The sequence below is a fragment of the Colius striatus genome, chromosome 19 (assembly GCF_028858725.1).
Source record: "Colius striatus isolate bColStr4 chromosome 19, bColStr4.1.hap1, whole genome shotgun sequence".
Classification (NCBI taxonomy): domain Eukaryota; kingdom Metazoa; phylum Chordata; class Aves; order Coliiformes; family Coliidae; genus Colius; species Colius striatus.
In genome coordinates, this window is record NC_084777.1 from 5,705,950 (window position 1) to 5,837,856 (window position 131,907).

Sequence of the window (131,907 nt, forward strand, 5' to 3'; positions counted from 1 at the left end):
GTCATCCAGGAGGGGAACAAGTCTCAGGACACTTAGTTCAAGTATCACTGCCTGTGGAGTAAGAGGTTGGAGAGATTTCTGTGCTTCCTTGCCTCATTCAGGTCAGACTGTGGTCTGGATAAAGTCAGGGAATCACTCTGGTAGGTTGTATGGTCCTACACCTCCTTTCCTCTCTGTGAGTTTGGGAACTAGGTACTGACTGTTTTTAACTTCCAAGTGCAATAGCTGTTGCATTGCACAGGGTGTGTGATCCCTGCTCTGATGTCCAGGCAGGGGCTGTGAGCTTCACTCCCTTCTCCTTATCTCCTGCTCTGCTGCCTCAGGCTGTGACTCCAGCCTGGGTCATCCTCTGTGAGTGCTCCCACTGATATGGGCAAGAGGGCAGCTGAGAGAACAAGGCAATCAAAAGCTTCCAGGCTATGGGGGCTGTAAATAATACAGCTAAGTTGCTCCTTGCTTTCCAGGCTGATTACAGGGAGGGTGTTCTTAGTGTGATGTGTGAGTGGTAGTTATTAATAAACTTAGAGTTGAGAGCTGGACCACCTGGCTACTGGGACACTGAAGCAAGCCTGAAAGCCTCACTGTGCATCACCCAGTGCAGGGAAAGAAAGGGAAAGTTTTAACATGCATCTGGAACATTGCTATGGGCTGACAAGTGACTCAACAAAAAAACCCTCAAGCTGCTGAGAAGCTCTGACTTCTGTCTGAGTCAGGTCTCTTGAGAAGGAGGCCCTGGTTTGCTGCCCTGAGCCCAGCCACCCTCCTGCAACCTTGCTCTGAGAAGTGAGAGCAATGAGGAGATCAGCATGTGTGATAAAGAGATTTAGAGAATGTGGCCCCTGGGGAAGGGTGGGAAGGATTGCTGCTGTTTAGTCTAGGGGTGATGGAGGGGATGCAGAGAGCTTGGGCTTTTACAAATAAGCTCAGTGTTTTGGAAAGCTTTGTGGTGGGTAAAGCCCTACAGCAAGGCCATGAAGGAGGGCTCTCCTTAGAGTCAGTCTTGCCAGGATGCTCACTTGCAGCTGGGGCCAGGCAATGAAGCACTTTCCATTCCCTCTTGTGTTAGTTTCCATGTCTCTGTAACTTGAAAAGGGGCTTTAAAATGGCTCTGCAGCCTGCAGTTCTTCCTGGGTTTCAGGGCAGGGTTACCAGCCCAGGAGCTGTGAGGTACCCTCCTGCCAAAACAGCTCCCTGTTCCTCAGCTGGGCACTTCTGAGGGCAAGAGAGCCCTGCAGATCAGCAGGGCAGGAGATCACAGTCCCTGGCAGCCACTGAGGAAGAAAAAGACCATCTTGGTTAGTTTTGTTTCTTTCCTTGAAGCTGCTCATCTGTTGTTGAATGTCAGATCTCCCAAAAGCTGAAATTTGGGACCACATCTGCTTTGTCTCCCTTCCCTGTTAGTGAGCTGGTGCTGTTCATGCCATGAAGCATGCCCTGGTTCCCCTTTCTGCAGAACACAGCTTGAGGGAGCAGGACCATGCAGCATCCTTTGCCTTTCTTACTCAAGAGCATCCCACCAAGGAATCTGTATTTACTTTGTAGTTTTGCAAATGCTTGAAGCCCAGGAAACATTCCCCAACTGTGAGTGTTCTGGCAGCAGGAATTGTTTCCCTTCCCTCCTGCTCTGGAAGAGAAGCTCTCTTTGTGGGCAGCAACAGAAGTGTTTCCTGCCTGTTGTTTACAGCTGATGGGATCTGGTTCTTGGGAAGAGAAACACGTCACGAGTTGCTGTGGTGTGACTAAATAGGGAGAGCTGTGGCTTCCCACACACCCTGACCCCTGTCTCCCTCCTCTACCCCATGGCAGCAGTGGCAGGTGCAACTCTGTCTGAAGCCAGCTTGTAAACCTGCTGGGTCAGAGGGAGAGAGCAGGAGAGGGGAAATAGCTTCCCTCAGCCCCTCTCCCAGCAGTGTTACATCCCTGGAGACACTGAGCACTGTAGCCAAGGACCTTTTTTTTTCCCTCTGAGAGAAAGCCCAGGCATGAATCCATGTGAAGCTCTTCAGAGTAAGAGAAAATAATCTCCTGCATGCTCACAGCCTGGTGGCCTCTCTTCCAGCATCTCCTCCCTGTGCTTGAGAGCAGTCAGGAAGGGACAGTGGATGGAGCTGGGAAGAAGGCAGGAGGACATGCCACTGCTTTTCCTTGGGCCTGGGCCTGATCCCTGTCCTGGGGTTGGCTGAGGAGCAGCAGCTTCTTCTACTGCTCTGCCTGTGACCTGGAGCCACTGCACCCCTGCCCCTTCCCCAGGCCTCTCCTGCTGGCTTATTCCTTCTTCAGGCATCTGGTCTTCTGAGTATGAAGGACTATTTGGTAGAGCCTGATCCTACATTCCTTGTGCCTCTTAGCTCCAGCCAGTACAATCACTTTAAAATGCAAACCAGACAAAACCTGCTTAAGTTTGCCCAAGGCTGAAGCCCATTTGTTTCAGGAGATGCTTGTGCTGGTGGGTTTGCTGCAGGATTTTGTCTGCAAAGAGCAAGGAGGAGCCCAGGAGCTGGGGGTGTGTCAGGGTTCCAGCCCCACTCAGCCACTCACTCCTTCCCCCTCCCCACACCTCTGTCCTGTAGGATGGGGAGGGGAATTGGAAAAGAAAATCCAAACTCAGGGGTTAAGATAAGAACAAATGTAATAACTAAAATAACACAGAATAACAGTAAGAACGATCAACTATAAAGACTAATTAGGGGAAACAAAACCCAAGAAAAGGACAAATGATGCCCAATGCCATTGCTCCCCACTGACTGATGTCCCAGCAGTGATCCCCTTCTCTGCCAACCCCCCCAGTTTCTGTACTGGGCAGGACATGCTATGGTATGGATTAGCCCTTGGGCTAGTTGGGCCATGTTCTCTCCCAGCTTCTTGTGCACACACAAGCCTCTCCCCACTCCCAGTGCACTCACTGGTGGGACAGGGTGAGAGGCAGCAACCCTCAATAACCAAATCAGCTGAACCCCAAATAAGCCCTGTAGCAGCTACTAGGAACAAAATTAACTGTGTCCCAGCCTGAACCAGGACTCAATGACCTTAAAGGTCTTTTCCACTGTAATGACTCTATGACAAGGTGAAGCAAGGGGATTTCATTCAGCTGGGGGAGGTGTGTCAGGGTGATAGACTTCCTGCAGGCTGAGGAGCCCACGCAGGTCGAGCACCTTCCTCTGTAATGAACAGCTAAACAGCTAAATGGCTGTGTTTGATGAGCCAATGCATCACAGCCTCCCATGGGCAGCTGCATTTCCCAAGGGGCAGGGCATGTCTGCAGGCTCTGAGGCTTTGTGCTGGGAGGAGCAGGAGGCAATGGCAGGGAAAGAGGACACCAGCACCCATGGCAGCATTGCAATGAGCCAGCTCTGCTTGGAGCTGTGGGCTGAGCTGCTGGCCAAGGGCAGGCAAAATCCCATCTGGGCTCTTGCACCTTCTCCTCCAGCCCATGTGAGCATGCTGGAGAGGTGTCACCTACCTGCCTGGCTCCTCCAGGCAGCAGCAGGCCCCTGGGGCTCTTTGAGGGTGGTTTTTATTCCATAATCTTTCCAAAGTAGGATTGTTATTAGAGACTTCTAAGTACTTTTCCCAAGCATCTCCCATAAATGTTTCATTCCTGCCTGCTGCAGTTCAGTTCTTCCTCCAGCAAAACCCTCAGGCTTTTCCCAACAGCTCCTGGGCTCAGCCTAACCTCATGTCTGACTCTTTCAAAGCCTGTCCCTGAGTCTTATTAATCATTTCTCCCCCCAAAAAAGCAGTGTTTTTTGCTGGAGGTGTTGGTTTTGAGTAGGTAGTGTCCTGAGTTGAGATCTCTTGTCCTAAATGCTTTAAGGCATGGCCTGTAGTTCAAAGACACAGTGCCCTTAGGCCCTGGTCTTGTTCTAGTGGCTCTGTCCTAGCAGGATGTGATCCATGGAGGATCAAACCACTGATGTTAACATCCCCCTTCTGCCTGCATTAATGGTGTGGGTGAACGTGCTCCTGGCAACTGCATTGCCTTGGCTTGGGAAAACCAGGAAGGTGTAACTGGCTGTGTCCTACCTGAGACCCCTAAAGGTGAGAAATTAATCAAAGAATCACAAAATCATTTGGGTTGGTAAGGTCCTTGAATCTCCTACAGTCCCAGCCCTCCCCTCACCCTGCCCAGCCCAGCACTAACCCACAGCCCTCAGCACCTCAGCCCCACGGCTTTGGGATCCTTCCAGGGCTGGGCACTCCCCCAGCTCCCTGGGCAGCCTGGCACAGGGGCTGACACCCCTCTCAGGGAAACAGTTCTGCCTCAGCTCTGATCCCAGCCTCCCCTGGGGCAACTGCAGCCCATTTCCTCTTGTCCTGCCATTCATCACTCGAGAGAAGAGACCGACCCCCACCTCACTCCAGCCTTCTGTCAAGGGGTTGCAGAGAGTGCTCCTGTCTCCCATCAGACTTCTCCCCACTGAACACCCCAGTTCCCTCTGCTGCTCCTCATCAGACTTGTGCTCCAGCCCCTCTCCCAGCTCCAGTTGCCTTGGAGGAGTCAGGATCCCAGGAGCATTACACCTGCCTTTAGAGGCAGCTTCTGCCCTTTGTCCCCATCTGTGCTGCCAGACACTGTCCCTCCCCATTGGGGTTCAGCTCTGTGTAATGATGAAAGGATCTGAAATACATGAATGGGTGGAAAAAAACAACTTTCTTTGCCCACATGGCTTTTATACAGCACAGAGCCTGCCCAGCACATACAGCACACATCCCTCAGTCTGTGCCAGGGGCTTAACCCTTAACAAACTGCTTCGTGGTCGCTCCAGTCAATTTCAGTTTGTGGCAGTTGCTGGTGCACATTGCCCAGGGTTTGCTGCCAGTGCCTGAATACTCCTGAGGAGCACAAAGCCTGGCTGGCTAGCAGGAGAAGTCCTGGCTTGCCTGCAGGTGGTACCCAGCTTGTGCATATTCCTGCTGCTCAATGAGGTGTGCTGGCTGCCTCGGGAGGGGAAGAAGGTGCATGAGGGAAAAAGGTCTCGCTGCGGAAGAGCCTGTGGGCTGGATTCTCAGCTGGTAAAAACTGGAGCAGCTCCATGGAGAGTGTGATGTGTTGGAAGGGTCTGGCTGCCTGCCCTAAGCCCAGGCTGCTGGGAGAACTGGGGAAGGGGCTTCTGGAGAAAGTCTCATCCTTGCTGCAGGGCTGGGCTGGCCCTGACATCACCCCAGTTCTCAGGCACTGGTGTGGTGCTATGGGTTTGCTCCCTATGGAGAGAGAAGATGGGAGGGAGCAGCGTTTGGGATGTGCCTCTGCCCTCACTGCTTGTTCTTTGCATGATAGTGTTCATAACACCCTGCTGAGCCCAGGGAGATGCAAGTGGGGCTGAATGCAGTCTGGGGCTGGGCTCCAGGGTAACATCCCATCCCTGCCCACCATCCTGGGGGTTCCCATTTCCAGCCCAGGGAAGGGAAGCAGCCTGTCAGCTCCACGCTGGGCTCTGCTGGGACTTGTTCTGCAGCCTCCCTGACGCCAGAGTGGTGGTGACCAGTGGTGACCTCTCCCTTGAAACCAAGCATTTGGGGTTTTCACAGGCTCCCTGCACACTGGGATGCCACGAGGCTGAGCCAGTGCATCACCAGGAGAGACGTGGAAGCTTCAGGTCTGCAGAACAGGGAGATTCAGAGGAAAACACAAGGAATGTGCAGGTCTCCATGCCAAGAGGGAGATGTTGGGCTTGAAGGGTCTTTCTGGCTCTGAGTCCTGCCCCACCAGGGGTCTGGAGCTGGGTGGGCTGGGGAAGGATGTGTGCTGTGGATGGGCAGGTTGTATCTGAGCTGAGCATGGCAGGAGCAAAGCCTGTTGTGCAGGGCTGATCCAGGCAGGAACACTGCCCTGGTGTGACTGCTGGGAATACAAGAAGTGGTGTCACCCTCCCTTCTGCAGGGACAGAGGTGAGGGCTGGCCTATGGCATCCCTCAGATGCTGGTGTGTTAACACTGCCTTGAGAGGCACTAGACCATTTTCCTTCTCAGCTTGCTCCCTGAGCAGGAGCTGACCTCCTGGATCAGCCCATATAACCTGTTTTATACTTACATTGACAGTGCTTTTGTATCACCTGACCTCAGAGCCTGAGACAGCCTTAAATTCACACCAGCACCCCAGGAGAAAGTCTCCTGTAGCCTATCCTCCCTGGGCAGTGGGGTGTCACCAGTGCCCCACTGCTGGGGACAGACCTGTCCTTGTCCAACAGGGTCAGTAGCAACAGGATTGATGCCTGGTCCTGGGCTGAGAGCAACGCTCCTGTTTGATTCCTCTGAACCCTCTTGCAAAGCATTTTGCTCAATGAGCTGTTTGAAAGTGAAAAAGCCCTGAAGAACAAAGCCATTCCTCGAGGCAGCAGCACTGCTGAGGTAGATGCTTTTGTAAAGGACAAACCCCACTTCATTGGCTTTGGAAGCTGGTTTTTTGTGTCTTGAAACAAACCGTTTTACTCTGACATGTCAGTTAATTAAGAACTGCTTTTATCCTCAAAGTGATGGCTTTCCACTCCATCTCCTACAGTTGGTTTTTTGCCTGAAAGCAGTTTGCTTGTTTGTTTTTTTTTCTCTGTGTAAAAGAACTGAGCCCCAAGTCCAGCTGTCAGAGAGCTTTGAGAGCTCTCAGCCCCCGTGCTGCCGGCTCACCGCAGCTTTGCTGCTGCCAGCGCTGGGGCCAGGGCTGGGGAAGAAGCAGTTAAAGGTTTGCACTGGAAGAGCAGCCCAGCTGCTTGCAGAGGCTTAGATCCTGCTTTCCTCACAAGTGTTTGATGTCTGAAAAAGTGAATTTAAGTGCAGCTTTGGAGACAGGACAAAATTACAGCCGACTGTTGTGATTCACCCTTGGAGAAAACCAGAAGGAGCTGTCACTGGGAGCAGGCAGCTGCGCTCAGCTCTGCTGGCAGCTTTGGGACTCTGTGGTCCAGGACCTGCCTCGTTGTGCTTCCAGAGTAGTCACTGAAGGTGCAAGGGACGTCTCGATCTCCTCTGCCCCATCCCTGGCAGGTGGCTGTGCAGGGGAGAGCTGGCTGCCTCTGCCACTGGAGCACTCAGCCAGCACTGGGCGGGACTGGGAGTACTGGAAGCGCTGCCACGGAGAGGTGAGCTGTGGGATCTGGACCAAGGGAGCGCAGGAGCACGGGGTTGGATGTAGCTGAGGTAAGTGCCTACCTTCTTCCTAACTCCTCTTTATTCCCAGGGCTGCTCTGTGCCGTCTGGGTGAGCAGGAGGGATGCTGTGTGTGGCACTGACATACAGGAGACAGGGGGGTGGTGGTGGGCTGGTTTAGGGAGGCAAGAGGTTGAATTGTGGCCAGGCTGAACTGGCTGCAGCCCATAGGGTCGAGGGGCCCATGTCCCAGCTTGGAGACAGAGCTGGTGGCAGAGCATGAGGAGCAGGAGGAGCCTGCTCTGCATCCCAGCCTGGGCTCTGCTCAGCAGCAGCTCTGCCTGAAGAGGTGTACAGGGGCCAAAGAAACAGTAGTGACTTGTGCTTAACCGAGGCTGTTCCTGCCTCCTCTCCCACAGAGCTCTCTCCCAGCCCCAGGAAGATCTCCACTGCCCGAGAGTGCTGCAGCGACCCAGCGGCACCTTCCCCCAAAATGATGGAAAACAAAGTGTTTCTGTCATTCACCTTCTACAGCACCATCTTGATTGTAAAAATGTATGTTGTTGCCATCATTACAGGACAAGTGAGACTCAGAAAGAAGGTAAGATCCAGTTTCCATTTCCTTCTTCTCCCTTTCTGGCTTTTTATTCCTGGGTTTCCGTGGTTTCTCTCTCGTCTTTTATTCCTGTAAAGGTCAACAAAGTTCTGAAGTGAGCTAAGGGGGTTTTTTTTCTGACTGAAGTTGGAAGCAAAACAAGTTTCATGGCTGCAGCAGATAAATATCTCGCTTCTCTGTGGCTCTTTTTGTTTGTTTCTACCATCTGTTACTTGATGTTTATAATTTTTCAATCCCAATCTAAATAATAATTTCAGATCTGAAATAAATGCCATGCAGGTGAGCTGCTTCTGCAGAGAGGCTGTTTACAGCTCATTTGCCCTGTTTGGAAGGAAAAAAAGGAGGAGGGGGGAAAAAAGGGACTTAAAAGAAATCATTGTGCTGGTTGGGGTTCTTTTATTCCTTGCAATGCAGCAGAAAGTTTTTGAGCTTCCGGAGGCTGAATGGTTCTGTGAATGCTCCAGGAGAGCACAAAGCCATGGCAAAGAAAAACAATAGCTGGAGGAAATGGTTCTTGGGCAGGGGGGAAAGTCCTGGGAGGACTGGGAGCTCTGGCTGCCATCAGAGATGGGGTTAACTGGAAATTTTATGGCCCACGACCCAAGTTGAACTTGGGCATAAGTCAGCTGTCTGTAAAATCTATTTTAAAGTAGTTGAAGAGTTTCCAGCTGCCTCAGTGGAGTGGGATAGACATTTCTGCTCTCAGATAAACCAGAAAAAGTGGTCTAGAGGTCCCTTCCAAACCCCTACCAGTATGTAATGTAGTGATGTCCCTGTGCTGTAGCATCATTGGAACTGGTGATTTGACTTTTGCCCTTGCTTATCTAAACAATACCCCAGCCCTGGGACAGTCTGGGCTTGTGTCATGATTAAAGCAAGCAGCCAGGGTCCCTTCCAGGCTGCACAGCAAAGCTGTTGCATGTAACCAGGTCCCTGAGGGACAGCTTCTGAGCATAGGTGGGGAGCTCCTATAAATCACTTTGATTTGTGAGTCTATTAGTGTAGGATCTGATTTCCCTGGGACTGGTTTCAGTCACACAGTAAATAACCAGCCAGGGAGTATTCTTTCTCGGTAGGGTGAACTACTCTGTCAGTCCTGGTTACCTTCTGGGTGCTGCATTCAGTTGTCTGCAAGCTCTGTGCCAGCACTGATCTCATTTGGTGGATGGCAAAGTTTCCTTTAAATGGGTTTCATGGGGAGAATTGGGCTGGGGTCAGGCTGGAGCTGCCTTGAAGCCCTCAGCTTGGGCCCTGCTCAGAGGGTAGAGGTTAAGGAAAGCCCCTGGGGAGCTGCAGGTTTAACCCCAGGACTGTGCCCACACAAGTGTTTGTGTTTGTGAAGGCTGGTGAGAAACCAGGGCAGGGAAAAATCTCCACGGGTCTTTAAGACTAGGGACCAAGCTTCTGCCTGTGAAGTTCCCAGAACCATCCTGAGCATGGATGTGATGGAGACTGTCCCTTGCAGGCGTTTGCAAACCCGGAGGACGCGCTGCGCAACGGGGGGCTGCAGTACCACCGCGACGACCCCGACGTGGAGCGCTGCCGCAGGTGAGCGTGGCGGGGCTGGCACGGCCCCAGTGCCACAGGGCCATCCCTCCCTGGCAGCTGCTGGCAAAGAGGCAGCAGGAAGCTAAGGGGCTCATTAATTGATGATCTAGATGGGTTGAATGCCTGGAGCTCGGCTGCGGGACCCTGCGTGCTGCAGCAGTTTAATGTTTAACGGGAGCTCGGTGTGTGCTGGAGGGAGGACACGTGGAAGGGCCCAGGTTTGGGTCCAACAGCCAGCTCTGACACAACTGAACTTGTGCCCAGGTGCTCAAAGTCTCACAAATCCTGCACCCAAACCCAAAGGCTCTTTGTGCCTTGAGGACCCTCAAACTCCCCAGATCCCTGCAGAGCTTGGACGGGGAACGTGCAGCTGGTCCCAGTACTGAACGTGGCTGCTCTGTCTGGGGGGATTTGGGAAGAGGCTGGACACACTGCAACAACTTCTGCCTCCCTAATTGGGCTAACTCTGAATCTTCCCCCTTTTCTGTGGGACTCACAGTTCCTCAGAGGTAAGACATGAGGTGATTCAGCCCTGGGTTTGGTTTTCCATCCCCTTACTCAGGAGGAGGTGCCTCAGTGTTGGGCTGGATCCCTGCTGACGTGCAGGAAAGGGGCTGGAGCTGTATCTCTGCTGTTCCTGAGCCCTCTGCCAGTTCTGCTGTGGGTGAGGGACTGTGCTGCTCCCCTCTCACTGCATGCCAGATCTGCTTTAAAAAACATCAAGTGCCACCTAATCCCCAGGTTTCCAGAGGGAGGAGGAGGGCAAACAAGTTGTTTCCTTGCTGGGAAAATGAAAATCATAGTAGTAATAATAATCATATAATAATCATAATAATCCTCTGCTGATTAGTCAGAAAAGACAAACTTCCATAAAAACAAATAACCATCGCTGCAGCAAAGCCCTGGGGAAGTCTGGGACCTGAGCTGGGCAGTGAAAGCACTGAGTTGTTGACCTGCTCACAGCCCCGAGGGGTTTCCTCTGCACAAGAGTAATGTTGGGTGTTTTGTGAGGGGAGCAGAGCTGAGGCTGTGCTGCTGGGCTCTGTGCAGGGCAGGACAGGGCAGAGCAAGCAGCAGCCAGTAAGGAACATTCCCTCTTTCCTCTTAGAGAGGCCCCAACTGCATCTCAGCTCTTTCCTTTCTCCTCGCCATTCTTCCCTTCATCCTTCCAGCCCTGAGGAACCTCTGAGTCCTGAGGGGCCTGTGCAGACTGGGGCAGCCATGGGATGAGGTGGTGGATGTTGTGCACCTGCCCTACCTGGGGCACAGCTGAGACTGAAGCAAACCACACTCATCACCATGAGCCTGGCTGGTGATGCTGGCAGGGCCCTGGGCTGGGAGGAGGCTGTGAGCAGGCAAACTTGTGAGCCTTTTCTCTCCAGTAATGAATGACAGGACAAGAGGAAACAGCCTCAAATTGCCCCAGGGGAGGCTGAGATTGGAGCTGAGGCAGAACTGTTTCCCTGAGAGGGTTGTCAGCCCCTGTGCCAGGCTGCCCAGGGAGCTGGGGCAGTGCCCAGCCCTGGAGGGATCCCAAAGCTGTGGGGCTGAGGTGCTGAGGCCGCGGGTTAGTGCTGGGCTGGGCAGTGTCCCAGTGCACAAGAATGGGGAAGCAGGGCTGGTTCTTATCAGTGCTTCATCTCTGACTCTCAGACCTTCAGAGATAACAAGGTAAAGGCAAATAAGCCTCATGCCTGGCTCACTCTGCAGCCCATATCCATCCTCATTGACCGGAGCATGACCTGAGACTCCCCTCCATTAAAGCACAGGGACAAGGGAATAAAAGGAGAGGCGGAGGCGTTGGGAGGGCGAGGGGAACTTCACTGCTTTGGGGACTGGCTTCCCTCCTTCGAAGGATGGTGCCTGAGGAAGGAGGGACACAGCCTGACCCGTGGCACGATCCACTCCTGCTTTGGTAGCCGTGAGGGATGGGGCAGGTGACACTGTGCCACTCGGGCACGTGCTTGGTCAGGGGTAGCACACGGTTTATCCCCATCAGTGCCAAAGTGTCATCCCATGGCCACAGCAGCTCCCCTCAGCCTGACCACGGTGCAATTCAGCAGGTGCTGCTGGGATGGGGTGAGGGTTCCTCCCTGGGCCCGTTTGGATGTGCTTACAGAGAGGGGTGAGGCCACAAACCCTCCCATCCTGGGAGTTTCTCCTCCGGAGGAACCACGGTCTGGAAAGCGCCTCGTTATTGTGTAACGTGGCCACATCTGGGGCCAGGCCGTGCTGGCACTGCACCAACTCTGAGCTCTCTGCAGCTTTGCAGGTCCTTGTTTTGCTTTGTTTGTTTAAAAGCTCTAACTCAATCTGTCATTTGTGGCAGCAAAAGTGTCCCAGTCATGGAGGGTGAGTTTCAGGACGGCACCATCCCCATGGAGAGACACTGGGTGTGAAATCCTGCTGTCTGTGTGTATAGGGGGAGATGAACTTTGAGGTCCGTGTAGTGTGGCAGCAGGAGCAGGGCAGGGATTGTGCCCCTGTGCTGGGCCCTGGGGAGGCTGCAGCTCCAGGGCTGTGTCAGTGCTGGGCCCCTCACTCACTGCCACAGGGATACTGAGGGGCTGCAGAGTGGCCAGAGCCGGGCACAGAGCTGGGGAAGGGGCTGGAGCACAAGGGGCTGGGGAGGGGCTGAGGGAATGGGGGTGTTGAGCCTGGAGAAGAGGAGGCCGAGGGCAGCCAGCAGCACTCTCTGACACTCCCTGACAGGAGGCTGGAGTAAGGTGAGGGTCAGTCTTTTCTCTCCAATAATGAATGGCAGGACAAGGAGAATTGGGCTCAAGTTGCCCCAGGGGAGGTTGAGGCTGGAGCTGAGGCAGAACTGTTTCCCTGAGAGGGGTGTCAGCCCTGTGCCAGGCTGCCCAGGGAGCTGGGGGAGTGCCCAGCCCTGGAGGGATCCCAAAGCCCTGGAGCTGAGGTGCTGAGGGCTGTGGGGTAGTGCTGGGCTGGGCAGGGTGAGAGGAGGGCTGGGACTGCAGCAGCTTCAAGGGCTTTTCCAGTTGAAAGGATTCTGTGACAGTTTGCCCCATGTCAGAGAGGAGAGGGCCAGCAGCAGCCAGGGACGGGGCTGGGAGACGACAGAGGAGCCTGATTGGAAGCAGCAACCTTCTGTCTCTTTTCAGAGCCCACCGCAATGACATGGAGAACATCTTTCCCTTCCTCTTCCTTGGAGCCATCTACTCCCTGCTGGATCCCAGTCCCACGGTGGCCAGAATCCACTTCTTCATCTTCTGTGCGGGCCGCATTGTGCACACCGCGGCCTACCTGCTGCGGCTGAGGGCTCCGGCCCGCTCCCTGGCCTACAGCGTGGCACAGCTGCCCTGCTTCTCCATGGCCCTGCAGATCCTCCTGGCCACCACCCTGTACTGGTAACACCAGTGACACCAGTCCTCCCAACCCCCTCATCCTGCGCCCGGCCGGACCGGGCAGCGCCTGTGCAGGTGTCAGCGTGAATGTGTGTGTGGGGGCACGTGATGTGGCGCCAGGGAGGCCACTTGTGCCCCAGGAATGTCCAGTGCTGCCTTCATCAAGTCCCCATGGTATTGAGATTGGGTGGGGAAGTCACCAGAGAGAAGGGGCACATCTCCCCGTGGAGCAGGAAGGGGATGTGGAGGCAGGTTTCACTCACTCCTGTGAAGGGGGGGAGGGGAAAGCAGCCAGACTGCTCCTCAAAGGACTTTGTTGAAGGCAGAAAGGTTTTCTGACCCAACTGCATTCAGAACTGGGAAGGGGAAGATGTGCCCATTCCCCTTGGTCACAAATACCCCGTGAATTGGGAAAGGGAGATCATGGAGGTCCCACCAAGCAGATGGGGGTGGTAGCAGAGGGGTTATAAAACAGTCACCTTCCTCCTGCCTGGCCATGGAGGTCTGTGAGGAAGGGGTCCCAGAGGTTCCCTCTCCCCTCAGGACAGGATCAGGTGCATGCCAGGCAGCAGAACATGGGAGTCAGAATCTCAGGGGAGAAGTGTGAAGCCACTGAAGAGTTCGGTGCTCCCTGCACAGCCTCATCTCACCCTGTAGGACACAGCTCCTGCCTGTCCCAGCAAGGACACCCCGTGGCCAACGTCCCACAGCTCTGGGCCAGCAGCACCCATGGCTTTTCCATCTTAGTCCTGCCATGTCAAGAGCCAGAGGGCTGTGCCTGGAGCAGCCAGCAGGAATCACCCCAAACAGAGCTGGACACAAAGCTCTGGGACTTCTGGAAATACAGAGCAAGGGGGTTGCAGTTTGCAGAGGGAGCTTTCTCCCAAGGGTGGTATCTGCATTCACATAGACTCATAGAATCATGCTCTGATCCCTTGCCCAGCTTGGGCAGCAGCTTCTGTACCAGTATCTCTGAGCCTAGTGCAGCTGTGGGGTTGGGAGCAGAGGGCTGTGCTCTCCCCAGGAGAATGCAGCGCCATGGAAGGTGGGCAGGGCTGCAGAGTCAGCAGTTTGCTCTTGGCCACCACTCATTTACACAGCTTCAACAGATGTCTGGGTAACACATACCCCTCTCAACAAGCCTTTTCTGCCTCACATGGTGCACAAGGTCTCAAACCCCTGTATGTTTCTCTGCTGCTGCACATGCATCCTGGTGGCAGGAAGCAAATATTCCCAATAAAAACAAATCATTGTGCTCTGATACATCCTTCCTTTGGGAGCAGCAGATGCAGCTGGGTAGCAGCTGGGGCCAGCCCAGCAGGATGGTTCCCCAGCTGCAAAACGTTTTGCTAAACCCCACTGCAGAGCCTGGAGAGCCCTGGGACTCCTGAAGAGACTTCTCCTTCCTCTGGACTCACCTGCCCTGCAGAGAAAGCTCTTCCCCAGGTGTGCAGTATTCCTCCTGATCCTTTAAATTCACCAGTGCTGGGGCTTATGAAGTGGCTCTGTTCAGTTTTCATTCCCAGAGTAGCTACAAAACTTGGTGTTCACCCAAACATCCCTCCCAGCTTCTCCAGAGCAGGCTGGTGGGTATGGGATGCTTTGTCCCAGCAAGCTTTCATCTTACCCTGCCAGCACTCAGCTTACCTGTGGGGCCAAGCTGTTGCTTAAATCCTGGAGAGCTGGAAGTGTTCAGGTAAGATGTGGTTGCTTTTGTTTCTGTGTTTATGACTTGCAAAGGAGCTGCCTGGATCTTTCAAGCTTACCAGCCCTCTCTTTTTGCTGCTAGGTTGGTTGCTGGGGAGCAAATGCCTCATTTTCCTAGCTTTCCCCCTATTTTCTTACCCTGTTGGTGTTTCAGAGGTTGCTGCCCTGTTGGTATTTGCAGGTTGAGATGGACAAAATGGCTCTACTTGGTAGTTTTTTTCTTTCCCTCATGTTTTTTGCTTTCAAAGAAGGAAAGCAGTGGTTTTATAAAATGGACTCTCTCCAATACACACTGCTGTGGTGAGAGATGGAGCTGGGACTGAGGTTTTGGCATGGAAAGGAAGAAATGGGGCTGCAGAACCCCCCAGCCCCCAGAGCTGCCAGCTCCTTCAGCTTCCTCTAAAGTGCCTGTTCAGGGCCTGGGGCTGCTGCCTTGCTCAGGGAAGCCAAGGTTCTGTGCAGAGCTCTGCTTGCTTCTCTTCTATTAAACAAAATAAACCCTGCTGTAGTGGCTGCAGGGAAAAGCTTGGGAATGTGAACTCTCCTGGTTCCAAAAAAACAAACACAGAAAGCCCACAAGGCAAACTTCAGAGAGGCCCAACCATTGTGCTTATTTTGAGATGCTGTGGGGGTCTGTGGGAGGCAGGACAGGGCTGGGCTGGTGGCTGCCTGCTCAGCCCAAGCACATCAGGGCTCTCCCAGGACTGAGGTGGGCAGAGCTGCTGGCTCTGCCCTGGGCACAGACTGAGCCAAAGCATCCTCTGCCTCTTCCCAGGTTATAGCCTGGAGTTCCCAGGTCCCTGCTCTGGCATCAGTGGGGGTAAGGATGTGCCCAGGGTGTCCCACAGCTCCAGGACAGTGGGGATGGTGGTTGCATCTGCCAGTCTCTGGGGTTTTGGTGTGTGGTGGAAGTGCCAAAAGCTTGGGTTTCCAAACCTGAAATGGTGACAGTGTGAAGCCCACCTGGGATGGCAGCAATCTGGTGCTTAAAGGTTTGGATGTGAGTCATGCTGTTAGAACGTGTCCCCTCCCCTGCCCTGAGGTGGCTGGAGGTGGGGGAAAAGCAAGAGGAGACCCAGCACAAGCCACTTTCCTTCCCACAGGCTTTTGGTCAGCTCAGCCCCAGGATTCCTCCCACCCCCTGAGCTTTGTGCTTTCCCCTCCCTTACCTGCCTGGCTGCTTCCCTGCTCCCTCTCTTTCATCCAGGCCTCATCCTGGTGGGGTCCAGGACCAAGATCCCCCCATGGACGTGTCACCTGTGATACAGGTCACTGCCTTCTCTGCCCTCCCAAGGGCTCCTCTGTCCCTTCACAGACCTGGGGCTCTTCCAGCTCACGCTGATGGGTTTCATCACACAAATCCCTTTGGGGTTTCTTGTGAGTAAGTGAGATTCCTGTGACTTGTAGGGAGACAGACGAGCCAGCTCTGGCCATCCCAGAGGTTCTGTGAAGAGGTAGGGCTGTTTCCCTGCTCCCCTCTGACATACACCAGAGCTGGTACAAGGAAAGCTTTATCCCTCGAGTTGTTCTCGTCGCCGGCTCCGGAGCTGAGCTGCGACACGTCCCCTGTTTACGAGCTGGGGACGGGGAAGAGGGAGCCGGCCTGGGGAGGTCCCTGTCCGGCTGTGGGGAGCAGTGTGGGGCAGAGCAGGAGGGTGCGGGGGGAGCTCGGCTGCGCTGGGCTGCAGCACCCTCGTGTGGCAGCGAGCGGGGGGACCCGGCACCCACCCGGCTGCGGGCCCCGGCCAGGGGAAACGGAGGTGCCTGGGGCGAAGGGAGGGATGGATGCACGCTGACGTTCCGTGGGCTTGAGGAGAAGGGTCGCATCTGCCGCTGTGCCCATCGGCTCCTCTGGAGGAGGCAGGCTTCAGGCTCTGTCCTGCTCCATAGCAGCTTGTGATGCTTCAGCAGCCTCTTCCCGGCATGCAGTAACTCTTCCCTGCATGCAGTAACTCTTCCCTGCATGCAGTAACTCTTCCCTGCATGCAGTAGCTAACTCTTCCCTGCTTCCTCCCTCCTTCCCTAATTGTTGCAGCGTTACACCCCCAGCAGACAGTTTCCATCGATGCTGCCTCTGGGTTGCTTCCTTTTGGGAGTTGGAAAGAAGCAGCAGCGAGCAAAATAGCAGCTGCAAGGGGGAGATGCTCCTTCCACAGGGAGCACAGTTTGGGGTGACCGCCGCATCCCCCAGGACAGGGGCTCAGCTGCGGGAGGGTGACACGTTGCTGTCACATGTCCGTGTGTTCCTGCAGCTCGCAGGAGCTGCCAGCGGGGCTCCAGACCTTCCGCTGCCAGCAGAGGGAGCGGAGCCCGGCGCAAGGGTGGCGGGAGAGGGGGATGCTGTAACGCGAGATGTCTGGGTAATTCATTCTGGATGGGGATAACCAGGCTGGCATCCCCGCGAGCTGGAAAATGTGAGCTCTGTTTTGTCTGGCTGCCGTGGCAGCCCATGCTGATGACAATACAGAGCTCTGCTGGTTAAAATGAGAGTTGGGCAAACTTCGACTCTTTGTCAGAAAGTCCTGCACAAGTGTTGGGCTGTGGGGTCAGAGACAAGGAAAGGGGGTCCAAGGAGCTCCCCCATCCACTGAGACTTGCCCTGTGGGAGTGCTGGTTGGGAACCAGCTGCTTCAAGGAACAAGGACAAGAGCAAATGGGCTCAAGTTGCCCCAGGGGAGGTTGAGATTGGAGCTGAGGCAGAACTGTTTCCCTGAGAGGGGTGTCAGCCCCTGTGCCAGGCTGCCCAGGGAGCTGGGGGAGTGCCCAGCCCTGGAAGGATCCCAAAGCCGTGGAGCTGAGGTGCTGAGGGCTGTGGGGTACTGTTGGGCTGGGCAGGGTGAGGGGAGGGCTGGGACTGCAGCAGCTTCAAGGGCTTTTTGAACCAAAATGATTCTGTGATTCCAACACAATTTGCAAGTAATGTTTTTGCAACCTTCCCTGGTAACTGAAGTCAAGCTGTGTGGAGTGAGACCAGCTCTCCTGCAGAGCGGTTCTGGTGATGGATGTGTCAGTGGTGGATTGCTTCCTGGGAGCAAGAATCCCCCTGTGCTGGAAGAGGAGGTAGCACAGCACCTTTGAGCTCCTCTTCATTGGCAGCCTTCCCTCTGGTGCATCCCTCCCCTGTTGAGGGCAGGCCCTGCCAGGTCTGCTGCAGCTTCCTAAGCTTGTTTGTCTCCTGGTTTGCAGACCCATCAGAAATAGCCCATCAGTTCCTGGGAGCTGTCAGAACATGGGCTGAGACCTTCTGCTCTAGTGGGAGCTGAACTGAAGCTGGGACAGTTCAAGCAGGAAATAAGTGACATATTTCTAGCAGTTAAAAGTAATGAGTCACTGGAAGAATCTGCCCTGGGATTTGCAAGCCCTTCTCTTCCAGGGGTCTTCTGACTCGAGGCTGGATGCTCTGCACTGGCCACGTGCTGAGGACAAGAGGATGCTGCTTGGGTGATGTTCTCTGCCTGGGGTGATGCAGGAAGCTGGACAAATGATGGGACCATGGGATGTCTCATCAGTGACATCTGTGGAGCTTTGGTTAGTTTTTCCAGGTTTCCACCCCCACTTTACAATGCTGGATTTGACCTGATAGCCCAGCCCTCGGCTTTGTTCAACCTCCTACAACTGGCCTCAGCCCATCACTCCAGTCTGTGGATCTGATGCCACCATCGTGGCTCTGGTCCCTTCACCCAGGGCTGTTGGTGCTTTGCCTGTCCAGGGCAGGTGTGGAAACAGCAGTGGCCAGTGAGGGATGAGCCCCATGGCCCTGACATGCCCAGACACGTCTGTACTCAGTAAAATATTTATTCCTCCATTATTTCACAAGAGCTGTTTTTACAAAAACCTTACAAACATTTCCAAAACACAGACATGCAGAAGAAAGGGACAAAAAAAAAAAAACCCAATCCCACCGTGGATCTTGTTACAAGCAATTGAAATGTACAAATAGACAGGGCAAGAGGGAGCTTAGGTTACAATCATCCCTCCGTCCTGCTGCTCCTCCCTGGCTGCAGTTTGTATCTGTTCTTGGTGAGGCTTTGCTGTTGACTGACAAGCTGCCAGGAGCACAGCAAAGGGGGGGCCCTGGGATGAGGAGCAAGTGTTGGGGGTTTTTTTCCTTTCAAATATATATACATATAGATATTTAGTGAAGAAATATTTATTCCCTGCTTTTTTTAGGTTTACAGAACTGGCATCTGCAAACTATTAGATGGGTTTATTTTCATTAATGCTCTCAAAGAGGCAGCGACATTTATATCCCTGTGGTTTCATCTTGTGTAACTGAGACAAAAATGAGCCCTGTGCTTTCCATGGGAATAGAACCAACCCTCCTCCTGCCCCAAGCAGCGTTTCTCGTGGGGGGTGATTTGAGGCACGGTGGATCCAGCCTGGTGTGGCTCTGCTTTCGTCAGGTCTCTTATGTTCTCCCCTTCTGGTGTGGATATGAGACTTGGAAGTAGGGGTGGGGGGCACAGAGTGGGGATTTTGGTCCCTTGATGAGGTGGGCAGTGTTGGTCAGGCCGTGCTCCCTCCCTGCCTGCTGTGCTGGAAGAGGAGGTGGCTCCTCCCAACAAGGAGTTACCTTGGTTGGAGTAGAGAAAGCCTGGGGCTGAGGGCAGGATGGAGGGGCCAGCTCACCCCCAGCCAGAGGAGATGTGCTCCTCTCCTGGTTCTCCCATCAGGTCTCCAGCACCAGGTGCTGGATGAGTCCCTCCAGGCAGATACTGCCTATGGTGAGGCCGAGGGTCCTGCAGGGAGAGGATGCTCCTGGGAGTGGTGAGACTCTGGCAGGCACATGTGTAGTTGGGACACTTCCAGCCTTGATCTTACACACCAGAGGATGTTTATCTGGAGGAAGCACCTTAGCAGGGGCTGCATTTGTCCTCAGATCTACTGCCACAGTGCCTAGTACAGCCAGGCCCTTCTAGGTGAGTAGGGCTGGTGCCTTCTCCATCCAGGCCACCCGTCTTAGCTGGTGGTGTCCCCATGTTGGCTGGTGGCTCTCTGTAGTGGGTGAGGAAAGGATGGGCTGGTTTCCAGAGGTCTTTGTCCACAGGGTATAAACCCTCCATCACCCTGGCTCATCCCCAATCGCTGCAGTATCAGGGGAAGGTGGAGAGTGAGTCTCTGGCTCAGTCCCACGAGCAGAGGACTGGGGTGAGGTTGCCCATCCATGTTTATCCCCCCGTACCTTGCAGCCTCATTTAAGCTGCAGGCCAGGGTGGGATGAGGCAGGAAACCATTTCCTTTCAGCAAAACCAAACAAGCCCACCCCCATGGAGTCCCCAGCCCATGGGGTCCCCAGCCCCTCAGCCACATCTGCGGCGCTGCGGCCAGGGAGCCTGTGCCTCCGGAAGGCCGAGCCTGCTCTGCCGTTGGCACGAAGCGCCGGGAGCCGCCCACTCAGCTCAAACCCAACAGCTTTTTCCAATTTGCTCTTTTCCCTGGGCCGGTTCAATGACCTGGGGCTCTGCAGAATCGCTGGCAAACCCAGCCAGGCAGGGCAGCGCTGCCTGCTCGGGGCCCGCCGACGCTCCCCGCAGCTCACGGGAGAGCTCACGGGCCGGAGCGAGCGCGTGGAGATGCTCCAGCCCTCCTCGCCCCTCTGGGAAAGGCCAAAGCCTGGTGCCACGGGCACGGGCGGCTCCTAAACGCAGGCGGCGTGGTCTTTGCTTCCCCAAGTCTCTCCCGAGGCCGTGCCGGGGCGCAGATGGAGGCGAACGCGCCGGTCGGCTTCGGCGCCGCGCGGTTGAACGCCGGCGGAAAGGAGGAGGGAAAGGGGAGCTCGTGATCTTCCCAGCCCTGTCCCCGCGGGAGGGGAAGACCCAATAACTCTTTGGCTCTCTGGGCGAGATACCCAAATTGGTCAGATCCAATAGTCCGAGATCCTTCCATGTTTGGAAGCAAATTCTTGTTCCCTTGGCGAGTGTGTTTGTCCTCGAAGCGCGGGGGGTATGTGTGTGTATATATAGCCGGTATTACAAGGGTGTGCGGAAAAGCGAGTTTCTAACCAAGTTTGCTCCATATGTGGCTATAATGATGTGCCACTTTGGCCTGGGACTGACTCTACCTTCATAAAGGGAAGGGAAGAGGAGAGGAGAGGTGCTGAGACGAGTGGCACGTGGGTTGGGAGGGCCGGCGGATTCATGCTGGCCCTGCCCAGGAGCTCCACGCCGTACCCTGGCTGAGGCCACGGGATGGGCTGTGTCCCCCGGTCAGTTCACGGTGGGCACTTGGTTCTGGTGGAGGCTGAACTCTTTGGCTTTGAGGCGCAGGCTGGCGATGCTGTTGGCCATGTTCACCCCTTGAGCGGGCGTCGCGGTGCCGCCGGAGCTGTAGGAGGGCACAGTGCTGCGGGGAGGGAGCAGGGCAGGAGTGAGGCGCGGCCCACGGAGGAGTCCCCGTGCTCCACGGGGTCTTGCTGGCTTCCCAGGCCAGACTGGCTGTTCCCTCTTAGACATCTCCCACAAGAGCAGTCAAGGCTTCAGCATATTTTTTTGTGGCTGGATGCATGTGGGAACCCCTCAAACTATGCACCAGGAGGCCCAGCCTTGAGCTTTTGGACGAGATGGCTGGATGCGGAGAGCTGGGAACCAGAAAGGACCCGTGGCACCTCCCGTGCTGAGATGTGGGAAGGGTCAGCACGAAGTCAAGCGAACCCCTCACAGGGGATGGCTCACGCGGGGCTGAAACGGGCTTCCCAAAGCGAAGCCGGATGAGCTCCTTTTGGCCCCGTGAAACTCCCCACGTCCTCAGCAGCGGCACAGGGCTGCGGTCCCTCGGCAGCCTGTCCCACGGCCTCCTCCCCAGCTCCTCCAGCGCCTGCACCTACCTGTATGGGGAGGTGCTGGTCCAGGACAGATACTCCGGGCTCAGGGTGGTGGGCCGTGGTGCCATGGGCTGCTCGATGGCTGCCTCTTGGCTGTAGGATTTGAGCAGCGACGCCGACCTGTTGGCCAACATCGCCCGCTCGTTCCGGCGAAACTTGGCCCTTCGGTTCTGGAACCAGACCTGTGCAGGGTGGGAAGGTGGTTACTGGGGAGCTGGTGCCAGCAGGGATGTCCCAAGCATCCATCCTACAGGTCAGGGTCGTGGGCAAGGTTGAAATGACAGAGGGGGCGGAGGGTGGGGATTTCTCCCACACAAACCTTTGCTCACCTGGACTCTCGCTTCGCTGAGGTTGACCCTTCTCGCCAGCTCCTCCCTCACGAAGGCATCGGGGTAGTGTGTCCTCTCAAAAACCCTCTCCAGAGCCTGCAGTTGGCTGCTGTTGAAGGTGGTGCGGTTCCTCCTCTGTTTCTTCTTCCTCTTGGCTGCCCCACGGCTCGGGCTCAGGCTCTCACCTGTGGGGGAAGCACAGAAGAGGCCACATGAGAGCCAGACCCGGGAGAGACCCCACAGACCCCACTCAGGGTTTGTCCTGCTCAGCACCAGCCGTGCTCCCCGTGGGCAGCAGCACATGTGCAACCCTGTGGGCTCCATGAGAATCAAACCTTGTGTCAGGACCTGCTGGAGCTCAGGGTTAAACCCAACATCTGCAAAGACCTGTGGTGGTTTCACATTGGGCTGAAACCACCCAGAGCTGATGTTTGAACACCAGTCTCAGTGGATCCTGGAGCAGCACTTGCCCCAGACTGCTGGGACCACATCTTACACGTGCCCAATGGGACACGTCTACAGGGTGTCTTAGGCTTGGCTCTTGCTAAAGGTTTCATTCCAGCTTTCAAGGACACTGATGGAAATTCAGCACTGAAACATCTCAGAGGCATCTGCTGGAGAGCAGCTCTGTGGAGAGGGACCCGAGGGTCCTGGTTGTGAACAAACTAAACATAAGCAGCAACATGCCCTCATGGATAAGAAGCCAATGGCATCCTGGGATGCATCAAGGAGAGTGTGGGCAGCAGCTCAAGGGAGATTCTCTTCCCCCTCCACTCTGCCCTGGTGAGGCTACATCTGGAGTCCTGTGTCCACTTCTGGGCTCCTCATGTCAAGAGAGACAGGGAACTGCTAGAGAGAGGCCAGTGCAGGGACACCAAGATGATCAGGGGCCTGGAACACCTGATCAAGGGGAAACCTGCTTTATCAGGGGGCTGGACTGAATGATCTCTATGTGTCCCTTCCAACCCCCACCACTCTGTGTCTCTGCTCCCCTTCCCAGCACCCCCTGAAGCGCCAGCTGTGGCATGTCCCCAGGGTGACACAGCCCTGCAGCTGAGCATCTGCTCATCCAACCCTGGGCTCCAGAGCGAGGAACGAAGCCACCACATCTCACAGAGCTCAGCCTCTGCAAGAGTTTATTTCTGGCTTTGGTGGCTCATGGAAACACGAGGCTGAGGGTGTAGTTTGGTTTCTCAGTATTGATCTTGGGCTTTCAGCCAGGCTGAGTTTAATCTCCTCTTTGTCACTAATATCAGGTTTAGGCAAGTTTATGAAGGATCTTTTTCTGAGGTCCCCAGTCAGCTGCCTGCAAAAGCTTCGTGGGGAACACGTCTCGCTGCTGCTCTTCCTTATGGAGGTACTGGTTAATTATTCTTTCTGTTAATAAAGCATCTGGATCCAATCTGTACCTACTGGTGGGAAAGTATTTTGGAATTACTTGAAATGTTAATAGCTTTATGACATTCTGATTCATAGCAGAGTTATACTGGAGTTTTCCGCTCTCTATCATTGCAGAGGCCATGATGGTAGGAATTACCACTCCCTGAATCTGCTCAAGGGATAAATACTTGTTAACAAGCTGTCTTGATGCTTATTAAATAGATGTGCAGCATTTTCAGGTGATACTTGTGCAAGTAACAAAACCTACTGGGTCTTTTGTTATGTTCCAGATGCATTTGGACCTTGGCTGGCCATCCCTTGGTCTGGAAACAGCCTACATAGAAACATAGAGTGGTGGGGGTTGGAAGGGAGCTCCAGAGCTCCTCCAGCCTAAGCCCCTGCTAAAGCAGGTTCCCCTGGCTCAGGGGGCACAGGAACGTGTCCAGGTGGGGTTGGAAACCTCCCAAGAAGGAGCCTCCACACCCTCCCTGGGCAGCCTGGGCCAGGGCTCCCTCACCTCAGCACCGAAGGAGTTTCTCCTGGTGTTCCAGTGGAACTGTTTGTGTTCCAGCTTCTGTCCATTGCTCCTTGTGCTGTCACTGGGCTCTACAGAAAAAGGTGTCACCCCACCCCCCTGACACCCACCCTTTAGGTACTTGTAAGTGTTGCTGAGGTCCCCCCTCAGCCTTCTCCAGGCTGAACAGCCCCAGGTCCCGCAGCCTTTCCTCACAAGGAAGATGCTCCAGTGCCCTCAGCATCTTGGTGTCCCTGCACTGGCCTCTTTCCAGCAGTTCCCTGTCCCTCTTGAGCTGGGGAGCCCAGAACTGGACACAGGCTCCAGATGAGGCCTCACCAGGGCAGAGTAGAGGAAGAGCAGAACATCCCTCAACCTGTTGCCCACACTCTTCTTGATGCAGCCAGGACACCATTGACCTTCTTAGCCATGAGGGCACATTACTGCCTGTGTTTAGTTTGTTCACAACCAGGAGTCCCAGGTCACTCTCTGCAGAGCTCCACGCTCTTGTATTTGGGTCATGGCCTCCTTGGTTGGGTAAAGAACACGCTGGACGGTGCCATTTCTGACAGACGTGTGTGTCGGGGCCTTTCCCCAGCCAGCACGCCCCAGGCTGCCCTTTGCCACCGTTTGTGTTTAAAGGCTCACAAATAAAATTCTCCAGATTCCCTCCAGCCCTTGTTCCTGCAGCTTCAAATGTTCTGCCAGTCTCTGCTTTCCAGTTGCCCCTTTTAGTTAAACTCCTTTTTTGGTCCTGTTTTCCCTCAGCGAGCTAACGAGCTGCTGGATTGAAATGCATCAAGTCATGGCTGTCCCTGACTTTTCCATCAGCCTGGGACCAAAACCTGGGAACCATCAGGCTGGGAAGGAGCTACAGGATGTAACAGGGTGAGAGACGTTTCCTTACAGGTTTATGGCCACCCTGGAGGGTTTCTGGGGCAATTATAGAGCGGGGCTTGGTTCAGAAAGTGCCATGACCAAGGGCACCCGTTGCCCGCCAACAGCCACAATGATTTCAGCAGAACCCTGGTAAATGTATAAATAACATTTATAAACCCCCTTTGGTTTCAGCCCCAATTTAGAACCTGGCTTATAGGACTTTTCCAGAAGTGATGGCTTCTCTCACCCTCTCTAATTTGGCTGAAAGCGAGGAGGAGGAGGAGGAAAGTGTTCTCAAATTGACTCTTAAATCAGCACCATAGGATCTGGCCCCGTTTCTGGCTGGTTTCTGTGTCCCCAGACCCATGGAGCAAGAGCTAAATGGCTGCAGAAGCTGGGCAGGGCTGAGCTGGCAGGAGCACTGGGATGGGGATTTTGGACCAGAGTTGGGTCAGGATGCATCCAGGTGCCAGCAGCTCCTGAGCAGTTGGAGAGCTGCAAACTGCAAGCCCTGAGCTGTGCCTGGATTGGGGCATTTTATTCAACCCCTACTGCTGGTTTCAACAGAGAGGCCTTCCCCTGCAGCACAAAACCCCGTGGGATGCTCCAGGGAGCTGTTTGGAGGATGCTAGTGGCCAAAACCCCTTCCCCTTCCTGCTCACACCTCCCCTAAACCACACTGCACCTCCATGTAGCTCAGAACTCCACAATCCCTTTGCTTTCCAGCTAGATTCTCTGCTATGTTCATTGCCCACCCATTTGCAACCCCATCTCCATACTGCAGGGAGGCAGCTCTATGCCCAGGCACCTTCCTGGGCCCTCTGCTCCACGTAAGGATGAGCCCTGGTAACACATAAACACCTTTTCCCCACTAGCTCAGGCTGGTGGGGCCAGATAAATGCCACCCTAATTGCTGTGGCCATGTGCCTGACAGGTTTACTGTGTGTAAAGTCAGGCTGGATTGCTTCTAAAAGGGTGCTTTAATAACCCCAAACAAGCTGTCCAAAAATGAGCATCACTAAGCACTGCTGCTCTGGAGAAGGAGCAGGGAGGGGAGTAGGTTGAAGACCCTCTGTCTCACTGCCACCCACCCCCAGGAATCAGATTTAACCACCTTCACTGACACCTTGATGGAGGAATCAAAGCTGGTCCCTCACCCTATGGGCTGCCAAGAGTCTGTAATTGCATCAAGTTAAAAACCAGCTCCATCTTTTGCCCCAAAGCAGCACTGGGGGAGGTTACAGAGAAAGATGAACCCCTTGCCTTTGTCAGTTATAATTTGGGGGTCTGGTTTGATGCATGGGCTTGATTGTCCAGCCCCAAGGTCAGAGGGGATGCCTGAGGCACCCCCCTGCCTTTGCCTTTGCTGTGTTTACCTTCCACTGATTACAGTTTCCGCTAGAGGGGGGGAAAAATGCAGGGGAAGGGGGAAAATGGGAGGATAATGTTACTGAAGAATGAAAGATGACACTGGGGGCTGGTCAGGGACTTTGCACAGAGCAAGGTGGGCCCAGTGTGCTTCACCAAAAAAAGGCTTAAATTGCCCCAGTGCGTTAGGAAAGATGCCAGTCACTTTGGCCATGAGTTTTGGGGTGCCTGGGTCACCTCCAGCCTCCTCCCTGCAATGCCCAACCTCAGGCAACGCTGTCTGAGCCCTGCCCTATGGATGCCATGGGGTGCTGGGACTCACCCCAAACCCCTTCTCCATGTGGGAGCATTGACACTGGCAAACCTGGACTGGAACTGGGGAGCAACAGGGGAGCCCATTTGCAATGCCAACAGCCTCACTGCACCAGCCCAGAGCTGTGCTGGTTCAGCTGGGAACCCACAGAGCTCACTTTTCCAGCTCTTGCCTTTTCCCTCTGTGCTTCCATGAGTTGTCCAAAGGAAGGACTCAGTGGGGTTCAGCTGCCACAGCCTGGGTGCTGGGCTTGCCAAGGGGGGGCCCATTCTGGCAGGACCCCCTGCACCTCCCCACAGCAGCCCCAGAGTGCTGTAAAGAGATAATTTTCACTCCATTCCCACCAAGGCTTCAGCTTGGACTTACAACCTCCATTAGCAAGTGACAAAGGACCCCATGCAGCTGTAATCCAGACCTAACCAGCACCAAAAGCCCAGCCCCAGGCCAGGACAGCTCATCCCTCAGGGTGGCTTTCAGTGGTGGGCTCCATCCTGCCCAGTCTCTCACTGCAGGGCAGCTCCCCTCTGGATGCTGAGTTTGGGGGGTGATTTGTTGTAAAATGCTCATCCCAGAGTGCAGTGTTTGCCCAGCACCGTGCTCACAAGCAGAGATGGTCATCCAGGCTCACTGCAAGGCTCCCTCTTCCCCAAAATGATGCTGCAACCCACCCCCAAACCACCACATCCCGGGCCAGGCTTTGCTGGCTCCAGCTCTGCCACTTGCCCCTTTTTCAGAGGACAGAGCAAAATAAACCCAAGCTCCAGAGCCCCAAACCCTTTTCTCCCATTAAACTATCCCATGCCTTCCATTTCTCTGAGAGCACTTTGCCAAAGACCTTCTCAGCTTTGCAGTTTTCACCCCCCACCCCCTCCAAATCCACCGTAACATTTACTTCCCTTCTCTGCCTGCAACAGCATTCCCCCCCCTCCCCTTCCCTTTTCTTCTTGGGTATAATTTAAGGGTTGAAATAGCCTGGAGGGAATTAGCTGTAAATTCTTCCTAAGACAAATAAATTCAACCCTCTGAGTTTCAACTTTTTTTTTCCCCCTCCTCAGACCGTTGAGAGACGTTTTGGGTTTGTTTGAGTTGAAATAATGATCGTGGCATATCTGACCCCCAGGCTGCAGCCCAGCTCTAACCAAATAAATAGCTTTTATTAATTAAGGTTTATCCTTAACAAATAAAAAAACCCTCCCTCAATTTGATCTGGGCCAGCTGAATTAGCAAAAATAAACAAGGGCTTCTCCGGGCACTTGATGTGGATTTAACAAATTAACGCTGGGCCTTCATCAGGGAGGCTGCAGGGTGGTGGAGGCCTTTGACAGCCAAGAAATCCTTTGGAAAAACAATGTCTTTCATTTCTCCCATGCTCTCTCTCTCTCTCTCAGTAAACATGTGGACTCCCTTCATCCCTTCCTATCCCCGGGGGAAGCGAGGAGAGCTCCGGCGATGACGTCTGCCACAGCTTCATGTGCAAGTGTTTAACTTGTTCCTCTCAATCGTGCCATGGGGAGGGGGAAGCCTTTCCCTTCAGAGCACCAGAAAGCTCTGGCCTTTGGGAATTGCCTCTTCTCTCTCTCTTTCCACCCACTCTGGGTCCTTTTTGTCCCACAACCTTCGGCTGAGACACCAGCGGTGACTCCGGGGTGCGTTGGCAGCTGAGTGTGGCTGGAGCCCCTTTCCATGGTTGGGGACAGCCTGGGAGCACCTGGGCTGGGGGTGACCTGCACACAGCAGGGCTTTGTGGTGAGAAGGGAGGGCAGGAAGGATGCTCTATGGGCCAAAAGGGAGCTGGGGGCTTGTCCCCAACAGGCAGCACAGGGTTTGTTGCAGCAGTGATAGTGGGAGCTGCCTGTGCTGCTACAGGTCTTTAACCTCCCCAGCTCATCTCAGGAAGCCCCAGGGGCTGAGAAGCAGCTGGGAAGCTGCTCCTCCGTGTGTGCTGGGTCACCCAAGCTGTCTCTCTGTGTGTGCTGGGTCACCCAAGCTGTCTCTCTGTGTGTGCTGGGTCACCCAAGCTGTCCCTCCACGTGTCATGCACTGGAGGTCATGCAGTGCCTTTCCTGCAGCCAGCAGTGAGCCCAGCCTAGGTGCACAGCACCAACATGGCATCACAGCTCTGAGGCAAAGCCATAGCAGTGTAACTCCACTCTCTGGGTAGTTTCACTTTACTATCTGGGAGAAAAAGCCCTTGGGGCCACCAACTCCTGCCCACAGGGTGCCAGTCCTGCCTTTGCTCAGCACGATGCTGTGAGGCCAAAGTCATGCTGGGAACAACCCGTGGGCACAGGGGATGGGGTATCCCTGGGGGTCAGGGGCTGCTCAGCCCTCCCTGGGAGTGGGCTCCAACCTCCTCCCCACTCCCCTCCAGCCCAGCCCCAGCCTCCCAAAGACCCTGAGAATGCCAGAGGCTCTGGGGTGGGAGCCCATTGAAACCAGGGGGGTCCAAATGTGCTGAGTCCGAAGGAAACTCTCTGGGCTCAAGTGGTGTACATGAAAACTTTAGGAGAGGGACAAGTCCCAGCTACTGGAGCAGTGTTACAGCAAAATGTTTCCAAGGATGTTTCACCTCATTAATTGTGAGCAAACTGAAACACTGACACGTTTTTACAGGCTGCCAGTTTCGCTGGGGGAAAAGTATCTCTGTTAAAAAGGAGCAGCAAAAGCCTGGACCAAGAAAGAGGCCAAGGCTGTCCCGGGAGGGCCTTAGCCTGTGCTCACTGACAGGCAGCAGCAGACTGGTTTATGGTTATAGAGCTGCTGCTGCAGCAGCCAGAAACCACCCAGCCCTGCAATTCACTGCCCTCAGCCCTGTGGACAGCCAGTTTCTGGGAGGATCCTGCCTGGGGATGCTCCGTGCACAGCCTGCACCCTCTGAGCCCACGAGGCTTTCCCTGGCAGCATCCCAGCAGGGATGTGTCCAACCTGTGCTTGCAGCCTGAAGCCTTTTCTCATCTCACCCTCATCTTTAGTGCAGCAAACATGGTGGAAATGTGATGCTTAGGTGGGTTTCAAGACCAGAATGAACCTTGAAAGGAGCAGCCCCACACCATGGGATGCTGACCCTCTTAGGGATGGTCCCAGCCCAGCAGCAGCCACTAAATTCACTGGTGAGAGCTGTGAGCAGATTCAAAGGTGACTCTCCAGCAAGGGCAGTGGCAATTTACCTGCTGCAAAACCCAAGTACACAAGAGAGGCAAGATCAAGAGGTCACAGCGAGGGGAGGAGGAAGAAGAGACGCAGGAAGAAGGGGATGAAGAGGGAAAAGCCAGGGACGCCCTGGAACTTGCAAGCTGGTGAAATCCACAGTGCTGCAGTTGTCTGCTGCAGGTAATGCTCAGAGCCTTGACGTGCCCAGGGCTCCCTGAATGCTTCCCAGCCCTCCCCACCACGCTGGAGGCTCCTGCTGCAGCACAGTGCTGGGCCAGCTGAAGCCAGGCCCCAGGAATGGAGTTTTGGCAGAGCCAGCTCCTGCATCAGCGGAAGCATTTGATGAATTAATTGCAGCTGCCCTGCCCCAAGGAGGAGGCAGGGCTGGTGTGATGCTGTCAAGCATCAGGGAGAGGGCTGAGAAACATCTTCAGCCATGAAGCTCTGGTAGGAGAGGAACGAGCAGCACAAGAAATTCCCCTCCTGCTCTTTCGAGTAGCTGGGAGAGATGGTGCCATCACCCCACTTTTACCTGGAGTGTGAACTCCCCAACCCGTGGATCGAGCTTTGCAGAAGACACCACGGACAGATCCCACTGCCAGGCTCAGCAGCCCAGCACCCTGCCCCAGCCCCGACCCTGCGGCAGGATGCAGCCCGCAGAGCCTGGCAGCGCCCGCAGAGCCTGGCAGCGCCCGCAGAGCCTGGCAGCAGCGCCCACAGAGCCTGGCAGCACCCGCAGAGCCTGGCAGCGCCCGCAGAGCCTGGCAGCAGCGCCCACAGAGCCTGGCAGCACCCGCAGAGCCTGGCAGCAGCGCCCGCAGAGCCTGGCAGCCCCCGCAGAGCCTGGCAGCGCCCGCAGAGCCTGGCAGCCCTGCAGAGCCTGGCAGCCCCGCAGAGCCTGGCAGCAGCCCCCGCAGAGCCTGGCAGCACCCGCAGAGCCTGGCAGCAGCCCCCGCAGAGCCTGGCAGCCCCGCAGAGCCTGGCAGCAGCGCCCACAGAGCCTGGCAGCGCCCGCAGAGCCTGGCAGCAGCGCCCGCAGCCCCGGAAACAACGGCTGCAGAAACAGCCTTCCAAGCCATCTGAGGCGGAGCTGGCAGGGGAGCAGCCCCTCGCGGTGCTTTCCCAGACGCCTGGCTCCTGTGCACCCCGGGAGCCGGGGCCGGGGCCATTGGGGCTGCAGGGCTCAGACTGCCTGGCTGCGGGTGGCAGCAGCCCAGGGCACCCGGCCCAGCCCCGGGGCACTGAGCACATCCCTTGGGTTCAGTGAGCTACCAAGCACAAATATTCCCTCCCAGGGCTGTGCCCATGCAGTGGGTGACCCCATCCCAGCCAGGGGCTCTCAGAGCTGCCAAGAGCATCCCGTGTGCTCAGAGGAGGCTGCAACCGCAGCCCGACACAATGGGCTGGGCTGGCTCCAGCATCCCCATCACCTCCAGTGTGCCAGGGCTCCGTGGGGATGGAAGCAGAGAATCATTGTAGTTGGAAAAGCCCTTGAAGCTGCTGCAGTCCCAGCCCTCTCCTCACCCTGCCCAGCCCAGCACTAACCCCTGGCCTCAGCACCTCAGCTCCACGGCTTTGGGATCCCTCCAGGGCTGGGCACTCCCCCAGTTCCCTGGGCAGCCTGGCACAGGGGCTGACACCCCTCTCAGGGAAACAGTTCTGCCTCAGCTCCAATCTCAACCTCCCCTGGGACAACTTGAGCCTATTTCCTCTTGTCCAATCCACTGTTACTGGGGAAAGGGGCTGACCCTCACCTTACTCCAGCCTCCTGTCAGGGAGTGTCAGAGAGTGCTGCTGGCTGCCCTCAGCCTCCTCTTCTCCAGGCTCAACACCCCCATTCCCTCAGCCCCTCCCCAGCCCCTTGTGCTCCAGCCCCTTCCCCAGCTCCAGTGCCCAGGGCTGAGCCAGGCTGCTGCCCCTCAATGTGTACCCCAGTTTTGCCCCCAAGGGATGGCAAGGGGAAGAGAAAAGCCCCTCGGGAAAGATCCATTATCTGCACAAGCTTGCTGGGGACAGTGGCACTGCAGCAGTGGCTGATCAGCTTTGTGTGGCCAGGATCTGGCATTCTCCCTGCTTGGGACAGGAGAACATGCAGTCCAAGGGGATTCACTCCCCTCTGGGGTCCTTGCTGGTCTATATGGAGCAGGAATTTACATGTTCTCTCACAAATCAGCCAGTGCCCATGGTGCAGACCCAGGGACCAACAAAGGCACTGGCTCTAACCCAGCTGCCAGCAGCTGGGAGGCTCCCCTGTGAGGAGGCATTCACCAGGGGGGTTTGCTTTCCTCTCCTGGCCAGGAGAGCTTCTTGGGGTGGGATGAAACCAGCACTTGGGCTGCCCTGCACCTTTCACTGCTGTAGCAACCCAAGATGCCCCTGGGGATGAAGTCTCAGGGTACTCACTCAGACTACAGCTGCTCTGCTTTGCCAGCACCAGTTAGACCGGGCATTAAAACAGTTTGTGGGAGAGTGGCAGCTCTGGTGATGGTGAACACATGTGTGAACGAGCTCCTGCAGCACAGGGAAACGGCTGGCCCAGGCCCCACTGCCAGAATGCTGGGATTTGGGTCACAGAATCATAGAATGGTGGGGGTTGGAAGGGCCCTGCAGAGCTCATCCAGCCTCAACCCCTGCTGAAGCAGGTTCCCCTGGCTCAGGGGCACAGGAACGTGTCCAGGTGGGTTTGGAAACCTCCTGAGAAGGAGCCTCCACACCCTCCCTGGGCAGCCTGGGCCAGGGCTCCCTCAGCTCAGCACAAAAGGACTTTCTCCTATTCCAGTGGAACTGTTTGTGTTCCAGCTTCTGTCCATTGCCCCTTGTGCTGTCCCTGGGCACTACAGAAAAACAGTGTCACCCCATCCCCCTGACACCCAGCCTTTAGGTAGTTTTAAGTGTTGTTTAGTTACCCCTTCAGCCTTCTCTCCTCCAGGCTGAACAGCCCCACATCCCACTGCCTTCCCTCATCAGATCTGGGGGTCTGAGGGATCTGGGCAGAAGGGACAGCCACAGTGTCCCATCCATCATCAGGATGGATGATGCCAGGACAGATAGACCTCAGTAAACCTTTCAGGTACCATTGGGTGCATCCATGATGCAGCCACGGTGCCAACATCACTTGCACATGCTGCCTGACATAGCAGGTTACAGAGTTTCCCAGCAGGGTACTGGGCATGTGTAATTAATTAACACTAATGAGGCTTATGCAAGAGCCAGCCCCAAGAGCAGCCTTTGCCTGCTCTTGCAAAGCTCCACAGAGGACTCAGTTCTGAGTGCAAAGTGGGTTTCCCTGGGGTTGGGCAGGGGTTGGGATGGTGGATGCCTTGGAGCATCAGCAGGGACCTTGCTGGGATTTCTATGTGGTGCTGCAGAAATGACACCAATCAGTCAGGGCTGCAGAGCAGAAATGCTGCCCCTAGGCAGGGACCCCTGGCATGGAGAGCCCAGCTTTCCTCTCTGCTTCCCCTGCCCCCTGAACATAAAAGGGGGTTTAATGAAGTGTAATAAGTAAAAGCCCACAGCAAGCCAGCCCCAGTGGCATCTGGCACTGACCCCCAGCAGCAGCCCCCCAGGTTAAAGCACAGACCCATTGCATCAGAGTGATTGCCAAAGCAGGGGGGGAAGAGGATGAGCAGGAACTGGAGGAGAAAGGGGGAACTCCCACGGTGTCCCTCCTGTCACCAACCCAACTGCCCTCACTGTCTGGAGGCCAGCTGAGCATTTTCCACACCCAGGCCAAGATGCCACCCAGCCCCCATTTTATCAGTGAGCACTGGCACCTGCTCAGAGGACCTGGACTGGGGACACAGCTCCTTTGGCTGTGGCGTGGGATGGTTGTGAGCCCCCAGCCCCTACCCCAGCACCACTCCAAGCAGGACCCTCGTGGGCTGCTGCATGCTCAGATGTCCTGGGAACCCTCCCCAGTGACCATCACCGGTCCCCAGTCTGCTTTTCTGCTTTTCATCTGAGGTGGGTGGCCTCTCACCAAATTTATTGTAAAACATTCATTTTAATAAGTGGCTTGTATCTTGTTTGTGGTGGTGGTTGGGTTTTTTTCAACCCAGCCCATGGTTAAGTGTTTGCAGGTTAAAGCAGAGCCACGTGTGCCAGGGAGGGTGGGGATGGCAGGGACAGGGGGATAAGCACGTTGCTGGAGGCAGGTGCCAGCACAGGGAAGACTCCAGGGGACACCTCAGAGATGCCAGGCTGGGTGTAGCTTCATCAGGATCCTGCTGCAGAGCCCAGAGGAGATGAGTCCCTCACCCTCATCACTCCAAGCCTTCATCCCTTCCAGGTCTCCAGAGGAGCCCAAGCACCATCTTGCCACGCTGGGAACCCTGACTCCAGCTCTCAGCTGTCCAAAACCCAGCCAGGAACAGAGTGAGGGACACTCTGGCACCAGTGCTTGGGGTCCAAGGGTGTAGGTCAGGGACCTGCAGGCACTCTCATACACAAACCCCATTAAAGCTCACCCCTGATGGGTACCAGGGTCGTGCTGAACACACAAAAGGCTTCACAGGGTGGACAGTGCCTGGTAGTTTAGTTTTGACATTTGTTTTAAGTTTCATAAACCTCTAACACTAACAGAGATGCTTCAGCATCTTTTAATTTAAATGAAAACAGTTCTTTTTTTAATTTAAAAATTCCCCTGAGGTATTTACAATCCCCAAATTACAGCCATGTGGCTGCCCCAGCTGAGAAAGTGAAATCGCTGAGGAAGAAGCGTGGTGCCCAGCCCAGCCCAGCCCAGCCCAGCCCAGCCCAGCCCAGCGTGGCTCCCAGCAGCACTGCACCAGTGGCCCTCCCCACATCACCCACAGCTCCTCCATGGACAGACTCTGCTTCACATCTTTGCTGGGGACCCCAGCTCACAGGGCAAGGAGCCCCCTGAGCTGCCAGCCACAGCAGCTGCCAGTGATGGCATCCCTCTGTCTTTCCTCTTCTGTCTCTCTCTCTCCTGGATCCACCTCAGGCAGAGGCAAGAGCAGCCCCACAGTGCTGGTGGGGTTGGGAACCAGAGGTGCCTCTTCCCATCTGACACTCCCCCAGCCATGTTCCCCCATCCACCCAGCACGGTCTGTGGGGTGTCCTGGGTGCTCCCCTACCTCCAACACACCCCTGCAGCAATGCAATACCCCCCCCCAATGCTGGGGGCAACATCAGTCCTCCTCCCACCCCACAGTGCACTGTGCAGCTTGGGGTGCAGTGCAACCCTCAACACACTCCAATGCCCTGTACAGCTCAGGGTGCTTGGGCTCCCCTGAGGACCTGGAAGGGATGAAGGCTGGGAGTGATGAAGGTGAGGGACTCATCTCATCTGGGCTCTGCAAAAGAGGGATCCTGATGAATGCCCCTCCCAATACCCTGTACAGCTTGGGGTGCAATGTAACCCCCCCTTTCAATGCTCGATACAGCTTTGGGTGCAACAGACCCTGCCTCATACACACTGCAATGCCCTGTACAGCTTGGGGTGCAATGTAACCCCTTCAAACACTGCAATGCCCTGAACAACCTGGGATCTCTCAACCCCACACTACAACGCCCTGTGCAACTTGGGCAGCAACAACCCCTCCCCACAGCCTGCAATGCTCTGTACATCTCGGGGTCCAACCCCCCTCCTCCCACCTCGGGGTGCACCCCTCGTCCTAGGGTACCAGGCCGTGCCACCCCAACCGTTCTGCCACAGCCCCTGGCGCCTCCCGCACTTTGGGGGCTGTGCCCTCCATCAGCCCGCTGTGCTGCCCGCCCTGTGCCCCCTGGCAGCCCCCTCTCCTGGCCGCCCTGTGCCCCCTGGCAGCCCCCGCTGCCGCCTGCACTCTGGGGGCTGTGCCCTCGACAGCCCCGGTGCCAGCCGCTCTGTGCCCCCCGGCAGCCCCATTTCTGGCCTCTCTGTGCCCGCAGCAGCCCCGTTCGCGGCCGCCCGGTGCCCCGCAGCCGTTCCCGGGCGATGCCCTGCAGCCCGTTCCCGCCCGGTGTCCCGCAGCCCGTTCCCGGACGATGCCCCGCAGCCGTTCCCGCCCGGTGTCCCGCAGCCCGTTCCCGCCCTGTGCCCCGCAGCCGTTCCCGGGCGATGCCCCGCAGCCCATTCTCGCCCGGTGTCCCGCAGCCGTTCCCGGGCGGTGTCCCGCAGACGTTCCCGGGCGGTGTCCCGCAGCCCGTTCCCGCCCGGTGCCCCGCAGCCCGTTCCCGCCCGGTGCCCCGCAGCCCGTTCCCGCCCAGTGTCCCGCAGCCGTTCCCGCCCAGTGTCCCGCAGCCGTTCCCGGGCGGTGTCCCGCAGCCCGTTCCCGCCCAGTGTCCCGCAGCCCGTTCCCGCCCAGTGTCCCGCAGCCGTTCCCGCCCAGTGTCCCGCAGCCGTTCCCGGGCGGTGTCCCGCAGCCCGTTCCCGCCCAGTGTCCCGCAGCCGTTCCCGGGCGGTGTCCCGCAGACGTTCCCGGGCGGTGTCCCGCAGCCCGTTCCCGGGCGGTGCCCCGCAGCCGTTCCCGCCCTGTGCCCTGCAGCCCGTTCCCGCCCGGTGCCCCGCAGCCCGTTCCCGGGCGATGTCCCGCAGCCCGTTCCCGCCCGGTGTCCCGCAGCCCGTTCCCGCTCCGTGCCCCGCAGCCTTTCCCGGGCGATGCCCAGCAGCCCGTTCCCGCCCGGTGCCCCGCAGCCCGTTCCCGGCCGCCCGGTGCCCCGCAGCCCGTTCCCGGGCGATGCCCCGCAGCCGTTCCCGGGCGGTGCCCCGCAGCCCGTTCCCGCCCAGTGTCCCGCAGCCGTTCCCGGGCGGTGCCCCGCAGCCCGTTCCCGGGCGATGCCCCGCAGCCCGTTCCCGGGCGGTGCCCCGCAGCCCGTTCCCGGGCGGTGTCCCGCAGCCCGTTCCCGGGCGATGCCCCGCAGCCGTTCCCGGGCGGTGCCGGCGGCGGGGCCGCTGCGGGCCGGGGCCGGGGCTGCGCAGCCCATGTGCGCCGCAGCTCGTCGCGTGTGAAGCGGAGCCGCTGGGATGCCGGCGCTGGGAGACCGGCGCCTCCGCACATCTGGTTCAACGCGCGAGCCTGGCGCCGGGCTTAGCCACAGGCTCCATCCAGAGACACACAGACTTTAATAGACTCATACAATTCCTCCTGATCTATCACTGCAGCCGCAGCTGAAAAGCCGCTTTATTGTGCGCACTCCAAAGGGGGATGAGGAGGGAAGGGGAGGGGGCCGGGCTGGCGCTGCCGCTCTCTCAAGGCTCCCAAACTGCTCGGCGTGTCTCCCCCGCCGGGACCTGAGCTGCTCCCCACTCCTGGCCCTGCCTCGGCTCCTCGGGGGCCGTTCACGCCTCCCCTCCCCCCGGCCCCGGGGCTCAATTAACGGCCCCAAGCTGCCGTTTGCACCCCGAGAGCGGGCAGGGGCAGAGCAGCTCCCAGCAGAGCTGCGGGGTGGCAAAAGACGACCCCATCTGTCCCCCTAATGTCCTCAGAGTGCTGTCACTCCCCACTCCCCCACGCTGGGACAGTTTCTCCCAACCTCTCCAACATCAGCATCCCATTCACCTCCCAACTCCCTGCCAGGGGATCTGCCCCCACGGGTAAGGGGTTGCCCCATGGAAAGGCACTAGACCTCCCCATGCCACACCCCCAGCAGGTCCCAGCGCTGGGGCTGCCGTTCCCAGGGGAGCACAGGGCAGGGAAGCAGCTGGCAAGGGATGCTGAGCAGGGATGGGGGTGCTTTGTGACACCGTGGGAAGGCTGGAGAAGCATCGCCTGCAGCCGTGTGTCCCTGGGGCAAACGCTGGGAATGTCTCAAGGGGGAGAGGGAGGGGTTTGTTTTCTTTTAATTCTCGGAAATCTGGGGGAGTCCCAGTGAAAAACAACCCAGTTCTGCAGTGCCAGGGCAGCACTGGCCAGCAAGGGCTGGCAAAACGCCTTCAACCCCCAGATCAGTCCTTCCTCACCAGGAGGGTTTGTTTTCCTCATGGCCCCACATGGGCGTTGGGACCAGGCAGGGCACCTGATCCTCTCAGTTGCTTTTTCCACACAGGGAAGCATCTCATCTGCGTTAACCCTGGTGTAAATCCTTGTCTGACCCAGCTCAGCCTGGTGACAACCCACTGCCCCGGTGTTTAAGGATGCTCTGAGCCTGCTCCGTGGCTCAGGGATCCCATCCTGGGAGGATAACTCCTTCCAGCTGCCACTCGTGCCACAGGGAGGAGATGAGGTGCCAGCTGGGGGATGCCAAGCTTCTGTCAGCCCCAAAGCACCTGGGTCTCATCCTGCTTCCAACTTCATCCCTTTCAGCTCAATAATTTGGCAGCTCTGGGGGGATAATTCCCTGTGACTGGAGCAAATCAGCTCTGGGAGAAGAGGTGATCAGCTCCTCTCCCTGGGAGAGAAGGAAGGTTTCTAAGGAGGCAGCCTCAAAGCCCCAAATCATTTCATCAGCCTCCCAGCTACAGACACACACCCAGGCTCTCTTAAAATGCTGATTCGTTGAAATTCCCCCATCTTGGCTGCACAGAGTCAAAATTTCATATTTTTCCTGTGAATCAGCCCCATTCCCTGAACTCACAGCCCAAAAGGAGAGGGGAAAGAGCCTTGCACTGAGTTATTCCTGGTCAAGACAGACATAACAGCCCAGGGGAGTCCAGGCAAGGTGTCCCTGCACCCTGGGACGCTCCTGGGCTGGGCATGGCTGTGCCATGGGATGTTTGAGCTGCTGCTGGGGCTTAAACCACATCAGGGGATGCTGCTGGGGCTCCCAAGGGAAAGGGGCAAAGCCCTGTGTCCCCACTGCACACAGGACTTCCTTGCTGTCCCTCCCAGAGCATGTGAAGCAGTGGCTTTTGCAGCTCTGCCCCATGCTCCTGTGTCCCTTCCCCTCTGGGCAGGAGGGTGGGGATGAGCAGTGTCTGCCCAAAGCCCAGCTCACTGGGGATGGCAAGGGGAGAAAAATCCCAGCAATGAGAAGTGATGTGGAAAAGGGATTTTCCTGCCCTCCTGGTCTTCCCTTGGGAGTTTTTGTTCTCTTTACACTGTCAGCAGCTGCCCCAACACAGATACAAGAGCATGGAGGGACCCCACTGACCCCAGTAAATGCTGCAGAGAATGCTGGTATGTATTTCCCTGCACCCCTGGGGAGGGTTTTCAGCAAGCAGGGCTGTAAAAGCCCCCACTGCAACCCAGAGCCCACCAAGCTGGGCTGGGGGAAGCCTGGAGCCCAGCTGAGGGTGTTCAGCCCATCTGGGGACAAATTTTCCCCAAATTGGAGCCCAGGTGCCACCAGTCAATAAGAGCCTGCCTGCATCCCAGAGTACAGAGCATCCTCCCAGAGGGGAATGGTGAGCAGGCTGGGGGGAACAGAGAAGCAAAGGGTACCAGTGTGGGACCTGGGGTCTCTCAGCTGTAGCCCCCACCTCAGGGTCCTTCCCTGCCTCTGCCTGGCAGTAGTTTGTGCTGCTTTGGCTGGGTTTGGCAGGGCTGTGACCTCATTCAGCCCCTCATCCTGCCTGCACCATGGCAAAAGCATTTCCCACCCGCTCCCTGGGGCTTCTGATGACTCAGTTTCCCTTCACCCATGGGACAAGGCTTCACATGCAGGACAGTGGGTCCCATGGCAGTGAGTGATACAAGGTGAGAGTCATGGTGGTGGATTCCCCAGTTAGGGAGGGGGAGGCCTGGCTGCAGGGACCATACTGAAGGTTGGGGCTGAATCCTGCAGCAGCTTTGGTGAGGGCTGTGAAGGGTGGGACCTTCCTCACAGTCCCTTTTTTGCCTGACTGGGATATACTGGGCTCCCTGTGAGCAACTGGAAAGTGAGCCAGGACACGTCAGACTCCCCATCCCTCCCTCCATCCTTCCTTCCTTCCTTCCATCTATCCTTCCATCCCTCCCTTGCTTGTCACCAGCCTCACACTAAGCACAAACAAATGTGGAGGGCCAGGAGGCAGAGTGGGGCAGGGAGTTCCTGCCTGCATTAATCAGTGCTTACTCAATCCCTGCTGATGGATGCTGCACCAGGGACCTGCCAGCATCCAGCACTGGGCAAGTGCTGCTCTTGGGCACAAGGCCCAGCTGTGCTGTCCCCTCCCCTGGGGATCATCCTGCTCCAGCAGCCCCACAGGCACCACATCTGCATGGAGACAAGAAACCTTTCATCTTGGGGTCTGCAGCCCTCAAAGCCCTCCAGGCAGGGAAGTGATGTCCCCAGGCAGGTGCTGGGGACAGTGAGGGTGATGTCTGGTGGCTGTGTGAGGATGGTTCCTGTCCCAGTGCCACCCAGCACGGCCTTACAAGGACAGAGGTGGCTTCCTTCTCCCCTGCTTGGGATGCCACCATTCCTGGCTGTGCCATGCAGGGCCTCTCCCCACCAAGGGCCTTGCAGGAGCTCTGCCAGCCTGGGCAGATGACATGCACAGGGGCTCCTCTGCCCAGGCACCCTCAGCTGATGCTGTTTTGGGGAGCAGGGAAGGACCACAGGTGCTGTAAACCCTGCACCCCACCTTGCTAGCCCCAGGGCCTGTATTGGCCTGAGGCTGGCATAGGGAGCTGGCAAATAGTTAATGACATTGGTTTTAATTACAGCTGAGCCATGTATGTGCAGGGATGTCCCAGGGAAGGCAGATCCCCATGGGCTGCCTCCTGTCCCTGCAGCTGGAGTGACTGGGGTGTCCCTGGGCTGTGCCCCTCATCTGGGAGGGATGAGCAGCATTTGGGAAGACAGAGAAGCACAACCAAGATGTGTGCTGTGAGCCTGGAGTGACCCTGGGCTGGGCCACCAGTGGGACATCAAGCAGGATGGCTCTGCCTTGGGGAAGGTGCCCAAGCCCTGGGAGCAGCTGGAAATCAGTCCAAGTCTCTTCCCCTTTTCCATTCTGTTCCCAAGTCCCTTCCTGCCTCACTTCTCCCCTTTCAACTGCCTTCATTTATATAATTAAACCCAAATTGCTGTAACACCATCTCAATCCCCTCTGCCCCCTCTCTCCTCTCACTTCACCACTGTTCTGCTCAGCACTCACACAGCCCCAGCACAGCTCAGAGGGTCCCAGGGATGGGGATGGGCTCCCAGGAGCTGCTCTGCAAACGGGATGCCCAGGGGCTACCACATCTCCCCATCCCATCACCCAGCCTCTCTAGCCCACCAGGCACTGCATGCCCACTCTACACCCTCAGAGCTGGGCACAGCCCTTTCTTCAAGCCTGGCCATGCCAAAAATGCCCCTTTCTGAGCTTTCAGCCCCAAAGTGGCTGCCAGAGCCAGTGCCTGACTCCCTCTCACATCCCCAGGCGACACCAAAAGTAAGTTCATTGTTTGAAAAGCCATCAGTCAAGGCCTGCTGGCTAAAATTACTCTCCTGCTTTATCATCTTGAGAACATTAAGGGCTGTTGTTAACAGATGTTTTGTGTTACACATTATTTGTTAGTCTAATGAAAGGAGGTGAACAAGCTTTCAAGACCTCAGAAGTTGTGGGGAAGGTTTTTTTTGATGGGAGGCTGCTGCACTGCTCCAGGGGAGGATGAAGGTGAGGGTGAGGATGGGGATGAGCCCTTGACACCCTGTTGGCATTTCCTTGCTCTTGCCTGGCTTGTGGGATTTGTGGGTGCTGTGAGAGCAACATGTTGCACAGATGATATTTGCAACTCGTTCTCCCACAAGGATGCACTGAGTGCCTGCAGGGCCAGGTTGGGGCTGGGGCCAAGGCAGGGGCTGAGCCAGCCCCTTGGCTGGAGGAGAGAGGTGGAGATTACCCTGGTCCTCAGTGCCAGCAGGAAGGGATGTGCCAGCTCCAAGGGGCTGCCTCAGCCACCCTCCCCAGCAAAGACAGCTGTGGGATGGGGGTGATGGGTGAGGATAGAAGTGGGTGCAATCTCCTTCTGCAAAGAATAAAACCCTACCCTGAGCCTCTTGGCCTCTGAGACAACAGAGAAACAGGGGCTTCCTACTGCTGCCATCACCTGAGGAGAGGGGAGGGGGTTTTGTTGAGGTCACAGTGTGCTGAGCACAGCCCAGGGCTGCCAAAAGCATCCCCATGCCAGCTCTGTCAGTGTGGCCCCCAGACCAGGGCCAGCCCTGCCTGGCACAGAGGGTGCCAGTAGCTTCACAGAAGGCTTAAGAATGCTCTTCCTCCAGCCCACCAGCACCATGACCCCAATAACAGTGTCCCAGACAGAGCACAGGGCCACATCCTGCACAGACACACTCAGGTACCAGGATCCACTTGCATTGATAACAAACCCCCTGCCACTGACCCACAGGGCTCCAAACCTGCATCTGGCAGAAAAAAAACCCATGATGGTAAAGAGGAAGATGAGAAAAAACCCACTGTGAGGCTGTTTCACTTCAGGATGCCCATAAAAGATAAAGTTCCCTCTGCTGTCACCACACCGATGCCAAGAGCGTTGCAGCTGTGCAGCAAGAGGCTGCTGCTCCCAAGGCAGGGAGCAGCCTGCTGTGGTCCCCATCTCAGTTTGGGAAATGGCATCCCAGCTTAACAGAGGCAGTGGGGGAACAGCTCTCCCAAGCCAAGGTTTGTATGCACACAGGGTTTCTTCTCTGTTTGCTTGCTCTGCTCTTGCTGGCAGCTCCCATCACTCAGCTGTTTCCCTTTCCAGGTGGAATCAGGGGAAGAAATGCTTCCACTCCTGTGCAGGTTGTCAGAACATCCCAGGTGCTGGTAGTGCCTTCATCCCTGCAACCTCACTGAAACAGGTGCTCATGGGATCAAGCAGGCCAAATCCCACAGGGCCTCTGGCCCAGGAGGGATGGGCTTTTAGGGTGAAAAATGGGCTTGTGGGGATCAGCCAGCCCCCTTGCCTCTCTAACTCAGGTATTTGCATCCCCTGGGTTCACATTGAGCCTCTTTAGGGTGCATTAGGAGCTCATTGAGGTGGTGGCATCTCTGCTGTTTTCCACTTAGCCCTGTGACATGAGCTGGCTGCTGAGAGCTGAGCTGGGTTTCCAAAAGCTGCCCTGATCCCACCTGGCACACTGTCCCCCTCAATTGTCCCATCCATGGGCAAGAACTTCCCCACAGTCCCAAAGGCAATGCAAGAAGTACAAACAAAATCCAAGGGAAGGGGAGGAGGAGGGAAAATAATGCCAAAAATACCAGACAGCATCCTGGAACAGAGCACCCAGCCTCACCCAGCCCTCAGCATCCCAAGCAGGGGCAGGCTGGGGGCTCAGGGGGCTTCTCTGTGGAGGAAAGGGGCTGTGCAGGGAGTAGATGTGGGTGGAAAAAGGGTGCTTCAGATCTGCACACAATGTGGGAGCCACGGGAGCAGATAGAGAGAGCACCCTGGGAGGGGAGGGATCAATTGGGAGCTAAGCCCCTTTCACCAGCCCAGCTTCCCAGGTGGGCTGTGTGCCCCAGGCATGGGGCAGGCCCTTGGCAGGGCTGGCAGCACCCCAGAAGACACAAAAACCAAGCCCAGGATACCAAAGCCCAGCCAGGGGGCAGATTTGGGAGATGGCACCCCCAGGATCCCCTCGGGATGGGCACCAGGGTCTGGGCTGTGGGGAGCGGGGCTGCCCCTCAGCGCCATGCTCTGTCTCTCCTCTCCATCCCCGCCCCCTGTGCACCTCGAGACTGTGGCTTTACAGCAGGGACGGGGCGAATCCTCCTCGCCCCCGCCGCAGGCACCGGAGCCGGGATGCGCCGGGATGCGCCGGGAGCGACGGAGGGACGCGCGGAGCCGGAGCCGGGGCGGGCGGCAGCCGCCGAGCCCCGGGCACGACGGGTTACCCCGTTAGAAACCCCCGTGCCTCCCGCCGGGGCCCAGCGCCACCGCACCGGGTCCCGGGACGCTTCCCTGTCTCCTCTGCCAGCCTCGGCCTCCCGCCGCCGGCTCTGCCCCACGCCCCGCTGCTGCCGGTGCTGCCGGTGCTGCCGGCCCGGGGAGCGACGGGAGCGGCCGCGCGGTGTCCCGGTCCCGCCGGTCCCACCGAGCCGCCTCCGCTCCCGCAGCCCGGAAAGCGAGGCGGGGAACCCCGGGGGAAGGGAAGACCCCGCAGGCCGCGCAGCCCCGGGAGCCACGGGCTGCCCGGGACCATCCCGTGCGCTCCGGTGGCGGCGGGGACACAGCCGGTGCGGGGTCCCTGTGCCCCTGTCCCCGGTGCGGGGTCCCTGTGCCCCTGTCCCCATTGCGGGGTCCCTGTGCCCCTGTCCCCGGTGCGGGGTCCCTGTGCCCCCTCTACCCCGGTGCGATGTCCCCATGTCCCGGTTCGGGGTCACTCTGTCCTGGCCGTCGGGGTACCGGCACCCCCGCAGCCCGACCCGGCGGGGATGCCCCAGCCCTAAAGCTGTCCCGAGCCACGGAGGGGAGCGGGGGGATGATCCCGAGGCGACGGGACTCACCGTCCTGGGGTGCTGCCTCGCTGCCGCTGCTGCCTCCCGACGGCTCCGGCACGGCCTTGCTGCCACCGGCGGGGGGGGGACCGGCCGGGGGGGTCCCGTTCATACCGGCCGCCACCTCCTCCAGGTCGAGGAGATGGCTCACGCTGAAGTTTTTCCGACTCTGAGGGTTTTCGGGCGGCTCCGGGCCGCGCACGGCGCTGGGGGCGAACGGTTTGTCCATGGCGAAGGCTGGCGCCGAGTCCATGGCTCCCACCCCCAGCCCGCAGCCCACCCCGCCGTGCCGGCCGCTCCCCGGCCCCTTCCCCTTCCCCACCCCCCAAAAAAAGGGGGAAAAAAAAGAAGAAAAAATATAACAATTTCTCTTTCTTTACAAAAACAAGGGGGGGAAAAAAATCCCGGGCTGCCCTGTGAGCCCGGCTCCCTACCCAGCCCCTGTTCCGCCTTGTGCTGACGTCTGGGGAAAAAAGCCACGCTCCCAGCCCAAACTTTCTTCCCCTGCTCTTTGCTCTGGAGCTGTTCAAACAAACGCCCCTGCTCCGAAATGAGCGGGGCGGCCCCTCATCGCCCCCCCGCCGGCACGGCGACCTGCCCCCTGCCAGGGGCCGAGCCCCGCCGCGGAACACGGGGAGGGCGACGGGACAGAAACCAGGGGGGAGAGACTTATTCCTCCCCCCACCTTACTCCGTCTACATCACCCCCCCAAACCCGCTTTAAGTGCTTCTATCAACAAGTGTAAGTGGCTGAGCTCCGTGGGGAGAGTTGGAGCGGGGCGACGGGTGGGGGGAGTGGGAAGTGTAGATGGGTTTCCCCAGCCCGAAACGGGGCTGGAGGGAGAGGTGACCCGCAGGTTAGGGGGGGACACGGCCCCCCTCCACCTCCAGACCCCCTCCAGTCCCTCTACCCCCCCGCCCTGGTCCCCATCGACCCCGGAGCGAGGTCACCTCTCCTGGGAACAGCCTGGCTCTCTCGCCTTAATGAGATAATTACGTCCTGCACCACAGTTAAAAACTCATAGGCTGCTTCCCTTGGGGTTACAAAGAAACCTCCCTAATGAAAACCAGCCACTGGGAGAGGAAAAAGGAGTTTTTCCTCTTTAAAATTATTATATATACACATATTAATTTGTCCCCATCTCTGCAGGGAGGAGGCGGTGGGAGGGAGGGAGGGAGGGGGCAGAGCCAGGGGCTGATTGCTGCTGTCCAGAGCGGGCTGAGCTCTGGGGTGAGGAACAGAAATGGAAGAGGATAACGGTTTGGATTTGTTCTCCTGGATCCTCCTGCCCTGCCAGGCACAGGCACAGGCACACGCACACGCACACGCACACGCACACACGGACCGGGCTGTGCACACGCAGCGGCCGGCGGAGAAAGCTCGGAGCGATGGTCGGTCGCAGCAGCTCAGCTCTGAGCTCATAAACATCTCCGCTCCAGCGCAGCCGAGGGAGGCAAACCCCTGCCTGAGTTATTTTAACATTTGTCGCAAGCTTTTCCTTGCGCTCCCTTCCCCTCACGTCGGAGGCGGGCGGGTTCCGAAGCCAGGCAGCGCTGCCAAATCTGATCTTCCTGACGGAGAAGCGGCTTCCCAGAGCTCCCCAGCTTGGAAGGGCTGTAGCTGGAGGCAGATTTTGGCCCTCTTCGACTCCGCAGGGGGCTCCTCGAATGTGCAAACAAGCCAACCCAACCTCCCTCCCCCCTCCCTTTTTAGGGGGGTCCATTTATTGGCTCTATTGGCCCCATTTATTTGCCCTAGGGGCACTGTAGGAGTCAGCTCCGGTGTCTGGTCCTGCCCCCCTCGGCTGTGTAAATCACGGGCTGGTGTCACACCGCTTTCTGCTCCTGCTTCCCCGGGGGCTGCTCCCCGAGCTCGGGGGTTTTACCTCTGCTCAGCACCCAGCTGGATGTGTCGCCGGCGCTGCGCGGTGCCAGGGTGATGCTGAGTACTGTGGCTGTGCACTCGATGTGTAACCTAAATGCCATCAGAACTGAGATTGTACTGATTGTCATCAACCCTCCTGGCTGCCCTATGCTCTCAGCAGGGAGATACCAGCACCATCCCCGGGCCATGGGGGACCCAGAACAGCCCTTTGCCCCCTCCTCAGCCTCAAGTACCCACTTCATCCTGGTTTTTTCCCTCCTGACTGCAGGGACAGACCCTTCCCAGGATGAAGATGACACTATATGCAGGAGAAAACACTCAAAGACCAAACTGTGAGTCAGAGATGTCCCCTTGGAAAACAACAACCCACAGGGATGCACCTTGGCTGTTTGGAGCTAGCAGGGGCTGGGGCAGCAAAGCCCCCTCTGTCCCTCCTCCAGCGTTTCCCCTTTGGCCCCAGAGGCTGGGAACATCTTGCTGTGATTATTTTGGGGGAGGCTGCAGGGCGGCTGGGCTTGGCCCATGAAGGCACAAGGATGGGAAGGGGGACAGAGTAACCCCAGCCCCATTTATAATCCTCTTCCTCCTCCTTGGTTGGGGCCAGACCTTATTCTTGAACTGTCTGGCTTTTCCAGGGGAGACAGCTTTCCCTCAGCCCATGGCATTAAATAATTAAACGGAGGGAATAATTGTCGGTGAAACCCCCTTGGGTTTGCACTTCCTCAGGCCCTGTGATTGCTGATATTTTTTTGGGTGAAATATGACCTTTTTTATGATCAAAGGGGATCAGAGTTCCAAAGGAAAGTACAAAAAAAAAAGAAGAAGAAAAGAGGGGAAGCATTTCCCCCCCCCCCCCCAAATCCTAACGGTCTGGTAAAGTTTCTTTAGACATGCAAAGATTTACACACCTTTCTGCAGGGTGCCTTAAATTACCCTTCCACTCTTTACACATTTCCATGAGCAGAGCAAGAACAGTAAGTCATTGAGAAATTAACTGGCCTTTCAGTAATATCCCCTGTCGGCCTTTCAGAAGGAGAATGTCTAATGACTTTTTTGAAGTAGAGGTCAGGGTTTGCTTTTTTTAAATAAAACAATCTGTATTAATGCAATTTCCTTTGGAGCTGTAGGATTTGCCTTGGCTTTGGGGGGGGCTGCTTTTTTTCAGCATCATTTTTTTTTGCTTAACTCCACCAGCCACACGAGGCATCTGAAGAGAGAGCCAGTTGTTGGAAACTCGCCCTCTTGGTGTTTCTGAGCTCTCTTGTCCAAGCTCTTCTCTTGCTTTTGGGTTAGAAAAACCCCTTTGTCTTTTAAGTGATTAAAACTGGGCTTTGGAGCTGGCAAGGTGAGCCTTGGTCATGCCCAGGGCAATGTATGGGTGGTTTGGAGATGGAGCCAAGCAGCTTTGGTTTGCCTGACACCCAGTGCCAGGGTTTTGCTGAGCATGGGGGGTGTGCTCAGGAGTCTGGATTTGCTGAGCAGGAGCTGTTGGGCTGGTGAGCCAGAGTGGCAGAGAATTGGCAGGGCTGTGCCAGCCCATGCCAGGCCCCTGGGGGTGAGGGGCCAGCCAGAGCCTGCCAGGTTTGCAGTTTGCAGCCCTTGGGATGAATGTGTTTGTTTGCAAGTTCTTCATCTTCCTCCCTTTAAAAAAGAAGCTGGTTTTGGGTAATCTCCCTTTGTGTCCTCCTAAGGGGCTCCTGGTACTTCTCTCATGCTGTGCTCATGGTGACCTGGATCCAGACACACTCAGCCCTCAGCCCTCCTCCTCACCCCTCGGCAGCAGCATCCTTGGGCTGCTGCTGCTCTCTTCAGTACCCAGGTGCTCATCTTCCTTAATATTCCCAACATCTTGCCCTACAGATGTCACCATGCAGACAAACTGGCCTGACTTGCTCCCATCCCCATGGGTGGAAGGGGTTTTCTTGCCGTGGAGCTGCATCTCTGCCCCACTGCAAGGAGCAAAGGGTGGAGGATGGGAGATGGTGGGGGCTGGGGGTGGGTCCTTTCCCTGGCACTGGGGCTGCTTAAATCAGAGCTGTGCTCAGCCCCGTGTCTTGCCTGAGGCTGAGGACCAGAGTGTCCTCATCCTGCCCCTCACTGAGTGCCAAGGGCTGGGGTCAGGGCAGAGCTGCCCACAGTGTTGCTGGCCACAGGGATCTTGCTGGAGGAGCCCCCCCATGCCCAACCCTTCCACTCCCAGCAGGAATGGCATTTCTCAATCCACTCAGCAGCTCCTTTTTCTCTCTCCATCCCTGCCAGACCCCAAAAGCACAACATGCCCTGGGCCAGCTCCTCTCCTCCTCCTCTCCCCCCCAACCTCTCACAACCCCCCTCCGTTCCCTCCTGACTCCTTGTCTCTGCGGTCGGTGGCATTATAAAACCCTCCAGCCAGGGCCCTCACTGAAGGCTTCTCTCCCAGCTTTCTTATTCCCTGTTTCTGCCTCTTTCTTTTGCTCTTTCTTTCTCTCCTTCTCTTTCTTTCCCTGCCAGGAATCCCAGTCCCAGATGAACCAATACTCCGTGGCTCTGCTATTTCCCTTTTATTCTCCCCCCACCCCCCTTCAGCAGCGAGATGGGAAAAGAGGGAACTAAAAAAAAAGCAGAGAGAAAGAAAGAAAGGGGAAAAAAAAAATCAAAGCTGCACATATTGGATCCAGATGTGCTCACAGCCCTTTCCAGCAATTTAATTAAATTCCCCCAGACAGCCAGGAGGATTTCTTAATGATCAAATTTCCCTGGCTTTCCTCCTAAAATGCCCCTCTTTCTTCAACTGGCTGTTGCTCTGTCTCCCTGATGGATAGCCAACTCACATTCTTCCTAGGCTGCCCTGCCAAGGCCATGGGGAGCAAAGGGGGCAGCTCCCCATGCTGGGATATTTTTCACCCCCAAAAAGTATGGGGACATGGAGTCAGTTCCCCAGAGGCTGTGGCTTGTTGCATGGCCATGGGAGGAGAAGGGGAAGGATGTTCCAGGGAAGGGCTCCTGTGTGCCCAGTTGCCCTGCCAGCCTCATGGTGCTGATGGCAAGGGAAAGCTTTCAGCCCTTGGGTCTCTGGGCTTGACACTTCCCAGGGTTGGTTTTGAACCAGGTTTGGCCCCATACTGCACCCTTAAAGTGTCCTTTCCAGCTGGGAAGGGGGGTATTGAGGTGGGGGCAAAGCCTCTGTAGAGGCACAGCTGAGCTGGCAGAGCCCTTTGGGGCAGCCCAGGGTCCTCTCTCATCCCTGGGGCCAACATGGCCAGAATCAGAGGTGGAAATGCACTGGGGGGGAGGGGGTGTCCTCCTTTGGGGAATGTGGGGGAGGATCCCCCCAAAATGCTCTCTGAGGGAGGGATGGGCCCTGCATGGTCCCACCAGTGCCATGCAGCTGGGAACAGAGGCTGTGTGTGCCTGGTGCTGCCAGCCTGACTGTGGGGTTCTACCAGACCATGGAGGATTTGGGCTTTACTGGGATCATGAAGGCTCCAGGGTTTGCCCAGTGACAACAGAGAAGACTCAGATCCACAGTGAGAGTCTCAGCTGCTCAGCCCACCCAACGTGGGATCCCCCCAGCAAGGCTGTGCCAGTTTGAAGCCATTCATCCAGGCATAAAGCATCCTCCATGAGGGACAGATCCTCACTCCCCATTCCTCCTGCTGCTGCTTTTCCCCTCCAGTCCTTGCCCACTGTGCTTGGAGGGGGTTATTTCACCCCCACTCAGAACAGCACGGGGATGATGATCCCCCCCACCCCAAATCCCATCCACAGGGGCTGCTGGGCTACAAAGGGAGGGGGGCACACTGGCACCCACAGCTCCACAAAGAGTTTGGGACCTCCTGCTCTGCCATGAAGGCAAGTTTGGGGCCATGAGGCTGCAGGTACCAAGATCCACACACACATACACACCCACAACATACCACCTTGGGGGGGGGGTGTATCTGCATTGATATGTGTGTGTGTGTGTTCACTGGGGAAAGGAGGCGTGTCTGTGCACCAGGGGTGTATGTTTGCATTGATGTGTGTGTTCACCAGGGTTTTGTGTGTGTGTGTGTGTGCACCAGTGTGTATGTGTGTTGGAGGTGTATGCACACTGTGTAAGTGCACTGGGGTGCGATTGTGCACTGGGAGTGTGTGTGTGCACTGGGGAGTGTGTATATGTGTGTGTGTGTGTGTTGGAGGTGTGTGCACACGGTGTATGCGAGTGCACCGGGGTGCCGTTGTGCACTGGGAGAGTGTGTGTGTGTGTGTGTGTGTGTACACACTGGAGTGTGTGTGCACCAGTATGTGTGTGTGTGTGTGTGTACACACTGGGGTGTGTGTGCACCAGTGTGTGTGTCTGTTGGAGGTGTGTGCACACTGTGTAAGTGCAGTGGGATGCAGTTGTGCACTGGGAGTGTGTGTGTGTGTGCACTGGGGAGTGTGTATATGTGTGTGTGTGTGTGTGTGTGTGTGAGGTGTGTGCACACGGTGTATGCGAGTGCACCGGGGTGCCGTTGTGCACTGGGAGTGTGTGTGTGTGTGTGTGTTTGCACCGTGTGTGTGTGTGTGTGTGTGTGTGTGCACTGGGGAGTGTGTATATGTGTGTGTGTGTGTGTGAGGTGTGTGCACACGGTGTATGCGAGTGCACCGGGGTGCCGTTGTGCACCGGGGGGGGGTGTGTGTGTGTGTGTGTGTGTTTGCACCGAGTGTGTGTGTGTGTGTGTGTTTTCCCGGGCCGTGCCCCCCCGCGCGCTCCCGACGCGCCGCTCCCGGGCTCCTGCTGCCCCCTGGCGGCCGCGCAGCAGCCTCGGCCCAGCCAGACCCCGCCCCCGGGACAGGCCCCGCCCCCACCGGGCCCCGCCCCGTGAGGCCCCGCCCAGAGAGACCCCGCCCCCTGCTGGGGGCCACGCCCCCCTTAACCCCGCCTCCTCCTCATGAGATCCCGCCCCCCACGCGCCAACTTCCGCTTCCGGCGGCGGGGCCGCGGTGGGTGAGGGCGCGGGGCCGGGGCCGGGGCCGGGGCCGGGGCCGGGGCCGGGGCCGGGGCCGGGGCCGCCGCCGCCGCCGCCGCCGCCGCCGCTTGCCGCTCCCTGGAGCTCGGGCGCTCTGCAGGCACCGCCGGGATCGCCCCGGTGCCGCCTCTCCGGGCTGTCGGGGGTCCCGCGGTGCGGTGCCGGCGCCGCTCGGGCCCGCGCTCCGGGGCTCCGGCCTCGCTGTGCCCCTGCGCAGGGGGCTGCAGGTCGCAGGGACATCGGGGCGCTCGCAGCCCGGCACTGCCCGTCCCTCAGCGCGCCTGGGGCAGGTCTCTGAATGGGAATTGCTTTAACCCGCACCCAGATAACCCCGTTCGGGGCTCTGCGAGCAGGAGATAACCCGAACACGCCTCCGGTGTGCCTGGGAGGAGACCCCGGCGCTGCTCTTCGGTGTCTGTTAGAAGTGCCTAAGGAAGGAGGGAGGGAGGGTTGGATTTGATGAGCTGAGAGGTCTTTTCCAACCGAAACGACTCAGGGTTTCTGTGGAGACTGTGGGGGTGGTTTTCTAAATGCAAAACTGCTAGAAAGCCGTGTTTGTTTTAAAAGGGGGGAAAAGCCCCGGGATCTGCCAGAGCCAGAGTGCTGCGTTGGGGAAGCCACCACTGCCATGCTGGAGGCCCCTGGGTGGTCTGTGTGCAGAGCAGAGCACGATGCCTTTCCTGCACGGCTTCCGCAGGATCATCTTCGAGTATCAGCCCCTGGTAGATGAGCTCTTGGGGCTGCTGGTGATACCAGACACGGGACAGCAGAGCACCCTTGAGAGGTAACCAGATGGGGCTGTGAGCAGAGCTCTGGGTCAAATGCCCAAGAGGTATTTTAGGGGTGGGTGGCTGGAGCTTGGGGACGGGGCTGAGCACAGCACTAGTGGGAACAAACAGACCCTGCTCTTGCTGGTTTTCTTCAGGAAGGTGGGGGTGGAGCAGAGCAAACACAGGGGGGCTGTGTGTGCTTCCTAGAAACAGCCCTTTGGCAGTAAAACATAAACTGGGGTTCATGGACAATAAAACCTAAACCATGACCCGTGGGCAATAAAACCTAAAGTGGTGCCCCTGCTGCTGCTGTGTAACCCCACAGCCAACAGAGACACCGTGGTTACAACACCAGAGAGGAGACCAGAGATTTCCTTTCTTCCCTGGTGATACTTTGAGCCTTGTGCACCCTGAAGTGTGTGCTGTGCAGCTGAGTGACTGCTTGGTTTTGTGTGTCTCAAGCCCTGCCTGTCTGGGCAGTGACAGGAGCCAGCTCTCAGCTGTGAGACGAGTCTTGGAGAGGGAGACCCACTCCCCATTCTATCAGGAAGGTGTGAGCTATGCCCTGCTGAAGGTCACTGAGCTGGGGCTTGTCCCTGCTGCAGAAATCCTCCTGGAATTTGGAGCTGACCTCAGCTTTGAAGGTAAAGCTGGTGGGGAGGGGGAATGGGGTGGTGGGAAGATGCTCTCAGAGACAGTGATAGCTGGGGCTGAAAGAGGGGGTGCTGCCAGCTCAGAGCCCCACTCCTTACCGGGATGGCAGGGATGGGACAGCCATTGTCTGAAGCCAAGGCTGAGGATGGATAGCCAGGGCTTTGGGGGTAGTTTGAAGATTTGAGGGCTCTTTTGTTAGAGATGAAGCCACTGCAAAGGCAGAGCCTGGGGTGTCTGTGGCAGCTTTGGGCATCACTGCATCCTAAGGGCCCATCCCAGCTGCCACTTCTACTCTTGGTGGGTATTGGGGCCATTCTGGGGAGCTCTTAGCTCCCTCTGACTCTGTGTTTTACCTCCTCAGACCCAGTCACCTACTACACCCCTCTGCACATTGCAGTGCTGCGCAACCAGCCGGGGGTGGTGGAGCTCCTGGTGCAGCACGGCGCCGACATCAACCGCAGAGACCGGGTATGGCCAGGCTGAGCCCCAGGGATGGGGGCTGGGGACAGCCCTCCCTGCTCCCCACCTCACTGCACACCCTTCCCCTTGGCAGCTTCCTCTGTCCATAGTTGCTGCAGTGCTGTAGCAGGAGCTCGGGTGGCCTTTGACCAAGCAAACCCGCCCCTGCTGGGGAGGGATGGGTGGGAGGAGGCTGGAGCAGACAAACCTCTGAATTGAGCAATTTTGTTCCCTTTGAAGTTTGAGGGTGGGTTCAAATGTGTTCTTCATAGAATCATTTTGATTGGCAAAGGCCTTTGAGATCACCAAGTCCCAGCCCTCCCCTCACCCTGCCCAGCCCAGCACTAACCCCTGGCCCTCAGCACCTCAGCTTTGGGATCCCTCCAGGGCTGGGCACTCCCCCAGCTCCCTGGGCAGCCTGGCACAGAGGCTGGCAACCCTCTCAGGGAAAAAGCTCTTCCTCAGCTCCAATCTCAACCTCCCCTGGGGCAACTTGAGCCCATTTCCTCTTGTCCCATCATTCATTACTTGGGAGAAGAGACTGAGCTCTACCTTGCCACAACTCCTGTTCCTGTGTTGTTCATGCTGAAGTCCCAGCAGCAGCTCTCTGGAGGCACTCACAAACAATCTTTAATACTTACTAGTGGTTTAGTTTTTCCCTCTTGCTCTTTGCAGATCCATGAGAGCAGTCCCCTGGATCTGGCCAGCGAGGAGCCCGAGCGGTTGCCGTGTCTCCAGCGGCTGCTCCAGCTGGGGGCCGATGTCAATGCAGCGGACAAGAACGGTTCGTGTGCCACATCCAGCTCCCCCAGCCTGGGTGCTCCCTCATGGGTGGGCTGGAGCAGGGCATGGGCTGCAAGTCCTTCCATCTGGCTGCTGGAAGTGCTTTCTGGTCACAGACTGGTTTGGAAGTTGGGTGCAGGCTGCAAAACCTCCTTTATGCTGTCTCTTTTGCTTTGCTGGCAGTGTCAGGGAGCTGAAACCAGCTCCACACAGTCCATGGGAATGGGATGGGCCTCCATAGCCCTGTGGTGCCCACGTGCCTTAAAACTCACTTTGCCATGGCACCTGTGCCCTCTGGGGCTACCAGCAGCCCTGCGTGGGTGGCTTGTGACTCTTTCCCTGCAGCTGTGCTGCACAGGGACAGCAGAAGCCTGCTGAGAAGGGCTGTATCTCCCCGTGGTTTGCCCTCTGCCTGGTGGGGTGGGTTGTTTTCCTTCCTGCCCTTTGTAGTCTCACCCTGTTTCCTTCTGACTGACCAGTTGCTGTGTTTCAGGGAAGACAGCACTGCTGCATGCCCTGGCCAGCAGCGACGGGGTCCAGATCCACAACACCGAGAGCATCCGTCTCCTGTTGGAAGGAGGTGAGGGCAACCTTCTCCCCTCCCTGTGCACTTATCCCCAGGAATGATTCTCCCCTGGCTGATTCTCTGTTCAGCACCAGGCACTGCCTTCCCAGCTCCTTTACGCTCCCACTTGAGCAAGAGTAAAGCCCAGCGGTGCCAGAGTTATTCGCTGTCTGCAACACTGCTCATGTTCTCTGTCCCTTCCCTCCAGGTGCAGATGTCAGGGCCACCACTAAAGATGGTGACACTGTCTTCACCTACATTATCTTCCTGCTGGGAGAGACAGCATGCAGCAGCACCGAGGAGGCTCAGGTCATCAACCGCTTCTGCTTCCGTGTCACACAACTGCTGCTGGCCCACGGGGCCAACCCCAGCGAGTGCCCAGCCCCCGAGTCCCTCACCCACCTCTGCTTCAAGAGCTTCAAACGCCACTTCCCGCTGCTGCGCTTCCTGCTGGAGTCAGGTGCTGCCTACAACTGCTCCCTCCACGGGCCCTCGTGCTGGTCAGGCTTCCACATCGTCTTTGAATGCCTCTGCTCCCACCTCAGCGTCTCTGAAGATGACAGCTTCTCTACAGACCTCATGCAGAAAGGTCAGACTCTGCTGGAGCTCATGATGGCCAGTTCACAAGCCATCCAGCTGCCCAGCAACTTTGAAGTCAACACCAGCAGCTGTAGGTACCACGGGGAGAAGGTCAGGACTCTGTTCTGCTCTCTGAAGCAGCTGGAGCGCTCCCCACAGCCACTCAAACACCTCTGCAGGGTGTTTATCCGGCAGCGCCTTAAACCCTGGCCAGTAGATGTCAAAATCAAGGCTCTGCCTCTTCCAGACAGGCTGAAGTGGTACCTCCTCATTGACCACACTGCTGCTGGGCACGAGGACCTCTGAGCCTTGACTCTTGCCTCTCTGGCTGTCTCCTCCCTGCTCGACCTGTGCCTACAGCCACTAAATCTCTGCTCTGGGTCAGTTGTTTTGCTGCAACAAGAGGTTTTTCTGCTTGTCCGTGTGCCCACAACTTGGTCAGTGCTGCCCATGCTCTGGGCTTGTTTTGGGGGGTGGGATATGCTTTTTTGGGCATGATCATGTGAATGTGTGTGGAAGCCTCGTTGCTCTGGGGCATGTTGTGGGGAGGTGGCAGAGCCCTGTGGCTCCCTGGGGGTGGGGAGAGCCCCTGAGGGTCAGGGAGCTGTGTTCTGGGGCAGAGGGCTGGTTTATGTGGATTTTAAGGTAGTGCTGTCCCCTCTTTTTCCAGCCCTGCTGGGCCTGGGATGGGTGAAGCAGAGCCTTAGGCAAGGGGTGGAGTTGTGAGATGCCTCAGGGTGCTGGGAGGTGTTCCCTGTGCCAGGAGCATGGGCATCCTTGTCCTGGTTTCTTGCTTCTTGTCCCAGTGGGTGGTGGAGGTAGTCTGGCATCTCCTTGGGGATGTGGAGGCCTTCCTCACTCACTTCCAGAGCTTCTGGAAGCAGGAGTGGGGTGGGGGTGAGGGGAAGCAGGGCTGGCAGCGCTGGCTAGCTGCTCAACACCCTCAGTTTGTGCTCGGAGTACCCCATCCTCCCAGCACAGAGCTGCTGAGCTCCAAAATAAACCAACAAACGGGTGTGTTTTGGCTTCGTGGTGTGTTCCCTGTGCAAGGATGAGTGCCTTGTGCCTCCCTCCTTGGTTCCTTGACTACTTCCCTTGCTACCTGCTCCAAGGATTCCTTCCCAGGAACAGGAAATTGCAGCAGCACTTGGGGTTTCCCTTTCCAGCCTGCCCACTCTGGAGCTGCATGTGGGGGCCCTGTGTACCAGCTGTGTCTCCCCCTTTTCCTTCCTCCTGACGTGCCAAGATTGGGCACAGAGCTGAGCCTCCCATGCTTTTGTTGGTTTGGCTTTTTTGTTGGTCATGGGGGACAAACAGGGAAGGAGAATCTGTTCTGAGGAGGTACAAGTTGAGAGCAGGTGGATCTGGGATCCACTGACAAGTTGGCTGCAGAAGGGTTCTGTGCCCCCAGTGCCTTCCTGGCAGCACCTGAGTTCTGCCTTCTCCCACCCTCATGGAACTGGAGCTGGGCATCTTCATGGTATTTGAAAAGAAGTTGGTGTCTGGAATGGGAAATGAGCAATTAAATGAGGCCTTTTATAATAAGGACAAGGGGCTTGTTTCTTATGTGGGAGAGATGGGCTCTGTGGGGATGGGGCATGTCGTGCGAGCCTGGCTGGGGGGATGAGGTGCACTTGGGGTCTGTGTGTGGGCTCACACTATCCTGGGCAAGCAACGGTGTCAGTGTTGGCCAAGTTGTGCTGGGTTAGGTTGGCACAAGCCAGTGACAAAATGCAGTGGCCAAGGAGATGGGTGTTGGGGCTGTAGGGATGCAGCATCAGGGCTGGAGGTGCTGTAACAGGCTGGGGGGTGCAGAGGCAGGCTCAGAGTGGGTTCCTCATCAACACCCAGAGCACACACCAGCTCTGTCCCGGGGTTGCAGGGCTTTGGGTTACCTCCTGGAGGAGGAGGGTAAGGTGGGAGTACCCAGGATTACATCTAGACCTGCTCAGGGGTTGAAAGGAGAGGCCTCCACAAAACCCCAACCTACCACAGGGAAATGGCAGAGATTTTTCCTTGGCCAGCTTGTTGTGAGCAGCAGCAAGTTAAAGAGCTGGAAAGGGTCAAACACCCAAAGAGAACAGGGAGCCCAGCCCCTCACAGAGGTGCAACACCAGGCTGCAGCCTGCTGGTGTCCATGGTGCCTGTCACAGGGCAGACCAGAGCCTCTCACTCTCAGAGCCCTCCAAAGCAGCACCGAGCCAACGCTGCCTCTGACAAAGCCCAGGTGCAGAAGTGCAACAGCAGGAAAATGTATTTGGCAAACACTTCTTGTCACAAACAGCAGCAACTTGGAAGACAAAGCCCCGGAGAGAGGGAGCGCTGAGGCCCTCCCCGCCGTCCCCGCAGCCAAGGCACAGGCCTCGCCCCTCCCAGCCCCCGCAGGAACCACACCGTGCTGGCCCGTGCTCCCAGCTGCCTCTGGAGAGACCTCCTCCCCTTGCCCTCATCTCATGGCGAAGGTGTAGACGTGGTAGATCTCATCAGGGAAGTTCTCCTGCCGTTCCTCAGCCAGGAGGTGCAGCCCGGCCCGGCGGATGATCTTCCGCACCACGTCCAGGTCGCGGCAGACGCTGCTGTCCACATCGTCCATGATCACCCCCTCCTGAGCCATGTTGTCCTTGATGACCACGATGCCGTTGGGCCTCAGGCCAGCGCGGCATCGCCTCAGGAAATCCGAGAGGTGGTTGTCGGTGAGATGGCCTGGAGGGGGAGGGGAGGGGTTGGAGGGCACAGGGTGAGCAGGGCAGGAGGAGAGGAGGGAAGGGGACCGGTTAGTGGTTGGACATGGGGAGCTTAAAGGTCTTTTCTAACTGAAGTCTGTGACTGGGAGGTTGCAGTTGGGATCTCTCCTGATCCAGGCAGCTGAATTCGAGTCATTTGCAGGTAAAAGCTTTAGGCTGGGGGTGTCCAACCTGTGTCCCACAGGCTGTCAGCTCCACCCAACCCCTGTCTCTCCCCTGGCCTCTGAGGGCTTGGGATGTGTTCCTGTAGGACCTCATCTAGCTGGACCTGCTTTGGCAGAGGGGTTGGACTGGATGATCTCTAAAGGTCCCTTCCAAGCTCCACCATTCTGTGACTCTATGAAAATGCCCCATGGTCCAGTTCCCTCTGAGTGTCGCTCCATGGGGCAGGGATGAGTGCAGCAGGTCCCCAACCCAGCCCCCCACCCATGCTGTGATGCTCATCCTTCATGCAGACCCTTCCCCAAAGCTCTCCCCAGCGTGTGTGTGTGTAGGAAGCTGTACAGACTGCTGGGCTGTGACCCTCACCGATGACCCACTGGATCCAGATGACATCGTAGGAGTTTGGCTCAGGGCTGAAGTCCTGGAGGCCGCAGCAGAAGTAGTTACGCACCCGCCTGCCCTCCTCTCCCAGGTAGCTCTTGGCCTTGGTGAGGAAATCCTCTGTCACATCCACCATGTCCACTGTCTTGAAGAGAGGCAGCAGGAGGCGCTTGGTGATGCGGCCGATGCCCGCCCCGCAGTCCAGGGCACGCGTTGTCCCCGTCCGGTTGGGCCCGTCCTGGAACGACAACCGTGAGGGGCTGAATTCCCCCCAGGGGAGACGGGGCTGGGGGCCCCTCTGCAGGGCAAAGCTGTCCCAGCAGGCACTCAACAGAGGATCCCACACAGCAACCCAGGGACAGAAAGGGGACTGGAGCATCTTCCTGATGAGGAAAGGTTGTGGGACCTGGGGCTGTTCAGCCTGGAGAAGGCTGAGGGGGGATCTCGTCAATGCTGATCAGTACCTAAACGGTGGGTGTCAGGAGGATGGGGGGACACTTTTCTGTAGTGCCCAGGGACAGGACAAGGGGTAATGGACAGAAGCTGCAACACAAACAGTTCCACTGGAACAGGAGAAAGTCCTTTGGTGCTGAGGTGAGGGAGCCCTGGCCCAGGCTGCCCAGGGAGGGTGTGGAGGCTCCTTCTCAGGAGGTTTCCAACCCCACCTGGACACGTTCCTGTGCCCCCTGAGCGAGGGGAACCTGCTTTAGCAGGGGGTTGGGCTGGATGAGCTCTGCAGGGCCCTTCCAACCCCACCACTCTATGATTCTATGAACCCAGAGAGGAGAGCCCAGCTCCATGCTGGGAGGAGAACAGGGCTCTGGGAGAAGGACAGACCTACCCGCAGAAACCTCTGCAGGAACTTCCTGGAGCTGTTGATGTCGATGCTGGAGATGTGGCCATAGCCCCCCAACATTCCATCCACTGTGGCAGGCACATCCTTCCAGTACTTTTCTGCCTTGGAGTAAAACTCAAACTCGTTCTCCACCACGTCGCTCGTCATGCTGGCCCAGGGGCTCACTGCTCCTCCGGGACAGGGGAGAAACCACTGCTCAGGTCCAAAAGAGCCGCCAGCACAAAGCCCCCACCTGAACTGGAGAGCTCTGTGAGTACCCCAATTTCTATTTATCATCCCTTCCCTCTCTCTCCAAGGCCAGTTCAAACCTTAAGAACCTTCAGCTGAGAGCAAGAAGGAACCAAGAGCTAAAATCCTGGTGTTTTCTGGCGACCCAACAAAGCCACCACCCCTTGCCAGGCAGGGATGCCTCAGCCACTCCAGGCCTCCCAGGGCCCTGCTCAACAACACAACCAATAATACTGTTCTTTTTAAGGCTGACCCAGCCTTTTCCCCTTTTCTGCTGCTTTTCCCTGCTTTACAGATTACATGTTTATCTGTGGTGACAGCCCCCATCAGTCACCTCTAATTACAGCTGGAGTTGCTCAAAGTTATCCTCAGCACCTACCTGAGGATTGTAAATCTCAGCTGTGACCAAAAGTTAGATATTTGCAATATAATGAAGTCAAGGTATAATCAGCCATACAAGCTATAAATCCCACCCCCCTAGACATCTCATAATTCAAACTGGGTTTGATTAACTGCACTGGGGATCAGAAACTAGATTTAAGGTGGCCAAAGGGTAAATTCAAGGACTTCAAACACCTTTACAAATAAAGATGTAGTGTTTGTGGCTTGAATGTGCTGGCAAATATCCCATTATACACAAAATCTTTTCCCTGGCAGCTGAGGCAGGGGGGATGGCCCTGTGAGATCTTGGACAACCCAGGGATGGAACAATGGGAATACAGTATCTCACCTCACAGGTCACTGGTTGGAATCCAGTTTGGCTCGAGGAGGCGGGGAGCTGGTCTGTGCTGTGACCTAGGGAAAGAAAAGATAGGGGTTTGGGTTTTGGTCCTAAATTATCCCTTTAGTCCTGCAGGGAGATGGAGGTAAGAGGCATCCCAACCTCACAGGTACCCTTCTGGGGTGGCTGGGGGGTGGGAGCTGATGCCCCATAGCTCAGAGGGGGCAAGAGGCTGAGCCACGTTGGGCAGTCAGTGCGTGGAGGGTTTTGCCTCTGCTTCAGGCAGCTCTGCTGTCTGATCTCATGGGTAGTGACCCCGATTCACCCTCCCAGCTGTCACCCCATCCCTGGCCCTGGGTTCGCCCTGGTGATGTTTTTCAGGGTGTCACAAGCCGCTGGCACAGGTCGAGAGCACCCAGCAGGGACCCCTCTACCCACCAGCACGGACCCTGGCATCGGCATCTCCGTGCAGCTCCGAGAGATCCCGGAACGCGGCAGCCCCGCAGCTGCCCTGAGCGCAGGTACCCGCAGCCGCGGCGAGAAGGGCCCAGCAGCCCTCCCGGCTTTCGGGGTGCAGGGCGGGGGAGCGTGTGGCGTGTCAGCCCGGAGCGGGACCCGTTCCCTGACCCCTGCGGCCGTTTGCAGGACGGGGGGAGCGGTGGGGTCCCATCCCCGGGGCCGGGGGGGATCTCCCCAGCCCTGCCCATGGGCTGCGAGGGGGCGGCCCGCGGTTGAGGCCTAACCGAGCCGTTTCCCGGTACCCCCCAGCGGGGCCGGGGCCTTGCCGGGGAGCCCCGCGGGCCGCCGGGCTGCAGTCCCGCCCGCCGGCAGCTGTCCCGGCTCCTTCGCGGCGCTTCTCCCGCCCCTGCGGCTGCGGGGCCCGCCCGGCGCCGCTGCGCCGCGACCCCGGCTCCGCGCTCCCCGGTTACCTCCGGCGCCGGCCGCGCTGTGCCCACGCCCCGCCCCCGCCGTGACGGGCGGCCGCGGCCACCAATCAGACGGCGGCGCGGCGGTGACGTCAGAGCGAGGGCGCCTCAGGGGGCGGGGCGGTGCCCGCGGCTGGCCGCTAGGGGGCGCTAGGGGCGGGCTGGCCGCTGCGGGACGGCCGAGGGGCGGCCCCGGGGCCGAGGGGCGCGGCGGGGCCCGCGTGTCCCGGCCCCGCTGCGGCTGCCCCGGCCCCGCCGCTCACCCCCGCCCCGCCGCCATCCACTGCGGCTTGGGCGAGATGATCTCCCGACGTCCCTTCCAACCCGTCCGTCGCTGTGGGCTGAGGGCGCTTGTGCGGGGCCTGGCTCAGGGAGCAGGGCAGAAGGGCTGAGAGAGCTGGCAGTGCTGGCTGACAGTGAGCTAACCCTGAGCACCAACGCGCCCCCGGGGACAAGAAGCCAATGGCAGCCTGGGGGCATCAAGGAGAGTGTGGGCAGCAGGTTGAGGGAGGTTCTGCTGCCCCTCTGCTCTGCCCTGCTGAGGCCTCATCTGGAGCCTGTGTCCAGCTCTGGGCTCCCCAGCTCCAGAGGGAACTGCTGCAGAGAGGCCAGGGCAGGGACACCAAGATGCTGAGGGCACCGGAGCATCTCCCTTGTGAGGAAAGGCTGCGGGACTGGGGCTGCTCGGCCTGGAGAAGGCTCAGGGTGACCTCAGCAAGTTCTTGTATTACAAGTATTTGAAAGGTGGCTGTGAAGAGGATGGGTGACACTTTTTTTCTGTAGAGCCCAGGGACAGGACAAGGGGTAATGGACAGAAGCTGGAGCACAAACAGTTCCACTGGAGCACAAGGAGAAACTCCTTTGGTGCTGAGGTGAGGGAGCCCTGGCCCAGGCTGCCCAGGGAGGGTGTGGAGGCTCCTTCTCGGGAGGTTTCCAACCCCACCTGGACACGTTCCCGTGCCCCCTGAGCCAGGGGAACCTGCTTGAGCAGGGGTTGGGGCTGGATGAGCTCGGCAGGTCCGTCCCAGCTCTCACCGCTCGGCGGTTCCCATCCCGCCGTGTCCCGCCGCGGCCGCGCGGGGGCGCTGTTGTGCCGCCGTTCCGCCGCGGGACCGTGGCCGCGCGCTCCGCGCAGCGCCGGGGGACGGACGGACCCGCACCCGCCCGCACCGACCCGCGGCTGACCCCAGCAGGACGCCGGCCTCTCCCTCACCTCCCCTCCTACACCAGCGTGCACGAAACCCGCAGGTACAAAACGTACTGGAGGCCACCCCAAGCACTGGGGAGGCTTGAGGTGAAGGGGTAGCGCTGTACGGGCACGGGGGGCTCGGTGACAGCCGGCGGCACCCAGCCAGGACACACCCCAGAACCACAGCATCGCAGAATCTAAGGGTTGGAAAGGCCCTCGAAAGCTCATCCAGTCCAACCCCCCCCTGCAGGAGCAGGGACACCTCGAGTGGGTCACACAGGAACTCGTCAGGTGGGTCTGGAATGTCTCCAGAGAAGGAGACTGCACAACCCAACTGCTCATGTCCTAATTTCCCCAGCAAGAGCCCAAAACAGAGTTTCTCAGCCCATGGCCATCCGTGGCACAACCAGGATGCAGCCTCAGTGACTCTGCAGAAAGTGGAGACCCCAAGTTTGGGCAAGTAGCTGTCGCCCCGGGACAGCTTCTGGGGACACAAGTGCCCCAAGTGCCCGTGAAAGGACCGGAGCGTGCTGGGGGTGGCAGTGACCTCGTGTGGGAGCTGATGGAAACACGCGTTCAGGCAGCCGTGGGGTTGGGGATATGCACTCAGAGCATCTCTAAGCACAGAAAGCACAGCCTGCACCCCGGCTTACTATCTAGATTTTAAAGAAATGAGGCTTTTTGTGACACTGAGCAGAGGGCAGCAGTGCCTGGCAGCTCCCAGGGTGGGGTGCTGCATGGAGAGGTGTAAGGGGGTGAATGTTTCCCAGGCATCTGTGACCAAACCCCAAGAGTTTTCCCCTCACCAAAGCCACCAGTGGCCATTGCAGCTCTCTACTTGTCACCTACGGTTTCAAGCAGGCTGAGGGCATCCACATCCCATCCATGCCACCTGCAGTACCTGTGCCCCCTGCTTCCCCCTAAACAAAACCCCCTATTTTCCTTCTTCTTCTCCCTGTGCTGCACTGGGGCTCTTGCAGATCCTTTCCCTTAAGCCCCAGCCACCCCTTCCACCCTTCACCACCACCAAAGCCCTTCATAGTGGCAGGGAGGGGACTGGATCCTCTGATCCTCCCCTTGGGGTTGAGGCTCTGCTTCATCCCCTCAGGCTACAATAAAACCTGTGGTGGTGGTGGCCTTGAACCAGGTGCCAATCTCATTTGCACACCTTCCCTTCCATTTCATCATACTATGATAGCTGAAAACTAAGCAAGGCAAAAGAAATCTGTTGAGCATCCCTTGGCTCACCACGCTCCTGAGCCTGGCTAGGGATGAGAGTCCCACATTGAGGACACCCTATTGAGTCCCACTCTCTGCCAGAGTCAGGTCCAGCCTTGGGGCCAGTTTGTGCCATGCAGAGCCTTGCAAAGCCTCGTGGCAGCAGCAGCAGCAGCAGCAGCCCCGGCTCCAGCCGCGCCGCAGAGCCGCCCGCTCCCCTCCTCTCCTCAGCTGCCTCCCCGTGGTCGATGCTGCCAGGAAATGTTTTTTCCTCTGACCAGTTTCAATCTTGTCACTCGGTAATTCCTTGTGTGATGAGACAGAAAACACCCCCCCCCAGACCCCCTTCAGCCCACTGGCATCCCCTGCTCCCGCTCGCTCGCTGCCTGCCCAGGCAATCACTGGCACTGCAATCGCTCCTCAGGAATATCTTCTTCTTTCCTTTTCCCCAGGTGCTTAATCACCCTTATTACCCTTTTCTGATTAATTAATTCTAATTAATTTGGCACTATCATTTTTGAGAAGAGGTGACCAGGACAGCACATGTTGTTGCAGGTGATTTGCAAGGCAGGTCCTGCAGTGCCAGCACAGCCCTTCCCTCCGTGGCATTTAACCCGGAGCCTGGTGCCCCGTTGGCTGCTGTTAATGGCAAATAACAGAGCACCAAAGCTCTCTGATGCCCAGGGAATAGCCCCGAGGCACTTTGCTGGGACCCATGTGGGATGCTCCCACCTCCTTTGCTCTGCTGAGGCAGTGGGGTTTGACCCTCACCCAATCAGCCCCTCTGTCTGTTTGCCCAGTGCCTTCAGCCGCCTCTGCTGTGCCATGGCCAAGGCTTGGGAAGTCAGAATAAATCAGGTCAGGGCTTCTCTCTGCTCTGCCAAGAGCTGCCAAGGCACTCAGGGGGTGGCAGAGACACGAGTCCCTTTGCACCAGCCATGCTCCATCACCTCTCATCTTCCAGCACTGGTGCCAGCCCTTCTCCAGTACTGGTGCAGGCTTCACCCCTGTGTCCTGGGCTGAAACCTGACGGGGTTTGGTTCATCTTGCCCTTAAACACAGATGCCCAGGGGACAGAGGCCAATGTCCCTTTGCTGTTTGTCCTGAAAGCAACCCCTGGTCCATACCTCATCCCCAGCAACTGGCACAGAGAGGGGACAGGGGCTGAGAGGCTGTGGCCACATTTGTGCCCAGGAGGGTTGTCAAAGCTTCCCATGTCCCTGTCACCAGCCACTGGTTGCCATCCCTGAGCTGGTTGGACACTTCAGGTGGCTAGTCAGAGTGGCTTGAGGCTGTGACCATCCATCCCACCTCACTCCCTCAGCTGCTGGCACTGGCCAGGAGGCTGAAGCATTGCCATCCTCACTGCTGAAATCCCTCCAGGAGCCCCAAATATCTCCAATGTAGTGTATGTAGAGTGTAATTTATGTGATATACTATAAGCTGTGTGCTCTATACTATATAGTACACATTAGCTCCAGTGTATATATAGAGAGACATATCAGTTCAATGCTCTGGGTGTATAATATTGACTATGATAATTGTGTATGTGTGTGTGTGTGTGTGTGTATACATATGCAGTGTAAATGGACCATTTATGCCTATAGACACCCACATATACAGCAGACCATACACATCATACCTACACAGCCATCTATTCAGACACCAGAGATGGATGGATGCACAGGAGGTAGGCATGTAGCTATACATCCATGCACACAGACACACACATCTCTAAAGCATGTTTATTGTATATGTATGCATGGTGTAAGTGCTATGGGGGAGGGAAAGGGGGTGAGGGAGAGAGAGAGAGCATCTAAATGTGTGTGTACAGGGGTGTGTAGTGCACAGTGCAGCTGCAGGGAGGAAGAGGAGGGGGACACAGAGGAAAGCGCTCTGCAGGGAGAAAGAAGGAGAATGCAAACTGCTCCGACTTACAAAAGCTCCCCTCTCTGATTAATTGTACTTTCTGTTTGATAAATGTTACTCCTGAGTATAAAATATGCAGAGCACTTAGCAAGTTCACACTGTTTAAAGAACTCAACTAACTAAATTAAAATTCGATGATAGGAGCAGAGTGGCTGAAGAGCAGCGAGACCCTGAGAGGTGCTGGGAGGCAGCCCCAGCTCCAGCGGCCACAGCCCTGCCACGGGCCAGCCTGCAGCTTACATTGGAGCTGAGGCAGAACTGTTTCCCTGAGAGGGGTGTCAGCCCCTGTGCCAGGCTGCCCAGGGAGCTGGGGGAGTGCCCAGCCCTGGAGGGATCCCAAAGCCATGGAGCTGAGGTGCTGAGGGCTGTGGGGTAGTGCTGGGCTGGGCAGGGTGAGGGGAGGGCTGGGACTTGGTGATCTTAAAGGTCTTTTCCAACTGAAATGATTCTGTGATCCTATGAAAGCTAAGTCATCCTTTTTTGGCTTTCTACAAATGTCAGTGAAGCACTCTCAGGTGAAAGGGAGCCCTCCTGGCTCTGCAGTGCCAGGTCTGTCCCAGCTCATGGGCTGGAGCTTGTGGTAGGTGCTCTGGGGAGGATGCAGTGTGCACAAGGAGGATGCAGTGTGCACAGGGAGGATGCAGTGTGCACAAGGAGGATGCTGTACATACTGGGAGGATGCTGTGCATACTGGGAGGATGCTGTGTGCACTGGGAGGATGCAGTGCACACTGGGAGGATGCACTGTGTGTACAGGGAGGATGCAGTGTGTGCACAGGGAGGATGCAGTGCATACTGAGAGGATGCAGTGTGTGCACAGGGAGGATGCAGTGCATACTGAGAGGATGCAGTGTGTGCACAGGGAGGATGCAGTGCACACTGGGAGGATGCAGTGTGTGCACAGGGAGGATGCAGTGCACACTGGGAGGATGCAGTGTGTGCACAGGGAGGATGCAGTGCACACTGAGAGGATGCAGTGTGTGCACAGGGAGGATGCAGTGCACACTGGGAGGATGCACTGTGCACACTGAGCAGTTTGCCAGGCTCCCAATGCATGGCATGTGCCAGGCTTGCACTGGCCACACTCCCCAGCCTCCCCTGCTCTGTCACTCCAAGGTGGGCTTGAGCTTGCTGGAGGTGGCTGCAGTGAGGCAAGTAGCAGATTCCTCCTGCTTGCATTCTGAAAGGAGAAAGAAGGAGGAAAACCTGGCCTGGATCTGGCCTGCCTGAATGCCTGCCTCTCTGGAAAGCTTTCAGAGCCTCACTCTTCATTGTCCCAAGCCTCCTCCCAGCCCCTTGCCAAGCCAAGCTCTTGGGCAAGGAGCTGTGGGCAGGGGATGGGCAGGACAGAGGGGCTTTTCCCCAAGTTAGTCTTCACTGGGCTGATAAATCCTTCTGCAAGGTGTGACCCCTGCACCCACTCAGCCTCCATCAGGAGAGACTAAAACGACCCACACTTTGCAAACATCCTGGGAGTTTTTGCCAGGGAGGGATGAGCTGGCATGGCATGGTGAAGTAGTGCTGAGGACCCAGCCCTGAGCCCCCAGCACATGCCACTGTGGCACAGCTGATGCCAGGCAGAGCAGCAGCACCCCGCTTTATCCTTGCAGCAACCCATGAGCAATGATTTAGCCCCTCTGAACCCACCTGGCTGTAAATCCTGGCACAGCCAAGTCCCAAACATTCATTTTTGAGGCACAGCAGTTTGTGTCATCTCAGCATTAGCATTTCCACTCTTATTAATTAATACTTGTTAAACTGAGACTAAAAATAAAGTGCCCAGCTCCTCATCTCAGCTGAAGCCTCTTTGCCCTCGCCCAGCAGCAGGGCTGGGCTGTGGCAGCCTCAGCACCCACTGCTCCCTCTTTAGAGACAGAAAGGAGGGGAAAAACCCATCTCCAAAGGGGCTGTTTTGAAGCAGGAATCCTGCTAAAGCAGAATTCACCCCTGTCTGCCCAACCTTGGTGGGACAGGCTCAGCTCCTGCTCCTCTGCTCCTGCCTGGGAGCAGCAGTGGGGTGATGGGGATGGCAGCATGCACCAGGTTTAACCTCCCTCTCTCATTCCACCTTCTGAACTTGTTTATTTTGCTGCTTTTCTTTGTCTTGCAGGGCTGGGCTGGCTCAGTTGCACATCCCATTTGGAGCTGATTTCCTTTCCCAGGCAGGACTCCCCAAGGAGGGCTCACATCCAGGAAGGCAATGGCCCAGTGTGGTGGGCACAGGTGGGTTTTTGTGCCTGCACATGGGCAGGGATGCCACTGCTGCCTTCAATTACACCTGCAGGGCAGCAGGTGCTGCAGAAGTCCCTTTTTCCTTCACACAAGTCCCTTTTCCTTCTGCTGCTGCCCATCAGCATCCCTTTGTGTGCAAAGCCAGTGGGTGCCCAGGTGGGTTAGTGGTGCTGCTGCTGGAGCTGTGGAGGAGAGAAAAGCCTGAGACTGGGGTCAAAAAGGCTTTTGGGGAACCCCAGAGGTGAAACCATCTGGGTTTGTGCATGGGTAATGGTGCTCCCCACCACACTCAACCAACAGATAAACCCATTGGGCTCTGTGTTTCCTCTCTTCCCAATGGCCCAAGCTCTTGGGTCCCCATCAGGCCTCAGCTAAGCACAGCAAGCAAAGTCTCAGCATGGGCTGCTTCCTCTATGGATCCCATATGCTGCCTGTGGATCTAAAGCACCCAACCCTATGGCACAGTGTGCTGCTGGTTGGGTGAGGCTGTGCCAACTGTGTCTCCCCAGTGTTACTGCTGGGAAGGCAGCCTGGGCTGCAATGTTTACCAACATTAATAACAATGGCAGTGCTGACAATTGATTAGTTAACCTTTATGAATGAAAACCCAATGCCTGCAAATGTGTGGCACTGCAGGAAAGCCCTGAGTTACTGATCTGTGTGAGTGAAACCACCAAATCCTGCAAGATCTGGCCATGCCCTGAGCTGGGGTGCTCTTCCCACAGCTTTTGTTTCCTAGAAAAGGCCAAACTCCAGTGGAGCAAAGTGGGAGGGCAGTGTGGCATGGAGCCAGGGCCAGAGGGGCTCTGCCAGCCTGGGCTGTGAGAGGAGAAACTGATGCCCACGTCCCCTCTGAGCAGGGCTGGGTGCTGGGGGCAGCAGCACTTGGTGATGCAGCGTGGCTCACATGCATGGGGAGTGAATGTTAATGGTGCTGAGCTCCTGGGAGAGATGATCAGCTGCTCTCTATAAAGCAGGGAGGAGAAGAAAGGAAAACAACTCCACAGGTTAATTCTGTTGATTAAAATCAGGCCTGGCCAAACCAACCCCAGAAGCAGCTGCTTTGGAGCCACGGCTCAGCCCCAGCCTGGCTGCAGCCACCCTCCAGGCTCAGCTCTGCTGAGCTGTGCTCCTGCTTTTTCCCCTAAAGCCAGCAGCTCCCTGCACAGGGCAATGTGCTGCAGCCCACGGGGCAGGATGAGGCCCCTGGGCCAGGAGGGACCTCTCCAACCTGGCTGTGAGCATCCTGCCCTCATCTTCATCTCTGGTGGCTTTGCTTCACCCAGGTTTACCTGCCCAGACAGCAAGCTGGAACACCCAGAACTGTGACACTCATTTCAATGCCAAAGATGTTGAAAATATAGTGAAGTTGAGGGCTTTTTATTTATTGGCTTTTCAAACTTCCTGGACTTTGAGCCTTTACAGACACGTTTTTCTCCCCAGTGCTCTCTGGTGAGGAAGGCTCCAAAGCTGCTCCTGCTCTGGAAAGAAGGCAGAGACTCAGCAGTGCTCACAGGACTCCAGGAGCTGCTGCTTTAAAGAGAAACCCAGCTTTAGAAAGAAAATAAGGTAAGAGTTTGGGAGTGAGCTGTGGTGCCACGAGCCAGAGCAGGATCCGGCCCTCCCGGAGGAGCTGCCAATGTCCCGTGAGAGGGCCGTGGCTCCAGAGTTCCCAGGGCAGCTCTGGGGGCACAGGGGACTTCCCTGGTGGCACAGAGGGACTTTCCATGGCTTGGAGCACTGTGTGCACATGGGGTGGTGCAGAGCAGGGTGCAGGGGGCACAGCAAAGCCTCCAGGGGCTGTGATGGGGTCGGGAGCTGCAGCAATCCCGAGGGGGCAGCCGGGGCTGGGACCCCTCTGGATGCCCCACTGTGCTGCACCCCACCTCGCTCTGCTGCACCCACAGCCATCCCCTCTCCCTGGCTGTGATTTCATTTTGATCTCGGGCTGTTTCCCTCCCTCCTCCCTCCTCCCCCCTCCCTCGCTCGGCTGCCAAGTCCGCAGGTTCCCGCTGTGACCTTGAGCTGCTTTCTGGAGCCGCTTGTGTGGGTTTCTTAAAGGAGCCGTGAAGGATCCCACCAGCCCCCTCCTGCCCCCCTAAACCTCAGCCCAGACAGGCACTGGGACCCCCCAGGGATGGGGGGAGCTGGGAGTGACACCAAGGGCATGAAAATAGGGAGAGTGTGGAAGTGGTTAATGCTGTGAGCCACTGCTGAGCCGTCCTTGGTGCGGTGCCTGGGAGCAGCACCTTGCCCACAGCTTACTGGAGATACTGGAGACACCCAGAGGTGCTCCCAGAGTCCACCCTTGGCTGAGCATCTCTTGATCCTGGGGAGATGCCTCTGAGAAACAGCTTCTGCAAAAGGGTTCCCAGGCACCAGACCCAGCCCTGGGTGAGGGATGGAGTAAATCCCTCACTTGCTTGTGGCACCTGATGCTGGTGGTGGCATGAGGAGAGGGAGCCTGGTGCCAGCATCAGGTGGTGTTTGGGCTAGTGGGATGCAGCCACCACCCAGCACAAAGGCAAGTTGCTGGTCTTCATTGGCAGTGTAGTGTTCCCCAAAGCCCCACAGCCTCCAGCCATGGCAGGGAGAGCCTTGGAGGGAAGGTTCCCCTTCAAAGCTAAGCTAAGGGGCACACAGCCCCCACACACAGGGACCTGCAGGGTGAAGCAGGTTTCCTGGCTGCAGCACATGTGTGTGTGTCCACATGTGTGTGCAAACACAACTGTGGGTGTTGTGCTTAAAGCCCAAATCTCACTAGCAGCCCCATGCCCCAGGGCAAGCCATGCCTGGAGTCTCTGTAGGGCAGAAACCTCACCTCAATTCCTTCAAGCCCCTCAACCCCTCCCAGGAAAATCCTCTGGGTTGAAGCCAGTGTGGGATGTGTCTTGGGCTGAGACAGAGACTGAAAAGCATCTCAAAGTGCACACAGCTCCTGTGTGGATGTGCACATGGAGACATGCTCCTGGGAGCAGAGGTGTCCCAGTGCATGGCCCACAGAGCTTTTCAGGTTTTAAGCCATGGCTTATCTAAGCTGCCCAGGCTGAGGTTTCAGGCTTGCTTGGCCAACCCAGGCCATACTAAAAGCTTCATCAGCTGGAGAGGACCCCAATCAATAAGTGCCTTCAAGGCAAGTAATAAAACTTTGAAATTATGCAGGCAGTGCTCAGTGCTCAGCAGCAAAGGCAGTGTTTAATTCATGGGGATGCTCTCAGGGAACCAGGGAGTGGGGTCTTAAATTAGGGAGCAGGAAGAAGGGGCTGCACTGCTGCTGTCTGCACCACATGTATGTGCTTGGATGGACATGGAAGATGCTGCAGTGCCAAACCCACTGCTGAGCCTTCCTTGCTGAAGTCCCTGAGAGCAGCACCTTGTCCACAGCCCACTGGAGAGACCCAGAGGTGCTCTCAGAGCTCACCCTTGTCTGAGCATCTGTGGGAGATGCTGAGCACACAGCATCACTTGCTGCTGCCTTGCAGGTGCATGGATCAGCCTGGGGACCCCAAAACCAAGTGTTACCCTGGGAGCTGGGACCATGGAGCCCAGGAGGGGATGTTCTCAGCCACATCTATTATAGATGATTCCATATGCAGGGTTATAGAGCAGAAGGGGTAAAGGATAGTTCTGGGAGGCACTCAGGAGGGCTCATGCCTCAGAGCACACCAACAGCTGAGGGGATGAAAACCTTGAGATTTCCCTCTATTGCTATAGAACTAAAGGTCACATTAGGACCACATGAAGTCAACAAGGCACCAAAATTCACAGCCCAGCAGCCAGAGCATGCTCAGGAGCCCCTGATCCTGCTGAGGAGGGGAGAAACAGGCCTCAAGTTGCACCAGGAGAGGTTTAGATGGGAAATGAGGAAGAACTGTTTCTCTGAGAGGGGTGTCAGCCCCTGTGCCAGGCTGCCCAGGGAGCTGGGGGAGTGCCCAGCCCTGGAGGGATCCCAAAGCCATGGAGCTGAGGTTCTGAGGCCAGGGGTTAGTGGTGGGCTGGGCAGGGTGAGGGGAGGGCTGGGACTGCAGCAGCTTCAAAGGCTTTAACAACCCAAATGATTCTGTGATTCTATGAGTCTGATTCTCCAGCTCATCTGAGCTGCTGGGGCTGATTCTCTGTGCAAAGAGCAGGGTCTGGCCCTAAAGCACTCAGGGCTGAGGAGGCAGTGGGGGGAGGCTCATGCAACACTCCCACCACCCCTGGGACAGCTCAGGAAAGCCCCAAGCTGCATCCCAGCCGGTGTGAGGACACAGCCCAGCCCCACACTGCGAGGAGGAGGAGGAGGAGTGAGGGAAGAAAAGAAGAAAAATGAGTTTTGCTGGTGGCCCAGCGGTGTGGGGATTGATCAGGCAGGCTGGTGTGTGTGTGTGGAGCTGCTCTGAGCCTCATTCCCCACTGCCAGCTCACAATTATTGGAAAAAACCCAGCGCTGCTGCTGCACTGAAATTAGTTATTGATCTCTTGTCTGGGTGACGAGCTCAGAGCTGGGCTGCTGGGCTGCTCTCCCCACTGCCTGCCCCCAGGGCTGCCTGCACTCACCCCTCTGGGGCTCAGCATCCCTGGGCTGGCCTGTGGCTGGAGGTGACCAGGAGGCAACCACAGCTTTTGGTGCTCACCCTGCCTCCAAAGCTGCTCCCAAAGAGACTCATAGAATCACAGGATTGGTTTGGGTTGTTAAAGCCCTTGAAGCATCTGCAGTCCCAGCCCTCCCCTCACCCTGCCCAGCCCACCACTAACCCTCAGCACCTCTGCTCCACGGCTTTGGGATCCCTCCAGGGCTGGGCACTCCCCCAGCTCCCTGGGCAGCCTGGCACAGGGGCTGACAACCCTCTCAGGGAAACAGTTCTGCCTCAGCTCCAATCTCAGCCTCCCCTGGGGCACCTTGAGGCTGTTTCCTCTTGCCCTATCACTCCTTATTTGAGAGAAGAGACTGACCCCCACCTCACTACAAGTCCCTTTCAGGTAGTTGCAGAGCATGATTGAGGCTGCATGATGTCAGCAAGAGGGAAAGGGCTCTGCCCCCTGCAGGATGGGGTCCCCAAGTGCTGACAGCCCCCCTTTGCAAAGCTTTGCCCCACAACTCTTGCCAGGATCCCAGTCCCTGGGGTTGGGGTCAGGGTGTCCTGAGAACTTCTCCACCTCCTCATAAACATGCCCATCACAGAGAGAGATCAGGCAGCAGGAAATCAGGTGGCCAGAGAGGTTTTGTTGTCTGGAAGCACTCTGCACATCCCTGGCTGGCCCAGCATCTGGGACAGAGACACCAAGGGAGCTGTGGGACTGAGGCAAACAGCTTCTGCCCATCCCAGGGACACTGTCACAGCTTCAACAACAACAAATGGGGTTTATTTCCTTGTATTAATCCCTGGTGTGAGGCAGGAGCAGCAGAGGATGTTCCAAATAACCCTGTTTTGCTCCAAACATGGGCACCAGAGAAAGGCTTTGCTGCAGGGCAAAGCCAGGGGTTGGTTTTCAGTGGGTTCCTTTGGAGTCTCACCTTTGCTTGGAGCTCATTGAGGTGTCTCTTTTGCACAGAGCAAAGGTGTCACTAGCAGGATTGATGGTTTGAGCCTGGCACTGGCATCTCATGGGGGTTGTTTGACTTTGTTACAGGCTTTTTCCCCACCAACTTGTTGCTCCAGAAAGCAACTCCCTGAAGCAATCTCCCCCGGGGTGTAATTAAAGAGGCTTTTGGGATGTAAATGAAAAGCCTGGTGATGGGTTCCTGGGGCCCAAAGATCTCTGCAAAACCCCCATAACTTTTGCTTGAGCTTCTTCTGTGAGCTCCCTGCAATGGGGATGTGGCCAGTGCCCCTCTGCCTGCAGGGTCCCTGGGTGTAAACTGGGTGCTGAGTGTAATTTGGGGGTATCCCAGGGGAGGAATGAGCTGGTGGCACTGCCCACATCCAGAGCCTGCTGTGTGCTGGTGGTGAGGTGCCAGGAGAGGACATGATGGGGACAGGGTGGCAGGCAAGGGGGAGAGTTGCTGGAGGCCACAAAGTGGCTCCTGGGGTGTCCCCAAGCCCTGTGGCAAGGGGCACAGCCATCTCTCACCTCCTGCCTCCCTTGCAGCATCCCAGGCAGGGCAGGCCTCTGTCAGCATGGGTGTCCCTCGGGGTCCTGGCCCCTTCCCCAGCCCTGGAAAAAAGCCTGGGAACAAAAGCTTGTGGGATGCAGAGGCACATCCTGGATGGGCCATTTGTTTAGCCCAAGGAGGAGGTGGAGAGGGGAAACTGCATTTCAAAGTGTTTCCCCTTTGTAACACCTCTGCAGCCCCCCTTTCCCCCCAGTGCCCTCTGCATGGCACTGGTACCCCTCTGGGAGGGCACCAGCTCCCCTCCAGCCAGCCCCAGTGTCTCTGCTGGGGAGGGAAAAAGAGAGAAGATGGGGAATGGGAAAAAAGCAATTCCAGCCCTGAGGAGGGAGCAGATCCCTGCAGGATCCCTGGGTCAGCCCCTCTGGGCAGGGGAGTGAAGGATGCCCCAGCTCCAGGGACTGACTGCTGGGCTTGGGAGCTTGGGCATTCATGGCTGTGTCTCCATTTCTCTCCATTCTCACAATTACACTGGGCTGAGGTGGTTTTTTTGTGTTGTCCTGAGGCTGCATCAAAACCTGTGCCTGGCCCCTTCCCAATGTGCCAGCACTCAGGTCACCCTCAGGCTGGCAATGCCCTCACAGACCTGCCTGGGCTCCCTGGGCAAGAGGAGAGCACTGGGAGAGCTCTGGCCACCTACAGTCATCCCCAGGCTGCTTTTGCCTGTCCAAAGGGACATGCCACATCCATTGCCCAAAGCTGGGCACATCCCTGCAGACACACCCTCCATGCCTCCAGCCCTGGCCTGTGTCCCAGGAGCCTCTGAGGGCTGTTTTGGTGTTTCAGCATTCTGAAAGCATCCATTCCCTCTCTAGCCAGGCAGGGAGGCTCAGAAACACCCACTGGCACCTCCTCCAGAGAAGCAGTTTGCAACTGGACACTCTCCCAGGAAGCACCATGAGAGTCAGCCAGAGCAGCCCCAAACCCCTTCCAACCCCAACAAAGCTGAGATGGGCATCTCAACCATCCCCTGACAGCCTCCAGAGCTTTGCAGAGATAAAGGGGGGAGAAAGGTGGGGGTCACCCCATCCCTCTGGAGGAGGCTGAGCTGGGCAGATGGAAAGACCAAATGATGGCTTTGCAGGGGGCCTGGGATTTGTTTGAGCCATCCTTGTCTCACTGAGTGACTTCGAATAACGGATCCACTTGAGAAAATCACCATCTGCTCCTGGCCAATTCCACAACCAGAGGGAAAGGTGAAAGAAACTCAGTGCCTGTATTGAGCTGCTTGGCCCCAGCTCTCTCAGCAGGGTCAGGCTTTGTGCAGCTCCCTCACAGCAAGTGGGGAAGCAGAGGATGCTTTGGGATGAGCAAAGAGCAGAAAGTGGCAAGAGGTGAGGCCCTGGGATGCTGCTCCCACAGCAGGGCTGTCCTGGCACCCTGGCTTTGGTGAGTTGGGCAAGAAGCCAAAAATCTCACCAGATCCCTTCTTCTTCTCTTTTCTTTCCCCCCACCCCCCATCTCTGAACGTTGAGCTCCTCCTGCTTCCAGCTGGGCTGGAAATACCACACAAACAGATGCTCCAATGCAGCAAATGTAGTGCTTTGAACCTGGGAAGAAATTAGACATGAAAAATAAATGCAGGGCTTTGCAGTGCCAGCCCCACCAGCCAGGCTGGGGATGAGGCTGAGGGCAGCTGGAAGAGCCCTTGTACCCACAGCCCAGCCCCCAGAATCATCCTCCTTACCCTCAGCAAGGCAAACCCATCTCAGGAGGGGCTACAAGTGCCCCCTTGCATCTCTGCTCAGCCACACCTGTGAGCTCAGCAGCCCTTCACAGCTTAGCTGGCTCATTTTTATGCCCTTGCAATGAAGAGGGGGATAAATCCTGGTGCTTCTGAGGGGATTTTGGTGGGGGAGAAGAAGCCTCAGTGCCTGGTCTTGCAGGTACAGGAGGAGCTGGGGAGGACTTGAGCTGGATGTGGCCATTTTCAGTGGCCTTTTGCTCCTGGCAAGCCCAAAGGCAGGGTTCTGAGGTGCCTGACACCAGCACCACCTCCACTCCTCCTCCATGGCTGAAAGTGATTATGAGGTTTCTCCATCCACCTTTTCCTCCTTGCTGGACTTTAACTGGGCACAAGGGTGTGTTTGGCACCAGAGGACATCACTCAAGCTGGCACCTTGGCTGACATGGCCACCTTGTCCTAGCACAGCCCTCCCTCCCCAGGGATGCAGCCCCCAGCTCAGCCAAACAGCCCATCTCCAAGAGGCTGTGACTGGTGTAGGGGTGTTGGTGTGAGTTGGTGTGTGTTGGTGTGGCTGTGCTGGTGTGGCTGTATTGGTGTGAGTGCTCCTGTGCCCTCCTGTTCATGTTCCTCAGCAGGTATGAGGTGGGCAAGGTGCTGCCCCAAACTGCTCCTGTATCAGTCACAGAGAGAGGAAAATGACTGTGACCCAGCAACCAGGGAGCCTCTGGCTGGGGGTCTCAGTAGGGAGGGGACCCCCCACGATGTCCTAGGGAGCCCCACAGCCAGATCCCCACAGCACAGCATCCCTGAGCACTCCCACAAGCACAATGCCCAGCAGAGCATCCCTGAGCATGGCCACAAACACAATGCCCCAGCAGAGCATCCTTGAGCAGTCCCCCAAGCACAATGCCCAGCAGAGCACCCCTGAGCACTCCCACAAGCACAATGCCCAGCAGAGCACCCCTGAGCACTCCCAGAAGCACAATGCCCAGCAGAGCACCCCTGAGCACTCCCAGAAGCACAATGCCCTAGCACAGCATCCTTGAGCAGTCCCCTAAGCACAATGCCCAGCAGAGCACCCCTGAGCATGGGCACAAGCACAATGCCCCAGCAGAGCATCCCTGAGCACTCCCCCAAGCACAATGCCCCAGCACAGCATCCCTGAGCATGGCCACAAGCACAATGCCCAGCAGAGCATCCCTGAGCATGGGCACAAGCACAATGCCCAGCAGAGCACCCCTGAGCACTCCCAGAAGCACAATGCCCAGCAGAGCACCCCTGACCACTCCCAGAAGCACAATGCCCAGCAGAGCACCCCTGAGCACTCCCAGAAGCACAATGCCCAGCAGAGCATCCCTGAGCACTCCCACAAGCACAATGCCCAGCAGAGCACCCCTGACCAGTCCCCCAAGCGCAATGCCCAGCAGAGCACCCCTGAGCACTCCCACAAGCACAATGCCCAGCAGAGCACCCCTGACCACTCCCAGAAGCACAATGCCCAGCAGAGCACCCCTGAGCACTCCCAGAAGCACAATGCCCAGCAGAGCATCCCTGAGCACTCCCCCAAGCACAATGCCCTAGCACAGCATCCTTGAGCAGTCCCCTAAGCACAATGCCCCAGCAGAGCATCCCTGAGCATGGGCACAAGCACAATGCCCCAGCAGAGCATCCCTGAGCACTCCCCCAAGCACAATGCCCCAGCACAGCATCCCTGAGCATGGCCACAAGCACAATGCCCAGCAGAGCATCCCTGAGCATGGGCACAGGCACAATGCCCAGCAGAGCATCCCTGAGCACTCCCCCAAGCACAATGCCCCAGCAGAGCATCCCTGAGCACTCCCCCAAGCACAATGCCCCAGCACAGCATCCCTGAGCATGGCCACAAGCACAATGCCCAGCAGAGCATCCCTGAGCATGGGCACAGGCACAATGCCCAGCAGAGCATCCCTGAGCATGGGCACAGGCACAATGCCCCAGCAGAGCATCCCTGAGCACTCCCCAAGCACAATGCCTCAGCAGAGCATCCCTGAGCACTCCCACAAGCACAATGCCTCAGCAGAGCATCCCTGAGCACTCCCACAAGCACAATGCCTCAGCAGAGCATCCCTGAGCACTCCCACAAGCACAGTGCCCTGGTGTGTGCTTCACCCCAGCTCAGCTGCCATCGCTCCCTGTGCCATCCTCCTGGTGGTTGGGGGTACCAACCACCTTCCTCCCAGGCACGGGCAGCTCTTGCCCAGCACGGTGAGGGACAAGTGCCTGGGCAGCCCCATGCTGAGAAAGCCCGAGGAAGAGGAGGCCGAGGCAGGCAGGGCAGGAGCGGGAAGGCGAGGCTGAGCGAGGGAGAGGGAGCAGCAGTGTGTTGGCCAGGCTGTGCGCGCCTCGCTGTCAGCCCGCTCTGATTAACGGGCTGCCTTCCAGCTCCGCGGCGGCTGCGTTCCTGGCAGCAGAGCCCCGGCATCCTGCCGGAGGAGTGGCTCCTCAAAGGTTACATTTGCACAATGTGCCGCTGGAAAAGCCGCTGCCAGAGGTTGCAGAACGGCGAAGGGAGGGGGGGGGAAAGAGCCGGGCGAGGAGGCAGCTCCGCTCCCTGCTCCGCTCAGGCTGTGCAATGGAAAAACCCCTCTGGGGGATGCACGGGGAATGATGGAGTTGTGTCCCCTGGCCCGGCCCGGTGGGGATGGAGACAGAGGGATGGGGTGGTGGTGGGACACACCCCCAGCCCCACAGCGCTGCTCCGGGTCAGCCCCCATGTGGGGGGAAATGAGGCTCCCCCCACTGCATCGCTCCTGCACCAGGACGGGCTGCCCGGGAGGGTTTGGCACTGGCCATCCCCAGGCTCCCACAGCTCTGCTGCTCCCACGGCTCTGCTGCTCCCACGGCTCTGCTGAGGGGAAAGTTCCAAATCTGGCAAAGAATTTCCTTCAGTGGAGCTTCAGTCCACACCACAGGGGTGTATGGGGTAGGCACAGCCACGATTGCATACACACACACACACACACACACAAAGGCTCAATCCCAGTTTTCCCAGCCCTCCTACCCCTTAACTTTTAGCCTAGGGATGTTATTTTGGTGTCTGGGAAGTCCAGCTCCCTGTGGGATCCTTGAGGCCACCATAGGTGCTTTCTGCCACACAGCATCCCCTAAAAAGCTCCATGCACCTCAGCCAGCACCCCTCTTGCACCAGAGCACTCTCAGCACCCTCCAGGGCAAAGCCCTTGGTCCTTCCCTGCACAAGACCTTTCACCCTCTCAATTTTTCCTGCATCTCGACCTGGTCACCTTTTTGCCCCCCTCCCCCAGCTGCAGAGGAAGGGTCAGGGCAGCAGGGCCAGCACCCAGCCTCACCCCAGGATGCTGGAGCCAGCTCACTCTGCCTTGCAGGAGCCAACATTTTCCTTTTGTCTCCCTGGTTTCCTTGGTTTCAAGGTTTTTCTTTCTCATCGAGCCCCTAATTAAAAACAACAACAAAAACCAAACCCAGGGAAGATTCCCAGGTTGGGGGTGCTTGGAGGGGACAGCAGCTGCCACTGCAGGCTCTCTCTCCTCACTACAGGACCCAGTGGTCTTGCCCCAAAAATCTTACCCCTCCCTTTGTGCCAGACCCCAAACCTCACCCTGTCCCCCTGCTCAGCATCACCCACAGCCCCAGTCCCCACCATGCTGGGCTCTGAGTCCTCCCCCTCTGCTGTCCCTGGCTTCCCTCTGTGCCTGTTTCCAGCAGGGTTTGGAGATAAGCTTCCAAATCAAGGCAATGTTTTGAATCCCTTGGTCTTATCAGCCAGCATCCAATGGCATTCCCCACCCACCCAGCAGCAGGGCTTGGAAGATGATCTGAGGGTAAAAGGGACCCCAGATATCCAGATCAGTCCTTCTCTAAGATGAAAACCTACCCCACAGCCTGGGGCATTACTGCACAGGGCACCAGTGCCTTTGGGAAACTATTCCCCAGGGCCAGCAGCATTAATGCAGCCACAGGCATGAACACAACCAGAGAACCACACCTGGATTTTACCCCTGGTTCTGCTGCTGGCCCAGGGATGACCTTCAGTGAGTTTCCCTTCCCTATGCCTATGTTTTCATCTGCTCTTCCACTATCAGATGGGCCCTTCCTAAGCCTGGTGATGCTCTGCCTGATGAGATCTAACCCCAGCCCAAAGAGACCCCAGCTGATTTCACATCACCTCCCACAAAAGGGTCTGCAAACAGCAGCAGCTCTGGCTGTCAGCAGGTCCTACAGCCCCCAAGCACTCACCAGAGCCAGCACTCACCAGAGCCAGCACTCACCAGAACCACCTCCCACCAAGCCCCCTCCCTCCTAGCTTGGTTTTATGGCATGTCTGCAAAGCCCTGAATATATGAACCAGCTGCTCCCAGCCCCCAGGTGCTGCAGGGAAAATCAGCTCCTTGCAGGAGCCTCACCATGGGCTGTCCCCTGGGGCTGGCTGGAGAGAGTCACAGACTGTGGCTGGGGGGACTTAGAATCCTCCAAGGAGAAGCAAAGGGGAGTAGCACCAGTGATCATAAGATCATAGAATGGTGGGGTTGGAAGGGCCCTGCAGAGCTCCTCCAGCCCAGCCCCTGCTAAAGCAGGTTCCCCTGGCTCAGGGGCACAGGAACGTGTCCAGGTGGGTTTGGAAACCTCCTGAGAAGGAGCCTCCACACCCTCCCTGGGCAGCCTGGGCCAGGGCTCCCTCACCTCAGCACCAAAGGAGTTTCTCCTTGTGTTTAAACAGAACTTTCTGTGTTCCAAATTCTGTCCATTGCCCCTTGTCCTGCCATTGGTCACCACAGAAAGAAGACTGGCCTCATCCTCTCTACACCCACCCTTTAGGTACTGACAAGTGTTGCTGAGGTCCCTCCCCCAGCCTTCTCTTCTCCAGGCTGAACAGCCCCAGCTCCCACAGCCTTTCCTCATCAGAAAGATGTTCCAGATCCTTCATCATCTTGGTAACCCTTTGCTGGCCTCTCTCCAGCAGTTCCCTGTCTCTCTTGAGCTGGGGAGCCCAGAACTGAGCACAGACTCCAGATGAGGCCTCACCAGGGCAGAAGCCTCCTGATGGCAACAGACTTGGCCCCAAAACATCCCTCCAGTTGCCTGGAGGCAGAAACCAACCCCAACACCCAAACACAGAGGATCCCCATTAGGGTTCAGCCCTGGTTACTGGTGGTGGAGGAGCAGAGAGAGGAACACAAATGGCAGCCGTGTCTAGCTCTCACTGGTAGGATCTTGGTGCATGGGACAGGGGCTGCTCTGGGATGCAGGGAAGGCAGGAGGTGATGTGTCAGACCCTGGGCACTGTGTCCTGCTCATACCTCAGCACAAGGAGCTGGCTGAGAGGGAGGGATGGCGGTGAGGAGAGTGATGGTGCAGCCCAAGCAGCACCCACCTGTGTGGCAAATCCATCCCTGAGAGCATTGCAGGAACCTGGCACTGGAAGCAAACTTGCCCCTTGGTGTAGAGCAGATGTTTTGAAGAGCCTTGCTCTCAGAAACCTCCACTGCAAGCCCCATTGCATGCAAAGAATCCCAACACCAAAGCCCAGCCAAGAGATCCAGCTCTGGGGGAATCAGAGCTGGCTGCAGCACTCAGCATCTACAGCTACGGACAGCACGGTGGCTTTGGGGGACAACTGTGTCACTCCTTCTGGGAGCTGCTGGGGTCCTCTGCCCTTCACCCTGCACTCTCTGAGCCAAGCCCTGCCTCAAGGATGAGGTTCCTTCCTGCCCTTATCCCAGACAAGGTCTCCAGCCATACCAAAACCCCCTGGAGCCCGTGGAGCCCTCTGTTGCAGCCAGCACAGAGCTGCCTGGCTGCGTGGGCTTGGCTTTCCTCCTCCCTTCCAGCTGTTAAATTGCATTATGGACAGTTAAAAATACAACACATACTTTCCTAATGTGGCTTTTCCGTGGTAAGCACAGAGCACAGCCACCACTGAGGTGCTGGAGGTCACAGAGAGAGCTGTGCCTCTGCCTGCTTCCAAAGGCTTGGCCCCAAATGTGGGTCCCAGGGGAGGGAATGGTGTGGCCCCAAGGCAGCTTTGGCCTCAGATGACTGACCCAATGGGCCTCTCTGCCTCTTGCCTCAGTTTCCCCACTTGTAAAGGCATTTATGGGCCGTCCCCTGTGCTGAGATCTCACATCCACCACAATTCCTTCTTGGGCTTGCTTTCAGACAGGGATCAGAGGTTATTAGAAGTCCAGGGCTGAGCTAGAAATGATGTGTTGATAGCATGATGGCAGAAAAGGCTCATTCCTGAGTGTGGTGGCTGCATGGCATCCCATGGAAATGCCAGGGGGCACGGGGGCAGTGCTGGGGGGCTGAGCTCAGCCCCAGGCTGCAGGACACCCATGGGCTGGGCTGAATCCCTCACCCTGGGCAGCAGCACGGGTTCTGCTGAGGGCTGGGCTGGCTGGGTGGCAAAACCATCCCCTTTGGGCTGGCCACAGAGCTGGAAGGAGCAGCCTCCATCCCCAAGGATGGCTGGGAGACATCCAAAGTGTGGGCATGGTGAGGGGAGAGCAAAAGTGGCCTCTGTGGGAGGTGGGAGAGGCAGCCACCCTCCTCCTGCCCCTGCTACAAGGGTGAACACGCCCGATAACAAACTCCCATCTTGTGCTGACTTCTCTGGAGGGGACAACTCAAGATGAGCCCCAGGGGCTCCCCAAGGCTGTACTGGTCCCCATCATCATCCAGCCCATCCTCATGCAGGATGGATGTCCCAGCCCCAGCAGTGTTGGGGTGGCACAGAGCAGCACAGACCCCCAGCCAGGGGCTGCCATGTGAGAAAGCAAGGAAGGAGTTAAATCCCCAGCACTGCCAGTCCCCCCTCCCCTTCTGCTTCTCTGCTAACTTTGGGAGGAAGGGAATAGCATAAAGGTAAGAGTGGAGGAAGGAGAGAGGAGACAGATGAGAGAAGGAGCGAGGAGAGGGGGAGCGGGAGAGAGGAACAGACGGCAGAGAGGGAGAGCGTGGGGGGGAAGATGCTGACGCTTCTGCTCCATCTCTGCAAGAGGCAGATAGAGGGGAGCAAAGGGGGGGTGAGAAAAAAAGAAGAAGGCAAAGACCAAGGGAACATGGGAGAGGGAGAAGGAAGGAGCTGGAGCGAGGGAGCATGTGTGAAAGTCGCAGCGAGAGAAGGGGCCTCTTTGATTCCCCGTGCCTCATACCAGACAGTGTCTAGACTGCAGCAATTATTGTCAGCTCAGAACACCCAGGCATTGCCATTTCAGCTGAAAGGGAGCTTAACAAAGAGCAAGGAAGCAAAAAAAAACCCCTAGGCAGCCGTCAGAGAGCTGGTGTCCTGCAGCACAAGGGGCTCTCCCCAGGGCCCCCATCGCCCCCCGCCAGCCCCAGCCCCAGGTGCCCTCGCTGGGGGGAGCTGAGAGTTGAGGCCACAGGGTGAGAGCTGCTTCTGGCCCAGCCCTGGTGGCCTTGGCTTGGTTTGGGGGCTCAGCGAGGCCAGGTTATGGGGCTCAGGGCAAGGGGTGCAAGGCTGAGGGGGATAAAGGGCTGTTGGGGGGTGGGAGGTGGCCCAGGCTGTGAGGACCCTCAGAGCTGCTTCCCAGGGCAATGCTGGATGGTCAGACTGACACCCCGGCCTCAGAGTGGAGCCCAGGGCATGTGCATGGCTGCCTGGAGCAGTGGGCATGGGAACCCCAGAGCTGGGAGCCTTCCCCATGCTCAGGGACCCCGATGCTGCCCCAGCAGTTCCCTTGGGCTTTGGGAACTGGTGGAAAGTCAACTCATCACAGGAATAAGAATCATCCTTCCTCTCCAGCCCATCTCACCACCACCACCAGAGGAGCTGCCCTTTCCCTTCTTGTGCCCTTTGCCCCCTGAGGGGCTTTTGTGCCTTTGGAGGGAGGGAACTGATGCCCAGAACATGCTGGTGAGAGCCAGCTCCAATGACCTCAGAGGACAAGGAGATGAGCTTGAGGGCCCTGTCTTCACCATGCCCATGGCTTTGGGGGTGGTGATGATCCCCCCTCACTCTCTGTGGGGCTGCCCTGCAGCTGAGCCCCTCTGGGAGCATCCCCAGCTCTGGGGCTGTGCCACCCATCAACCTCCTCCACTGCCAGATGGCACCAGGGACCATCCCCTGTCCCTGCAGAGGCTCCTGGGCAGTGTGCAGGGAAAGGCAGCCAATCCCTCCACGTACTGGAGCACAGCTCAGGTTTAATTAGCACTTTTAATACTTGGGAAAGAGGTGTGAGGGAATACCCAGTGGGTTGGACATGTTTTCCTCACTAGCAATGGGGGCTGGTGGCAGGGAAGCTGATCAGCTCCAGCTCACTCAGCAGGGATGGGTGACATTGCCCTGGGGTCTAAAACATGGCCTTGGTGACCCCCCCCCTTAGACCCTTCAGAGCAGGAGCAGCTCTGACAAAAGGGGGTTTGTTGAAGCCCCAAGCAGTGGGTGTGCTCTGCCTGTGTGAGGGTGCCCAACCTGACATTAGTGCAGCTGAGCTGCTTGGCCTCCTCCCCTCTGTGCCTTTGGAGAGCAGCATTCCATGTTCTGGCCAGGTCTGGTCATGGCTGCCAAATCAAGGGCTTCTCCTCCCTTGGGTACATGGCACTGATGTTGCTGCCAACCAGAGGAGATGACAACACAAACCCCACAAAGCACCAGGATGGCAAAACCTGCCCTGGCAGGGACTCACCCCCTCGCTTTACCTTGGCTGCCTGTGGTATGTCAGCAGAGATGATGCTGTTTCCCAGAGCTGGCAGCACTTCTGCATCCCAGGGACAAGGCTCTGCAGCTCCTGCACCCAGGGCTGGAGGGCACAGCCATGCAGGACACTGAGTTTCCAACAAGTCTGAGTGCTGCAGGGAAATAAACAGCTGACATGAGCAACAGAAGGTCTTCACCTTGTGAGCTTAGGCCAGAAAGTAACCTTCAAAGGGAACTTTTGGCCAGCTTTCATGAGCCAAGGCTGGGCCATGAGGAGCCCAGACCTGTGAAATGGGCTTGGAGAAGTGTTTCCCCACTGGGAAACTACAGCCCCAGGACCTGCTGCTGAGGCCTCTGCAGCTCCCTGCTGCCAGACTCCCATGAAGCATGGTGGGGCAATGCAAGAAGAAACACCTTGCCTTCTCCTCTGTGCTACCTCCAGTGTTCCTCCCTTGCCTTCCAGAGCAATCTGGGGAGCTCCAGCTCCCAACAACACCCATGTGAGACTCAGCCCTGCAGAGACACGGGGTCCCACCAACAGCCACCAACACCAGCCCATTGTCAGGCTCTCCAGGGGCCTCCTGCTTCCCCTCATCTCTCTGAAACAGCCACAATCCCAAGCAGAGGGGGAGAGGAGGGACTTGGGAAGCCACAAGCCCCTGTGTACGTGTCCTCTTTGTGAGTGCCTGGGAAACTGAACTCATCCCCTGGCACAAAACCCAGGGGGGCACCGAGACGTGCAGGGAGAGGCTTGGAGCTGGTGCAGGTGTGAGGCTGTCAGGGCTCTCTGAGGGCAGTGAGGATGCTCTGAGGGCAGTGAGGATGCTCTGAGGCAGTGAGGATGCTCTGAGGCAGTCAGGGCTCTCTGACCACAGCGGGGTCAGCACCAGCCAGACCTGGCACACGGGGCATCCCTGCACCCAGCCTCTCTCCCCCTTCCTTCCCCTCTGCAAAGCTGGCTGCAAATGCCAACCGCCTGCATTCCAGTTCCTTTACATTTACCCTTCACTACTTGATCTTTGTTGCCACCCTCCTTCCTTCCTTTCTTCTTCCTGGGTTAAAAATACCCGCGTTTCTGGGAAGCAGCAGCTCCTGCCTCCCTGCACCCGGAGAACAGCTCAGCCCCGGCTGCTCCGGCCCCTCCTGCCGCTCTCTCCTTCCTCCTCCCCACCCCCTACAGGGATCTGACTAATATGCTTGGGCTCTGCTTGCCAGCTCAGCTGGAAAGGAATTTAACCATTGCCTGGGCTGGAGGGAAGGAGCAGAGAGCCCAGACCTCCCCCCAGCCCCGGGAGAGGAGCGACCCCGGAGCCTTCCTCCATCCCCTGTGCTGGGGCCGGATCCAGCCACGCTCCCCTGGGTGCTGGCCAGAGCAGAGGTGCATGGTGCCAGCACCCCATGCTGAGTGGTGGTCCCAGCCCTGAGCCCCATGCAGGGACCAAGAGCCTTTCAGAGGTGTCCTGCCCTCCAGGGGCCGGGGTCCCCCTTTCCCTGGGAGCCCCTCACCCAGCCAGGGATGCTCCCCACAGGCCTCAGCACAGGGTGAGGGTGGCAGTTTGGGGTCCCACACCATGCTCCAGCCCCACAGCTGGGGTCCCACACCATGCTCCAGCCCCACTGCACTGGGGGGTGTGAGGGGAGAGCCCCAGGCTCCCTGCTCAGCCCTGCTGCAGAACAGCCCTGGCAGGAGCCAGCAGCCCCCCAGGCTCAGCTTCTCCTTAACCACAACCAGTGGGAAACAGCCAGCAAAGGGAAAGTCACACCTGGGTAAAATCCACCCCAACCCCCCTCCCTGAGGCTAAACCCGGTGCAAAATGAGCTGGTGTTTGTGTGGAGACCCACCCCCCTTGCCAGCCAGGCTCTGAGCACCAGCAGGTTTAGCAGCACAGAGGGAGCAGGAGCTGTGGTTGTACTTTAGAGCAGGACAAGCACAGCACAAAGCTGTGACCAAGGTTATCCCAGAGAGCCTGTGGCACAGGGAAGAGCTCACACCGTGCCTCCCCCCCCCCCAGCATGCTCATGTATTGCAGCAGCTCCCTCCTCTGCCAAAAACTCCCCTGGAAATCTCCTGGCCATTGCAGAAAGACTTTAAGGCCTGAAATCCTAAGTCCAGCACCCCAAAGTGCTGAGCTGAGCCAATGGGCACGGGCTGGGCTGCTGCAGCCCCCGCTGGCTCAGCCTCACTGCTCCCGTGCCAGGGCACACACTGTCCCCTGTCCTTCCCAGAGCCTGCTCTGGGAGAGCTGTAAGCACAACCCCTCGGGACATGGGGCTGGGGAAGAGAAAAGGGCAGCAGGCACAAAGCAGAAAGCCAGAGAGTGCAGGAAAGCAGCAGCCAGGGGATGACTGTGCTGGGATGCTCCACAGAGCAGGGTCCAGCATATGCCAGGGGAAGGGGGGGTGTGCTGGCAAGGAGCAAACTGAAAGAGGAAGATGTCTGCTCTGCAAATCCTCCCTTAAATGGCAGTTCTGATGTAAAATAGGGTAGGATGGAGCTCTGCTCGTTTGCAGGACCTGAGGGTGGCTCAGCGTGGGACTACAGAGCTGGGCTGGGCTCCTCTCCCACTGCCCCCAGCAGCTTTCTGCAGCCCCAGCTCCTGCAAACATCCCTGCAGAGCCACTGCCCTGTGCAGGGACTCAGGGCATGAGACAGGAGGGGGTAAGCATCCAGCTCACTCCCACCTTGGCTTTCTGCCCCAGCTGAGGAGGCTGGAGGCAGCAGGATGGATGCAGGGAGGACCTGGGAGCCCTGTGGGCACCAGGAGAGGCACAGCCAGAGCCCCTGTGGCCCCACACAGCCCATGGTCAGGGCATTGCAGCAAGGGCTGGCAGGACACAGGCTGCAGCCAGAGCAGGGCCAGGCTTTCACCATCCCTTGGGGAGCCAGGACACTCCTATTTGCTCCCTCATCCTAGTGTGCACGGTGCCTTGGGAGCCTCTCCCCAGCCCTGCCCCTGCAGCCCCTCCAGCAGCCAGGGAAGCTGGCAGGAGTGAAAGGGATTGAGCAATTGCAGGCAGCAGGATGAGCCAGGAGCCAGCACAGGCAGGATGTGACTGGGGAGTGACTGGGGAGTGACTGGGGAGTGACAGGGCAGCCGGAGGGGTGTCAGCAGGATGCAGTGCAGGGTCCATCCTGTACCTCCCTCCTGCAGATGAGCCCCAGCCCAGCCCCTGCTCCCCCACAGCAGCTCTCAGTTGTGTTTCACCACCTAAATTCTCTGTTAACAGCTCAGTGACACCATCTCCCTCGAGCACCACAGGGGTTTGCACTCTTGCCCATTGCAGGGCTGTCCCCTCCAGCCTGGGCTGTCTCTGGCACTGCCCCAGCCCCATCACCCCACCTCAGTGCCAAACCTGGTACTTCCCAAGGTTTCTTCAGCACAGACTCCATGGGAGCAGCAGTGGGAGGTTTGGAGTGATGATGGGCTCAAACACTGGCTGGACCTTGTCCTTATGCTGCCTCTAACCAGCTGTTGTAGCCCTGCAGGAAAGCAGAAAGGAGAGGAGGGAGGAGGAGGAAAAACCCTACAAGTTGTTTTGGTTTTCCCCATTCAACATCCAAAGCAGCTTTGCTGGGTGCTTCTCCCAGTTGAAGCTGACTGGTCTCCTTCCACAGGTCCTGTCTTCAGTGAAGCTGGTCTTGTCCCTCACCTGCCTGTCCCCTCTGCTGCTGTGGTCCTTGAGGGATTCACCAGCACATCCTCACCCTCCATAGCTCCAGCATGGCCAAGGAAACCCAACTCAACAGCCATTCCTGCAAGGTGACCTGCTTGGGAGGAGAGATCCAACCCCAGGCACAAGCCATGGTATTCAGTCTATTACAAATCAAGAAGGGACAGGCAAAAGTAAACCCAGGGCAATCCAAAATGCCATTAAAAACCATGGAAACCCAAAGACCCCCAGTGGGCAAGACTGGACACACAGTCCCTGGTTTTGTGGTAGCCCAAATCAGCCTCAGCTCACCCTGGTACAAGTGCAGAGGAGTCCCCATGGCACTCACCCCTTGAGCAAGGGAACTCATTTCACTCCCTCCAGCAAGGGCTCAGAGTCCAGCCAAGGTCCATGGGGTTCCTGGGGCTGCTGCAGAGCATGGGAAAGCTTTGCACAAGGGAGATGTCCTCAGGGAGGGAGTGGAAGGTGTCACCCATCTCCCCTTGCAGCCGAGTGGCTCACACAAGTGTCACAGAAAGCCAGTGCTCAGCAAAGGGCTGTAGCAGTGTCACCATCCTTCAGCTCAGTGCCCAACCCCTCCCTGCACCCAGGCTCACCTGCTGTTCCCCCCATAAGCCATTCTTTGCCCCAGATGAGGAAGAACAGAGCAAGGAGGAGAAAGATCCAGCTGTTGAGTAAAGCCTAAAGCTGGATCACCTGCTTCCTTGCCATGGAGCAAGGCAAGAGGGAGATGCCAGCCTGTCATGGAGCAGAGCCCAGGACACCCAACCCACTGCACTCCCTGCTAGATGAGGGCATCCCCACACCCCTACAGAGAGAGACATGATGGAAAAGACCTTGTTACACAAACAGCTCTGACCTTGGCCCACCAGGCGACAACATCTCAAGGGCTCCAGGATGCTGCAGCTCAGCTTTTCCATCTCTCCATGCAGGCAGGTGGGCAAAGGACACAGACACACTCCTAAAGGAGAGAAAGCTCCAAAGACTGGCAGAGAGAAGTGGGAATGCAGTTTAGCCTGAAGGCCAGGAGACATCTCAGGCCCCAGGAAGCTGTAGGAGCAAACAACCCCATCACTGCAAGTCCCTGAAACATCCCAGTCACTCTCTGGGTAATGCAATATCTCCAGTCAATGCAATATCCTCAACCAGTGCTCCAGGAGTGTCTCCATGGCCCAGAAACCATGGACATGTCTGACTTGGCACCAGCTGTGAGGGCACTTGTGCTGTGCTGTCGTCACTTGGTCACCCCCATCTCTCTATGAGCTGGGGGGGGGTTGTTTGCTTGGGTTTGGAGGAATAGTGCATTTCCCAAAAATGAGAACATTCAAAAAGGCTGAATCATGCTGAAACTCAGGGTGAGGCTGGAATGCAACAATGAAATAGCTGTGTTGGGCAGAGAAAGCTTTGAAGGTGTCAAACCATCTCCCTCCACCACTCACACGATGAACTGTGTGCTTGGGCATTTGCTGCAAGGATCTTTTTGACATTTTCCTTCCAACAAATCAAACCCATTCTTTTTTTCCTGTTCCAAAAAAAAAAATGACCTCAGTGTGAAAGGATCTCATGAAAATCAGGCAGCCCCCAGACATAACAAAACCAAACCCCTTCAGGCCAAACCAAATCTTGTGGCTTTACCTAAACCAACTGCTTGTGGGGGATTTTGTGAGCTGTTGGTTTGGTTTCCATTTTGCCACAAATCACCTCCTAAGTGGCCCAATTCCCACTCCCCAAGATGTTCCCTTTGGGCACCAACCAACACTCTCATTTTCCCAGCCCCATCAATGGACCAGGCCCACTGCCCCAACCCCCTGCTCCAAGAAGGACCAACACTTTGGTTGCCTTTGCTCCCAGACCTCTGAGCCTGCCCTGTGCATCCTTCACTTCACACCCCTGATTGTTGAAGGAGACTTAAGCCTCCTTAATAACAACTCAACAAGCCAACAGCCATCTCAGTTCTTACACTGGTAGAACCTCTTCTGAGGAGGAGAAACAGAGTCTCTTCTCAAGAGATTTTCCCTTTCCTTTCCTTTCCTTTCCTTTCCTTTCCTTTCCTTTCCTTTCCTTTCCTTTCCTTTCCTTTCCCCTTCCCTTCCCTTTCCCCTTCCCTTCCCTTTCCCCTTCCCTTCCCTTTCCCTTCCCTTTCCTTTCCCCTTCCCTTCCCTTCCCTTCCCTTTCCCTTTCCCCTTCCCTTCCCTTTCCCCTTCCCTTTCCCCTTTCCCTTTCCTTTCCTTTCCTTTCCTTTCCTTTCCTTTCCTTTCCTTTCCTTTCCTTTCCTTTCCTTTCCTTTCCTTTCCTTTCCTTTCCCCTTTCCCCTTTCCTTCCCTTTCCTTTCCTTTCCCCTTTCCTTTCCTTTCCTTTCCTTTCCTTTCCTTTCCTTTCCTTTCCTTTCCTTTCCTTTCCTTTCCTTTCCCCTTTCCTTTCCCCTTCCCTTCCCTTCCCTTCTTCCTTCCTCCTTCCCTTCCCTTCCCTTCCCTTCCCTTCCCTTCCCTTCCCTTCCCTTCCCTTCCCTTCCCTTCTCCTTTCCCCTTTCCTCTTTCCTTTCCTTTCCTTTCCTTTCCTTTCCTTTCCTTTCCTTTCCTTTCCTTTCCTTTCCTTTCCTTTCCTTTCCTTTCCTTTCCTTTCCTTTCCTTTCCTTTCCTTTCCTTTCCTTTCCTTTCCCCTTTCCCCTTTCCCCTTTCCCCTTTCCCCTTTCCTTCCCTTCCCTTTCCTTTCCTTTCCCCTTTCCCCTTTCCTTTCCTTTCCCCTTTCCTTTCCCCTTTCCTTTCCTTTCCCCTTTCCTTTCCCCTTTCCTTTCCTTTCCCCTTTCCTTTCCAACCCAACCCAACCCAACCCAACCCAACCCAAACCCAACCTTCACCTTACATCTACCCACAGCCCCAACCTCCATCCCCCAGTACCCAGCCCAGGTTCCACCATACCCAGCTCCGAGCTCACCATACACCCCTGGCCAAGAAGCAGGGTTTAACCTCCCCCCAAACCAGGCAGGTTTCCCTACAGGAGGAGAAGGTTGCATAAGTGGGGGTCAGCCAGAGAGATACCAGCCTGTGTTTCCAGCCTGTGCCTGCTGCAGAAGCAATTGGCAGCAGGGTTCTCAGGCAAAGAGGTGCAAGCCCAGGACAGCAGCAACCAAGCCGGGGTGTTAAATAGGGCAGCAAGCGCCGGCACTGCAGCGCGGCTCCTCGTCCCCGCCCCGACCGGAGCCGCTGGCTTGGAGAGGAGCAGAAATATCAGCAATTAAAGATACGTCGTGTCAGAAAAACTCGAAACTGATTAAAGTTGAAGGCTCCGTTTTCTTCTTTTCATCAGAGAACGGAATGAAAACCTGCGTGGAAAGCCGCGCTCCCCCCGTTCCCAGCGCCTGCATCCGTCCTGCTGTGTCCCTGCATTTTAATTACCGCCTCATTAATATTCATGAGGCTCGGCACTCAAGGGGGATTGCAGTCTGTCATTCTCTCTCTCTTTCTCTGTCTCTACCTCCCCCCTCTCCGCTGAATCTGGGGGGTTGGTTTCCCCCCTCCCTGCTCCCCCTTCCCAACAGTTGTGTGTTGCAGATCCCCGGAGGATGCATTTTGGGGAGGGGAGGGGGGGGTCTGTGCTTTGGGGTGCAGCTGGGTGAGGGGATGGGGGGTGGAATTCTCCCCCTCCCCTCATCAAGAGTGGCAGCCCCAGCATTCAGACACAGAAGTCAGGCTCTGGAGCATGCGTGTGGCCATCTGCGAGTGGCACGGCCTCGGGGCGTGATGGTGGCCCAGGAGCTGAGTGGGCCTGTTGGGGAGTGGGAGAGCTTGGAGCATGTGTGAGTGGGGGGGTGTGAGGAGGGGGTGCAGGGGCAGGTTGTGGGGGGCTGTGGCTGCCTGTGCTCGTGCTCATGTGCATAACTCCTGGCAATGGCCTCGTTTCTGAGTGCTGGGGTAGGACCTGCGTGGGAAGAGCGTGGCTCGTGCAGAATGGCACTGGGTGAATGTGGTTGTCCTCAGCTCCACCCCACCACCTTTCCTTAGAGACTGAGCACCCTGCACCCCAGTTCATCCTGCACCCCAGTTCACCCTGCACCCCAGTTCACCCTGCATCCCAGTTCATCCTGCACCCCAGTTCATCCTGCACCCCAGTTCACCCTGCATCCCAGTTCACCCTGCACCCCAGTTCATCCTGCACCCCAGTTCACCCTGCACCCCAGTTCATCCTGCACCCCAGTTCCCCCCCAACCCCAGCTCTCCATGCTCAAGCCAAAGCAGCCCACTGCTGAAGCAGGCGAGAGCATCGTGGCATTGCCACAGTGCCCTTGATAGAGCCACAGCCTTGGCCATCAGGGTGAAGGGACCCTAATGGCTCTTACAGGCATCCAGCAAGGGGGTGACATCCCCCTTCCCCTGTGCCCCAATTGCTGGTGCAGCTTTGCTAGATGGGGCAAACTGGATCCCATTGGATTCCTCAGGTCCATGGGTGCTGATGTGCCCTGGGAGGAGAGAGGGTAGAAAGCCTGGCTTGAGGGCACACACAGGGAACAGGCTGGTGACTGAGCTGGAGGTAAATGGATTTTCTCATTCCTAAGTTGAGCAATGTGGGGCTTTGCCAGTTCCTGGCTGCCAGGCAGGATTTAACCCTTTTCTGTATCCCTCACTGAAAACAGCGGCTGTGTGGGCAGCAGAGAGCTCACCTGGCTTTGCAACCCTGCTCTTCCTTCACTGGAGGAAACCACAGGAGAGCCAAGCTGCCTCCTCCCAGGTCCCTGTCCCCCATCCCTCCCCAAGAGACAGCATTGGAACAATGCAGAGTGGTGGGCAGGTGCCTCCCTCACCCCGTCCTGCTCAAAGCCATCGCAAAGAAGCACAGGGAGCTGCCCCATCCCAACAGCCACCAGTTGCAGGCTGGAGCCCACCTCCATTCTCCAGGCAGCCCCAGCCAGACCACAGTGCCACCTTCCTTCAGCATCTTCCTCTTGGCTAATGACACCCAAAGCACCATCAAGAACCCAAAGCCTCTTTGGGGACGGCTCCTGCAGCCCAGAGCTCTGCCTCCCCATCACCAAAAGCACCTGCGAGCAAGCTGTGGAGAGACACTCCAACTCAGCAGCTCCCCAAAGCCCCACTTGCTCAGCTCCACAAATATTTGAATGAAGGTCCCCTGGGGAGCTGCAGTCACACAGTAACTGATTTCTCCTCCTTCATTATATCTGTGTGTAATTTACCGAGGGACGGTGGCGTGTGCCTCCGTGTGAGCCAATTCCCAGCAGGACTCCCCAGAGCTCACAAATCAGGCAAAGGCGAGGCATTAGAATATGAAAGGTGAGGCTGGTCTCCCACCAAGCCTTCAGCTCACTCTTGCCTTCCTCTGCCAGCCCAGAAATGGGGTTTATTTCCTCCTGTTGCCTTTCTGGGAGAGGTGGACTGGGCCACGGGGCTGAAAGGAAGCCGACACAGCAAAGGTTTCCAAGTGAAACGTGTCACCTGGCCCTAAAATGTGACTCTCTTTCCCCTGGATGAGTAGCCTGTGCCTCAGTTTCCACACCTACAGCAAAGAGTCGTTGCTCCTTGCATTTAAGATCCCCAACACTTAGGTGGTGGAGGTCTATCAACGACAACGGGCACTCAGGATCTGTCTGTGTTGCATCTCCAGCAAGGAGGAGCTGAAGGGTAAGTTTGCCAGTGTAGTCTACAGCTTACCAGAGAGAGCTCAAAGAGTCACCAAGGAGAAAGAGAAGAGAGAAAGTGAGGCATTGGAGCCAGGACACACAACTGAGCTGCTTGGTGGTGGTTAGTCAAACAGGAGGTGGGAGAGGCTGGTCTTCAGCAGACCCACCTCAGTCCAAACCCAACCCATGGCCAAGCCCACCTCAGCCCTGTGCCAACGTGCCAGGGCAGGAGCAGGTCACCCTGAGAGCAGAAGGGTTTGTTTGTGGTGGCTGATGGAGAACCACCAGACTTCTTTGCAGCATCTGTGGGCTGGGTGGGAGTTGTCCCTCTCCAAAGCCCCTGGCACTGGCCATCAGCAGGGATGTGACCCCAGAGCCAAGCCCTAGGCAGGCTGGGATGCAGCCAGCTCTGTTCCAGCCACGCTGCAAACAGCGGAGGGCAACATTTTGCTTCCTGCAAACCCAGAGAAAGGAGCTTCTCTCTCTCTCTTTCTCTCTCTTTCTCTGAAGAGCTGCAGCTCGTAGGCAACCTGTAATGGAGAGCTCAGAAAACTGGGTGTTCCCCCTTCCATCTCCTCTGCAAAGGCAAAGACTTGGCAGATGGTGATGGTCCTTCCCAGGGCTTCTGCCAGGCTTCTCTCTGGGAGCTGGGTGCAGGAATCCTCATTCATGGGAGAGGTATGAGCCATGTGAAATGTGCCCATCCCCAATCCACCCATCCCTGGGCTATCTCAACTTCTCAGAGCTCTTCCCACAGACTGACTGAAAGACCTGGGGCTGTTCAAGCCTTTAACAAAGAGCTCCTTTCTCCCCAACCTTCACCAGTGTTGGAGTTAAAGAGGCTGTGCTGAAACCAAACCAAACAAAGCCCTTGCAAAGCAGCTCCAAATCCCCATCCCTGAGCCTGGGCACGGCTGTGGCTCACTCCCCACACCAAAACACAGCCAGCACGGGCTGGAGCAGGGAGCTTGTGTCCTCTCCTTGCTGCTGGGGATCCGTGGGAGGCAAGGAGGGGGTGTCTTGGGGGAGGGCAAACGTGCAGTGGAGCTGCTCCAGCTTCTGCCTGCAATACCCTTCCCCTGTCCCCAAGCCCTGAGCAGCCTCCGTGGGTGCCACGTGGCTTTCCCAGGCGTGGGGGCACCGCTGGGACCTTTGCAAACCTGCTGCCCAACACACACCCCTCGAGGCCCCAAGGGGCACGTTCGCCCTCTCCTATTTTGGGGAGGGGCATTGGGGGGGGAGGCAGCATCCCATCCCTGAGCAACCAGCCCTCCTCCTCCTCCTCCTCCTCCTCCTCCTCCCCGGGGCATCGCAGCCACCAATTTGCAGCAGCAGCTGCCTTCCCCGAGGAGGGAGGCGATGGCAGACGCGGGGGGGGGGTCTCCATCAACGGGAGGGGGGGGGATTTTTTTGGCAATGCCAAGCCCTGGGGGAGCTGTTGGCTCCCACGTCCCGGGCGTGCGGAGCGTGGGGGTCCCGGGGCTCTCTGTGCTGGCAGCTCGTGATCAAAGAGCCAAGCGCGGCCCGGGGAGGGGATGGATGGATGGAGGGGAGGGGATGGAGGGGAGGGAGGGGGGGAGGGAGGGAGGGAGGCGGGAGATGAAACGGAGCAAAGTTCTCTGGGTTCGGACGCGGGGAGTTGTTGGAAAGGATTCGACGGCAGCTTGGAAAAGGAGGAGGAGAGGGCCGGGAGCGGCAGCGTTCAGCAGAAAGGAATGTCCTGATGGGACAGCAGCCTGAACGCCGGCCAGGACCCCCCCCAACCCCCACCCCCCTTCCCAAGGCTGTTTTAAAGCCCCGGACCTCTCCAAGCCCTTTAATTGGCGCTTTAAAAAACTTCCTTGTTCCTTGACGCGGCGAGGTTTGCGTTTCATGCCCAAAATGACTCAATTCCCCCTCTCTCCCCACCCCCCACCATGCAAAAAAAAAACCACCCCAAACCCACCCCAAGCCCACAGCCCAGCTCCCTTCAAAGCTTTGCTCCAAGCCGTCTCCATCCCCTCCCCATCAGCGCCGGGAGCCCCCCAGCCCTCACCCCACCAAGCCTCTTGTGTGTATTCTTGTTCTCCCCTAATCATCCACATCCCAGCTGCCTCCCTCTGCCTTCTCCCTCCTCCTCCTCCTCCTCCCTGCCTCTCTCGCTCCCTCTTTCTCTCTCCTCCCCCCTTCCTCCCCCTTTCCATAACTCAAAAGCTTGTCAGGCTGGTTCCAGACTGCTGGCGCCAGGCTTCACTCCAGGAAAAAAAAATAAAGCAAAAGAGAAAGGCATGCAAGGCAAAACAGCCCCGCCACATGAACACACATCAAACCAGCCCTTTATCTCCCCGGAATGCTCTCCGTGCTGCACAGCTCCCTTCCCCGGCCGCGTCCCGCAGCCTCCCGCAGCACAGCCGGGCTGCGAGCGCCCGCCCCGCCACGGCAAAGCCACGGAGCAAAGGCGGCATCTATTATTTATCGGCCTGATCAATTATTTAGAGCCCAGGCACGGGGAAAGGGTGGGGAGAGGAGGCCGTGGTGGAGGCGGCTTTTAGCCCGGTGATTCGGGTGAGGGGCTTCTGCCCCTGCCCCTCCTCTTCCTCACTGCCCCCGGCTCCTCTCTGCCTACAGCCCTGCAACACCGGCTCACCTCACTTGTCTGGGGGGTGTTTCTCACCCTGACCCTTCATGCCTTCAGCAGAGCTGGGCTTCTCCCAGATATCCAGCTGCAGGAGGACACTGGTCCCAGTGCTGCATCACCCCCCCACACACAGCAGCTGCCCTCACACAGGCACCCAGCACCCTGCCTCCTCGCCCAGGGAACTGGGCAACCCCCAGTAATGTGAATTTTGGCGTGGACACACACTCTGTCAGGCATTTCCAACAGCACTGGCCCTGTTGAGCAGCACATGCCTCCATCCCACCTCTCCCCACAGCCTGGGGAATGCACCAACACTGCTCATCACCCTGCAAACTGCAGCAGAGCCCTGAGTCACCCTGCACCCAGCCAGGGCAGCAGAGTGCAAGAGGAGGAAGCAGAAGGCAAGAGGAGGAAGGTGCCCGTGGCTCTCCACCTCATGGACATTTCACCTTAGCTCTTGCTCCCAAAAGGTCAAACCTAAGACCCAGCCCATGCTTCAGGAAGACACCAGACTACACAGCCCCTTCCAGCTCTGTTTTCCTCTGGGATTTTGGAGCAAACCCTAGCCCCACCACCTTTGTGATGCTGCTGGCAAAGGGGGGAAGAGGTGGCAGCGAGGGGCAGGGGTGTGTGCATGGGCTGGGAGCTCGCAGATGGCTACTGCAGCCTTTCAGCAGCAGCTCACACTGAAGGAGCTGCAGTGGGAACGTGTGAGGGAGGAGGTGGGGGTGCTAAGAGGATTCTTTTTTGGCAGACTTGGGGATGACTTTATTGCTCACAAGTTCTCGAGTCATGGCTGAGTAACACACTCGTTGCATGGCTGAAACAAAGCAAATCCCCCCCCAAAAATCCCCTTCCCCCAGCACAAAAATAAACAGCCTGGACAAAGAGTGTTTGAGTTGCTCCTCTTCCCTGCTCTGGTTTGCACAGCCTGAGGCTGTGAGGCTCTCACATGGGCTACAGGCAGGCACTGCCTCCCAGCCTGTGGTTTGGGAGAGAGATGGGCAGCAGATCCCAGCAGACACACCAGCTCCAGCCCGAGGTGGTCCCCAGCACATCCCCTGCCCAGCTGACAGCAGAGCAACATCATCTGCTCCCATGGGAGCTGTGGGAAGGGCCTTTGGTTTGGGCAGCCCAAATTAACCCACTGAGCCCAGTGTTTTGCAGTGGAAGGCGTGAGCTCAGCCTGCCACAGCCTCAAGTGTTTTCTTCTAAGGATCAGGAGCTGTACTCTGTGTTACCAAGCAGTGAGGAGGCTCCTGGGCTGGGTCAAACCCTCACATACACCATGGAGGAGAAATTTCTGCAGTACAGGTTTGGATGCTGTTTGTGGACATCAAGAGGGTGCAGAGAGCTGTGTTGTCCAAGGACAGAAGCTGCCCTGCCTCTGGTGCCTTCAACTCTAAGGAAGCAGCAGCTGCTTTTGAAAAACAACCCAAGTATTTCTAACCTGGAGGAAAAACTACTGACCTCTGCCTCATGGCTGGACAAATCCCTATGCTCCAAATCCTCAGGGTTTAAAGGGTGTTAATTACCCATGGGGGGTAATTAACCATTAACCATGTAAGACCATGGGGGCAAAGGAAGAGCCCTATTCTTTCCCAGGTGAGGAAGCTAAGGTGAAGAATGACAAAGGGGCTTCCTCAAGGTGCTTCTGCTCTTCCACCCCCCCTCCACGTCCTCACATCCACTCCCCCAGAGCCCTGATGGACTCTGAACGTCCTTCCACTGACAAGAGGAGAAGTTCAGGAACACAAACTCCTCTAGATGTTGGCTTTTGGGTGTCAGCAGCTTTCCAAGCTCCTCTCCAGCCCCAAAGGAAGACTGGGATGGAAGAGTCTTTCCTTTGAGTAACGAGCAGGAGCTGCTCTCTGCCATTTACACTCCAGTTCTCCCACACCAAAGGCTAAGAGGCAGATAAGAATGAGTTGACAGAAGGGGGAAAACAACTGAAGTTATGAATGCCACTCCATCTGAAGGGGCTCAGAAGGGGTGGTTTGGGAAATTCTCTGCAACATTTTTTGTTTTTGGTTGATTTTGCAAAGCAACATTCCATAAAAACACCCCCAGCCTTCCAAGCTGCTGTTCCTCCTCCTGAAAGAGCAGAGCACATCTTGGGAAGGAAAAGAGGGTGGCTTAGGGAAGGGAGAAATTCCACTGGAGACTGAGGGGAGAAAAGCAGAAGGACAGGGGGAACCTTTCATTTAGAAATGTCACAGGCAGTTTTGTGAACAAGAGAAAAATCCCACTATGTTGAGAATTTCTCAGGAGCACTTTGCCTGCATTTGGGTTTTTAAAGGCTGGGCTTTGGGGGCTTTTTTCCCAGCTAAAAATAAAACTCCACGTGCAAAACAACATCAGCCATCCCTGAGCACAGCAGAGAGCACTGGAAGGGACAGCAGCTACCCTGGGCTGGCTTGTGGGGCTGCTCCACTAGTGGCCCTGCTGGTGGTGGCTGTGTGCTGGGGAAGGTTGGAAGGACACTGTCTGCCCTGTGCCATCTTTAACTAGACCCAGGGAGACAGGTGAGCGATGCACTGCAGTGGGTCTGCAGCAAGCTGGAGCTGAACAGCATCGGTTTGAGGCCTCATCCTTGCAGCCAGCCTGTGGCATGATGGGATGTAGGTGCCTGGGGGTATCCCTGGGATATGTGGCTGCTGGCTGAGCTCCTGAGCCACCCCCATGGCTGTGCTTGCTGCCATCCCCAACAGGCACCTCGAAGCAGCCCCGCTCTGCTGCAGATTCTCCTTGACACAGCCTATTCCCCCAGCCCATCCCAAGGGAAAAATGGGAAGCAGCAGCACGGTTGGGGCAGAGCAGGGGGTGCTGGGGCTGGTCCCAGCTGTATCCTTTTCCCATTTCCCTTCCCTGTGTGAGCCAGGAGCTGAGCTCAGCTCCGGCTATTCTCTGCTCTGCTTCCCTGCTCCTGCCACGCACTTCCCCTCTCCCTTTGATATTTCACCTTTGCTACGTCATTCCCTGCAGGGCCATTTGGAGCTTTGGGTTCATGTGGATCTGTGCTGTTCCCCACTGGTGTTAGAGCTGAGCCAGGGCTGAGCCTTGTTGTTGGGGAATGTTTGTGGTGGGGAGCCCCATGAAATCACTGAATCCCATGGGGGTGGGGTTGGAAGGGAGCTCCAAGAGCACATCCAGCCCCTGCTAAAGCAGGTTCCCCTGGCTCAGGGGGCACAGGAACGTGTCCAGGTGGGGTTGGAAACCTTCTGAGAAGGAGCCTCCACACCCTCCCTGGGCAGCCTGGGCCAGGGCTCCCTCACCTCAGCACCAAAGGAGTTTCTCCTTGTGTTCCAGTGGAACTGTTTGTGTTGCAGCTTCTGTCCATTACCCCTTGTCCTGTCCCTGGGCTCTATAGAAAAACGTGTCCCCCCATCCTCCTGACACCCACCCTTTAGGTACTGATCAGCATTGACAAGGTCTCCAGTCAGCCTCCTCCAGACCAAACAGCCCCAGATCCCACAGCCTTTCCTCATCAGAAAGATGTTCCAGCCCTCTGATCATCCTGGTAGCCCAGCTCACACAGAGGTGTGTTCAGCTGAATAACCGTGTGCACCGACAGCCTTGAGCAGCACAAGAATAAGAGGGAGAAACACCATGAAAAACAACAAGGAGCTGGGAGGAAACAAAGGCTGGGCAGAACAGGGAACATTTCCAGCAGATGGAGGTGGCCAGATCTGGAGGTTTGCTCACAGTGCTGGGCTTAACCAAAGCTGAGCAGCATCTGGGTCTGGCCCAGGGTAGGTGGAGGAGCAATCTCATGCTCTGGGCATCCATCAAGAGAAACCCCAACATCTCACACAGGGGCAGATCCCTCGTGGGCATTACAGATGGGACACCACACAGGGAGCAGCTCTGTCACAGCAAGAGTGAAATCCCTAGTGGGGTTTGGGAGGGAGCAGCTTTCTCCTGCTCCCACAGAGCCCCAGGGAATTCAATGCCAAGGAGAGCAGCTGGGCTCCTCCTCGGGCACAGCCACCGCCGCCTCGCCTCAGCCAACCGTCCTTCCCAACCACAATGGTGAACAAAAGCCATTCCTGCTGGCCCCCAGCACTGCCTGCCCCTGCTCCCCAACGTGGCACAGGGCCAAAGCCCTTCACAAAAGGCTTGAAAGGAGAGCACACATTAACTCTGTGGTGGATTTCCCCAGCGAGGAGCATCGTCCTCCCCTCCACGGCAGAGCCCGGGCTGGCAGCACCAGTGACACACAGCACTCACCCATCATGGGGATGGGCTCACCTCAAGCTGCCCAGACCTGGCACAGCCCCAGGGTCACCACTTCAGCCCTTCAGCACCAACAGCTGATGCCTGCTGGTCATTTCTTGGACATGGGCTACAGCTGAGGTGTGTCAGCCAGAGGAGACACTGTGCATGAGGGGCTGCTCCCTGCACTGTTAGGGAGGAGATGGGGACAATCTCATGACACAAAAGCCTGACCCCAGGTCAGAGATTTCAGCTTGTTTTGATGGCAATCACTGACAAATGCCCATCTTTCTTTGGAGGAGCTGAAGGGCTGCACACCATGCCCCCTGTGCTCCCCTCACCAGCTCAGCCAGCTTAGGTCACATCCCACCCTGCAGCCAGCGATCACAAACAGTCCCATCCTGCTCTGCAGGTGGTTCCCAGTGAAGAGCAGTGCAGGGGGAGATGGCTGAGACCACTTGCTTTGCCAAACAGCTTTACATCATCTTAGTCCCCTCAGGCTGCTTGGGGAAGGGAATGGGATGTGCCCAAGCTCTCCCCTCCTATGCTCTGGGCCAGCAGTAAGCTCTCACATGGTCATGGATGTGCTCCCAGACCATCAAATCAGGGAACAGCTTTTAAAAGACAACCAGTTGGCTTGCTTTCCTTTCCTTGTTGTTTTTTGAGCCTGTAGGCCACTCTAACATCATGCTGCTCAGATCATCTCTGCAGCTGTGAGGTAAAAACCCTTAAACCTTCTCTGCAGTCACACAGCTTCCAAAAGAAAGAAGGAAATGCTGGGAGCTGAGGGAGGTCTGCAGGATCTCTCACAGGACTGAGAGGAGCTCTGGTGGGCATTGCAGAATGAGCAGTGCCCTCAAAGGCCCCTCTCTGCCTGTGAGGTGATGGGGACATGGGCTTATGGAGCAGTGCTGAGAACATCTCTGGGCACCAGCATGGCCGTGGCTGGCTTGCTCTTGGCAATCAAGGACAGTCCCAGGAAAGTGAAAAGGCTTCCAGCACATCTCAGCCATTTCTCTCCCCTCCCAAAAGCAGCCTGTTGTGTTGGAAGCCATTTTCTGCAGAAATAGCCCTTTCCTGCTGTGTCTCACAAACTCAGACTAAAATCATTTCCTAGGCTTGAGGACACCGACCAACAGCTTCCCAGATGGATGAGCAGAGCTCAGCCATGAGCAAGTGGCCAAAGACATCCCCAAAATCCTGCCCAGAGCCCGCTCAGCTCTCCCAAAGCAGCAGTCTGCATCCCCTCCCCAGCAGCATTTGTACCAGCTTCCAGCTGCCTTCATGCATTACTCCTCCCCAGCCTTTCCTTTGGGGGTCCCAAAGCTCTTTTCAACCTCAGGCAAACACTCTCCCCTCTCCACATGCACCCCAGAAGGAAACATGACCCCAAATTCCTGATGGACACACAAAGAGTGAGAAGCAGCTTGCTCAATGACAGTGGAGGCTGGCAGACAAATGGGTGTTCAGCCCCCAAAGGGCTGGTGTGCAAGAGGAAAAGCTGAGACAGTCTATGGCAGGTCTTTCCAACCCCACACCAGTATAAGACCAGTATCTGCTCCAGTGCAGGGGGCTGGTGATGGGGACAGGTCCCTGTTCACACCAGAGGGACGTGGAGGTCCCCAGCAGTGCTTTGGGAGAGTTCAGGTGCTGTAGAGCCATCGCTGCCCAGGGAAAGGACTGAAACAGGGTCCTCCCTCCACCCTCCCCAGCTCTGCAGCCCAGCACAGGGTCCTGATGACTGGAGGGGTCCCTGCCTGCAACCACTGTTAGCTCTGCTGCCAGCCTTCCCTTCCTCAGCCCCAGAGTCCAGCTGGGACAGGCTGAGCCCGCACAGCACAGTCCCCATCCTGCACCCAAACACTGGATGACCACAGCCATAGTGGTGGTGGAAACCACCCAGCACATGGCCTGCCCATCCCCAGAAGAGTCCTTGGAGGACTTGGCAGCCCTTGGATACCGAGCTACTGTCCTCAAGTTTAAGGCAGAGAGGGGAGGAGGAGGATTGGGAAACAGAAGGCAGAGGGACCGCAGAGCTGTGGGATGAGAACCGGGCAGGACACAGTTAACGCCTGGTTCCTTCTGCAGGATCAGGAGGAACTTGGCTTCATATTTCACATGTGGGATGTTGCAAGAGGACAAGGAGCCCTGAACCCCAGCAGCATGCATTCCACCCAAGCTTGGTCACAGGCACGGGGAAGAAAAACCACCCGATGCCCCTCGGCTGAGGGCAGGAGCCAGCGGGGGCATCGGTGCTGAAGGATGATGCCACCACACCAAGAGATGCCAAGAGACACCAGAGACACAGCGAGGCCACCCCAGCTCCAGGGTGGCATCGAGATGCTGCCAGTTGAAGGGAGGGGAAGCGAGAGGCTGGGGGCTGCCGGGGACCCGTCCCTGGGCGTGCAGCAGAGCGGGGGCTTCACACCACCCGGCTCCCCCAGCTCTTGAAAGCAAATACAAAGGCTGGGCTCCCCCAGCCCTGGCTGATGCTCGACCTCTCCGTTGTCCTCGCTGCACGCCTGTCCCAGTTCCAGCAGCCGGTTGCTACAGCAACTGAGCTCTGACTAATCATTTGCGCAATGACCTTTTTTCCCCCCAGAGAGAGGGAGGGAGGGAGATGGAGAGGAGGGAGGGGAGGAGAGGCAAAGCAAGCCGAGGTTAGCAAGAAAAAGCAGCCAGGGAGAATGTGGGGTTTTTTTTTTTTAGGCAATGCAAGATTTTAGGGGGGATGTGGGTGGGGGGAAAGGGGAGAGAAAAGTGGGTGTTGAATGGGTCACCCCGTCACTCCTGGCTCTGTGCTTGAGCATGGGGCAAGCGCTGGTCTGGGACCATTCCCAGGGGTGAGGGGGTGGAGGGGGACTCCAAAGGGGGCTGACACCACAGCTCTCCTCCTCCTCCCCACCCCAGGCCGACCCCAGCAACAGCCAAAGGGCCAGGAGGCAAGAATTTGGCTGAGGCTCAGCAGCGAGCGCCTGCAAAGGGCCGATCAGCCCCGGGTCAGGCTGCTCTGAGCACCCCCAGCACAAAACCTCCCTGCTGGGTGGTGTCTGGGCAAGCTACAGCAGGGTAGGAAAATCCCCTATCAGTGTGACACCAAGGAGCAGCACAGCCAGACCCCACAGAGCCGTGAGAACCAGCCCAGGAAGAAACCTAAGCTCAGCTCCAGTGGCTCTGGTGTTACTGGGAAGGCTTCACTCCCACCTCTGCTGCCTTCAGCTGAGACCAGGGTCAGGTCTAACTCCAGCTCCAAAACAGAGTAAATAATGCAAAAGCCTCTTCCTGCACAGCTCTGAGTAGCACACGTGAGCTCACATCTTACCCACTGGGTGGGAGAAAACAGCGTCGAGGTTACACAGCGCTCCTCACACCAGCTGCTGCTTGGGATAGAAACTGGGGAAACCAAAGCAGCAGTGGCAAGGAGGTCCTCCTCACCAAGGGGACCACCAGCCCCAAGTTCTCACAGCAAAAGGATTTGGGCTTTTCACTAATTGGATCAGAGAACAGTCACATCTGACCTTGACCAACCGCCAAGTCCTGAGCCAGCTGAGATGGACAGTAAGGGAGCTCAGATCTGCAGAGGGACAGCAGGATGGCTTGGCTCTTTGGAAAGAAAAGGAAGTTTGAAGAAAACAAGAGCCTGACAAACTGCAGTACTGTTGTGTCAATTGGAGGAGGACTTGGTATGGTCAATGAGCAAAGCAAAACAAGCTATATGCTGAGTGGAGCTAAGCCCACGCTCCCCACATCAACTCCTGCTGACAAATGGTGTTGCTCAGGATGGGGCAAGACAAAAATCCCATTTGATGAGGTATAACTGTGGCCTTGGCTGCTTTGTCCTTGTCCTTTCTGCATCAAAAACAGGCCCTTTCCTTAAGGCAGCTCAGACAAAGACCTCGCTCCAAACATCTCCAAAAAGGCCCTGGAGCCAACCCTCCTCTTTCAGCTTATCACACTCCCCTCCACCCATCCAAATAATGCAAAGGACAGAACATTCCCAGCAGACTTTCCCCAGCTAGAAAATGTAAAGTAAGGCTCACAAAAATCATCCTCCATTTATTTAAGGCTCATAAAGGAGAGGCCAGGTTGGAACACTCTGCACTCAGCGTGCACCCAACACATTTCCCTTATCAGCACGACTTGGCACCTTCAGAAACCCCCACTGATCCCAAAACTTGGAGAAACCCACGAGGAGGGTTCCCACGGAGCCCACAGCAGTGCCTACACTGCTGGAGGCAGCCACAGCGTGTTCTGCTCCAGCTTCAGCAGATCAAAGCCACGTCAAGCTCAATGCAATAAGCGCTGCTGACTGGCAAAGAGACGTTAAGTCAGGCTTGGCATCGCACAGCCACGGTCACAGGGCTTGCAGGTCCAGCTCGAGCTCACCCCTGTCTCCCAACCACCTTGGAGATGAACCCAGGGCTGCAGCATGTCTGAAACACAGCGTGGAGAAACAAAAACCTCCTTTCCCCCCTTTTCAGTGGAACCACTCTGCAGCTCACAGAGCTCCACCAAGGACAATTATTTGCAGCATGTGCCGTGCATGAATGCTGCGAGCGAGGCAGAGCTGCAGCTCCATCACAGCCCAGCTTTGTGTGCAGAGCAAAGGCAGGGAAAACACACAGAGAGAAGAGGGGGAAGAAAAAAAAGGAACTTGGAACTGGAGGCCCCCCCCTGGCCTCACCCTGATCCCGAGGAGCCTCTGCTCTGCTCTTGCTCAACCCGACACCGAGAATGAGGAAGCGGAGGAGACAGGCGGGGGAGGAGGAGGAGGGACGAGGACAAACAGCCTCTGAGCTGGGCAGCTCGGGAAGCTGTGGGAGCAGCAGGGCATGGGAGCAAAGAGGGACATGTGGCATGAGCCCCCAAGCCCACTCCCCAGCCAGGCTGGAGGGCTCTGTGGCCCTGAGCTCAGAAGATGCTCTGGGGTTTGATAACCTGAGCCTGGGTCTTAAAGGAGATGAGGTTGTTCAGTCTGGAGGAGGCTGAGGGGAGACGTGATCACTCTCTACAGCTACCTGAGAGGAGGTTGTAGGGAGGTGGAGGTCAGCCTCTTCTCTAAGGAAGAAGTGATGAGACAAGAGGCCTCAAGTTGTGCCAGAGGAGGTTTAGGGCAGAGCTGAGGAAGAACTGTGGAGTTGTGATACTGAGGGCCATGGTGATTGGCTTGGCAGCTTGAGATGAGGGGTTGGACTCAATGATCTAGAAGGTCTTTTCCAACCCGAATGATTTTATGGTCATGGGGACCTGCCAAGCCCTGCTGTGTTTCCAGCCCAGATCCCACATACTATGGCTGTGGCTGATGATGGCTGAGGAAGGCTCCTGCAGCCCAACCCCTGCTAAAGCAGGTTCCCCTCAATCAAGGGGCACGGGAATGTGTCCAGGTGGGGTTGGAAACCTCCTGAGAAGGAGCCTCCACACCCTCCCTGGGCAGCCTGGGCCAGGGCTCCCTCAGCTCAGCACCAAAGGAGTTTCAGCTTGTGTTCCAGTGGAACTGTTTGTGCTGCAGCTTCTGTCCATTACCCCTTGTCCTGTCCATGGACACTACAAAAAAAGTGTCACCCCATCCCCCTGACACCCACCCTTTAGGTACTGACAAGTGTTGCTGAGGTTCCCCCTCAGCCTTCTCTTCTCTAGGCTGAACAGCCCCAGCTCCCACAGCCTTTCCTCATCAGAAGGATGTTCCAAGGCAGCAGCAGAGCCCATCAGAGAAGATGCCATGGGAAGACAAGCAACCACCAGGTCCCATGCAACTGCCTGTGTGAGTAAGTCTGCACCCAGCTTGCATTTGGTTCTAGAGACACCTCACACTGAGAGTAACCCTGGCAGGGAAGATTCACTACCAAAAAACACCTCAAAAACCCAAGAGCTCCATCTGCCTGGATTTTGGAGGGGAAGGCAGGTTTGTTTGCATTCCCAGTTTGGCTGGAAAACTGAAGAAAACAGACCTGAGAAGCCAATTCCCCCCAGCTGCTGTCCAACAGCCCAACGCTCCCCCCACAGCCAGTCTCCAACCCAGAAGGGCGCTGGACTGGCACCAGTGGGGACCTGTGCTCCACAGCAGGAGGCTGGGGAACCTTTGGACACATAATGATGGCTCTGCAGCAGGCAAGGAATGGGGGAGGTTTTGGAAATGGGGCTGATGAAAAGCAAAGGGGCCAGGATGGGACCTGGAGGCAGCAGCCCAACCCCTCTGCCCAGCCTTGCATCACCCACGGGACCTGGCGAGGAACAAGGCACTTGGAGCAACAGTGCTGGGTTTGAAATGAACACATCCAATCCTGCTGAAAGGAAAAAGAATAAAGGATGTGCCTCTCCAGCACCTCCTCCCCTCCCAGAAACCTGTGTGCTATGCAAATATATGCAAATGAGACATGGAAGGGGGGATGAAACTGGCTCTCTCAACCAGTGTGGTTTTAGGCTGGGAAGCGTCAGTGGCAGTTTGCTGCAAAGCTGAGGCACAAATAGCTTTGCCATGAGAGGGATGAGCAATGAGGACTGGAGGGTCCATGTCCCAGAAGGCCTTTGGCAATGGGATCAGCTCCTGCAGCATCAGGAAAAGACAGCCCCTACACCTCCCTTTTGACACCCCAGTTCAGCAGCCTCAGACTTTAAAGCACTCCCAAATCTCCCTTCCCTCCAGCTCAGGGCTGGGGAGAAAACTTGCTTTGCTGTTGTTTGCAACCCCCTCCATGATCCCCAGGAAGAGATGGCAAAAAGCACTGCAGGTGTGGCAACCCAGGCAGCTCAGTCCCACCCAGGGCATGGGCACCAGGGGCAGCCCAGGGTGATGCTCCCCAGGGTGGGCATTTTCCCCAGGGCCAGCTTCAGGACTGACATCTTTCCTTCCATGAAGAATGGCATCGTACCAATTCCAGCTCATTTGTTCCAGGCAATTTATCCACCCAACTATTGCCTTGTTCAGTAACATTTTCTCCAGGGGTTTCTGCAGAGAAGCAGGTGAAATCTAGAAAGTCTGAAGGCTTCAGGGTGTAAACACCATTTGCCTGAGCAATGCTGCTCACGTTGATACTCAATGCCTGAGCTTTTTTTTTGCTCAGACACAGGAAGGGTTTTTTTGTGTGTGTGTGTGAGAAACATTCTCTGCTCAAGAACAGACCTGGCTGGAGCAAAAGCCCCTTTTTCCTGCCTCTTGACCCAGTGCAGGATTTGTCTTTTGACAGAAATAGCTCAGATGTTGTGAGCTCAATGGAAAGTTTCAGATGGACTGCCAATACCCTGGGCAGCCCGAGACCACAGCAGCCCTGCTTCAGGCAGCTGGTGATTTTCATCAGCATCACTGGGATGCAGTTGGAAAGTTGCCTCCTGGGATGGTTGGGCTTTATAAACTGCCCCCAGGTGCTGGAGATGGAGGACAGGGTAGAGGAGAAGGGATGATACCAGCACCACTCTTTGTGTACCTTGAGGCCAAAGGAGGAGTAGGATACCTGCAAAAGGCACTAGAAAGGACTCAACTGCTTGGGTTTGAGCCCATGCAAGATAAGCATCTCCTCTGATCACTTCTGCAGCACCTCTGCCACCATTTGCAACCTCAGCTTCCCCCCAGGAAAGTCACAGCACAGCATTCCAGACAGCTCCCACAGCCCTGCATCTGAATTTGCTTTTCAGTTTTGCCTTTAATGAGACAGACAAAGCAAATGTGCAGCAGCTCCAACACCCAGCCCCAGCACGGCGGGTGCTCCCCAGCAGCCTGTCAGCACTGACAGCCCACCTGCATGGGTGCCACACTCCCACTGAGCACAGCACACAGGTACCTTCCAGCCACACACTGCTCTGCAGTTCCCCCTGGGCTGATGGGGGTACATCCAACCCTGTCCTGCACCCCACAACTAACCCCCTGGCAGATATGAAGGCTTCAGCAGCACACATCAGCTAAAGAAGCTCGTTACCTGCTCAGCTGCTGGATCTTGCAGTCCTGCACCAGAGCATCAGCTTCCCTGGACAATGTGTATAAATCTGGGCCATTCCTATGCCACGAACCCAGTTGCTTTACTTGACCTGCTCTATAACACAAGGACAAGTTGGAGCATCTCTCTCATCAGTGCTTATCTGAGGCAAGAACAAAGCATCCCTCTGTTTTTCTCTCCTTTCATCTACCCTCTTTACTGTATTTCCCTGACACCTCTCAGGGAGCTGCCCCAGCACTGGGGCTCTGGCAGAAGTGTCTGTTGGTGCATAAACTCTCTCCAACTACAGCTGCATCACACAAACCTTCAGAGCACACAACAGCCAGTGATGACAGCGTTTGGTGGCTATTTCGTGGCTCCATATTTTAAGGGACACAGTTTGGTGATGGGCTTGCCACTGTGAGGTTAGTTGATGATCTTGAAAGGTCTTTTCCAACCAAAATGGTTCTATGACATCCCACCTCCCTGAGGACACAAGTGCCATGAAAGTGCTGTGAGGCTGCAAGGGCAGGAGACACCTGGGTAAGGGAAAAGAGCTGCTTGACCCGAGCTCTTCGCAGTCCCTTCTCCAACTCCTGCTCCCATCCAAGAGCTGCTCCTTTCTCCTACTGCCTGCCTGGCAAAACCCTGTGAACATGAAGAATAAAAAGGTGCAGCCTAGCTGGGATTTCAACTTCTGTGATTAGGCTGGAGGTAATTTCTCCCCTCCCTGGGCTGATAGAGCCAGCAGCAGCTGCGATAGGCGCCTCTGCCGTCAGCAGGCACAGAGATTACTCTCTGGATCTCCTGGGCTGTTTATCAGGAACACTCACTGCTGCAGCCACTAAACCAGCTTCAATGACACCACTTTTTTTTATAAAAAGATTCATTTAAAAAATAAAATCAAATGTTTTCTGGGACCTCAGAAGGAGTGGGGGTGGGGAAGGGGAGCTGAGAGCACCGGGGTGGCGAGTTGGGGTCTGAACAAAGCAGCTACAGCAACAGCTCAGGAGGGACACAGCAGAAAGAGGCTCCACAGCTGTAGGGACTGAGATCTCTGGCAAGAGGGATGGAGCAGCAAAACCTGCTGGCAAGGGACTGAGACCTGCCTGGAGCAGGCAGCTGCCAGTCTTGGCTGGTGAGCACATCACTGGGAAGACTTTGTCCTGCAAAGTTAGTGGTGGCCACACTGGCATCTCCCTGGCCCTGCCTTCAGCATCATGGGGCAAGGAAGCCCTTGGGAGCACGTGAGGAGCAGCAGCTTCACACCACAGCTGAGGTGACCCTACTTCTGTTACCCAAGGAACTCCAGCACTCCTTCCCCACACACAGCCAGGGAGGCAGCAGCACGTGTCAGGGATAATAAATTGCAGGAGAGCCCAGATCTGGGGACTGCAGGGGAAGAAAAAGCACAAGGTCTGATTTCCTTGGGCATTCAGAGCCTTTGAAGATCAGAAAGCAGCTAAGTGCAAGGCAGGCTTTCAAGCTGTCAGTGAGGGTTAGTGGTGGGCCTGGGACTCCCTGGAGAGCAAGAGCAGTAGGATCCCAGGTGCTGGGTCACATCCTGCCTCCTGGCCTCAGGAAGGTAAATGGGAACAGCTCTGTCAACAACACATGAACATGCTCCTCAGTGGGCCCCTAATTATCACATGGATGTGAGCTGGGGAGCACCAAGATGCTCACTTGAGACTGGCTCACTGGTTTTGGATCATCCTGGCACATCCCCCTGCTGCCATCTCCCAACTTTGACTTCTGTCCAGACAATGTGCTGTGCTGGGGATGGTCCCATCCCCTGGGATCAGGGCTGTGATGCCCAGCCAGTGTCCTCCTCTTTGAGCAGAGGGATTTCTTGCTCAGAAGCAACTCTCCAACCCTCCCAGTCCCCTGGAACTGAGGGAGGGATGAGAGCCTCCCCAGGGTTTCTGGCAGGCAGAGAACATCCCAGCCACTTGCATGGAAAGTCAAGACCACTTTCCAATTAAGAGAGGCAGGAGCCATTGCAATAAAGCTCTTTGAAGGGGATATTTATCAGGACATCATCTTCTCATGGAAATGCAAGTCAGCAGAATGGAAATGGGAGTGATGAGAGTCAAGGAATAATGGGCACTGTCATCCTGGCTCTGCAAGCAGCAAGAGCCATAGGGGTGCAGGAGAGATGGCCCAGGCTTCCCTGCCAGCCCTGGGAGCCAGGCAGGGGCACAGGGAACCCACAGGCTCCACCTGGGAACATTCAGCATCAGGTTTGCAGGTCAACACTTATGCCAAGGCCACAAGAAAGGCTCTCAGGATGGCTGCAGGATGCCAACAGCAGTGAGGGCAGGATGGAGAAGGAGAGGGCATGAAGAGCAAAAGGCAATGCAGAAAGAGGCCCATGTGGTAGGGTGCTCAGAGCATCTCCCTGTCCCTGCCCAGGGAAGTGCTGCACCGAGTCTGGAGGCAGCTCTGCTCCTGGCAGCAGGAGGCATTAGATCCAGCTGAGCTGCTCCAACGCTGTGTGCATGTAAATCAGCTGGACAGGCAGAGAGGAGAAAAACAAGGGGGATGAGATAAGAGGATAGAGAGAGAGAGAGGGGAGGAGGAGGAAGGAGAAAAGGGGAGGGAAAGAGAGGAGCAGGTGTGGAGAGAAAGAGAAGCAAAGAGAGGGCAAAGGGAGAATGGGAGAGGGAGGAGGGGGGAGGAGGAAGCAGAGAGCAGCAGGAGGACAGGTGATGGGCCAGGGTCAGTTCATACACCACAGTCCTGCCCAAGCAGGTGCCAGGTGAGGGACAGCCATGGGCAGGGGGTCCCACTGCCCCAGACAGGGTGGGGACGCCAGAACATGACCCAGCCTGGGACAGGGTGACACAGAACTTGGGCACCCTGCTCCTGCCCCTCAGCTTCCAAACCCCACAGCACCCCAAGGCCCTGCTGGGGTGTGGGATAAAGCAGCACCACACAGTTGGTTTTCCAGCCATGAGGGAGATAGAATCATAGAATGATTTTGGTTAGAAAAGACCTTTAACCTCATCAAGCCCAACCACTGACCTCACACTGCCAAACCCAGCAGCACTAAACCACATCCCTCAGCACCTCATCTCTGCATCTTTTCAATATCTCCAAGGGACAGTGACTCCACCACCTCTCCTTGGGCAGCTCATTCCAGGGCTGAACAACACTCCCAGTGAAGGAGATGCTCACTAGCCACACAAGCAGCCAGAATTTGCCATCCTGCAATCACCATTCCCTCAGATGACCCGTCCTGAAGCCTGATGTATGTTTAGACACTGTAGAGTTGGTGGGGACCAGCCTGGAGGTGACTGCATGTGAGGGACAAAGTGGCAACTGACACATCACTCCTCCAGGTCAGGAATATCCTACAAAGCCCAGTGAATGATTCCTGATCAATAACAAGTGGGGTCTGTCTCTTTCAGCCAGAGAACACAAAGGCAAAATATGTCATTAAACCCTTTGGTTGAGGACCAGCAGCTCTGTAAGAAGTTCTTATGACTGGGCAGGAGACAAGGATCTCCTGACATCAACAGGCTCTAAGCAACCAATGCTGATGCAAATGCTGTGTGCTGTAATGGTGACATCACCTTTCATTACACAACAAAGAAGGATGTTGCTGTACCCAGAGCCCCAACGTCACCAGCAGAGACGGAAAAAGCTCTGGAGTGGGTTGATCAACAAAATGAGTCTGGTGGAGGAAGATCTCAGCCTGGAAAAGCAGCAGCTAAAGAGGCACATTTGTGGCCTCAAAAAGGTGAGCCAGGATTGATTGCTCACTGCATCTCCCAATAAAGGAATTAGGAGATATCTAATTAAGAGGCAGCAGGTTGGAAGGAAACAAGAGGAGATGGTTCCTCGTGTGGTGTGTGGTTAGGCACTGGAAGTCCTTGCCACAGCTCTCTGGGGATGATTAAAGCTTCCATGTTTACAAAAATCAACCAGACAAATTCATGGGAAATCTATTGAGGGGTATTAAAGACAAAATGCCACTCTGGCTCAGGGAGTCCCTGAGCTGCCATGTGCTTGGGACTGGGAGATGCACGGGGGGAGGATGGGCATGGGCCAGCCAGGGCAAGGGACAACCCTCACATCACTTTGTTTCCCCAGACTCCAGCCCCTAGAAGGAGCCCATTTGGCCACAGCAGTCCATCCCTGGTGCCCATGCACAGCATATCCCTTGCACACACACACACACAGAGTCCCTGCACGTAGCCACCCCAATTAAAGCCAAGTGCATGGCAGAGGGGCCTGGCAGCGCTGCATTTATCAGCCTGCCTGGAAGGGGCTTGTGCAAGCTGTCCCCCCGGCTGACGGATTAGACAGCAGACAATTAGGTTGCAGACACACACACACACACAGGAGCACACTCAGGCACATGCAGGCACACAAATCCTTTCTCTCCCTCCATCCATCCATCCATCCATCTGCAGGGCTGAGGCAGCCAGCCCAGCTGCGTGGCCGGTGCTGCTGAACCTGTGTGCAGCTGAATGAGAACGAGCCCCCACGCCTCTGCTTTCAGCACACACACACAAAAATGAGCCAGAGGTCCCCAAAGAGATGACACAATTGCAATGGAAATGATTAACCCTTGGCAAGCTGGTTTTGCCTCCTCCTCTTGTGCAGCCAGCCTGATGGCAAACTCCCACTCGGTGGGTTTCAAGGACAAAAGCTGGAGCAAGTCAGCGCTCGGCTGATGGTGCAAGGAGTGAGCAACCTCCTGCCTTTGTGCTCTGAGGTGAGCCAGGCTTTTTTGAGGGGATTATTTCAGATGCATCCCTTCACTGCTGGGAGATTCTCAGCTCCTGGAAGCAGGCATTGTGTCTCAACACAAACACTCCTTCCCCAAACATCCCACCAAAAGCATCCCCTCTCGGTGCCCAGGACCAGAAACGAGGTGCCAGTGTTGTTGCTGGGGTTCTCCCTTTCCAAGGGCTGCTGAGAACAATAATGAAGTATGTCAAAATGAATTGAAACATGAAATGGCTAAGAGAGAACTGGAAGGAGCTGGGGTGGCTTCTCAAAGGCAAAGCCCATGTGTCTGCTCTGGGAGAGGATTTCTGATGGGATCAACAAAACAAGGGGTAAAGGGGAGGGAAAGTCAGGAGATATAATTTATTGGGCTTGTCCTAAGACTTTGATAAAATTGCACATGAGCCACTATTGGGGAAGCCAAGCATCACTGGGCAGGATGGAAAATATTGATGGGGAGCAGGAAGCAGTAAAGTGGCACAAACTGGTGTGGGAGGGGGTGGAAAACGCCGTCCTGGGATGAAGGTGCTCTCAGCCCAGCTCCTGCCAGCATCAAGAGCAAGGAGACAGGAACCAAGAGCCCCAGGAAGGTTACACTGGGAATGCTCAGGGCACACTGAAACCTTCACAAAATAACATCTGAAGTTCCTCACTCCTTCTCCTTCACTTCCCACAGCCTGTCTGTCTGTCCCAGGCTGCCTGTACTTCTGTGTGTGGGCAGGAGCTGTGAGCAGCACCCTCCTCCCTCCTCTTGCACTTACTTGAGCAAAGATAAGCTGAACATGACACTAAAAAAAGGACCATGTCAGCCCCCAGCCTCACTCCTCACCCTGCACAGCCCCTGATTGCCCTTTCAAGACAGTTTCCAACTGTCCATATGGAGAGGAGAAAGCCCAAGGACAGCACATCTCCCATCCCATGTTAGGGGTAGGACAGAAACACCACTCAGCTGCTGTAAGAGCTTCCTAAAAACAGCACTGTGTTGTCATGTTCCTTGTAGGTAGTTTTTGAAGAGAGGGAGATCAGAGAAGAGCCCATCCTGGTGCACAGCACCCACCTCACCCAGGCAGAGGATTGCAGCCCAGACAGAAATGACCACAAAGGTAACTCAGCCCATCCCTCAAGCTAGTCCTAGCAGCAATTTTTTGAGGTCTATTTTCACAAAATACAGACATAAGCCCTTGTGTTACAAGATGCATCACCTCCTAAAGTTGGAAGAAGCTCTCCAGATGCACCAGGGAAGGTCTAGATGTTTGCCAGGGAAGACTGCTGCACTCCTCAAGCTCTAATTATTAGCAGTAGCATAGTAGTGAAGACAGGAGGATGAACCTGGCCTCACAGAGCATGTCATACAGGAATTTAGGGCTGCTTGGAAGCTGGCACATTCATCACATGTGAGCAGCTGGGTCTGCCCCACATGACCTGATCCATCTTCAGAACCAGTGGCTTTTTTTGTTGCCTGTTCCAGCAGAGCTGGCTCACAACCTCATCCCTCCCATCACCAGAAACCAGCTCCTTAGTTCTCAGCCTCAACTTATTTGTGGGTAGTTTCTAGTCATTTGGTCACGAGCCAAGGATATCTGTCAGTGAAACAGCTCCTCTCCCACCCCAGTGCTCTGTGTCTCCTGGCCTACCAGACTTGCAAAGCTGAGCTTGCAGAGTCTCAGGAGATGGGCCATTCACTGCTGCTCCTCAGGGATTTAGCCATCATTTCATGTATCAATCCACAAATCACCCCTCCAGGTTTATCAAGGACCTCGACATCTCCTTCTGCAGCACTAAGCAGGGTACCAGGGAGAATTTGCTGATAACCACACTGCATTTTCCTCTCCTCCTTTCATCCCATTACCCATAGTTATGGCCCCAAGACCACTCTAAATAATTACTCAGCTGGGTGTTTATGACCTTCAGATATTTGTCCATCCCTGGTTTAAATGAACTCTCAGCCAAGCTACACTGAATATTTAGACTGCACAGAGAAATGCTCCAAGTGTTTCCAGGCTGCAGTGGGGAAGTTGATAGAAAGGGCTGATCCTGCACCATTTGCCACAGCTTCAAGGCTGTTTTGCAGCCCTGTGCAGTTTTCTGCTTCATCAAATGATGTTTTATCCATTAAAAACCCCCCAGTGCCTGGAAGCCTCCCTGTGTGTGCTTCCCTGTACTCAGCTCAGGGTGAAAGGAGTGAAGGACCACTTTATGTGGGGTGGTTCACGTGGAGGTGTGAGATCTCCAGGGAGGAAGAGACAGGTTATCTGAGTTGGAGAATTACAGGCTGTGGAGGAATGGCCCTAAGTCACTTGTTATAAGCCTTATGAGTAGCTGAGAGCTGGAGGTGTTCAGCCTGGAGAAGAGAAGGCTGAGGGGAAACATGATGATTCTTTACAAGTCCCTGAAAGGGGGTTGTAGCTATGTGGGAATCAGTTTCTTCTCCCAAGTAACAAGTGATAGGACAAGAAGAATCAGCCTCAAGTTGCACCAGGAGAGGTTTAGATTGGACATTAGGAAGAACTTTTTCACCAAGAGAGTTGTTAAGCACTGTCCCAAGCTGCCCAGGGAGATGGAGGAGTCCCCATCCCCCAGGACCTGGCACAAAGACTGAGTCTCTCTTCTCCCAGCCAGCCCAGGTTTCTGTTCCTTTGCAGCAAGCTTGACCTCAGTCCCAACACATCCCCTGCAAGAGGCCCCAGCCTGACTCATGGAGGGGAAATGACTTGCTGTGGTTACAGAGCATCACTTTCCTAAAGAGGGAAACAATCCAGCACGTGAATCAAAACCTCTCTCCTCCCTTCAAACTGAAGCATCACCTTTCAGAAGGCAACAGACCTTCACATGACCTAGGAAACAAAACCTGGCTTGCAAGGGTGGCAGAGCATTTCCCCCAAGATCTCCAGGTGCCAGCCCAGGCACTTTGTGACCTATTTCAGTCCTCTGTGGGATGATGGAGCTGCCTCCAAACCTTCAGCCCCAAGGGAACAGACACATCCAGCCCTATGCTAACACATCCTTCCCTCAATCTCCTCAGCTCCCCACCCCAGCACCAGAGAGAAACAATCCCCTAGTCAAGGGCTGCTTGGAGGGAGCCAATTCTGGCTTGAGGAAAATCAAATGGTATGAGGGGAGGAACATCTAAAAAGAGAGAAAGGACAGCACTAGGGCCTGGGATGCAGGCTCTGCTGCTGGAGGCTCCTGCAGCTCTCAGCCTGACGTCAGGCTATTTTCTGCCTTTTCCTCTTCCTCGCTGCTGCGTTGCCATGGCAACCCCATCAGCTGAGCAGCTTCACTTCCCTCTCCATGGGGATTTGGGGCTCTGGGTTTTTTCCCTGTCCCTTCCTCTCACTCCAATTTCCCACCCAGGTGCCCACTTTGGGCCCCTGCCCAGGGATGCTCCTGGCTGGCACCTGGCAGTGCTGACCACACACTCGCCCGGGCTGCTCAGAACATCCCTCCCCTTGTGCACAACAGTCAGAGGGGATCCATGGTAGGACCCTCCTGAGCATCTCCCACCATCCCCAGGGAGGAGGGATGGTACCCTGCCTTGGTGGGGGACAGCACTGGCTTCAGGAGAAGAGCCCCCCCACACCTCTCACTTTCCCTATCCCAACCTGGGAAACGTTCTTCCCTTCAGCACCTTCAGCCTTGATGCCTCCAAACACCTCCCATTGTGAAGAGCATGTGTTGAGCAGCCACCCCAGGGGAACACAGGCCCTGGGACACAGCCCTTGGCCAGAGACACCTGGGTGATGGGCTCTCACTGCTGAGGGGGAAGTTAAACACTGTCTAGGAGCAACACCTCCTGCCATCAGCCTCACAAGCTGTGTCCCAACCATGTTCTAAGGCTTAAGATGGTTGAATGTCTCCTTGAAAAACTATCTGAGCCAGAACCATTGGAAGAGGACATGCAAGAGGGGTTCTGAGAGCATCCCCTGACATTAAGTACCTTCCTCCCTGCTCTCCTTCAGCCCTTTGAAAGCCCCAGCCTTAAATAAAAAGTATCTGGCCCCTTGAAAGCCCAACTTTAAAGAGACCAGATTCAGCTCCAAAGTATGATCCCCTTTTCCTTGCCTAACATTTGGCCCTGCTGAGCACTGGCCCAGCAGATCCCCAGAGCACCCCCAGCTCATCCTGCCTGCCCAGCTCCTCACCAGGGACAGACTGAGTCCCTTTGTGGTGTTTTGCATTGGTTTGGTGCCTTCAGAATAGCTGTGGTTGGAAATCAGAGGCTGGGTTAATCTGACCCTGTCATACAGATCAGATGTGCAGCAGAAGCAGCCCTCCAGTAAGCATTACCATGACATTTGGGGAGGGTTGGGCTTCTTTTCCTCCCCTTCTCTTTCTTTATAGAAGACATCTGCAGCAAGAAAGGAATGAGAAGAAACAGCAGTGCTTCCAACAGCCAAATCCCAGTGACTCAAAGCTCCCCCCATCACCCCCAAATCCCAACTTGCTCAAGGGCAGAGAGGAGCAGCCCAGGGTGGCTCTGGATGGCTCAGCACAACCCCCCAGCACAGAGTTACCCCTGCACATGTGTGTGCCAGGCTCTGGGTTTCTTCATGCACAGAATCCCCCTGACTTCAATGAAGGTACAATTTCACAGCCTCTTGCTGGGGAAAGCTGAGTTTCTTTCCATGTGGTTTAAGTCAATTAGGAGCAGGTTGAAACTGAAGTGAATTAAGGCCTTCAGCCCCAAATAGGAGTTGCTGCCTGGAGGGAAGGGGAGGGGAAGGCAGCTCTGCACCACTTTGAGCTAATTCAGTGCACCTCAACCAATATAAATCCAAGAAGAGACAAGGCAGCATCCTTCCTCCCTCCTCTCTGTTCTCACTTTTTCTCCCTGCTCCTTGCTTCCCTCATCCCCTCCCTGAAGATTTCCCCTCCTGCTGTTCCTCTCTCCCCTGCTTTCTCAGCCCCCCCTGGGTGCCCACATGCGTGAAGGGGCTGGGAAGCAGTTGGAGATCAAACTCCTGGCAGCACAGAGAGCCTGAGACAGCTCCAGAGGAAGGAGACAAAGGAGTGGGATGAGCGAGAAGCAAGTGGGCTTGGGTGCAAGCAGCCTGGAAAGCTCAAGGAAGCGACTGTGCCCCTGTGCTTGGCACTGGGGAGGCTGCAGCCCAAGGGCTGTGTTCCACTGTGACCCCTCACTGCCAGAGGGACACTGAGGGGCTGGAGCATGTTCAGATGGGCACCTGAGCTGGGGAGTCTGTAAGGACTTCTATTAACACAGGGAGATGCATTAACAGGGACAGCACAGGGTGGTTTGACAGTTTAACAGCCCAACCAGCTTCCTCTGTCCCCCCTGAGAAGCCCCAATCTTCAAGATTAACATCTGGAAATAAAACAAGCAACGTTTGGTTTCTCCTGGCAACTCAGTTGCCAAAGCCCCTGGAGGAAGGATGGCTTCTGGCCCCAGGCCACAACAGCAGAGTGTGTGGGTAGCCCCCATGCACATCAGGAACCAGCTCCAGCAGCTTCCCTCAGCAAGGGAAGAGCACAGAGGGGATTAAACATCTCCAAGCCTGGGCTCTTGGATGGTGCTGAGTCTCTTTGATGGTACAGAGTATCTGCATCCATCCCCTGGAGCCATGAGTGGGGCTTCTCCAGGAGGAGGATGGCAGCCCAACCCCATGAAGCTGCTCAGGGGCCATTTGGGTGATGCCAAATCTCCATCACACTCTGGCTGCCACCAAGGACTTGCACATCACACAAACAACCTGCACAAAGAAAATGCCACCAGAGCCAAGCCCCACGAGCTGAGCTGCAAAATTCTCACCCCTGGGTGCTCTCTGCAAAAGGGCACAGACACCAGACATTTCCAGAGAGCCTCCTGTGGGCTGAGCCAGGAGCACTGTGCAGTTGGAGTCTGTGGTTCATGGCACTGACTGCTGCCAGCAAAGAAAATGAGCAACTGGGAGGAAAAGAATCAGTGAGGGGACAGTTAATTAGCAAAGCTGCCCAAGATGTGGGCTTGTCAGAGAAAGTTTGAGAGGTCCCTCCACACCTCATCAAGGCAAATGAAGCAATGGGGACCCAGGAAGACACCTCAGGCTTCTGGTTGGCTTTATACTCAGATAACTGAGTGAAGAAGCTGGCTCCTGGCAGCCCCCAGTGCCCACAGCATCCTCTGACCCAGAACTGCAACCTTTCATCTCCACCAGCTCAGAGACATGGGAACTGCCACCCATCAGTCCTGCTGCACTGAAGTGATGTGGCTCCAGAAGGAATCAGGGACAGACACAGACAGAGGAGCCCACCACAAACATTTCCCCCCCTCTCTGCTTCCCTCCAGCCCCCTCAGCATCCACACACCCCAGTGTCCTTCTGAGGACACCCAGCCCTCATCCACCCTGAGGTGCTCAGTGACACTGGGATCTCCTCAGGCACTTGATGCCTCAACAACACCAGATCGCTTCCTAAGCAGATCTAGAGCTTCCTCAACACCCTTTGCTTGAGCACCCAAGAGCAGCCCTTCCCATGAAGGAAAAGCAGGAGGATCCAGCCCTCTCTGAGTGGGGTCTGAGCTCCCAGTCAGGGGACATCAGGGTTGGCACAGACATCCCAAGACCTGGGTGCAGGGGTTCAGGAGGCTCCAGCTGGAATGACGTGAAGCAGGCACATGCTCAGGGGAGGGTTGGACATATGGAACAGGAAGCCAGATCCCATTCCTGGCTCCATCCCCAGCTTCCCCCATGACCTTGGACAAATTCCAGGGTCACCAGATTTTCAAGCAACTTCTTGCTCCAGTCTGAGCTCAGCCTTACCCAAGCAGAGCCTGGCATGGCAGGCAGGATGCTGAGCAGGCTGGAAAGCCAAAGCCTGGTCAGCACCTTGGTTTCTCACCCTTCTGAAGGGCATCATCAAGGCTGCTTTCCTATTTTCCAGCCAATTTTTTCAGAGGTATCGTGGTGGGAAGGAGGTGCTTCTCATTTGTGCAGCTCTCTGGGAGCTGGGGGAAAGTCCCTCACCTCCAGAAGGGCTTGAGGGCAAGGAGGGTGGGGAACCCAGGAAAAGAAGCAATAAAGAACCCCCTCCTTTGAAACCAAACCAAACCCCTGGGTGTTGTAAGAGAGACAGGGTGAAGGGTGGATTCACCAGTCCTGTTCTCTCAAGGGAGGTCAGACACACCATCTATGCACAGGAACAACCTTCTGGGTTCAAAGCTTGGGTTGATGCCTCCCTGATGCTCTGGGGCTCAGAACTGCCCTATTTGGGCTCTAAACCACTGATGCAGATAGAAGCAGGTTGGAAAAAGCAGCAGCAGATCTGCCAGGCCCCAGCAGGCACACACTGGGCTGAGCTGGCCTTCCCTCTGCCTTTTGCTGTCCCCACTAGTTGTGGATCTGTCACACAGAACAGCTTTCTGCAGATCCTTTGGGGCAGGGCAGCGGGAGCCAGACAGCCCCTAATGGTGCAACATCAGCTCCAACCACTCCAACCCTGACAGCAGCAGCGAGGAGGAGTGGAAAAATACAGAAAGGACCTGAAGAAAACTCCCTTGGAAAGGGGCTCAGGGCACATTTGGGACCTTGCTTCCCCACCTTGGTCTCTTGCCTTGACACCTGCACCTTGTATCCATGGGCAGAGCCGAGCTGCAAACTTTAACACACACACAAAAAAAGAGAGAAAGGGAAAAAAGGAGAGAGGGAGTGAGCAAGAGAGAGAGAGAGAGTGTCTGACTACAGCCCTAAGGGCTGTCACAACAGATAAAACCTCAGCCAGGCTTCGCAGTTTGAGCTCCTGCACGCTAATGCACAGCAGAGCTAAAAATACCGACGTGTGGAAAAGCAGAGGCTGCTGTTGCTGCCTTGTGAGCTGAGCAAGGGCTCCAGCTTCCCAGGCAGCCCTAAGCAGGCAGATGCATGGTCACAGAGGGGGAATTGCCACCCCAGGAAGGGGCAGGAGCACCCCAGGGGTGTCCCCCACTCCCCAGCTATAGGGCTGGCTCTGCCCAGCTGAGCCACCTCTCAGGAAGGGCTGCAGTGGGTTTGTGCTGATGTGAAGGAAAATATCTGGGCCACATGCTTTCTGCTCTGCAAGCAGAGAAGGCTGGCAGTGGAGGGAGGGAGCAGCCTTGGGGAGAGGGGCCAACACACAGAGGAAGGGGAGAACAGAAGCTGCAATGAGGAGGATGCAGGGAGGCTTTGTGAAATGGCAGAGGCAGGACAGAGCCAGAGCCCCATCCCTGGGGCTGCAGAACAGGCAGCCCAGGGCTAATCCCCAGAGTCAGCCTGGTGTGAGAAGGGAAGGAGCTCATGGCTGTGTTGCCACACTATTTCCATCCAATCCAAGGCCCAGCAATGGGAACATGCTTAACCATGCCCTTAAATTCAAGCATGCACTTCAAGTCTATTTTCTTGAATGGAGCTGAAGGACATGCTCAAGAGTTAGCACATGACTGGCTGCTTTCACTGAAGGTCAGTTCTCTGAACCCCAGGGGCTCACTCAGGGACCCCCTTCTCCCAAACCCAGGGAGGGCACCTGGGTGTCCCTAAGCTGTTACATCCCCTCATGTCAATTCAGCCAGAGCCCACTGCTCCTGGGGACAACCACCCTCCTAAGCACTAACACCAGACACCAAGCAGTGTGTGTTGTCCCCATGGAGCACAGCAGCCTCCTGCCCAAAGCCCCCAGCTCTGCAGCCCAGGAAGGTCTTGGTCTGATTTTGGAAGCCATCAGGATGGCAAAGGCTCAGATGGTCTCCTTGAACTCACAGATTGCATCTCATGTGCTGTGCATGTTCCTGCTCAGTCCCACAAGCAGGTCAGACAATCACCTCAGAGTCACTTCTCCCAAAGACCTGGGGCCCAAACTTGCCCTGAAGGCACCAAAAAGAGTCTCCAGAGCCCCAGTGTTGTGCCTAATGCAGCCTGTACTCTCCTCCTACACCCCCCAGGCATCAAATCCTTGTCTGTTCATCCAAACCAGGGGAGAGGCTCACCCTCCCCAGCCAGCACCCCTGCACCAGCCCTGCATCACCCCTCCCACATCACCACTGATCCACTGCCAGAGTTCACAGCCCAGTCACCCCACACACCTCCCAGTTCCTTTTCTACTCACAATAACATTCAAGACACCAGCAGATAAGTCCCTGTGGATCTCTTTCAAGTTGCATTATCAGCACATTTGGCATTTTCATCATGCTTAGGACACAGTCCCCTAACAAAAGGGCCAATTTATCTTGAAAGCAAACCCCTGCCTCAGAGGCTGCACTTTCCAGCAGGCAGCATTTGTGCCAAGACAGCCTTTGGGTAGGGTGGAGAGTGCAGCTGAACCCAACAGCATTGGCCATGCCCTGTGCCAGAGGAGGGGCAACAGCATCAGCTCCACCAGCAACCCCAATTTCCCTGCACCTGAAGTGGTTATTGTCACCACAGCAGTGCAAGCCACACTAGCACATGGGCTCCTGGATCAGAACTATTACTCAGATTAATTAATTGATGTTTCCACAGTGTGCTGAGGAATTAAAAGAAGGGGGAGGGTGAAAGAGAAGGCAAATCAACAACAAGTGGTACCTAAGCCCAGATGATGAACACACAAGAAGAGCAGAGCACAGGGATTTACAGCAGTTACACCAGTACTTCAGGATTAGGCCAAGAGGGTTCCCCCTAAGCACTAACTGCAGATGGGTCAATCTGCAGCCAGCCTCACTTCAGAGGGATCTGATCCCAGCTGAGCATCAGTCCCTCCTCAGCAACTTGCTTTGCAACCTGACAAACTCCCAAAACAGCCAAACTCTGGCTCTTCTGGGTTTTTTCTCCTCTCTCCAAATCAAGCAGCCACTTGCCACCCAGCCAGCCCAGCCCCACACTTCTAGTCCTTGGAGGAGCCTTCCAGCCCTTTCTTTCAACTGCACACAAGCACATTCACATTACAGCTGCACTAGATGCATGAGCTCCACACACCCTTATCCAACCTAGAGCCCAGTGTCAGCAAATATCACAGCAGCATCATCCAGGGTTACAAAACTCCCACAGCCATGAAGTTATGGGGAGTGGGGGGGAAAAAAGAAGGCAAAAAAGCCAAATCTCTTTTCATTCCAAAGGAAATCTCCCAGCCCTCATGGGTAGAGGCAAAGAGTTGGAAGGAGGGTTCTGAGAACGTGGCTCCTGGCCACCCAGAAACTGGAAAGCACAGAGGAAAGATGTTTTTCACAGCAGCTTCACAGCAGACTTTTGGTCTGGGGGCAGCAACTGCCCTTCCAAACACTCTCCTTGTTTGTGTACACTGGAGAGTGCAAAGATGAAGGTTCCCCATGGAGCACCCACAACCAGGATCACCTTTCCAAACAGAGTCAAGCTCCAGCAAAGATCTGAATGTCCAAGGAAAAGCTTAAGCAGGAGAGTGATCCCATTTAACAACCAGCCACGAGCCCAGTAACAAGAAGCCTCATAACCCAGGGAGATCAGACATCCAGCAGCCCCCTTGACCAAGCAAGAACCCCTGCTGCAGTCCTACCTGGGACTTCCAAGAAGCCTCAGCTCAGAAGATCACTGGCAGCCAGTGCTACCCCTATTGACCCACCATATATAGCTTCCTCATCAAGCCCTTAATTGCAAACCTTCTAGCAGCAGCTGCACCAGCTGTGGTCACTCAGGGTGGCCTCAGGTAATTAGCACTCTGGAGGAATGCTAAAGAGAGGTGAAGGGGGCTGGAAACTCCCTCCTGGAGATTCAGAGCTGCCTCAGCCCAAGGCTTGGAAGCATCTCTCCAGTCCTGGCAGACTGATGGCCCCAGTGACCTCATGCTGGCCCCTGTGAAGCTCAACTCCTTCCATTTGGGTTGGAAGCTCTGTGATACAAGGAGCATCTTCTATATGTCCTGCAGCCACAGAGTGCTGCTCTGGCAAATGTAAAGGGCAGCTGGCTCAGTCTCTAATAGATATGATCAGACTCATCACCATCAACATGTCCTTGGTGATCTTCCCAATGGAGATTCCAAGAAAAGAGGGGTTTGGGCTTTCACATCCACCAAACACCCCACAGCATTCCCTTTCCCAGGCTTTGGGGCAAGTCAGCCCACCCCATGTGTTTCTCCCAGGTGTAGCCCCCTTTGCCTCTGTACCCCATCTCCAGCCTCCTGCCTGAGACCTGCAAAACCCAGAGGCATGTGGAGTGAAAAGCCAAACCCTCAGGCAATTCAGAAGTTCCCCCCCCTAAAGTGCCTTGTTCCAAAGTGCTGAAGGTGCTCCTAAGCCAGCAGTGCCTGATGGTGTGGGAGCAGCCTCCCCTTGCACACTCCTGTCCTGAGTTCATCAGGCCTCTTTGCCAGCTCTGGCCTCTTGAAATTCTGCACACTAATAAAATCCTAACTAATTTACATCCAAGATGGGGAGTGAGTGGCAGCTGTTGCTATAGAAACCCTCTCCTGAGCCTTGGCTCCTGGCTGCAGCTCTGAGATGAGAGACTGGAAGGCAGCTCGGACCCCAGCCCCAATGGCCCTGGGATGTCCCGTGGGGCCTGGACAGACCCTCATGAGCTGAACCCAGTGCTGTTGCCTGAGGTTCTGCAGCAGCAGGGGTGCCTGGGCTTGTGGTGGCCACCACCAGCCAGCCCTGGGCATCCTGTCTTCCTCCAGGCCCTGCCTGCCTGGAGGCACCCTCCATCACTAATGAATCTTCCCTGCCCAGCACCCTTCCCTGGCAGCCTTTAATCCCCAGCTCCTGGAGCCAGGGCTCTGCATGACAAACCCCTCTCTCATCCAAATGAGAGGAAAATATAAAGGACATCAAAGCAGAATTGCTCCCTGAGCTGCCAGACCTTGGGAAAAGGCTGGAAAAGCCAAGCTGAGGATCCCACCAGCAGAGGAAAACTTGCAGTGTGCTTCACAATGTGATGGGGTTTTTAAGTTCAACTGGGGATTATTCAGTGCAGGACCTCTGGGAGTGTTAATGCTTTGGACTGATAACAGCACCTTACACAAGACCTTCCCCTGGCTATGAGCAGGCTGAGTCCTGGTTTACAGAAGCATCTCAGCTTATAACATGAAACCTGGATCCATCACCAGGGCTTCACCATTCCCCAACAGCTTTGCTGGGCATGGAGACGTCACATCTCCATGGTGAAGCTTCCAGGAGTGAGCTCCTTCAGCAGAAAAGGAGAGGACATCATAGAATTGTAGGATGGTGAGGGCTGGAAGGGACCTTCAGACCTCATCCAGCCCAACCCCCTGCTAAAGCAGGTTCCCCTCGCTCAGGGGGCACAGGAACGTGTCCAGGTGGGGTTGGAAACCTCCCAGGAAGGAGACTCATCTCCATGAGGAGAGGAAAAAAGCAGCTCTCCTTCCAGTAAAGCAACACATGGACTCAGAGTGACTGTCCCACCTCCACATCAGAGCCAGGGGGCTGGAGGCTGAGCTCTGCTCATAGCACATAGATCTGCCCACAGCAGCACATGGGGGACAGTCAGTGAATAAAGGTACCTGGGGCCAGATCCTGCTCTCAGTTACACCTGTGCAAAGCTGGAGGGATCAGTTCTTGATCTGGGAGTCAGTTCAGGAACACTGAACACTGGTGTGTGTCAAGGAGCAGAAAACACACACAGCCCCAGGATATACTGATGGGGTGAACGTGCTTCTCACCCCACAGACAGACCCCTCAGGGCTTCCCAGCAGCAGGATCCAGCCCACAGCACAGATGCTCCTGGGCCAACCCCCTTGGCCAAGATGTCAAGGCTGTGTGAAGGTCACTCAGTGAAGACACCTCCCTCATGTCCCACTTACCTGCCGTGCCACGGGGGCACCACGGCTCCGGGATGGTGGGTGGTGGAAGGCTCTTGGCCCATCCCCGTGTCCCCAGGGACAGACAGCCCCAGCATACCTCAGGAGCTATTTATTCCCTCCAGCTCTCAGCTGCCTGCTCTGTCATGCAGGGAAAAACTGACTCAGACCTTCCTGAGATAAGGGGACCACATCTGCAGCCCAGCTCCCCAGCAATGCAGCCACAATAGCGACCGGAGTCTGCCGACTCCCACCCCCTGATGGACCGTTGCCATGGAAAGGCAGCAGCCAGCAGCCCCAGCTGGGGTCCTGCTGAAGGATTTTCCCTGCTTGGCCTGAGGCTAGGGCAAGGGGAAGGGGGAGAAATGCTGGGAAAGAGCTTGCATCTGCCTGTCACAGCCTTCCCCTGCTAGCAGGTGTGAAGCTCACTTCCCTCCTGGCTGGAGCATCCCTGGATGGATTGTGATCCGGCTCTGATGCTGCTGGGCAGCGTTTGAAGCCTGGTGCAGGAGCAGGGATAATAAACCCCATCAACCCAGCTCTGTATTAATGACAGAGGGATCAGGGAAGGGACAGAGAGACAGTAACCTTAGACCAGGCTGCCATCCTCTGAGATGGTGAGGTCTCTGGGGCATCCATCCAGCTCCTCTCCCCTTCAGTCTGTTTCCAAACCCTCATTTTTGCATGAGGAAATAGGACAGCAATTTCTCCCCTGCAGAGAGAAACAATACAGGAGCTGAAGCTGACCCCTTCCAGGCTGCCTGCTCGGGCTGACGTTTGAGGGAAGGTTTGCACAACTTTCTCAGTGGGGAAAAACCTACCACAGCTGGAGATTGCACTGAGCTGGGCACTGCATGATGGTTCCTTGCCCCAGTGCATTGAGGTCAGGTGGAAAAGGCCAGGGCTTGAAGTTGCCTCCTTGCACCAGAGCCTGGATCAGGCTCTAGGAAATGGGCTGCCAGCAGCAAGCACCCAGAGGAGCCGTCAGCCCTGGTGCTGCCGTGCTGGGAGCTGGCAGGAGGGGATGGACAGCTGCTTCTCCATAATCATCTCCCACCAACTGATGACATGCTGGAGCTAATTTTCAGAAGACACCTTGGGAAGAAGAATGCATTTACAACAGCTGAAGCACCAGTAAAAGCATCTCCTCCCAGAGAACCAAAGATGTGCAGCAGAATAAAACATCGCTTCTTGTTAACCCCTGCCTGCCCCTCAGCAAGCTGCTGCTCACACCCTGCCCATGCTCACAGCCCTGTCACTTTGACTCTTCAGATGTTTAAAAACCCTCTCTGAAGGAGGAGGGAACATGCCCCAGTTTGAAGCCAAGACTTGCTCTCTCTGGCACCTCCTGAGCTCACGGTCCCAGCAATCGCCGTTTCCAGCACCACCCAGCACATGTGGCACCCACAGGGTGAGGATGAGGTGCAAAATCCATCAGGTAGAGATCCCAGCCCTGCTTTGGCTTTGAAAAACATCCTTGGCCCAGAAGGGGAAGGGAGAGCTTGGAGAAGGTGAAGGGAGGGGGAACACCACCTGCATATTGATCTGACAATATGAAAAGGGTTTTTCTCCCGGTTCCTGCGCTGGAGACAGGAACCTATTGAATGAAACCCTGGGCTCTCCTGCTGCCCTTGTTTCAGCCACTCCAGGCTGCTGGTTAATTAGATGAGCATTAGCAGAAAGGCAGCTGGGCAGCTGGAGGGGGGAGCTCAGCTTTCTGTGCCCCACATCTCCTGCTCAATGGGAGTGTGCTGCTGTCAGAGGCACCGCTCAGCCGTACCCACCACGGCATCAACCGTACCCACCACAGCATCCTCCCACCTCCTCCAGCAGCCAGAGGCCAAGCCAGCCAGGAGCCAGCCCAGATGTGCCAGGGAGCAGACCTGGCTGACCCTCAGACCCTTGGGACCCCAGCTGTCCCCAGGCAATGCAGTCATTAACCCTTCCCCCCTGAATTCCCATCAGACAGGACACGCTTCCTCTTACATCAGCCCCAGGTTTAGCTCGGTCACAGCCCAGGAGGCTGGAGCATGGAGCAGGCATTTTTCCTTCCTGCATCCTATCTGGGAGAAATTACAACAAAGTTGTGAAGGATTTGCAGTTATTTTCACACTCCTTTTCCCAGATTAACACATGGATCCACTTTCTGTTCAGCAGCCTTAAGAGTGTTATTGTTTTGTCTGTGCCACAACCTCAGCCTCCCTGGTCCCAGAGCTTCCCACCCAGGGGTGTGGGATGGCAACAGGAGTGGAGGAGCTCCCTTTAATTAGCATGCACTTCTTAATTGGGCTGCAAGCTCTCCAGCAAGTCAGATAGCTTTTTATCTTCATTTTACAGACCTGGGAGTGAGGAGGCAGAGGGAAGACCAAGGGATGTGACCAAAGGTGGTCAGCAAGGAGGTGGCAGAGCAGTGGAGAGACTCCAGGAGTTCCCCCATCCTCATTCCCTGCACTGAACCCAGTGACAGCTCCCCAAAGCACTCTGTTTGCAGGGAATAAAGGGGAAGATACCACTTTACTTGCATAAAGCACCCTCTCTCCCTTGCTATCAGTGCAGTGACAGATTCAAGCAAACTGGGTTAGATCCACATTTATAGAGGATGCAACATTCCCAGGTTAAGGAAAGTTCCCCTGACCATCACATTGATGCCAAATCCCATCAGGAGAATGACCCTGCCAGGATGGGGCTTTATGTCAAAGCTCTACCTGGACACAGAACCTCCCTTTATGTTGTAAAATCAACATCCCAACAAACCCAGAATGCAGCTGTTTCAGCTGCTTTTCAGCAGAAGACTGTTATCTGTGGAGCAGATAAACCCAGTTCAGCCTTACCTACAGCTCCACAGCTCCACAGCCAGCTCCACAGCAGCGTCAGCACTCAGCTGCCTGCTATCAGCACATCTGCAACGCAGCCGTGCCACAGCCAACTTCTGCCTGCTGCTTTGGAGGGAGAAAGCCAGAGCCTTGGCATTGTCCTTCTCCTGCAGAGTGCTGCTCTGGCTGCTCTGGACTGGCTGTGGGGGGAGCAGCAGTTTCTCACCCTGCCACTGCTTTTCTGTCCTCATCTCTTTCCATAGGTACTCGTTCCCAAGCCACTGTGGGAACTGAACAGTGACAGGACATGGAGCAACAACCATCCCCCAGGTCTTCTGCAGATCATGGGGTGAAGGGCTGCAAATGCTGGTGGAGGCAGTTGGGTGAAGGTACAACCCACAGCCAGGCTCTCTAGAAGCCAGGAGGGATGAGAGCAGAGTGCTCCCTTGCATTTTCCCCTCACTTTCTTACTGCTCCTCATTACTCTCAAGGGGATGCTTTGGGGGCTCAATCCACCCAGGGAGAAGTGTTAGTGGAGATGTACAACCCACCACAAGAAGCTGCTGTGCCCATCTCTGGGATCTTCTTGTAGCCCAACAAGCTCCAACCAGCTACAAGTTAGAACCACAGAAACATAGAATTGGTTTGGTTGGAAAAGAGCTTTAAGATCATCGACTTTAACCCCTCCCCTCACCCTGCCCAGCCCACCACTAACCCATGGCCATCAGCACCTCAGCTGTGGCTCTGTTCACTATCTCCAGGGCTGGGGACTCCCCCATCTCCCTGGGCAGCCTGGCACAGGGGCTGACACCCCTCTCAGGGAACAGTTTCTTCCTCAGCTCCAATTTCAACCTCCCCTGGTGCAACTTGAGGCCGTTTCCTCTTGTCCCGTCATTCATTACTTGGGAGAAATGACCAACTCCCAGCTCACTGCAGCCTCCTGTCAGGAGGTTGCAGAGAGTGCTCCTGTCTCCCCTCAGCCTCCTCTTTTCCAGGCTGAACACCCCCATTCCCTCAGCTGCTCCCCATCAGACTCCAGCCCTTTCCCCAGCTCCACTGCCTGGCTCTGGACACCCTCCAGCATCTCGATGTCCTTTTTTGTAGTGAGAGGCCCAAAACACAACACAGTATTTCAGCTGTGGCCTCCCCAGTGCTGAGTACAGGTCTGAAATCCCTGTGACCAGCTCAGGAAACAGCCTGACCACTGTGGGAAATCAGGGCAACTTGGGAGTGGGGAGCAGAAGAGTCAGTTGAGGCAGGTGACACCGAGCCTATCAACTCTGGGCTATGCTGGGATAGCCACTGTCGGTTCTGATGCTGCCATCCCCCTGTGCTGGTGAGGAAGAGTGCTCAGGGACTCTCTCTCCTTCAGACAACTCCAAAGGAGAATGTTTCCCTGCCACATGTGCCAAGATCCAACACAGCAGCACCCAACACCCCACGCTCCAACCACTGACCCTCACCCGCGAGCACCCGACACCTCGCGCAGGCGAAGCAGCGAGCACGGCCCCCCAAGGAGAGCTGAAGCTCCTTGAAGACTCCAGCAAGAGCTTGCAGGGAGGGCTGTGCCTCCACCTCCCTGCAAGAAACCCATGGCATCCAGGCAACCATGCACAAGCAGAGCTGCAGGCGCCAAGGTGCCCCCTCGGGCTGCCAGCGTGAGTCAGCCGGTTGCCATGAAGAAGTCAACATTTGCGTGCAGCTCCTTCCACGCTGCAAGGAGAAGCTCTCTCAGCTATTTGCTGACTCTCTGGGGGAGGGCAGTGAGTGGTGGGACCTCAGAGGCCAACCAGATGGCAAAGCTGCTGCCAAGGTGCTCGGTGTGTGTGGCACACCCTGTAAATGGGAGGTTCAAAAGAGGAGAAGGGAGTCGGGCACCCAGCTCCTACAGAACTGAGTTTGCTGTTCAGCTTCTTTAAGCTCCCAGCCTCAAAGCTCCTCATCCTCCCCACACAGGATTAGCTCCATGGGGAGTGATGGATCCCAACCAGTGGGGAAGCACCCACTGCTCAGCACAAAAGCCCCAGACCAAAGCTGAGCTCTGGCAACAGCAAAACCCAACACACCCCCCAGGCCCCAGCATGGATGCACCCCACAGAGGTAACCTCCCCTGGAATGCCCCAGCCCTGCAGTGGGATGGCTGTTCCCACAGGCATGTGAAAAGCCCCAGCCTGGGAGAGAGGGGGTAATTATATGCCAGGGGAGCAGCTGATTCAAACCCTTCCTGACCCCAGGCTGCAGAGTTCTCCTGATCGATCACGAAGATGCTCTTTCATTTTCCTCAAGCGTTTCGCTGACGGATGGAAAAATCAATGTCCCACAGAGGAGTCTGCAGGGGGGTGGAGTGAGGGGAAGAAAGGGAGAGAAAGGGATCAGGGAATGGAAAGGAGGCAAAGGGAGAAGGGAGACAGGAGCACACTGAGGGAGGCAGAGGTTCCTGGTGGGGGTAGAGGGGAGGCGGGTGGGCTGGTGGCACCTCCAGCCCCTGAGGTTTGGGATCCCTTCCCTGCATGAGGGACTAAGGGCAGAGCAAAGCTTCTGCTGGCAGCACACTATGGAGCCAGGGCACTGCAGACCTCAGAGCCCCCACTGGGCTGGTGCCTCCCCACACCCAGCACTGCTTGTGCAGCTCCCATCAGAGCCCAAATCTGTGCTGGGGGACCCCTCCTGCAGTGCCACTGCTGGTTTCCATGTTAACACCTCCCAGTTCCCCCATGGAGACATCCCTGGTACCCAGGTCAGATCCAGGGGAACAAACCCTCGAGGTACACAAAGCTTTTGGGGGATATTACCTTGTTTTCACAGAAATTGCCCTGCTGAGATCCCCCAGCTCTGGCTCTGGATGCTGTCCAAGCATCATCTTGGGGTCCCATCCTGTCCAGGCAGCTCTGGAGGGTGCCCCAGCCTGGGACAGGGCTCCCCAGTGCCTCTGTGCTGGCACACCCTGGGATTCCAGCATCTTGCTGTGCAGAGATGCTGCCAAAAGGGACTTCACCCCTTCAGGGGGAGAAATGTTTGCTCAAGACCAAGTTAAGACTCATACAACTCGTTTAGCTCTTTGGTTAAGGACTGCTGTGGTTTTCAGAGAGACATTTGAGCCTCTCCATTCAACACTGACACCAGTCACTGGAAAAGACACTCATGGGTCTCCTCTGGGGTCAGGGCACAGCCAGGCCCACGCTGCTGGACACAGATGAAGTGGCAGCTTGTCTCTAACAGTTGGGGTTTTCCAGTGTTTTCTTCCCTACATCCTATTAATAATTAACACAGCTGCAATGAGAACTGGCTTTTAAGAGGCTTCACTGCCATGAGCTGCATTTCAGTCCCTCTTCCAGAAGCAAAGGTTTGTTGGTTACCACTGGAAACCAGGAAGGCTCCAGTCTCTGCCAGGGATGCCATCCTCATGGGAAGCCACCTCTGTGTCCCCACTGGGCTGAGCCCACCCATTGTGCTGCCAGAGCAGCATCAGAGCCCTGCCAAAGCAGCCCATCCTCAGCCCCTTCCCAAAATCCCCCCCTCAGCTGGGAGACAGCTAACCAGCCCCCTTTAAAATCTTCTTCTCCAGGCTGACCTGGGTGGGAGCTCTCTGGGCAGCAGGACAAGCTCAAGCTTGGTCACACCTTCCTGGTGTATAGGTGGGAGCTGCTTTAGCAGGGTGTTGGGCTGGATGATGTCTAGAGGTCCCTTCCAGCCCCCACCATCCTATGGCTCTATGATTCCATGCTCCCCTCTCCAGAGCTGGAGATCAATGGGCTGAGTTTGGGGGTCAGGGCTGGTCGCTGAGCACCAAAGCACAGCCCTGTCCCCTGGGTAAGGGAGCAAAGCCAGATCAGCCCATTGCCAGGCTGGGGACGATGCTCTGGGCCACCTGGGAAGGGAGAGCAGAGCTCAAGCCATCCCCAAAGCCCCTGGGACTTGGAGCCAGCGCTTCTCTTCCCCTCCCAACACCCCGCTGGGGAGAAAAGCAAACACAAAACCGGGGCTGGGACAGAAAGCGAAGCTCTCAGCCCGAGCAGCCCCGTCTCGCAGGAGCTGCTTTGCCCCCGCTGTGCTGGGGCCCCGCTGCCCCGGCCGGCCCCACGGGCGCGGGGCTGCTGCGGGAGGCGGAGCGGGGCCGCTGCAAACGGTTCCACATGCGCCCGCCGCCCGCCCTCACATACCAGCGCGCTTATTCACCGCCAGCCAGCGCCGGGCCGCCCGCTCCCGTGCTGCGCCGCCTGTGAGCTGCTGCTGCTCCTGGGACAGGCCCTGGAGGGGTGGGTGGTCCGTGGGCTTCATCCCACAGCTCCAGGGCTGCTGCAGGACCCCCGGGCTGGCAAACACGCACCCTAAGCGTGGCCACCGAAGCTCCTCACGTCTGCTTTTAGCTGAAGCCTGAGTTTTCCTCCTTCTCCCACGCTGTCTGCATCCCTCCAGGCCTTCGTGCTGTGCTTCTCCTTCAGGAGGGACCGGATCAAACCCACGTCAGCCTGTCCCCACACCCCAGTGACAGTGTCCTGACACCCTCAGCACCACCCCCCTCATCCTCTGG

At 56.5% G+C, this 131,907-nt stretch overlaps 4 protein-coding genes and 1 long non-coding RNA gene across 12 annotated transcripts; 3 read left to right on the forward strand and 2 right to left on the reverse strand.

The window, feature by feature from the left end:
• Positions 1 to 7,021: 7,021 nt before the first annotated feature.
• On the forward strand, positions 7,022 to 14,612 carry PTGES (prostaglandin E synthase). Its single transcript, XM_062011624.1, has 4 exons — positions 7,022 to 7,131; positions 7,500 to 7,681; positions 9,162 to 9,244; positions 12,370 to 14,612. The coding sequence occupies exons 2-4, from the start codon at positions 7,574 to 7,576 to the stop codon at positions 12,617 to 12,619; spliced, it is 441 nt and encodes a 146-aa protein (XP_061867608.1). The 5' UTR covers positions 7,022 to 7,131; positions 7,500 to 7,573; the 3' UTR covers positions 12,620 to 14,612.
• A 3,513-nt stretch (positions 14,613 to 18,125) lies between these two features.
• PRRX2 (paired related homeobox 2) lies at positions 18,126 to 43,624 on the reverse strand. The gene is made up of 4 exons (XM_062011559.1): positions 43,381 to 43,624; positions 21,469 to 21,653; positions 21,143 to 21,321; positions 18,126 to 20,661 (listed from the first exon to the last, which is right to left on the reverse strand). The coding sequence occupies exons 1-4, from the start codon at positions 43,622 to 43,624 to the stop codon at positions 20,526 to 20,528; spliced, it is 744 nt and encodes a 247-aa protein (XP_061867543.1). The 3' UTR covers positions 18,126 to 20,525.
• A 6,560-nt stretch (positions 43,625 to 50,184) lies between these two features.
• ASB6 (ankyrin repeat and SOCS box containing 6) lies at positions 50,185 to 55,586 on the forward strand. Its single transcript, XM_062011812.1, has 7 exons — positions 50,185 to 50,203; positions 50,793 to 51,009; positions 51,458 to 51,639; positions 52,011 to 52,117; positions 52,784 to 52,892; positions 53,385 to 53,471; positions 53,665 to 55,586. Exons 2-7 carry the CDS (start codon positions 50,897 to 50,899, stop codon positions 54,339 to 54,341), a joined length of 1,275 nt encoding a protein of 424 aa, XP_061867796.1. The 5' UTR covers positions 50,185 to 50,203; positions 50,793 to 50,896; the 3' UTR covers positions 54,342 to 55,586.
• Positions 55,587 to 56,280: 694 nt separating this feature from the next.
• On the reverse strand, positions 56,281 to 60,094 carry NTMT1 (N-terminal Xaa-Pro-Lys N-methyltransferase 1). Of its 8 annotated transcripts, none has more exons than XM_062011897.1 (5): positions 60,057 to 60,094; positions 59,137 to 59,201; positions 58,164 to 58,342; positions 57,308 to 57,560; positions 56,281 to 56,738 (listed from the first exon to the last, which is right to left on the reverse strand). In XM_062011897.1, exons 3-5 carry the CDS (start codon positions 58,323 to 58,325, stop codon positions 56,482 to 56,484), a joined length of 672 nt encoding a protein of 223 aa, XP_061867881.1. In that variant the 5' UTR covers positions 58,326 to 58,342; positions 59,137 to 59,201; positions 60,057 to 60,094; the 3' UTR covers positions 56,281 to 56,481. The 8 variants fall into 8 exon arrangements, with proteins under 8 accessions (XP_061867881.1, XP_061867885.1, XP_061867886.1 ...); XM_062011901.1 differs by having other exon boundaries at positions 58,164 to 58,345; XM_062011902.1 differs by having other exon boundaries at positions 58,164 to 58,410.
• A 6,454-nt stretch (positions 60,095 to 66,548) lies between these two features.
• Positions 66,549 to 86,921, forward strand: LOC133627292 (uncharacterized). Its single transcript, XR_009820059.1, has 3 exons — positions 66,549 to 66,611; positions 68,064 to 68,189; positions 86,692 to 86,921. It is a non-coding gene; the product is annotated as an uncharacterized LOC133627292 (long non-coding RNA).
• Positions 86,922 to 131,907: the final 44,986 nt, after the last annotated feature.

Excerpts from the sequence above, each read along its gene's own strand:
- PTGES (XM_062011624.1), top strand. The coding sequence starts at position 7,574 with ATGATGGAAAACAAAGTGTTTCTGTCATTCACCTTCTACAGCACCATC. Across the intron at positions 7,682-9,161 it reads AAGTGAGACTCAGAAAGAAG|GCGTTTGCAAACCCGGAGGA; the intron begins GTAAGATCCAGT and ends TGTCCCTTGCAG. Across the intron at positions 9,245-12,369 it reads GACGTGGAGCGCTGCCGCAG|AGCCCACCGCAATGACATGG; the intron begins GTGAGCGTGGCG and ends GTCTCTTTTCAG.
- ASB6 (XM_062011812.1), top strand. The coding sequence starts at position 50,897 with ATGCCTTTCCTGCACGGCTTCCGCAGGATCATCTTCGAGTATCAGCCC. Across the intron at positions 51,010-51,457 it reads CAGCAGAGCACCCTTGAGAG|CCCTGCCTGTCTGGGCAGTG; the intron begins GTAACCAGATGG and ends GTGTGTCTCAAG. Across the intron at positions 52,893-53,384 it reads CAATGCAGCGGACAAGAACG|GGAAGACAGCACTGCTGCAT; the intron begins GTTCGTGTGCCA and ends GCTGTGTTTCAG.
- PRRX2 (XM_062011559.1), bottom strand. The coding sequence starts at position 43,624 with ATGGACTCGGCGCCAGCCTTCGCCATGGACAAACCGTTCGCCCCCAGC. Across the intron at positions 21,654-43,380 it reads CGAGGCAGCACCCCAGGACG|GTGAGAGCCTGAGCCCGAGC; the intron begins GTGAGTCCCGTC and ends CTTCCCCCACAG. Across the intron at positions 21,322-21,468 it reads TCAGCGAAGCGAGAGTCCAG|GTCTGGTTCCAGAACCGAAG; the intron begins GTGAGCAAAGGT and ends CACCCTGCACAG.
- NTMT1 (XM_062011896.1), bottom strand. The coding sequence starts at position 59,834 with ATGGGCAGGGCTGGGGAGATCCCCCCCGGCCCCGGGGATGGGACCCCA. Across the intron at positions 57,561-58,163 it reads TCCTGCAGAGGTTTCTGCGG|GACGGGCCCAACCGGACGGG; the intron begins GTAGGTCTGTCC and ends TTGTCGTTCCAG. Across the intron at positions 56,739-57,307 it reads CTGGATCCAGTGGGTCATCG|GCCATCTCACCGACAACCAC; the intron begins GTGAGGGTCACA and ends CTCCCCCTCCAG.